General features: G+C 37.6%; 1 protein-coding gene across 3 annotated transcripts; it reads left to right on the top strand.

Annotated features, from left to right (window-relative positions):
* Positions 1-23,678: 23,678 nt before the first annotated feature.
* On the top strand, positions 23,679-85,992 carry CGNL1 (cingulin like 1). 3 transcript variants are annotated; one of them, XM_050903274.1, is made up of 19 exons: positions 23,679-23,742; positions 40,637-42,236; positions 42,578-42,672; positions 43,624-43,717; positions 44,749-44,850; positions 45,577-45,725; positions 46,238-46,373; positions 48,367-48,579; positions 63,466-63,672; positions 63,995-64,099; positions 70,610-70,762; positions 71,409-71,579; positions 74,044-74,205; positions 75,038-75,127; positions 80,897-80,980; positions 82,822-82,946; positions 83,513-83,621; positions 84,558-84,721; positions 85,374-85,992. In XM_050903274.1, the coding sequence occupies exons 2-19, from the start codon at positions 40,656-40,658 to the stop codon at positions 85,507-85,509; spliced, it is 3,876 nt and encodes a 1,291-aa protein (XP_050759231.1). In that variant the 5' UTR covers positions 23,679-23,742; positions 40,637-40,655; the 3' UTR covers positions 85,510-85,992. The 3 variants fall into 3 exon arrangements, with proteins under 3 accessions (XP_050759231.1, XP_050759230.1, XP_050759232.1); XM_050903273.1 differs by having other exon boundaries at positions 85,371-85,992; XM_050903275.1 differs by lacking the exons at positions 84,558-84,721; positions 85,374-85,992 and adding an exon at positions 84,492-84,542.
* Positions 85,993-108,847: the final 22,855 nt, after the last annotated feature.

Genomic DNA, 108,847 nt, shown 5'->3' with positions numbered 1-108,847 from the left:
TAAGAGGGATTTGAATCAGGGCCCAAAGTTTCCCTATTTGGTAATCTATTTATCATTGTGCCATTACTTCTTTACTCGTACACACACATATATACAGCATATAGACAGTCTCTCTTGTGGTTTTCATAGCTGTATGTGCCGTATACAACATGCTGGACCAAGCAGGGAGAGCACCAGCAGCTGGAGAAATCTTTATCACAGAAACTTTTAGGAGTGAAGTACTAAGTCTCCCCTGGAAGTGAGATAAGCTAGAATGACAGAACAACTTTCTGTGTGCCATGTGTGAAGACTCTGCGCTTGCTAGTGAATCTGCTATTGCACTGAGAAAAAAAGAGGAGAGCCTGTAGTCCACCATGTTCTTTGGGACTCAGAGACACTGTTTAACCAAAGCAGAATGCTTTGACAACAGTGTATGTCTTGTAAGAATGCCATAAAAAATGTAGCTGTGCTTACTGATCATAATGTAATTAAGTAATAAACATAGACTGCAAGGTGAATGCCATGCCATATCTGGTCGGTATCAGGATTCCTTTAGTAACACATGGGCAAGGAAGCTTAGTGATTCACAGACCATGCTCAGAGTGACTATAGCACCCACGGCTACATGAAGGTTGGCAATTGATTCTCATGGAGAAAAGTTAATAAGTTCCTTAACATTGAAAGATGTGTTAGCAAAGAAGGGAGGTCAGAGAAAACATAGTATCCTATTGTCCTAGCATGTAAGTATCTGTGAACAATTACTACAGCAATTTATACAAACTGTGAGGTTTATAGATACCTTGTAACTCTGATTCATGAGAAGCCGTACTTTACTAGATGCTCCAATTTAAGATTTCCAGGCATCCCATCTAATCTTCTAATCCAATAATCCTAAAATCCAGCAATTAAAGAATGTTTTGACAAAGCAACCTGAGGCTCATTCCTTTAATTATGCTGCACAGTTTAAGCTCACTGACTTCAAATACGTAGATTTACCCATGTAAAATACGCATGCAGTGCATCTGAATTTACTAGATTAATAGACACTTCTGCAGAATGCAGCCTATTAACAGCTTCATCCAAACTGAAACTAAATCAAGACATCTTATTGCCAAAGAAGAAAACTCTGGGGAAATTGTTCACTTAAGCAATTCTGTTTCCTTGCTGAGAATGAATGCCATTATACCTCTAACACTAAGTCACATCTGAGACCAACAATATTAAAAAATACCCCAGAATTTAATAAGCAGCTTCTAGAAATCCCTCTCATTCTGTCATATGGGTTGGATTTCTCTTTAAGCTCTGCCATTTTGCTGGTGTTTTCTATCAGCAGGTGCAGAGTCTGATGATTCAGAATGAGACATGAAATGTTGTTCAGGTACTGAAGCCATGGAGAGATTGGAAACTTCAGTGATGCAGGGAATTTATATTACATGTTGGTTAATTTAAGATAATAACAAAAATACTTCTATATATTCTTCCTGTGGTAGAATTATGCTTCATCAAGTATAATTAACACTCTTTCCTGCTCCATTCCTAGATATTAAATCATTCCTTCCTTTATTGAGCTGGTTTTCTGAGAGTTATGAAAATTAACAGATATCTGACTAATCTCCGGAAAATTTCTTCATCATAAAGGACCTGGGTCACTTCTCCTGAGGCAGTAGTTCGACAACTTGCTATTTGCAGTCTTGCCACTATAGGCAAGAGGTCTGCACTGCTGGACCCAGTCTATACAGCACAACTTCCCATGCTGGACTCACTCTCCAGAAAGAGGTCCCAGTGACTAAGACCCACACAGAGTTTTTTCTTTGTGCTCTGCTTCATGTCCTGATCATCAGTCTGCTTTACTTGTCTAACTGTAATGGTTCTGTGGGAGGATCCTTTGGGCTGCAGAAGGGAACAAACTGAAGAACAAATTAGGAACTTGACTACTAATCTCTGAAATGGCTGGTAGCAGGTACTGGTGGGTGGCTGCATTTCAGCCACCGTACAAAAAAATAGTAGAATGAGGAACAGGTGGGGTGAGAGGCAGCTCACCAGGCCTCAAGTGATACCCAGCCTATTGTCTTTCCCTCAGCTGAAGCTGCAGCTTGATGAGGATGGAAAATGGTGAATGACCGGCTTTGGAGTAGGGAAAAAAGTTACACAGCAGGCCTGGGGGAAGCAAAAGCACTGCTGAACTTCTGGAGAGGAATGCAAAAAGATTTGTGCTATTTGATAACATGTGAGAGAAATTTGGAGTGTATAGGGTTTGCCTCAGAAGCTGGAAGAGAACCTAATGATATACTGAACTTGTAGCAGAAACCCATAAGAGAATCACAGAATCATTTAGGTTCAAAAGACCCTTAAGATCATAGAGTCCAACCGAGCTGTCTTTCAGAATTCTAAATTGTACTCTGGTTAAATATGAAGCCTGCACTATCAGAGTCTGATACAGTGTGTGTCTCCAGTAAAGTACTAGTTTGCTAGCGAAACAAATCACAATATATTTTCTTTGTGAGTTCTGTTGACCTTGAACCTGCTAAGAGGATAAAATATTAAAAAGCACAGAAATAGGCAGTGTTTTTTACAAGTGCAACCTTTGTAATAGCAAGACTATGTCTGTGTGACAGGAGGGCTTGGCTTGTTTGTTGCTTCTTTTGGGGATTTAGGAGGGTAATGAACAAAGCAATTACAAGAGACAAAGATATGCAGCTTTTGCCGTGTCCCAACAATCTAGGGGAATTGAATCCACTGGCTGCCTGGAGTTCATTCTTGTAATCCCTTCATTAACCCTTTCATTCAATGAGCTCTCAGTTTTCCACTAGATGCAAACTGCAATTTGCTTGTGTCCGTGCCCACATTTTTCTTTCATTTTTACGTTGGGCAGGAATCCTTCTCTGTAGTGTTTGGTTCCTTCTAGGTGCATCAGTCTATTATCAGACCATGTCCAGCTTTTCCAGTGTTGACAGCATTATTATTAAAAATACAGAGTACAGTGATATTATTCAAGTGACCACACTGAATCTTTCCTCTTTTCCTAATGATCTCCCATAACTTCACTGACTTACAATTTTTGTGTTGATATTTTATACATGCTTTTCACAATCCTTTAGCCAGAAGCTAAGGGGTTAATTGGTTTTTATCATATACGTATTGTATGGGCTGAGATGAAAGCCATGGCTCAGCAAAGTCTTGGCTAAACATGCTTATTAGCATCAAAACCTCCTCATTCTGAAAGGGTGTTGCTATGCACCTGCTATTTTAATTCATATTAGGTTATTAAAATCAAAACAAAGTGTCAGACTAGAAACAGAGCAGTGCTATGATCTGCTAGAAGACATCAAAAGTAGACAGATTATGAAGTCTGATACGGCTACTGGAGTAATGTCTAAATTTAGACTATTCTTTCTGTGTAAAATTTTTAGGTAGTATCCTCAGCAGAGGTGACTGGCACTGAAGCCAACAATGCTGTTTGTTTGTATCAGCAAGATCTAGATCCCTTTTATCTTGCATAAAACATGAATTACTAGCTTTTATGCAGTTGTCCTGCTCATTGTGATTCTCTGAAGAAGAGGCGTGGAGGAAATAATTTTTGTAAGGAAAAGCTGAAAAGCATTTCCCTCTTGCAAGGCATCCACCCTTGACCACTGTTCAAAATAGGATACTGAGCTAGATGGGCTTTTGGTTTGACCCAGCACAGATGCTCTTAACTTCTTACATATTCACTCTTTTCACCTAGAACAAAACCTGTTGTTTCTCTTTTGCTTCTAGTCCCGGCCAGCCAGAACTAGGGAAGCAAATGACTGTGCTGCAGTAACTACTGAAACAATCTGCTGGGATCAAATCCCTTTATGTGAGGCACTGAAATGGATCCTTTCTGCCTGAATTTCCCCAGTGAGAACGTGGTAGAAGTTGGTATGCTTTGAATCTTCTCTCTGCCAACAGGAGAGTCATGCATTTTGTTAATTATAGAGTGGGGGATACAGTTAGTCAACTGCACACTTTACACACTGATCAGGAGTTATTCCAAGAAGTGCAGACTGCTTGTTTTAATTGTATCTTGCAATACTGCTGACATCCTGCTCTGTGTCCCAGAATAGGATAGAGCAGTATGTATTACCTCAGCTAGGAAAGATGAAAAAGAAAACATTGCTTATCAATAGACATGGACCAAACTGTATCTCAGAAATCAGGTGACCTGAAACTCTGCTATAGCAACTCTAAGCCTTGGGAAAAAAGCTTGCATTTATTTTCATAATTTGAACAGCATATAAATAGAGAATTTTAAAGGTTTCAGATGAGCAAAGAAGACACTTCAAAAGTACAGAAGTATCAACCAAGCCTTGGGATCCAACAGATGCTTAATTGCAATGAAAAAAGGAATGAAACATAAATGTCAAAGTACATACAGAAGAATACTCCAGGAGTATCTGTAATTACTTAGTGAAAGAACTGAAGAGATCAGATCTTCTTTCCAAGTCTAGAAAGTTTTAGTACACAGATGGTCTAGAATTCAGTGGAAACAAAAGTATCACATCGTAAGTCAGTTGTTTAACATACTCTGTGTTTATATAAACTATGGATAGACATAGCATTACTGTAATATCGTGGTTGAGAAATCAGGCACTCAGGGGTCAGAAAATGCAGCACAGGTCAAACCACAATCACAGTTCTCCCCTTTTCTTGCTTATGCATGAAATATGAGATTGGATGTTCTACTGACTTATGTCAGGGGGCCTAAATGCACCAAAAGGATTTAATGGCCCTGACCAGCCTCACCTGGGGCCTCCACCCACACCCCTGCCCATGGGCCCAGGGGCTTCATTTGTCAGTCGCAGGCTTTTCAGTCCCTGCTTGAGCTACGTTTTAGGTGTGTCTGTGCTTGCCCATGGACCCCGCTGATCAGATCGTGAGCTGGGCTGACTTCGCAGCTCTGCCTGTTGCTATGGTCCTGACTGATGATTCCCGGGCTGACCCTGACCTGCAGACTGCTTGCCTGCCTTGATGTTGGACCTGCCTTGCCACTGCAAACTTGCCTGGTATTTGGACTTCTGCTTAACCCCTGCTGCCTCCCCTGAGCCTTCCCTGCTTTTGTGCTCTGGTATTGTGGGAACTGGCCCTGGCTGGTGAGGCCTCTGCCACGCTGGCTGTAGTATCATGTTTGGCTCCTTTGGCAGAAGCCAGCCCTTGCTGTACTCTGACCACTTATGCTTTATGTTACCATTTCTATTTCTAAAGAGTGAGAGTGTGACTTTCCTATAAAGTCCTACCTTCCCCAGCAAGGCTTGGAGGCTAAGCCTGCATTCAGACTTTGCAGTTATAGATCACTGGTTAAGAGATGAAAATCAATTATTAAAATCTGACAACTACTGCAACAGTATGATAATGTAATACTAATGAATTGTACATTAAAACAAATGTCTTTAGGTAAAAAGTAACTTTCTCAAAACCTTGAACAATATTTATGAGTGATATTTTGTATGAGATTTCACAAAACCATTTTTATTGGTATCCTAAAATCTGGCTATCTTTTTAAATTTTGTTTCAAAAATTTCTAGACTTCAGTTATGAAAAATGAGATTTCTTTTAGCAAAAAGAAAATTAATTATTTGGAGGTTGTTTATAAACTTGTGTCAGAAATACAAGTGTTCCACCTCTGCTATTAGTTTTTCTAAGACCAATGGTTCCATAGAAATTATCAAGAAAAGGCTGGAGCATTTTCAAACTGACAAAGCATTGCATGCTTCTAGTCTTAAGTGGTTTTAAAGACAGGAGGTGAAAAATTCTGGCATCTTAGAGTTTGGTAGCTCCTGTTGATTTCAGGGGGACCAACACCTTACCCAATAGCTAAAACAGAGAGACCATTCTGCCAAATGAAATGTTTTCGGAGACAAAAAAAACAGTCAGGAGATGTCTCCTGGCAAGAATTACAATGCACAAGAGAAACCTAACTGACAAAAGAGATACTGCTCAAAGGCACTCTCATGGACAAAATATGTGCTTACTTTGCACAGCCAAGGAAACTTCAAGTATTTAAGAGTAGGGGTGTGTGGAAATCTTAACCTGCTGTATGTTAGTGTGGTATGGCTAGAAAGCAACAAGCAGTGGCTTTGGCAATAGCAGTGTGAAAGCTAAGGTCAGTACCTAAGCAGTCTCTAGTCTGTTAAAGCACATTTGCCAGTTTCAAGATGAAATTGCAAAGACTTTTTCAGAGTTGGAAAAATTTGAAGTCAGAAGAGATTGGGGGGAGGAAAAAAAAGGATCAGAGGGAAAAAATCGGTCTTTTGAAGTTTTATATGTAAGGAAAGACCTGGATTTGTGCCTTTAAAGCAAACCTTCCTGACATTACAAATCCAAAAAAACTCACTGTGGCCAAAAGCCACATTGCATATACTTATCTTTGAGAGGAAGGGGGAGGGAGATCCGCTCACAAGCAGGAAATGGCTTCCAGGTGTCTCCCTACTCTAGTGCACAACTTGATCACTACAATCCAGTGATGCCAGGCTTAGTACTCCCAGCTGTCTTGCTGCTTCTCAGGGATTTGGACTAATCATGCATTATCACAGCCCTTCTCCTGGTGACAAAGCATAACCCTGGCCATGGAGCTGTGCTTGAACTGCTTACAGGCTGTGGGTGATTGAAAAAGTTACAGGTAGGCCTTCTCAATCAAGTATGAGCAGGTGGAAATAAGCAGGGTACATATACATATGCCTACATCTGCAGATGCACTTATGCCCCTGTGCACAGAAATTCAAACCACATCTGTTTCTGGAGCTGGACAACAAAATGGGCTACTCTGCTTCTTGGTGTGTTGTGGAAGGAAGTAACTGATTGTGGCACTCTCTTTCCATCCTAGCACTCTGTACAGCTGGTGGTGAGGGAGAAAAAGATCTGTTCCATTTATTCTACCTCAATGTTGTCTCCCCCCCCCCCCCCCGCCTTCTTCCAGCTGCAGAAACACTTCCTTGTTGGGTATTATGCTTTCATTGTGCAAATATGGTAGGAAGAGCTTTCCAAAGACTTGTTCCAGCTTGTTAGTTAAGAATATAACAAAAAAGTAATTAGCTTATATATCTGACACAGAAAGGAAAGTTAGTTTTAAGGAGTACTGTTTAAACATTCTCTTTTGGCTTTTTCCTCATGCAAAAGTTTGAATTCGTAGCATTAAGCAGACAGAAAAGTGCTGCTATCCATTCTACTACATTATATACATCAGTATGAAACCATGATGCAATAGAAGAGTGTCCTTTCATTTGGCAATGAAGTAGCATTCCATGCTGGCCAACTTTACTGTTTTCTGGTTAACCAGAATCAATTTAATATTCAGCAGGGAATGTGACATCTTGGAGGGGGGCGGAAATAATAAAGAAAACCAAAAGTAATTTTATTTTGATTGAATATATGGTGCCACAAAATAGTGAGCACTTACTTGGCTGCAGAAGCAATGAGTATTTGCATTCTCAATGCTGATGAAAGCTTCTCCATTGCTGTCCCAAGAGATACTGTTTTCACTGTGTTCTCTGGAGGACCATTTTGAACAAAACTCTTAAGGTCTGCATTCAAGTATAAAATTTTTAGTGACTATTTTCTTTGTAAAGCTGAATGAAAGTATAGCAGTTCCTTAGCCTGGAAAAGGCTGTACAGAATGATAACTTTCTCAAGATACAGTAGCAGCTTCCCTGTGCAAAAGGATGAACAGATTAGTGAGAAGTTTAAATATTACATGTAAATATTAAAAAAAAAATAAATCTGTCTTAGCAAAAAGCAGTCTGAACTGCAGGAATTGGCACCATATTTTCATGTCAAAGCAAAACGTGAGCTGATGGCATGACACCAGCCAGCATCACCCATACTCAGACTACATCTGTAAGTTGTGGAATGGCGATTGTTACAAGCCTGTATTGTGGAACTTATAAACAATTCTTTAATGTGACATATTAGATCACATTATATTAGACATACAAGGAGTCAAGCAACCACCTTCTCTTCTGTCATCATGTTTTCTCACAGTAACAAACACTCTGATGATGCAATGCTCCTACATCATGGTATGCTGAGTACACCAGCACTCTACATCCAGTTGATGATTTTGTGAAGCTCTCAGACATTTCTACATTGGAGTTGGGTTATGCTTCTGTTTTATTGTTCCACTAAAGCTTGTAATATTGTAACTTTTAATCTTTATTTCTCAGTGTGTGAGAAACCCTAAAAAGCTTGAAGCTGTAGTCCACCAATTCTATTGTCAAACCAGGAAAACTATATGACTGTATATCCAAAATTTTATTACCTACTTTTTGCCTAACTGCTTAGCTTCTTCCCAGATCTGACTGTTTCAAAATTAAGCATACTACTCCTGCACCATATGTTCAGATGCACCAAGGGACAAGGGAGTTGTTTTTCAATTGGCTCACTGTCTTTTAATGAGGCAGGGGACCTGTGACCTCAGAGCATTGTGCTGATAAATGGTAGGATGTACCCACACATACTCACAGAAAACCTGCAAACACAAATGAGTTGTGGGTAATCTCTAGCCTTTACTAGGGAAAGGCAATCTTGTGGGCAAACACTTAAGCAGGAAGCTAATGCTTAATAGTATGTGATTTTAAACTGCCAGTGCACAAGCCTGTCAACATTTATTTCCAGGTTTTCTGATCCTCTTTATTAGTTTCCTGTCTTGCTTTCATCTTAACCAATCCAAAGGTTTGAATTTCTTTTGTTAACAAATACTCAATTTTTTTCTTCAAATCTGTTTGCATTTCTCAAGGATCTGAACAGGTTAAAAATGTTGTTTGTGCTGCTGAAGGTAAAGTATGCTCTTAAACAAAAAGTTATGTAACATACAGAATAATATCACATGCTAGCCCTTTATGCTAGGATCTGATCAGATAAGTAAGCTTTGCCTTCATTAAAGGCTTTAATCTTGATTATACTCAGGGTAGCCTCTAAACAACAACTCTGGAGTTTTCCTCTGAAGGATCTTTCATGCTCTGGTCTGGAATTTTTCAAATAACTAACACTATTTTTTGAGAAATCAAAAGCAAAATTTTTTCCCCTCTATTTTTAAAAGTAACAGGGTGATGACAGAAAAACTTCCCCTTGGCTCTACACTGGGAGTTATAAATACCCAAAAGCTAAATCCTAGTCTGGGTTGTTTATTTTATTTTATTTCTCCAAGATCTCTTTTCTGGAGATGTGTTTGAGCCTTAGATCTCTTGCTTGCATTGCTACAGAACTGATGAAAGTCTGAGATCTCAATCAAAGGCTTAACAAAACAATAATCCTCTATTGCCCTAATTCTTCTCAGAAACATCTCTCTGACAAGAACAGTCCTTAAGCTTTTACATCTTTTTCTGCTTAAAATTACTTTCCCAATTAGAAGCAATTGTTTTCTTCCCAAGTCTTTGTGCCTAAAGAACACTGTATTTATGGGAAAGCATCTCTCAGGCTCTTTAGCTCCCCGCCCTCAAATACTATGACAGTGATAACACGCTACATCCCTCAAAAATTCCAACCTCCTTTTTAAACAAACAGAAGAATTCAGTAACATTCTTCACAATCAGCCCAATTCCATTTAAAGCAAAAATCAGAAATAGCAGGAATAATCATGAATCACATGGATTTCGTGCTTAATGTAATCACTAACTCTCAAGCACAACATTACAATTTAAAATTAATTCTCTTTCCCAGATATATTTACTTTATATACTTCCATACTAATCCTGACCAAGTTTTTAGACACCATATTTAACAGGAATTAGAATCAGAATGTGTAAATGCAGTATAGGTAGAATTAGTTGAGTATTAGACATTGAGTAGGGAATGTAAAACTGATTTCCATACCAGAGGATTTGTTTAAATTTTTTTCAACTCAGCAGCTGCTCATTCTTACAGGCGATAGAGGCCCCATTTCAAGAAGGTACTTATGCAGGAATAGTATCAGTAGCTTCAAGTATCTGGGTAATTCTGCCCACCTAAGTTGGACACAAGCTCAGATGCCCTTCTGACTAGGCTTTGGTCATAATAAATTTACCTGCCAGCAAATTTTAGTGTGCTAACTGCTGACATGGACTACGCTTATGGAAGAAGTTCCTGACAAGCTGCAACAAGATTTGAGAAGGTCACGAAGAACCTATTAAAGCACATGAATTTGAGTCCAGCTGAATACAAAATAATTCATACTGAATGAGATGACTCTATTAACTAGTGTGGTTTGGAAGAGCATTGGAATGAAACTTGTTAGTGCCTTGACAAGGAAGCATGCAATGTGAAGATGTGATGATCGCCATGGCTTGTGTGACTAAGTGGTTGTTATACCACCTACCCAGTAGGCATGACTGCACGTGATTTGACACTCTTTCTTCAGAAGTGAACAGAAATAGCTGTTCAAACAGCGAATGTCTCTTCCTGTGCCTGTGAATACCATTGTTTAAATCTGAGAGGAGTGGTTGAAGCTGGAGTAATGATCTCTTTTGCACTTACCGGTAACCCAGCTTAGAGAGGCCACCACTGACTTACGACAAGGTCTTAAATTCATCTCCCCTGGCTATGGAAGTCTGGGAATGGACCATTTTTCCTCATTCAAATTTACATCTCAGTAAGGATACTGCAATCACAGAAAAAGTCCAGAAGTTGAGGGTGATTAAAAACGATTTGGAGAGACTTTCATATGACAGATTTGTGCAAATTTGTGCTACTGAGCTGAGACTGTAAGTAACTAAGATCATAAGGCTATGTAAAGCAATGAATATCACTACAAATGTTTTTAGTGCTGTTCTATTGAATAAGATGACAGCATACAATAAAAAAGATCAGATAATAAAATAGGATTTTACAAAATATCTCTTTCCCTCATCTAGGTAACTAAATGCAACAGGATATTAATTAATCTAATGAGATTAAAAATATGACTAAATAGTAGTTAAAAGAATTACAACATCTTCTTATTATATCGATTAGGCCAGATAACTTTATTTTCCAGAAAAATACTTGATTATTAGTTGGGAATACAAAGAAAGTTTCTGCATACTTTGGGCACACATCATATTTTTAATTTAAAGAAAGACAAATGTTCTGGGAAATAATCTTTTTATTCTGAGGGTACTCTCCTACTTTTAACAGTTAATTACTCCCAAGATCGCCTCTGAAAATCCTTGAATGCATGGATTTACACCCTAGAATTCAAAGTTTTGTTTCTATGGCAGATGTTACTTATACCCTTCTTTTGACATCAGAAGATGAACATAGAACGAGTTGGTTTTGTTTGCATTGTTATTGGTCACAGTTCTACAAGGGAGTTATATTTCTGACTAAAGTTTGATACATATCATTAATGATGAACATAGGTGTCTATGCGCTAACAAGGTCCTCTAAATGAAGGGTCACCCTCGTGGCTTGTATAGTTTCACAGGTATGCAGTTGGAATATAAGAGAAAGTAGAGAAAGGATTAATCTTTCTCATAGTCTGAGCCTGCTAGGGGCCAGAAGCTCGCAGATTGAGAAAAGAAACTTGTGCATCTGGACAAGCAATAGGATCAGAACAGAGAAGTGCTGAACTGACTTGAAAACTAACAAAATCTGTGAAACAGATCTGATCTTTTGAAGAGCCAGTGCAGACCAGCAGAAATGACAGAGCAGAGAGGCCATGCTGAAAACTCCAAGTGCAAACTGACTGCATCACCAGCAGTCATGGCAATGGGAAAACTCTCTGGATTGACAACAAATAAGCCGATCGGGCAAAATAAACTCAGCTGCTTCACAGGTCCACATGCAAACTTGGAGGAAGCTGAAAGGCACAGCAGAGCCAGCTGGCTGTTCCTGAGGGTGGGCCCGCTGCCAGGCAGCTGTGACAGGGGGAGCCAGACTCGGTAGCCACCCCTTGATGACCTGGGCTACCCTGGGATTGACTGATATTCTTTATTGGGAAGGGAGAAGTTGAATACACTTTGTGCAAATAGCCATAGATTTTGTTAATCATTATTTAAAGATATCTAAACAGCCAGTGTCCCACAGTCTGTATTCCAAAATAATCAAGAGCAGAAGAACCTCTCAGTAAGAGCATAAGAAAAGGTTTAATTCATTTTTCCCCCAGAGGGAAGTTGGAAATGAAACTCTAAGCAAGAGCTTTGAGACACAGTTATCTTGCCAAAAAGAATCGTAGATATTGAGACTGATCCTCTTTGCTGCCAATTTAGAAATTTAGGTTTTGAGCCTCTGCTGTGATTTTTTTTTTTTTTTAATTTTCTAATGTGATTGATTTTTTTATTTTCTAAACATTTAATGCCTCCATTGATTTTCTAGCTTCACATATGGAAAAGTGCATGCCTGGATCTGGCTGGTCATACTTTAAGGACACATTTCAAAGGCAGGCTAACATTCTGATCACAAAAGAAGGCTGTCAGAGCCACTGCATAAGCACAGGTCAGCACATTTGCAAAATGAGATATTTGTCTGTCTTCAAAGATTAGAGGTATCTCTTCAGTGAAGTGTTAGAAGACACATAAGTGCAAACACTGCCAGCTGCCCCTGCTATTGCAACAAAACTAAACAAATATTTTCATTGTACTCTGAAAAAGAAACATCACTGACCCCCCTACTACTCTCATGTTTTGTTATGGGGTGTTAAAAAACAGGCAAGCACAAAATATATATTAGGATGCCATCTCTCCTCACATTCCTGGATTTCAGAAAGGAAAAGATGAGTGTTTCCATATATTGTTTTTTCACTCTAGTGAAAAGAATGAAAATAATTTTCAGTACCCAGAGTGTCTGCACCTGGGGCCTAAATGAAGGGAAGTAGGTAAATAGTTCCAAGTAATTAATGTAATGGCTCAGAGGGGCCACAGAAGGAAAGAGGAGTTTCTCCAGTTTAAATGTTTGCATTCATGCTTTGCCTAAAGCAAAACAAGCTATTTGTCTTCTGGTTTGCATTTTCCCAATGAAAGCTTCCATTTGTCTTATTGTCATTCCAACATGTGCATCATTTACAGCTTTCACTGCTTGAAATATGCAAGTACTGTACAATGCAAGATTTTTTTTTTCTGAGCTTTTAAGATTTTCTAGAATTGTTGGGTGTGTTTTAAAAAGTGAACCAGTAAAGGCAGATTCAATTTAGAATGTGTTACGTAATTTTTGTAAGTGGCTACAGGTTAGAGGCTTTGTTACTGTGATGCTTTGCTGTGTAGTGGAATCTCCAACCCAGAATGAAGTGCATTGCCTCTTTCCACACTTGGGGGAAAGAGGGTCCACCACAGAAATGACCAAAGTTGATAGGTTACACCCAGATTGGCCATTATTAAAGACTGAAGAAAGGGTGATGGGTCTTGAGTTCCATCTGTTTTTGACTTTCTGGTCCTTTAACGTGAGCTGTAGAGATGTGAAAATCTCCAAAATACATTTCTGAACTCTCTCCTAGAGTTAGAAATTTATGCCAACCTTTTCTTACAAAACAGGGGGGGAAAAGTATCATCTATTTTATCTAATAGCTCAGTGAATAGAGGATTAGTGATCAGAGGACGTCTGTGTTCAAGTCTTGGCTCTTACTGAGGGTATTAGATTTGCATTTCTAACTTCCCATTTTAAGAACCTCAATATAAGGGATGTTTAGGTGAGACACTTCTAGTTTCTCCTATGGAAGTGAAAACACTGCCCACCACAAATACTGTGATAGAAAGAGAATTAAGCATGACTATTTATCTTAATAGTTAGTGTACTCATCAAGGTTGGGGGAGGCCTAGGTTTCTGTTTGTTCAAATTACTACTTAATACTAAATCCTGAGGAAGGAAAGCCCTATGAGACAAAGTCCCTGTTTTCGGCCTGTCATTGTGTTCCCCTGTTACATGACTCGCTTCAGAAATATTTTCCACCATCAGACCTCAGGCAGTATCTTTTCTTCTATGGAAGAGACTTGCTTGATGCGTGGGGATAGTTAATTTTGCCAGCTCTCAGAAAGACAGAATTTCATTTGACTATTCACATGGCAAGACTGCAGTCACAGTCCTAGGTAACATAAAGTCTCCTTTGTATGATATAGTGTACAAACACATTAAGGGACATGCCGTAACCTGCAAGTTGATAGTGATGAATTTGATGCGGAAACTGGAGATTGGAACAGGCCAAGTTAATCTCATTAGAAGCCAGCAAACATCTGTTAAACTTGGTCTACGCTTAAAAGGTTTCCTAATGTAGCGATCTTGGCAAAGTCTCCCTAGAATAGATGCTGCTGAAGTTAGCCAAAAAAGCTCTGAGGGCTTCCCCAGACAAAACAAGTTGCACTGACTTTTGTGCTCTGAACTGGACCTACAGTAGAGCTGTTACAAAAGTGCGGCAGAGTCACAGCCTTTGTGACACTCTAATATATAATAAATATCTTCTGTAGACCTGGTCTGAAATAGGGTTAATCTTATATGATGCCTGGATGTCAAATGAGTGACCACTGGTGAAAGTCTTATCTGGGTTCATGTTTAAGAGTACCTTCTCAGGATAAGTATACAAATCCAGTATAAGAAGCAGAGTAATTTTTGTTAGGAAAAGTTTAGACTGGGAAAACTGTGCTTCTGCAGCACGTGTTTCATCTCCTCCCAGTTTAACAACCTATTCAAGAGAAAGTGTAGTTTTGCTGTTGTAAGTGTATGTTACGGTATAGGTTTTTTTCGACGCAGTCATGTCAGTCAAAGATTACACCTCATCACATCCAGGACTGACAGAGCAGTGCTGGTAGAAGCCTGTAGCCCAGTCGTGGCCTCACACGAAAGATCCTGACCTCAGAAATGTTAACTCTCCTCACACTGCTCTAAAACAGGCTTTTTGCAGTTCTGATTGTTAAAACAAAATTCTTATCTTTCTGAGGTTTATAGACTCTACCCTCTCTGGAAAGAGGTAACATTTCTCAAGCATACAGAATTAACTCAATCATTTCTTGGCTGTACTGAGGGGAACACATAATTTTATATTAAAAAATATATATATTGTATGGTTGAAGGAAAAATATAGCAGAACAAAGTTTGATTTAGTCTATTGTATCTAGGATTTTTTCCCCCTGCTAATTCAGTTAGAGAAGTATAAAAACCAGATAGCTTGGGAGTATGGTGGAGCAATCAACCAAACTACAAACAAACCAAAGTAAAATAAAGTTAAATCCTTCCCAACAGAATTCCAGATAGCATAATGTGAGAGCATCAACTTCATGTAACTAAAGAATTTTTGTGAATATTTAAATTACTTCTTTGGAACAATAAGCTCTTATCCAACTCTGAACGGCCTTGCAACTAAAAATACACTCTATTTAGTATTTCTTTCAACTTGTTTTAGACAGCATCAATAGTTTTCTCAGAAGATACTATCACTGTTTGGCAGAAACATACTTGCAAAAATAAACTAAATCCAGAAAAGTTTCCAGGGATGTATTTGGATACAAATACGGATAGTGACTCTTGCCCATATCCAAAATAAAACACACTAGCTGTACAACAACTTTCTCTGCTAAATATAAACATCCTGACATTGATAAGCTTTACAGAAAGAGTAAATGATTGCCATATATTACTACCATCACCAGTATTTTAAGAGCACCCTCTACAGTCACAAAACACTCCCTAACTAGGAAAAGCTCTTCTACCTAAAGAAAACAGTATTAACTGAAAACTGGAGTATCAGTTTACTTTATCAGTATAGTGTCAAATCTATATGAACGTACCTCTGTGAGTGCTTTAAGTAAAGATGAGCAGACTTCATATGAGTGCCAAAGATAGAAGCTATTTCATCACTGAAGCCTCCGTATTTGAGGATTTAAAATACTGGGCTGACTCATAATTAGGCTGTAAACTTCTTCTCTTAAGACAATGGATGGTTGTGGGATCTGAAATGGAAACCTATACAAGACAGTGTTTGTTATTTTCAAAAGAAAGCAAGGAATAAACCATGGTAAAGGCCAGGATGAACTAGTTTCCCTGAGTTCATTTCATTTGTTTGTTTGTTCTTGGTTTTAGTTCTCAGAATACTTTTTGTTAGAGTTGTGCAAAACAAGCACTCAGTTCACAAGTGGAACTGAAAAATTTTAAAAAATATAGTTCTCCATGAAATGCTTATTATACGCATGTATATTCTACTGTGCAAACACTTATGTCTTGATTGATTTTGGGTTTTGGTTAGCAGTTCCCATAAAGCACATGACAATTCCTTCCTGGAGCTTCAAAGTGAAGAGAGACAGGGTAGTGCGCCTCTGAGATCTTCTTACGCTACTTTTCAGCAACGTCTCAATTTCACGCAGACCCTTCTACTGGCTCCTGACACGGTGAATCTGACACTATGGTAATATAATTTGTTGTTATTGCAGTGTAACTTTTTTAATAGGTTAAAAGTCTTTCTTCTGTTGCTCATTTATTTTTTTAAATGTATACTGGATATATTTTCTCAGTTAGGAGAGAGTTGAGTTTATTCTGCTATGGTTTCCACCCTTCTGAATGAGTAACAAAAGTTACATGTCTGTTTGCTACCTTTTTTTTTCCCCTCTTGAAAAAGAAAAAGCAAAGGATTTCCAGATCACTCATTCATGTTCCCTCCCTTTTCCCTGCTTTGGTCTCCAAGTGGTATGCTCAACCCTTAATATTTTTCCATGTTTAATTTTGAATAACTGTTGATGTCATATTGAAATGAGTAGGATTGAAGAAGGCATTGTAAGTTAAGCGCATGCTTAAGCAGTTTTCTACATCAGTCCTGACAAAACAAACCTATAAATGTTGGAAATTCCAGTCCTCTAAAACCTTTCTTAACCTGTCTTTCTGGGTCTTGCCTAGATTTGCAAAGATACAGATATTTTCTTAAGTCTTCAGTGCATCAGTAGTTAAGATACTGCAGGTGAATCAGGAGTGATGCTTCACAAAAATATTTAAATTATATTACCTCACCTGATTAAGACAAGTGGCTAGAGATAAAAACAATCTTAAGAATATTGAAGAGAATCTTTTTTTCCTGGTCTTTATTTTCAAGCTACTCAGACGTGTGTCAAAGGATCAGAACGGTTAAAATGATTGTAGCCACCAGGTGGTGCTATTGCACAACATCAGAAAAGAATACTGGCCAACATACCAAAACTTAGTTAGGAGAAAGGTTTTGGATCAGATACGGCTTCAGACTTCCGTAGGCTTGGAAATGTTTCCTTATCTTTGTCCAAAAGTAGGAAAAAAAAAAAAGCAATAATTAAGGTATCTATGCATGCCTACAAGAAAAAAAAGTTAATTTTTACAGGATATAGTGATGATTTTATCTCTGTTCCAAAACTTACCTGGGTCTAAACCCAAGAATATATTTACCATTCACCTCTCTATTGAAATAATTTTATTTCAGTGGGAATTAGGAGCCTAAATTCTTTACTGGATATTGCCCTTAGTTCTCATCAAAGATACACACACATTTTTAAGAAAACTGAATATGAGATGCAATGTCTGCAAATCCTCATGTGACAAAAAGGATTAATTGATACATTAAACTAAATAAAACTTTGCCCTGCTATATTTTTAATCAACAGTACATTTTAAAACATGAAAATATTAATTTTGTTCTTATGTGCTGTCTTGCTTGGTACAGTAGGTATGTGTTAAATTGCCTGCATACCCTAAACCAAGATAAGCTTTGATATACATTGTAAACAAAAGAAACCTACTTTAACAAAGGTAAAACAAGATTTGAAATTAATATTTCTGAGAGAGACAGAATATATTCTGTCTCCAGGACGTAATCTTTGGATGCCAATCTTAAAAATTTAGACCTTAATTTTGCAAATACTTATATGTTAGGTTAAACTTTAAATACATCAAAATTTATTACATTTGCTTAACCTTACACATATGCATTTCAGGATGAGACACAGAATTGTTAAATTACTTAGAAAGTCTCTGCATTATCTTGCCGTGATATATGTTTTTTGTTTCAGCATAGCCCATTCTGTATTCTTTTTTTGTGAATAAATCTTACGTCTACTTAGATTGTAAAGCATTTTTTGGTATAGATCTGTATCTGTATGGAGCTCTACAATGCCTAGTACAATGTCCTAATACTGAGGGCGTTATTATAAAATAGGTAAGAGCAATAGTTCTTAAGAGCTACATGCATAAAGAGTATAGGAGCCATTTAATTTACTACATTACTATTTCTGTGATAAATTAATCAGTTTACGTTTGCAATGACCAAAACAATGTGCCCTTTAAGCTTTCTTCAAATAAATACACTGACAATGCCAACAAATTACTAACTTTACATATTTGTGCAAAATAGAGACTCAGTCTATGCTACTCCCAAAAAACCAGTTTGTTCCTGCAGGGTGGGCGCAGCTGAATCCTAGCAGACTGGACTTGTCCAAGAGGAGCTACGCAGACCACAGCAGAGCAGGTAACAGTCACAATAGTTTCTGGAACTTTAATGTAGATGCACTTGGTAGTACCTAGGATTTCTGCAGGCTCTTCTTGGAAAAACTTCTTTTGTCATTGCTAGGATTACTTGAATAAGGCTAGTAGGAGCAAGACTGTCGTTCAGGTGAAGGAAGAAATGTGGATATAGCCAGAAGTTGTCCAAGGAGAAGAATGGGAGGTCAGAAAGTCTCATGGTGGCTAGATATAGAATAGTGTCCAAAATCTTCAACTAAAGTTCCTATCAATACTAATTATTCACTTAATTACTAGACTATACATTATTTGTTAAATGAATATTGAAATTATCATATTATGTGTGATCAAACTTTGTGTTGTGTGTATTTTCCCCTCAACACCTTTTAAAGTCAACGGTATCTTCTCTTAATCTCACCTTGCACCTTTGAATATTGTATCTCACTCTTGATTTCTATGCACATAAGTAAGATTAGTAATTGTACAGTCTTATATTCAGTAGAAAGAGTATTTGTAAACTTGAGCTAATGAAAATGAAATTAAATTCTATAGAAGACAAGTTACAGTTTAAATCTTCATCTCCTAACTTTTTCCTTACCATAGATTAGCTAAAAGTAAAACCAGGTATTTTCCCCTGTTGAAGACATCTGAAAATACTTATCTTTTGTTCTACAATTTCATCTGTCATTTTATACATTTTATTTACCACATCTTATCCTCCTGCAATGTGAATATGTTCTTGAATAGCTACCCTAATGGCTGGGATTATTCAGGCTTTTTTAGAATATTGTTACACACCTCTCCACATTGTGCACTTGGGTTAGAGATAGGAGGAACCCAGTGCTCTGGATTGTATCAGCAGTACCCTGTGTGTTTGACAGCTGTATATGGGAGAATAGAGAAATGGGAGAACAAGAGATGACAAATGTAAAAGACAGGGGCCACCCCCAAAAAGAAGAAGAAGAGGGAGAGAGGAAAAAAGACAGACAGAAAAGCCACTTCGAAAAGAGGGGAAAAAAATAAGAAAGGTGGGAAACGAAGGGCCTCCCTTTCTGGTTAGTTGTCTTTTGAGGAAAAAAAAAAAAAGAGGTCATACATTAAAAAGCATCTGGTAAGAGTGTAACACTAAATTTCTTCAAATAACCCAAATGCTCTTCTGAAAGTAAATTTACACGACAGTAAATTTAATATTTAAAATAGAACTGTTCCTTAGTGTTCTATGATAGCGAAAGTGGTCTGATTTTTATAAAAGGGTACTTTCTCGTGCTCATATATAACTCAAAAGTGCTTTGTTAAGTTTGCTAAAATGGTTGAGATACAGATACAATTTTACAGATATAATTTTAGAATAAACTCTGTAAACTTTCTGCTTAAGATAAAATGTTTTGAGAATACAAGTCAGTGAAAATAACACTAGAGACTAGAAAGACCTGAATTTTGAAGATTGTGTTTCTTGAAATAAGAAATAGATAAAAATGTCTATTCAATACCTTACTGAATACACTAATAACAGGGATAATTTTGTTATTTCTTAAGCAACAGACATCTAGTCTTTTATAATAATATGAGAAAATTTGCAATATGTATTGTAAAAGATGAGTCAGAAGCAGTGTTTTAAAGTAATTACATACTGTAAGAAAGACTTCTTTTTTCGTTTCCACTGTGATTATTGCATCAGATCCTTTCCTGCAAGGAAATCAGGGGAGTATAATAAAGTGTCAAAATGCAGTTCAATATGTAGTTGAATAGAAAGAGATAGAGATGCACCTTGCTAGGAGCCAAGCATAGCACTAACAAACCAAGCTTTCAATACAGTCTGACTCAATGCAAAAGGCGAGCTCAATTTAGGGAGTGCTATTTAGTACCTGAGGTGTGCTGGAGTAGCTAGCAGCTGGAATTAATCTACAGCACAAGCTGTTAGGGCATTACTGTTTGTTTTTGCTTTAGCTGCATACTCCATTTTGTATTGTATTTCACAACCGCCTGATAATATGCTGCCTGGACAGAGAGACATCAATCATAGTGTCGAGCCAGTTTTGTAAACAGGGACCAAAGCCTTCATTTAAAGGAGAGGAAGAGAAAAGTAAGTGGATGAGGGGTGGGAAAGGAAATGGTAGCCTGCACTGAGATGATATTCTGTGTATTACCCAACTGTCTTCAGTGCAATTTTAGCTTATTGCTGTGTTTGTATACATTCCTTCAAAAAATTCTTACCTCACTGGACAACCTTGTACTTTTGCAGTATTCCAGCTGGACTATGGCTCTTAGTGAATAACGTCTTTATGTTTGTAGCATTATTTTACCAAGTACTTCTAAAACTCATGTTCAGAATATGCCAAAGATCTGTAAGAAACTGTTTGACAAAATGTTTGATTTAAACTACAGTTTTAATGAAAATTTAAAGGTTCAAACTAAACTTTCCTCAAAGGCTCATAAAGTGTAGGATAGAGTTTTGAGTCAAAATCCAGTCAAAGCTCTCCTTTTCAGTCTGGGATGCTCAGAGCCAATGTAGGAATTTTAGCAATTGTGCTGGTCCCATCTTTTTCTCTCTTTGGTTTTTTTTTTTTTTTTTTTTTTGCTTTAATACAAAAAATAAAATAAAGAAAAAAAAGAAAGAAAAATGCCTTGGCCTAATTATCATATGAAGCAATTTTTCTGAAACTCAATACAGAACAAGAGAACAGTTTTCTAAGCAGTTTAATGCTGAGCATGCCAGATAGCAATTCAATTGTCTCCTGAGTTGTTACCTGATAGGTAATACATCATGAAAAAAATTAATTATAGACTATATAATAATGACTAGCAGTCATCATAGCCTGGTTGTTTTAGCAAGAAATGAATCTTTTATGTTTTTTCTGGTTTGCTTCTAAATGCAATGGAAATGTATTATTGTATAACATCATTGATTAACACCTGTTTTAATTAACCTCTAACAATAACCTGAAAAATATAGGTGTATACACCTCTAATGAAGCATTTTGTTTTCTATTAAGTTCAATTCCTTCACACGTTACAAAACTACAATATGAGGCTGAACAAACTGTCAGCATATTTCTTCACACTTTAATTGTAATAAAATACAGCCATATATACGTGTGTGTCTGAGTTCAACTGAAAGCTTTACCACATAGCTCATGTAACTCTGAGAAAAAACAGTTTAGTTACCTTGTTTCTTTTCCATTCCTTGTTTCTCAGTTTTACCAGTTAGAGGGGGTTGGGAGGTAAACTTCATGTGCTTTCTGAAAACTACAGTGAAAGGAACTAAGCAAACTATATAAATCTTTTACTTAAACAGCTCCAAGATTAGTCATGGCCTCTGGTTATGTGAAAAAATGTATATGAAAAGCAAATGTTAAATGGCAAAATATGCAAAAGATCAAGATGGCAACACAAGTTCAGGCTGTTCGGTCTCACAAGCATTTTTCTGACAAGTCAACTTAATACCAAGGGCAGAAAAATCCATGCATCTATGACTTCCTTCTCAACAACCATTTTGAGGGAGAATGAATTTAGTACATTATGTAGAGGTGCATTTTTCCACAACAGAAGTCTTTATAGCTCCTGTCACACCTAATACTTGCATCCTCTCAGCAAAGGAAAACATTGTTAGATGTCTGCAAACACCTCACTAGTTGCCTCTTTAGAACTGTTTATAATTTGTCCAATTCCTACAGTTTACAGTTCTTTCTACTGATTAACCATCACTATAGCATTTTATCACAAGCTATTGCTGTCAGTCGCTACTTCTCCGTCTCCTTGTTTTGCTTTTGACTGTTTCTTGCAGCTGTCAATAGACCCTTATGGAATACTGACTTGGAATACTACCGAAATATATGTTTGTTAAAATTCTCAGAATGCACTTAATTTTCTGATGTATCATAGATTTGTGTGAACTTTAACCTTTTTTTCCCAGCACAGAACCTAAAACTGGATACAGTGCCCCAAAAGTGTTGATATTGGTGTTGTATTGGGAACAGTTACTTTTCTGGTTGAACCTCTTCTGTTCATACATCCTAATTAAGACAAGGGCATTCTCTACAGAAAATCCATACAATTATATACAATACAATTCCATACAATAGTGTTTGCTTGCTAACTAGGCTTGTTTTGACAGATGTGTAACAGGTAGCAGAGCAGCTCTGACAAATTTGAGCAGTGACCTCCAGCACAGCTGGATTTGAAAAGAGAATGTGTGCCTATCCATACTCCTCCTGTAGAACAACTATGTAAGTGGCTTTTATGGCTTATATACTGAATTTTTCCTTTTCACGTTCACTGCCTTGCATTTCTCTGTTCTAGACATGGATCTATCACATTTTGTTGTGGTTTTTTTCCCTGTATATTCACTATAACCTTTTTCCTGACAATGCTGCTTGTTTTAGGTGGTTCAAATCTTGAAAACAAATTTCTGAGGGTGGAAGAAATTAACCGAGGCCCCATGCTTGTGAGATGCTTATAGTCACTGTATTTTTTTTGTATGACACTTGTAAACCACAAGTCCTTAACACCTAGCTTTTCTTCGTATATGGGTCAGGGGAGAGAGACGTGCTGCAGTATGGCAGCACTTCAGTTCTCACTATATATGTAGAATATTCTGGAAATCTGCGAACACCTTGTTGTGATATTTCCAGTCTAGCTGAAGACATTGTGAAAGTCATCCAAAACGCTGAAGACGGCCTAGGTGTGCCCAGAGGTGCTCGTGACGTTGTTCTCTGAGCAGTATGGGCGCGCTGCCCTGTTTGCTCCAGACTGCACACCACGGCCCAGATCCTCGCTCCTTCCCTCTTACCTCTACCACACGTTCAAAACCGCGCCTGCCCTGCCCCGTCCTTGTGCTGCCTCAGCTCTTCCCCGCCGCGGCGGGAGCCTCGCCAGCCGCCTCCGCACGCCGACGGGCCGCGCTCGCGAGGGAAAACAAACCCGACTATCAAGCGGCCTCGAGCTGACAGTTCCTGGGCCCGGGGCTGGGTTTCTTCTTCAGAGGATTGTTCTAGCCACCCCCTCTCGTCCTGGCACCATTTGCCGCAGCCTGAACAAAGGAGGAGTCGGGTGTTTTTCCCCGCTGTTTACGGTTTATAGGTGTTTGTCGCGGGGGGGGGGCTCCAGCCTGAGGAGACCCCGCGCGCCGCGCTCCCCCTCAGGGAGCCCAACGGGCGGGGCGGGGCGGGGACGGGCGGGAAACCGCGGCGCGCGCGCGAGGAAGCCCCTCGCTCACCTGAGGGAGCGCCCCCCGCCTGGCTCCTCCCCGGCAGGGCCCGGGCGCGGCTCCGGCACCCCCTCCCCCGCTGGAGGGGCGGGCAGTCCACGCTCGGCTCCGGCAGCGAGTGCGGCTGGCGGGGCGGCGGCGAGAGCGGCACGAAGTTGACGGGAATCCCCCTCAGAGGGCGAGGCGGCTCGGGACGGGTGAGGAAAGCGGCGGCGGCCGGTTGCGACGGGAGGTCTGGGAGCCGACGGGGGGCACCGCGTCGCCCACGTCTCCCTGCCGACATGGCCGGGGCCGGGCGGGCACAGGGCTGTGGCGCGACCTGACCGGAGCGCGGTGGGTACAGGGGAACGTCGCCGTGTGCTGCCGCAGGGGCTGCCGCCCGGGGCGGGACGCCGCGGCTGTGGAGGTGGCTCCCCGCGCTGAGGCGCACTGGGTCGCTGGGTTTCCTCCTCCATCGCGCTCCGTTAAATATGCTCCTTTCCAAAGGCCAAGGACGCCGAGTCCTCCCGGGCGGGAGGAGAGAACAACACAGCTCTCCCTGCACGACCAGCTGGTAACGCGCAGGGAGGCTGGCAGAGCGCCGGCCGTGCCGGGGCAGGCCTTCCCCCGAGCGCTCCTCAGGGCTGCGCTGGCGAGCGGCGGCTGTGCCGCCCCCGGGGCGGGCGTGCTAAACGGCGGAGAGGGGAGCGCTGCCACCGGGCCGCGGAGGGGAGAGGGAGTTGCCGGGAAAACAGACTCCGATGAGACCTGAATATTTCGTAGTTTCCTCTCGCGGCTGTAAAGAGTGGGGGCTCTTTTCCCCGAGTGCGTGTACCGGCCGCGGCTGCTCCGGAGCGGTGGTTGCAGTGCCTCAGCTGGAGATGCTGCTGCCGGGACGGGCGGGGCCGCTGGCCGCTGAGCGGGGTGCCGAGGGCCGGGCGGGCCGGGAGCCCTGGGCGGGCCGGCGGGGAGCCTCCCGCGGGTCGCCGAGATCGCGGTGCGTCGGGGGCGCCGCGGCCGCCTGCCCGCACGCATTCCTTCGGGGATTCCTGGCATTCCTGAGCTGAGGGCACTCTGACTTCTTCATCTCCCTTTTATGCCACGAATTAGCGTGTTTTTGCGAAAGGGTGTGTCCGCATTGTGTGTGTTCTTTTTCATGGGAAAAGCTTAGAATGGCAGTTCAGCCATTTATTCTTCTTCCCAATTAACTTTGCATCTGATATAATTTATATTCCTCCCATATGATGACAACTTTATGGGGAGATCAGTGCTGCGATAAAACTTTTGTGGTGAGTTTGGATTAGCATCTGCAGTTGACAGAAGAATTGTTGTTACTTTATCTTTCTTTTAAGCTTTTATCTTTCTCCTGTTTTTCTCTTTAGCATGTAAATATTTTTAAAAAGTCACTTCAATGAAGTTTGAATAATTATCGAAGTAGAAATAGTGGAAACCTATCCTTGAAAGTTGTTTTATTTATCTGAACATCTACACTGTGTTTAACTTGCATGCACTTATATAAAATGAATCCTGTAGATGAAGCAGAAACCCGCTAGGATATAATGATTTGTGGTATACCCATATGAATTTGATAGATGCAGTCTCTGACGCTTATTCTGACAACTAGCTGTCACATGTCTCATAGTTGAGGATCTCTTTATAGAGCTGGTTTTAACAGAACTTTAAAACTTTTATAAAAATATGATTAAAATGGCAAAACCAAACCACTGATTACTTTTTTAAGGTGCTTTGTAAGAACTTGTTTGACTAGCAATTATATTTTCTAGAAATGTCATTGTCATTGAATTGTCTCATTTTTTCTCGTGTTAGACCCAGAATAATTTCACTTATGCTCACAGTGTGTACTAAGCCACATGTGGTTACTGCTGATTAATATAAAAGTATACCAAGTTGCTATGAGCTTTTTTTTTTTTTTTAAATAATTAGAGTGTGAGTTTGAACTCAGGTCTTTTCTTTTGGGAAAAGATTATAAATGGAAATGAAAACTTTTCATACAGTATTGGAATGTACCATTAGTAGTGTAGTAAGCAGCATGTTTTACAAAGGAGATGAAGAAGTTTGTCATGTTATGAAAGGCAATTATACTGCTTTTTATTGTACGTTATTCTTTTTGAGACAGTCAGCTATACTTTTTAAAAGAAAAATCTGTAAAATTAGAAAGCAATATTTCTAATTTTTATTAAAAATTATCCTAATACCCTAAGAGAATCTTTCACATAAGAGAAGATTTTTTCAGTTCAATATTCAGATATATTTTTCAAAAAAATTGATATGAGCTAAACAAAAAAAAAGCAGTGCTTCAAATGAAGTATCTTATAAATGGACTGACATTTTTCCATGTACGTATTTACAGTTTAGAGGTGTTTTTGAAACTTATTAATCATTGGAAAAGAATTCCTAGTTGGTTTACATACACCTTGAATTGCAACTGACATTAACTGTTTCTAAATCCCACTTCAGTGCAAATACACACTAGAAAGGATTGTTTTAGCTAATGTTAGTAATGTTATGACAGTAAGGGCTTATCATTGCTCTCCCTTAAAAAGGAGGGCTTATCATTGCTAACCTCTTTGATTACAGAATTTGTGGTGATATTCCAAAGAGCCTGTCTTCTCCGTGGGTGTATCACACAACTGTTTTTATTCTCAGTATCTGACTTAGTTGTGTTTTGCTTTTAAATCTAATAAATGGGATGACTGCTTAGGCCGCCTGAATTGCCTCTAAGCAAACCGGATTATTTTCGTTTCTGTTAATTACATTATTAAGCCTCACTGTCACCAGTGAAATGTCTGAGAATGCACTTAGGTTCCCCTGATAGGGTATATATGGGGGATGTGGAATTTAATTCACTGCAAAAATGGTCTGTGGTGTATCCTGTGTAAGGAATTTTACCTCAATAAAAGGATGACAAAGCTGAAAAAAAGAATTGGTGACAGTTCCTTCATCTGGTTTACCTTGTGTAATAGGAAGTTGATCTTTCTGGGAGTATTGGTGAAACTGGTTTGTCTCGGCTCTGCAATGTCATCTGAAATGCGTAGGTGAAATGGCATGACCTCAAACTTGAATTTTTAAATCTTTTGTCATGGAGCAATGCAAGATGAACATATGTTCAAGGAGTTTATTCAGCCTGGACCATAGTGGGCAGGTTATTATTTAAAAATAGCTACTTAAGTATTTTGAGGCCGAATAATTCTGTGGATGTCAGAAATTAAACAAAAGTAGACCAGCACAGTTTCATTCTGCAGCCTGCTGTTTTACCATTTCTGCTTTTTGAAGTCATAGTGGTGATGATGATGTCATTATTATCTGGCCTTTTTACTATGTTGACAACCTGAAAATGTGTGTATTAATATCAAGCACGTGAGCCTGATTATGCAGAACAGTGTTCAGCCTACAGCAGTGTCTACCTGTGTTGATAGAGGGGGACTAGTAAGAATCTGGTCAAGATCACTGATGCTGATCTATTGTTCTATTGATTTCTGAGAAATGGCAATGAACACTAAAATAATGGACCATTTTTCCCACTTCTTCACCCTCTTTATGCAGCTCTGAACGGCAGCAGAAATGATGGAGCTACCTACTGCCCGTGCAGGCTTAAGAAATTTGTGTTTCTTCTTTCTTCTTCTGCCCCACTTCTCCTTCCTTTTTAGGGGTAGGGGGAGGTTATCTTCTACCTGATCAGTTCAGTGAAATGATTCAGACCTGGGCTTTACAAAGAACTACATCTTTACAATATAGAGATTAACAACTATGTCTTGAATGGTCAGGATGAGGTGAAGATGTTAGAATTTCTCCAGTTTTGTTGCTAGATCTCAACAAACTGCATACTGCGGAAGATGGTACTGACTTGATGCATCCTCAACTTAGGTTTGGCAGTTTACAGGGTTTTTTAATATGTCTTGAATGCTGTGTTGGTAGGATGTGCAAAAACCCCCAAAAGGTTGGTTTTGTTGTTTCTGTTCTTACTTGGCAAAAGTGGAGAATCCTCCCACTGAGGATGCTACATTACCAGGTTATTGTGTGAGGGAAGGTACTTCACGTGTTCATGGGGTGTTTATTCCAGGTGTGTTTATCTGGAAACATGAGCATATTTCAGAAACTGCTTTGGCCTTGAGTCTCTGAGTGGAGTTAAATCTAAATGGTAGTATTGTTAGTATAGCCAAGTATGAAAATTTAATGTTTAAACTTGAGAAATTAACATGTTAGGAATGCATGCACTAAAGATTTAGTGGAGTGGTAGTCATGGAGTCACCACTGTTTGGGATTAGAGGTCAGTGTATTTGCTGTGACCTTGTACCATCTCTGCCAACAGAGCTGGCAGCCTCCTTGAAGGAGTTTATCCAAATGTAGGCTTATAACCTTCTGTTCTATGTGAAATAGAGTGGATGACAAAATCCATAGCCAAACATTTTAAGTACCTAGTATAGTTTTTTCCATTAATGCCTCTAAATTTTTAGCCAAATGAACTCTGTTTTAAATTAAATTGATCCATCTTTTATATTTCTGAGATGCATTAATCAGATTGATAGTGTGAGATTTAAAATGAATATTCTGTAATAACCTTTTCACATTCTACTTGATTTTGGTAAAGACAGAGAGCAATGAGGAATAAAGGTGATTGGAGAAATGTCTCAGAAAGCACTTTGACTTAAAAAAAAACATCAGGGAGATTGGTAAGACTGGAAGATGCCTCAATTATTACCACAACAGCCCCTTTCTGTGAGGGTCCCCAGCCATGCTAGGAGTCATTACCGTTCAAATAGCTACATGACTCTCAGCAGTCTGAGCATGACAAGAGTTTGACTCCAGGCATTTGCAGAAGTTCATGATTCTTTAGTTATATGTACATTACATACACCATTCTAATGTAGCCAAAATGTCGATGTGGAAACTATATAAATACACTATGGAAAGGAGACTTATTGGCTAGGCTGCCCCTGCTTACACATTCATATGCATATGTGCCTATGTTTTTCTGTGTGTGTTTATACATAAACTCTCACAGACACTTGCAGAAGCCTTATAAGTAATTACCAGCCATTATTTTAAGTTCTATTGAAAGATACCTCTAAGAGCTGTTGAAGTTTATTAGAATGGAAGATGTATTTTATGTACATAAAAACACTCAAAAGTGGGTAATGATTTGTGATCTATTTCAACACAAAGCATAACGCAGAAGTGGGGGGTAAAATTTGAGCTTTTATATACAGCTGAGGGAGTGTTTTCAGTGATGTGAATCAAGCTCAGAATATTTTGTTAGGCCTTGTTGAAACTGGTAATGGGTTGGGGTATGCCTTCATATGGTCATTTGCGCACCATTCACTGTTATATGCAGGGAGCAAATGTTCAGCAGTAGCTGCCTTTATTTACAAGAACAGTTGGCATGCAATGTTACGTTATAATTCCACAAACACTTCAAGCCTCATAAAGAAGCAGCCCTACCTCTCTCATTTCCCCCCAGTAATTATGCTGTTCCAGCGTGAAGGTGAGAAGAGTGGTGGCTTGTGGGAGCTGGTTAAACCTGTGCTTAGTGTACAAGCAGGGCCCACAGCAGGCAGCTTTGGCTGCATAGGCTTCGTAAGCCCTTCTGAGTGATGCATCTCCTGGTGGAGCAGTCCAGCACGCTATGAAGCTCCTTTCCTCCGTGGAGTTATCTAGCCTGTCTCTCCTCTACTCAGCTTACGCCTCTCAGACTGAGTGTGATGATACCATCTTGTTGTTTCATGGTGGCTGGGCTCAGGGCCTGTGGTTCTGACTGTGTATTTGAATTTTAAAATGCATGGTTGAGTTAGTTGAAAGAAACTAGATGGGTGTGAAGCCAAGTGTTTAAAGAATACAATGTAATTAAGACAAAGTTTAACAATAGAAAAATGGGAGCCATAACCAGCTTGAATGCGCATGAATCTGTAGCCTTATGTTGGCTGGGTAGATATGACTCCTAAAGACTATTTTACATGTAGTTTTTGTACTTGAATACTTGCATCTCCATAGAGATTAACTCTTTTCTGTGTGTCTTCATATAAGTGAGACCTTGGTCTTTGCATGCAGTTGTACTCATATAGCTCATCCTTAATTTTATTTAGGAATAAGCTATACTTACATTATCAAGGTTATGCTGGTTGCATCTGTTGTGTTGCTGTAACTGTAATTTCTGTAGACAAGATTATATTTTTTGGGGTGGGAATACTGAGAAGAAGGTCCAGTGATCTGTCACATCTAAAGCCAAGGAATAATTTTTGGAGTAGGGGAACCTTGTTATTTATTTATTTATTTTAGATAATATTATAAATGATTTTGTGTTCTTTGAAGCACTGGCAAAACTTTTTAACAAAGGTTGCCCTAACTCTGTTTCCATTTCTTTGAGAAGGGCTTTCTAAGAGACTTTTTATTTTAATAAACTTGAGATTTTTGCCTGAGCCTCTAAAAATACAAACAGGATACTCTCTTCTATTTAAACAATAATGATATCATTGGGATGTATTAAGATAATATCCTTTGGAACAAAATACTAAGTTTCTAACACTGACAATTGGAGGAAAACGTAGTGAAACAACATAGAATCTCTTGTGGAGTGAGTGTAATCATATCAGATGTTTGGATCCAAACCAGCTATTGTATTTGAAATCACAAGCTGCTTTTAGAATCTGTAAGCATCCTTGTGTCACTCAGCTGTTGTTTCTGTCAATACTTCAACAGATATGAACATTTATAATTTGATAAACTAGAAGAGAGTATCTAAAATGAAATTTCCTCTTGGTGACTTTATTACCTTTTTTTTTTTTTTTTAACCTTCTCCTTTGCAAGTTTGTCATAAAGATGAGGAAAAATTGAGTGTGGTCATATCACGTGTATATAATTAACTCTGAGATAAGTATTTATAAGGTTTTGTTGTTTGCTTGCTTTTTGTATTTGAAGTTTGTAAATGTTAATTGTACTGCAATGGTGTCAGGATACTTAAAGTGCAAGTAGATAACTCCAGTAGATTGGATTCTGTGTCAGTGGCATAAAAAGAGCTTGTACAGGTGTATATGAGCCTGTGTGGGAGATGAAACAGTATAGTGGTACAAGTACACTTATGCAGGTATTCGTGTCCACATACAGCTTGTACCAACGTAACTATTAATAAACAAATGTAACTATCCATCTTCCTTCAGTGACTTAACTAGTACCACAGTATACAGGACCTGGGACTAGTCGAGACAAATGACATGAATTAATTTCTTGGAACTGTATTTCAGGTACAGGTTGACTTCTGTTTTAGTATACTTTTAATGTGCTTTTTGTCTCTGATTGCCTTTTGTTTATGATTTGGGAGAATCTGGAAACTAATTACTTCAATAAAGAAAAAAGCTTTTTAATAATGACACAAAATATATATTGCAGTGGTAATAGTTTAGGATATTAGAGGAGAAATTTGGGGTTTTCTTAATATTTTTATCATTAACAAAAATTAAGGCTTTAATTTCCACTCAGTAAGCAAGGTTAGTAGGCCATGCCATATTTCCTCTGGGGATAAATCCTGTAAGATTACGACTACATGAATTCATACATAGCAGGTTAAGAAAATGGGATATACGTTATGTCCTTGTCTTCAATCAAACTTTGACAATTTAAGAGAACTGAGGATCTGCCAAAATGTCTTGTTGACTTACAGCCATAGGAGCAGATTTTCCTTTTGAAAAAAAAACCCAAAATAAACCAACAAAACCTGCTAGTTGTCACACAGCTCAAGCATTTGACTGATCTGTCACATACTTTGATAGGACTAACAAGATGTTTTACATTTGAGACACTGAGACTTCCTCACACAAAACATTTTTCAGCCAGAGGGAGTATGAACCAAGCTGTAAGCAAGCGAACAGTATCTTTTGCTCTAACTGCTGTTAATAGTTCTTTCTACTGACAGTCTTTATTAAATACGGTTCTCTTCCTGTCCCTGAAAGGGTGGCTATTAATACTCTGTTTTATTGGCTGAGCATCTGAATAAAGTTGTTTAATATTTGGGCAGAACTGAAACGGAAATCCTCATCTCTAAGGCAGCAAATCCAAGACTCATACACTTTGCTATACTGCATTTCAAGAGAAATTGATAAAATAATATGTGTAATCCATGCACTGTTTGCTTCCACTAACCACTGTGGAAGAAAAGTGTTATTTGGAATTTTCATCCTGCAGGAAATTCTAACTTGTCATCCCTAGGCTCCCATCTGAAATCAGAACAGAGAATGATATTTTTCACAGAATAGAAATGAAAGTAATTGATTCAGAAATGTTGAAATACTCACTACTAAAACGTATTACTGTGGTGGCATGCTTCCTTCTGTCCCCAGACTTCTCTGTGGGTCAGTGTTCCTGGCTGGACTTCATTTTTCATTATGCACCCAAAGCCATATGACTACCATATTTAATCACAACTTGGTCAAAGGGAAAAAAAAACATGTTGCATTTAGGGAAGGCACAGACCTACATGGCTCCTGGTGTGGAGGCTGGAATTACTGCTTTCAAAGGGAGGCTTGAGTGACCCACTTGCAGTGTGGGTGTGTGGTCCTCAGCATTTACTTCTCTACATGGGCACCATGCACACCTTGGACTGGCAATGGGTATGAATTTCATTGCAGGTAACAGTGCAATGCTGGGTATGAAGTCCTGGGACCATAATGGAATGCAGCAGGTCAAAAACTGGTCCTTTCCTCTTTGCACTGCACCAGTTAGTAAGATAGATGCATGCAGGGACTGTATAAGGAGGTGGTGGATGGGATCTAGTACTAAGTTTAGAAATAGCTTGTGCAGTTCATTTATATGTAGTGTTTTTGGAAGAACGTGAATTGCTAGCTTTTTATGAAATATGTAAGATTAATTCTGCCTATAATAATAGGTCAGCCCTGTCTTAGAGGCTGAAGCGATACCTTGATTTGGTCTTGTGTTTGTGTTATACCAAGCATAAGTCTTTGTGGTGTAACACTGGTATATGGAGTTCTGAATAATACATGCCATATGGCTTAGGTTCTCAGCAACTCATGATTTTTTTCAAGCATAGAATTTTTCACAGTCTCTTTCATTCCAACTAGTAGGAAGAAGAGGTAGGACATGAAGCTTTCGGGCTGCTTTTAAAGGGAATGAATATTTTAAAATTCAGTGCTCTGTTTAACAGTTCTTCATGTATAGAAATTTTAGGTAGGTCTTCGATGCTGACATCAGAAAAGCTGACCAATAATAAATCTCTCTCAGGGTAATTTTTTTTTTCCCCACTGCTGCCTGCAGAGAGCCTGCATATACTGAATTATGACATGATATATTGTAGAAAAGCCTCTGTATGGGCCTTTTCAAAGTTTTGAATTTTGACCACTAGACAGGGAGTGGCAGTTTACAGATAGTACAGGGACAAGAAGAAATTGCTGTGGAAGTTTTATGTGTTCCATAACTATAATAATTTTCTTTCTAATAATTGTGAGGAGTGACTGCCAGATATGACACAAATATAATTTTATATAGACAAAAAATATACCTCAAGTAGGAAAAAAATCTTAAATGGGGATAAGGAATGACTGGAAAGATGACAAACTTTTTTCAGATGTCTTTTTTTGCTGGATATTGTCAGTTTGCTCTTAAATGAGTTTCACTGTCCCTTTTTACAGTCCCATATCTAGAACTTTAAAATTTCACTTTTCTCCCCTCTACTCTCCTGTAAGCAGTAGATCAAGTAAACTCAGCTATCCCAGAGCTATCTTCCATATAGACTAAAAGGGACAGCAACCCAGCCCCATTTTCCTTTTGCAGAAGCCTCAGATTGTAGATAGGATTGACAGTGAGGAAGTTTCCCCTCATGCTTGCAAGGCATGTTTGTGAGATTGTGTTCCACCAAGTGTAAAAACATTAGAGTTTTGGTCTTTCCATGAATTATCCTGTCTGCTTCCTTTTCTTTACCCTCACAGTATGTAAGTTTTCCTTCCTCTTCTCTCCTAAAGTTATTTCCTGTCCTTTTTCCGTAGCACTGTCATTTATTATTGACCTAACACCCGCTTTGTCTTAGTGTGATATTGTTGGTACTTTCTGAATAGTCAGCTGCACAGAGAATCCATCATTTAGCTTGGAGAGCAAGCTCAATGTTAGTAAAGCTGGAGGACAAATTTTATAGTTCCTTCCTGGCATTTTGCTGTGCATGTGTGAAAAATCTGGAGTAAACATCAATAAACTGTTACATCCCTCTCTTAAAAAAAAGGCACTGATTAAATAATATGGGCAGTGACTTATTTTTTTTGTGGTAAGAAAATTTGGAAATAAATTCCATGGAACCAAATGTAATTTGATAATTTAGCCTTTAATAGCTTGAAATTTTCAGAATTCTAGAAATTCACTCCTCCGAAGAGAAGATAGTGTGGTATGCCCTAATCTTCCTTTAATGAAAAATCTTCAGCTGATTCAGTCTTAGGAGTCTCAGGATTATGATACTGGATATGAGGGAGTTTCTGTTTTTCTATCATCAAGGGAGCCAAGGCGGAGTCCTAGTGCCATAGGAAAAGTGGAAAAGTCAGATCTTTTTTATTCTTCCATGTTCCTTCACTAGATGTATGCAAAAGGAGCATACATGTAATGTGAAGCAATACCTGTGAAGGATCTGTGGCTCTTTAAGGACGCCAGGGAACATAGCTGCTGGTGGGATAGTGTCCCCCCCACATGCCGGTCAACGTCTCTGTCTGTATTATATATCCCAGGAGCCCTGTCTGTCCAGCGCAGCTAGTTGGCTTGCATGCTGGAAGCAGAAAGTGTGAGGTGCTTTATGGCAGATGTGTTAGAGGCATGCTTAGTAATGAGGGTGTATGGGCAGGATACAGAAAAGCAAGCTTCATATGCAGACCGTGGCATTTAGCAGGATTGGGAAGGCTTTTTTTTTTTGATAAATTTGTATTGTAGATTTGGCTAAAGAAGAACTGAAATGGATGACTGGACACAATTCCATGCCTTTGTGATGCTGTAATGTTAGGAAGGCTGCAGAGCCGCTGAAGGCAACAGCCATATCTGGCACAGGAGTATGTTTCTCAAAGCACTCTTTTCTGCTCATGTTGGCAGGGAGAGCAGTCGGGGTTCCAAATTACAGGGGTTTTCTTTTTTTGTAAGAAGGGTCCTACATAGCTCCTGGTAGCTAGCTTTAAAATAGCTGTGAAAGGAAATGTTTTGGAGGCATTTTTAAAAAAATGTTTTTGACCTGTGAAACCTTCAGTATTCCTCTCCTGTGGTTCTTTGTAAAGTATCATATCACCACTGAAGAACAAACTGCTACAGAAGAACATGCAGAGTATTGGATTTTCAGACATGAGAACCTCTGCTGACAAGTTCTGTTTATAAACAAAAATGTCATAGTTTCTATTTTTGGCAAAAATAAGTTGTTCAGAAAAATGAAACCACTTCTGAGTAATGATAAAATATGGGACTTTCGTACCCACTGGAGGCCAGTATTTAAAATGAGTGTTTAAACACCTTTATGAAGGCTTATTTTAAAAAGAAATCTCAAAACTGAAAGGCCTGAACAGCTTTGAGTGCCAGTTTTGTTTGTTTGCAGAAGTTTTTAGAGGTTTCTGTCCCTGAAAATGGAGTTAAAACACAAATTCAGTTTGGAATTTTGTCATTGCCTCAAGCAGTCCAAGGCCGTGTTGCTGCCAGAATAGGTGATCCCATCATTCCCTGGTGGCTTACTTGCTGATCTGATAGAAAACTGCTCATTTTTTTGCTGGATCAGTAAAGCTGTGTGGCTGCATGGTTGCTGGCTCACAAAAGGAGCAGGGAGGATTGGACAGGCTGAGATAATGGGGTGATGGAACTGTTGCTTTTGGGGATAGTGTGTTATGGCCTACATTTTTTAAGTCAGCTGGTAACATACAACGTTGAAGTGAAGTAAGCATCTTTCAAACTAACATATTTGGAACTTTTTAAAGAACTTGGTCCTGTAGCCTGATGAAACTGGATGTGACCACACAGGGACTACACATGGTTTTCATGGGGTTTCAGAGTGAGGAAGGGCCTATGTAGATACAAAGGCTTAGGCCTGCAGGCTCAGGCTGAGTCTATGGTAAACTCATTAAGTCAGTTTCTTTCAGCTCTTGACAGTTTTCAAGGAGATACTTGATTGAAAATTACTCTTTTGCTGAAATTTCAAATAAAATAACTTATCTGGGGCATACAGTGAATACACTCCAATAATATCCGTAAAACTTAATGTGTTTACCTAGTGGAGTGAATTTGCTTTGTTTGTGCCTGACTGTGTTTCCTGGATCTTTAATTCTGTGTTCTTTTGGACTTGCTCTAGGTGATGACTGGATTTGCTGAACTTGTTGATCAGTAAATCCAGCTGTTTAAGTTTTTATGGTGTAACTGTAGAAAATCAGGCTATTTCTTTTCTGGACTGTTTGCAAGTTTTCAGGTGAAACTTTGCTGCTCAATAAAATTTGGCTTGGTATGAACAGCAGATGAAGTTACCAATCAGAAGATGTCAATATACTTTCATTGTTCTAAACTGCGGCTGAACTTTTAACCTCTGAAAGATATTGATGGTTGTATGTCCTTGACTATATTATCTGTTGTTTTAGGAAGTAGAATATTTTCAAAAGAAAATAATTTATTGAAGTAGTTATTTCTTATGTCCTGATTAATTTGTATATGCTGTTGTGATAATATTTGCTTCACAAATAGGAGATAAGAACTGATTTTATAAAATAATAGAATGACAGTCTTCTACCTAATTAAGAATTCATGCAGAATCATTGCTTCTGTTTTCTGACAACTGTATTTTTAAACTCCTCTGAGACAGCAAATAAAATTACTGGCAAGACTATATAATTCAAAATTAAAAGTATTAGTTTTGGCAGAAAACCTGGAATTAGAATTTGTATCACCCTCTGCTTCAAAAAAAAAAAGCTGCTTTTTTTAATAACTGACTACAAGGAAACAACAAGCAGCCCCAAAAACAGGGAAAATCTCTTCCTAACTACTGTTAAAAAATCTAACCTCTTTTCATAAGCTTAAGAGTAAACAAACTGTTCTGTCATAACATTTGAGGGCTTCAGCAGACTTAAAGAAGATTAAAACTGGACAGTTGTAGCTGTCAGCGCCCCCAGCTGTCAGCTCCTCTATCGTATCAGATGTCAGAATTTCAATCGTTAATAGTATGGAACACAAGGCTGATTGCATTTACCTGCATATGCCAGTCTGCAAATTTTCGTGGCTGAGGTGTATACACAGCTATCAGAGTTTTCAGATGTTTTTTTGACATGGTGACGTCCGTCAGAGGAGTGGGGTGGACGGATGGGAGAGGAACAGCTTCAGTCCTCTTATCTTAATCTGTTGCTGTAAGCCTGATAAAGCCTGAGATGCTGACTGTACAATGTGTGTGTAGAAATATGACTGTAACTGTAATTAAACAATTAAACAATTAACATCAGTAGAGGTTTTAGGTTTTCATCAGAAAGGCTGTGTGTGAGGAAAACCAGCAATGCTTTTTTAAATTTAAAAATGTTTACAATATTACAAAACCAGTGTTTTTGTGTATTGTAAAATAACTTTTTGATATTATGTAGTTCATGGGAATATTATCCACTGTGGCTTGACATCCTATAAAATAGGAACTCTAAGTAAAGCCTTCAAATATTTGAACGGTAGGGCCAGCTGTCTTATTTTGCTGTAGATGTAATTGGGATTTATATATGTAGTTTTTTTCACAGTTCCAGAAAGATAAAATGTTTTATTTAAAAAATTGTTGCTTTAGCACTTTGATTTCTACAAGGTTTTATCCTTTTGTAGAGAAAAATTAAGTGTTTTATTAGTATAATGCACATGAAGAAGACAAATACACTTATTTCTTTATAGTTTTAGAGACAAATATATTAATGGTTAATTTAAGGTAGATTATTAACCTAAATACTGTTTCCACTGTAGGGGTTTCAGTGTTTTGTGGTTGTTTTTGAGTTGTTTTTTGTTGTGTGGGGTTTTTTTTTCTGGTTATTTAATATTTTTAGCAACTTTGCAACATGTTTGAAAGCACAGCTTTTGCAGTCGCCCTGAATTTGACATATTGTAATTTATTGCTTGTCTATTCTTTATGCTGATTGAGTTGAATCCTTTTTTTTAAGCTTTAGGTTTATTTTTATTGACCCCTTTTTCTTGTGTTTGTTAATTGTTACCACTATTGGCAAATTCAGATGAACTTTACTCTTTTTATAGGTCTGCTAATACATACAGCTTTAAAGTGTAGTGTAAACTTTCATATACTAAGTAATTTGTCTAAACTTATTGGTGGCATTTCTAATCTTGCTAAAATCACTAAGTGGAGAGCCTTTTTAAAGGCGTTCATGTATTCATCTACTGCAGATGTATGCTACCAACTATGTATAAATCATGGGGTTTTTTCACTTACATGGTCACATGCAAATATGCCATGAGTGATTTTAACTTACTCAGAGTAGTATCAGCACACTGTATTCTGCAAAGTAGATTTCTTTTTATAAAGTTAGAGTTCTGAATAATTTGTATTTTCTGAAAAAATTAATTGAGACACTTTAAACATGTGCTTGCTCTTTAGAAGATACAGAATTTTGTTGTTTTTTTCACGGGCTGTTTGAAGTCTCTTTGTTAGTAATTTTCAGTTACAAAATCATGTCTTGTTAACGCTTTTTCCCTAGACAATCATGCAGATGTGATTAGAAGTCTGAGAAACTTTATTTCGTAATTTTTATTTTGCTAAAACTTGAAATGATTTAAATTTTTATTATTTCATTACATACCCGTAGTAGTAACTTCAGATCAACATTGTATAATATAATGGTAATATAAAAATGGAAAATGTCAAAGCTTCAAAATGCTCACTTTATTTGAAAACAACTTCTGAATGTTTAAAAATACTTCCTTTTTGTTGCCTTGAGCAAACGAAGAACAATTTTGAGACATTGATGAATGTAGCTGGACCCACTCAACAGTTTAAAGAACAGAGCGGAGAGCCTGGTTTCTTTCGTACCTCCAGCAACCATTCATTAGATTAGTGTGGTCTGGTTCCTTTACAGTGTATATTCTAAGTTACAACTCTGTACAGTGTGCTCTCTTTTTCCTCCTTTGCTTTCTGAGCCACCATCAGTGCAGCTCAGAAGCTGATTTCAGTGCCCTGGTCGAAAACCCACTAAATCAATGGAGATCTCTTCATTGACTCTGGGTGATTAGGATCAGCTTCTGCTATTTTTACTTTGTCATTTTTGTCTCAGCTTATACACTGAAACAGTGTAATTAATGTGAGATGTTATGAGTATTCAGAAAAGAAGGTAAGAAAAGTATGGAGAAATACATAGAATGGAGGCCCAAGATAATGAAGTGTATTGGTCCTTGCTGTTTCCTTCCATTGTTCTTGCTCCTTCATTTTTCCACTTCCCTTAGCCTTCTCTGGCTCATCTTTGCTTTTCCCTTGTTCTGTTTCTCTTTCTACTCCAGGAGGTCTTAAAGGGAAACCAAATTCATATTGTCTATTTACTTCCCTTTACTAAGTGAATTTAACCCCTGAATTAGTTTTGGTGAATTTAACTAGTTCACTGAATCTTTTAATATCTAAGGAAGACTTTGACAGTGAGACTGCTTTTTTCCTTCATTGAAATAGTCACTTAGATATCTAGCATTGTATTTAGAAACATAAGCTGATTCCTTCAGATAAAGTAAGCCTGCTGTTGAGGAGGAGCTGGAGTTGGTTTTTAGGGAGAGGAACAGGTTTTTGAGGGGAGCTGTCCTGTTAGAAGGAAGAATTGGGTGGAAACTAGCATACTCTGAATATTGAACCAAACTTTTTAATTCACTGTCAGGAAAAATGATAATTCTGCTGTTGATTAGAGTATCTGAAGGAGATGGTTCATGCTGAGATACACAGGAGAGTGAAACTGGCTAGAGAGGTTTGTTTTTCCTTGAGACATCCTGTTGTTTCTGTTTCCTCTTGATGATTATTCACCATCGTTTAGTGATCTTGGTTTTGTCAGGCTTCAGTGATTACTCAACTCTCCAGTTCAGTTCAAAAGTTTATTCCCTCCAGGTTTTGCATCAGTCTGACAGTCTTGTGTTCCATTCTTTTATAGAAACAGCTCTTACTGTCACTGCATTGCCTCTGCCACTGGACAGTTGGCTCATAATATGCAATAGACAGTAAAGTAAAACTACGCACAAAACCAGCTCTTACACAAAGAAAGAACAGCATTTAACATTAAAAGCACAGGTAGGGTTTAATTTATTGTTTTCTAGAACTGAAACAGTTTTGGCACATATAGGCTGGAGTTAGCATTCCTATTGCTTCTGAAAAAGGTACTATCAGCCTTGGAAATAATAGCAGTATTTTTCCATTTCTGTTGCTCTGCAAGGTATCTGTTTTAAAATAGCAACTGGAGTTTTCTGGAACAAGCCCACAATTGGGGGATTGTTAAATTAATCTGTAGGAAAGTTTATTCTTATGGATGACAATGAGATAATAAACAAAAAAGTTTATTTTCAGATGTCTTTAGAAACAAATGTTGAAAACCAGGTACATAAAAGCGCAACTCAAAGGCATGAGGATCTTGACCTTCCTTGCAGTGCTCTAGTTACCTAAAACTCGTAACCTAAAACTGCCTGGTTGTGTTTTGCTCTCCTGGGCTTATGTTTAAATGTTAATGTGGCTGGTACTAACTGCTGGCTATAAAATGATCATTGATTTGTGAAGGGTAAGGTCTTTCAGTAAATATAAGTGGAGATACCCAAAATAAAAGGTGCTTTGACTCAAAAAATTGTACTAGAATTGCTTACATTAGAAGTAATTTGATTCTGAAGCAACTAGCACCAACTCTGTGTAGGTAATCTTAACCGTTGTTATTTCTTAACATTTGCAGTCATAAAATAGCATTACATTGATCCAGAATCAGTCAGTCAGCCATTTGTCTTTGTATCACAATGCATTCACTTTGGGCTTTGTATAGCTTGTGTATTGATTTCTCTGCATATTACTGTTAGTCTTCATAGTCACACTGAATGGTGGAATAAAGTAATTAATGAAATAATCTGAAGTATTTAAAACAATGACATTTTTGTAATTTTTCTTCTATTCAGCTATAATCCTCTGATAATCATGGAGCCATATTTTGCTGGTTTTAAGCACGTGCAGCGGGACTATGAAGTCACTCTTGAACTCGCAAGTGAGGAGACTCAAAAAACTAGAAATGCACAAAATTCTAGGACGGGGTCTTATGGTGTCAGTATTAGAGTCCAAGGAATTGATGGACATCCTTACATAGTACTAAACAATACAGAAGGGTGTTTGTCAGAAAATCCTCCTTCTTCTGGAAAAGAACAGCAGGTCATTTCTCAGACTGTAAGCAAGCCAGCCACAGACTCCAATACTGCTTTTAAGTTGGAGGACAAAAACAGTGAACACACAAAGTTTCCTGGAACACAACACATGCAACCCTGTATGCTTAAAAACCTAAAGATAACCAACCTGGATGAAAAGGAAAATGGAATATCAGATTTTAAAGATGGAACAATGAAATCCTCCAATTTGTTGAACTTTCAAAGACATCCTGAACTTTTACAGCCTTATGATCCTGAAAAAAATAACTTGAACTTGGATAATTACCAATCTTCTGTGTGCAGTAAATCGAAATCTTTTGCAGATGAAAAAACTGAAGCAAAGCCTTGGATTTCCTCATCTAAAGTAGTGTCCCTACAGAAAACAAATACATATCTTGCAGAGCCAACCAAAGCAAATTCAAAAAAGATACATTTGAACAGATCAGTAGAAGACCAAAATAAGCAGCTGTTGGATTGTCCCAGTAGCATGATCAGCCCCAATGAAGTGTGTGTTTCAGAATCATTTTCATCTGCAGGAGAATCCCCATGTGTTAGTCCCACTGCTTATCCGGAGACAAGAAAACCTAGACCAGATGTTCTTCCCTTCCGCCGACAAGATTCAGCTGGGCCAGTATTGGATGACTCACGAAGATCATCATCCTCATCAGCTACTCCCACTTCTGCAAATTCCTTATACAGATTTTTACTTGATGACCAAGAGTATGCCATCTATGCAGACAACGTTAATCGGCATGAAAACAGAAGATATATCCCATTTTTGCCTGGAACTGGTCGTGATATTGACACTGGTTCACTTCCAGGAGTAGACCAGCTAATTGAAAAGTTTGATAAGAAAGTTGATCCTCACAGAAGAGGTAGGTCAGGAAAAAGGAACAGAATTAATCCAGATGATCGTAAAAGATCAAGAAGCGTTGATAGTGCCTTGTCATTAGGTCTTGATGTAAATTCAGATTATTTAAGTGAATACAGTAAAAGCTTGGGTAAGTCGACTGAGCACTTGCTGAGACCATCTAAAGTTTGCCTTCACAAGCAGTTATCCAGAGATCAAAACTTACCTTCCAAAGAGATGAAGATTTCTGCTCGAAGTATTGGAAAACTGCAAGTGCCTGATAAAGACCCTCCGAACAGCAATTTCAATTCTTTGCAATACCATAAACAAAATGGAGCTGATACTGAGAGCTTGATGTTTAGGTCAGCTACACTCCCAGGACAGAATAAGAGAGAGGAAGTTAGAACAGTAACTTCTACTTTGTTGTTGCCAAGCCGAATCACAATTCCACCTGATTCAGGAGCCAAGATGATTTCCGTAAAAACATTTTCATCCGTCCCTAATATACAGGTGACTTCGAATTTACTCTTTAATTTGTGTTTTGCACTCTAGCATACTAAAACTGTCATATTGTTAAATGCATGTTTTTCTGCTCTTCATTAGAACAAACTCCCATCACACAGTACTTCCAAATGGGATAGCAGAATTGTTCTGGAGAAAAGTAAATATAAAAATTATTCCTGTAGTTGCAGGTATAGAAAACATGGTTTGTAAAACAGCTTGTTCTTGTATGGGTGAAGGAAGATGGTGGGACCACAGAAGATTATTGTAAATGATGTTCTGATGATTCTTAAGCATAAATGCACAAAAGTACACAAAATATTTTTTGACATTTTATCTTGTCCTTTTAGGCAACTCCTGATCTCTTAAAAGGCCAGCAAGATCTTGCACAGCAAACGAATGAAGAGACTGCTAAACAGATACTTTACAATTACCTTAAGGAAGGGTTAGTAAACATAGTTAACTTTTGGAGAGGAGACTGTATTTTCTCAATGTTTATTTTCTATTACATTTAAAATGTGAAACTGTAAAATCAAAGCTATAATTAAATGAAATGCCTGTCTCATAATTCTGTATCTCAGCTGTGTCCTTTAAGGCATTATAGGATCTCAAAATACCCAGGCAATCAGGACTTACATAAGGTATTGTACAGGATTTGATTAAATGTACTTGAAATTTGTAAATCAGAATATGTTTGTAAATCAGAATATGTATGTCTTTTAAATACTTACGGAGTTAAACTCCATGTGATATGAAGGTTCATGAAGAATTCAAATCATACCTCCTGGGAGTTTAAGCTTGTGGATTTTTTAAACAACAACAACAAAGTATTATCTCTTAAGGTTTGACAGAAGCACTCTTGTTGCTGTGCATTTAGTAACCTGTAACTCTCTTACTTGGTATTTTCTAATGATAACTTATTGAAAGATGAAGGAAGGAGGAATGAATTAAAATACACATGATGCACTTACATTTATTTGCATTCCTGATGTAGCAGGTTCTGGGAGCGGTTGAACTGTTATTTTATGGTGCAGTAGTCAGGACTTGAAAAACCTAGTACTAATTAAGTCTAATTTCAGTATGTTTGAATAACATACATGCTGAATACCTGTCTTTCCACGGCTATAGTCTTGTAGAGTAGAGTTGCAATTAAAGAGTTGAGTGATTTTTTTTTAAATTTTTTTTTAAGAAAACATTTGGAATATAAATTTTTAACAGCCTCTCTTTAAAGAGTTTAATGAAATCATAGTTAAGATAATTTCTGACTGGTTCATATTAGAATTTTTTTTTTAATGGTGGTGATTTTCAATAGTTTGGACACTCTGAATTTGTTGCGATGTTAACAAAATAGTACCTTTGATCATATTGTTGCTTACTTGTACTGTCTGTGTTTTAGAAGTGCTGATAATGATGATGCAACAAAGAGGAAAGTCAACTTGGTTTTTGAGAAAATTCAGACTTTAAAGTCAAAAGCTGCTGGAAAGACACAGGTAAACAATTTTTTAAGTTGTTTTGTCTTGTTTCATGCTGATACAGTGTTCAAACAGGGCTTTAAAAATTTGAATCCCCTCACTGACTTCAATTAGACTATTCTTCTAGTCCCTCAGTAGTATAGCTTAATTTTAATCAGGCACTGAGGTGACTTATGGGAAATTTATTTGTTAACAATTAAAGAATGTAAAAGAGTCTACCATGAGAGCTTCTACATTTTGCTTCTACATTTTAGAAGGAGAGAGATGCAAACTTAACGTGAACATCAAAAGATTGTTGGATCGAAGAAAAAGCTAACATACGTAGCTTTAAAAAATAATAGCGGAGCATCGTCTCATTATAGTGATGTAAATAGGTATCTAAGTGGAGAGAGTATTTTAATTTGTAATTTAGAAAGCAGTAAACCAGGATATTGTTTAAAAGCCATATTACAATAATAGCATTTGACAGTCTGCCTACTGAAAAGTTTTTGTTTCCTGCTACATGGTGCACTGTTTTTTCAGTTCTAAAGCAAAGTGAAGAAATGCCCAGTTGTTGCAGCGATGGCATAAGAAGGATTAAATGCTTACTTTTGATGATTATTTTATCCTGGGCTATAATTAGTCAAAATGAAAATATAAAACACATCTTAAGAAATTACCAAAAAACGGTGTTTGAAAATCTGTCTTGACATATGAGCATGAATCCCTTTGATGTCCGTTTTGTGTAACTGGTGGTATCTCAGTCAAATTTGGCCCCAAGTACTCATTATTTAATTCATATGTTGCCTAATTTGAATTTTTCTTTAGGTTTGTGTATTTTCTGTATTATTGGCAACACGCCTTGAGCAATTACCAAGAAGTTTTATGAAAATCAAATCATGGTTCCTTTGAAAATATTAGCTTGGCTTGACCCATATGAACAGTCCCTGGTGAGGTCAAGCAATTGATGCTACACTTTATTAGCCTTGCTTGTAGCTTTAATTTAGATTTTAAAAAACAGTTGTCAAAGAACATCTTGGCTTTGTGGGAATAAGCATCTCTAATTGTAGGTTTCAGATTCTTCGGCTGAAGTAAAAGCATTGGTGGAACAAAAAGCAGAACTTGAAAGGAAAGTGGAAGAATTAGAGAAAAAACTGGATCTAGAAATTCGGGTATGGCACTTTCTTGTTGTAAGGCTTTTGACTATTTCAAATTTACTTTTCTAAGTAAGTGACAACTGATCACCCAGCTGAATCTTTTTTGCTTCATATTCTTTTTAATCCAGATATACATGTGTTTTTACAGAAGACTTTTTATTTTAAGTGTAGTTGCTCATAGCATAGTTACCCTTTTTAAGAAATCTCTTCTTAGTATTTGAGAAGCAGTTTGGAGCAGTGAATAAAAATTTTAGGCACATGCACTAAAACTTCTTAGGTATCTGCAGAGGTAAATGTGAATCTGTTGACTGCGGTGAGACAGACATGGAGTGAGAGACAAACTGTATTACTCACGTAGCTGCTGTTGATTAATTACAGCATTATTTTTGCAGTGCTGATTTCAAAGTAATTAAGTACAGCCATGCTCTGAAGACATGAGAACAACAGCCTGGCTTCTTTCAGTTTGCATTTTGAGTCTGAGATAAGAATCAATATACTTGAAACTGATTAGATAGTACCGAGGAGACTTCACTTCTCACATTTCTAATAAAAATCAAAAAGCAGTGATTTGTGTGTTTTAATAAACGTTCCAAGCTTTTAATATTCATAAATTAATAAGCACTTCTACAAGTGAAAAATATCAAAGTCTTGAAATGGCTTCTTTCATATAATAAAAAAGAGCCTTTAATTTATTTATGCTTAGTCTATTATCTTGCTTAACTTTTGGTGTACAAAATTCAGAATCAGCAAAATTCCAAAGAAGAGAGAGATGCTACACGAGCAAGCCTGAAAGATCTTCAGTTGCAACTTGATGAAAGTATATGTGAAAAAGAAGCCTTAAAAAAGCAGCTGGAAGAAAGCGAGAAGGAACTCAGGCAAAACCTAGAGGAGTGAGTTAATTCTAGAAAAGTTATTCATTGGAATTTGTACCTTTTCTTAAACCTTTTAGATTAAAAGTACCTGTGTCTTCAGAATATGTTAATGGAATCAGACAGAGTGACGTTTGTTATTGTAAGAAATATTTCTACCATTTAAAAGAGGTATGTTTTTAGAATATCTGGAAGGAAGAGAAAGATTGCTGAATTTATAGTGTTCCTCTTACTGAGAATTGCTTTTAATATGTCATGGTCATAATATACAGTTCAAGTCTTTAAAATGCGGAAACACTTGAATGCTTTAGTCAAGAATATAGTAACAGGTTTAAAATAAAATACAACTTTCCACTTAAATAGCTACTTAAGAGTTCTCATTTTTATCCCTCTGATATTTCATTTTTCTGCCTCATTATATCCCATTCTCTTGTGGGGAAAGTGGGAATAGATACTTGTATCTTTTTAGTACTTGAAAGAACAAATTAGTATTTCTACAAATTAAAAAATCCTGTCTGATTTTTCCTGATGAGGCTTTTTCAAGTGAAGATGGAGCAGGAACAACACCAGACTGAGATCAGAGATCTTCAAGACCAGCTCTCTGAAATGCATGATGAACTGGATAACGCAAAACATGCTGATGAAGGGGAGAAAGAGGTTCTGATTGAGGTTAGTTATAAAGTACCAGAAGAAGGAGGAAAAAATCAGAAAAACTGCATAAAAAGTGGCAACTAAGATATAGGTAGAAGAAATACATGCCTTAGATTTTCCCATCCTATCAGTCCAAAACAATATACCATTATTAGGTGACCTAAGAAAGCATGTTATAATAACTACATTAACACTAAAAGGAATACAAAGTATAAGTACTATTGTTTTAGAGAATAGGAGAAAAAATAACATAATGGTTGAGGGACAGCTGAGTTATCCACTATTACCAGATAATAGTCAGTTTTAACAAGTAGATAGGATTTTGGGTCAGAACAGGGAAGATCAATTTAAAGAAGGTGTACATATTAGCAAAGCCAGATGAGATTCAACTAAGAAAATTAAAAGAACTCACCAAAGCAGTCTCTAAATTGTTGACTCTCTATTGATGGGACCAGGGAGAGAAGAGAGGAGATAGGGTCTGAAGAGGAACAAAAGAGTTACGGGTTTTCTGTCACCTTGAGATGAAAGAGGAATTGACTGTAGCCCTGGTTATAGTAATATACTGATGATGAAATAGAGAACAGTGCTTATTAAATTTGTTGATAAGGGTGTGTAAGAGTATCAGTGCATAATGGTTCAAAAGGAAGATTAGAATTCAGAATTATCTTAGTACTTTGTAGTACCAAAACAATTAACTTCTCTTAATACTAGTGCAAAGAACTAGCTTAAGAAATGGAAGCTAAATGTTAAAATGCAAAGTAGGGAGCAAAAGCATAGACAATAGATCTCAGGAATATTAAAGATGTTTGTATGCAAGACATGCTGAGTAGAATAACTACCTTGTTTTGTGTAGGTGAGATTTGATTACTCTCTTAAATTACTGTCTTAAATCTCAGGCACTGCAGTTGAAAGTTGTACATAAGTAGGGGGATATGTGGAATGATGGTGATAGTACTGAAAAACATTACCTATGAAGAAGGACTTTAATCTGAATGGAGCAGTGAGGGAAGAGTCAAAAGCACATCTTATATAATGTTGCTATAAAGGAGATAGTGATCAATTTTTCTATATTGTGTAGGGATAGAGTAAGATATGAGAGACTTAGCTGCAGAAATTTAAAGTAAGTGTTGGAAAACATTTTGTATCAATATGGATAATTAAAAAGTGGAACATGGCTATCTGGGACAGTAGTAGAATCCCTTTCGTTGTAGGCTTTTAAGGACAGAATAGATAATGTGTGTCAGGAACGGTTTAGATGTACTGATCCTGCTTCAGTGCAGGGGAAGTATATATTCTTTTTGAAAGTGCAATTATTCACAGCTTTAGAAATACTGAATTAGATAATTCTTGAAGCTGTACATTTTTTATTGTTGCTGTTATTCTGTGTTTGTATACATGCATGTGTGTTTATTCTTCAGATTCACTGACTATCCACTTTCTTCCCAGTAATTTGGAGAGGGGAAATGACTTCCAGAGTGAACATGGTGGGAGGAGGAAGGATGTAAAGGTGTGGACTCAGTTGGGAGGCACTTGTTTTGTCTTCAGCACTTGCAGAAGCAACTTTCTTTATTCTTTCCAGCAGAAAAGAAAACAAGGAATTATCATTGGGTTCACTTCTCTTGCAGTGTGGGGAAAAAAAGGTTTTTCTTTGTTCTTATCTACCTCTTTGCTATAGAGGGTAGGACTGAGGGAGTTGTTAAATTATAACCTTAGTTTCACTCCTCCTTTGTTTACAGACAGCATAACATACACCATCAAAACCTTTTCATAGTTTTACAGCATCAGATATGTCGACCCATTATATAAAACATCAGCTGTATGTTATACTTCTAATAATCTTAGGGTTTAGTAAATTTTTAGCTTACTATAAAAGCTACAAAAACAACGTCAGTCATACAAAAAGAAGTTGGCCTTGGGGAGCTTATACTTACATGCTTTCCTTCTCTGAAACACAAACAGAACATCCATTGGAGCTATTTATCATGCAATTGTGTTTAATTTTGTTCTTTAGGAGCTGATGCAAATGAAGCAGGATCTGCAAGAAGTATTAATAGCAAAAGATCAACAAGAAGAGATTTTGAGAAAAAGAGAGAGAGAGCTTACAGCTTTAAAAGGAGCACTCAAAGAAGAAGTATCTAGCCATGACATGGAGATGGATAAACTTAAAGAGGAACACGATAAAGAATTGCTCAATCTACAACAGAGCCTGGAGAGAGCAACAGAGGTAAAATAAGTGATTACAATTAATCTCTACAGGGAAAAATCATACCTCTCGCAGAAGTCATATACTAGATGCTTTCAGATACTACTATTTTCTTAGCAAAATAAATAGGTAAAGATTTGGGCTAGGAGATTCTTAGCTGCTGAGAATAAGTTTTATTTCATACACTTATATAATGTTTTGATTGTTTGTCACAGCTGAAGTTGTGGCCCTTTCTTCAAGCAGTTATTTACTATGTCTGCTTCATTGAAAACTTTGAGAGAGAATATGTGGCAGTACAGTACAGAGGACCATTTGCTTGTCTTGGGTTAAATGGAATCACTGAAACCTTGAGGATGCCCTGAAGCGTGCCAGCGTGCTTTGCCAGTGATGCTGTTGAAATTACAGTTTTGGAGCTTCTAGCAGTTCTCCGCAGTTCTTTGCGGCCCACTGTTCCTACCTTCAGCTCCTTGTGTCGTGTCCTGTTCCCTGGTTATATTGTCCCACCTTGTCCCTTCAACTACTCACTACTGGGTTTTTTTTTGTTTTATTTTGTGTCCTTCTCATTTATTGAGCTTATCTTGTTTACTGAATGGTCAAATGAGTGCCAGCACAAGGGAAACAGCAGGGACTGGGTGTCTGGAAGCAGACAGGAGGAAAACAACTGAAGGAATTGCCTCTTCCAGCATCAGCAGAAAGTCTTTGTGAGGGGGAGAATAGGAACAGTTTTCAGATGTGCATATCTGTTACTGTTTTCCAAAAGATGTCCTTTGTGAAGTTATCTTTGCAGAGAAAGCTGCTAGGATTTCATTGGAAGATTTTTTTGTAAGGGGACAGCTCTCATAAAATTTTGAGCGTTATTTTTACAATGACAGTTATTTGTGTCTTTTCCATATCCCCTCATTTTATTTCTGTCAAATATTTGAGAAAATTTCTACAGGCACACTGTGCTTGACCAATATAAGTCAAAATTGTAGGCCCAGTTTTATGCTTAGAAATGTCCATGCTAATTTATATCTTCTACCTACACCTCATTGGTGTTAGGTGAGTTACAGTTATCCTACTGGTCATGGCCGAAAACATAATGTAGAACTGAATTAAAATTAAGCTTGAAACTTGAAAGAAGTTTCCAAAGCTTTATATGCTTTATGAGCAAAATAGGAGCACATATGGAAGATGCCTGATAGATATTGTATGACTGAATTCTGATAAAGACTATTCTTTTAAAGGATTGTTTTTAAATGTGCAATTGTCTTTAGTGGTTAGAAAAGTTTATATACACTGATTTGTTTATGCAGCCTAGGACTTCTACTTGAGATTGTTTGGCTTTGCTTAAATGTGTTGTTTCTCTTTGTTTACATCATCATGAAGATATTTGACTCATCTGAGCTGCTTGAACTGAATTCATTTTTTTCTTTGAGAGAAAAGTAGAACATTTAAAGTATCGTTTTTTATTATACAGTAATTGTAGTGACAGCTTAACCTCAGTGAACCATCTTTCAAAGTTACTGCATGGTAATTTACTGTAGTTCAATTATGGAACTGTAATTACGACTGACAAGAAATGAAAGAGTAGTCTGTTTGGCATAACAATAACACAGTCTGGGAAGTGGCTCTATGACTGGGTTGCTGTGGCTTAGAGATAGTTATAAATAGCATTTATTTACTTGCATGACAAAGTCTATCTAATAGTAAATTTAATAAGATGTTAAAAAGTGAAATTTAATTAATTAATGTTGCTCTAAGCACCAGTTCTGCTCTTCCAATTTTACTTCAAGTGATTTTTGTTGTTTTTAAGTAAAACTTTTATCATGCTTAATTGGAAGGTGGGTTGTTTTGGTTTTTTTTTTTAATCTTGTTAGTATTAGTGCCCTTAATAATTTTTTTGAAGCCCAGCATTATCTCTCTGCCTGCTGGCTGAGATTAGTTGTTGAGTTTGATACATCATCCATCAGGAAAGTATAACCAGTCTCTGCAGGGAGTTAGATGAGTGATCTGCTGTGATCTTACATATGATGTTAATTATTGGTGTTATAATTATTCTGGAATACCCAACAGTGTGTGTGTGAAAATAATGTTTTATACAATTGAAGCTGCTTGTCCTGTTAAATTTTTTTTTTTTTTAAACTATTGCAAGCTGGAAAGATTTATATTGGATGGTGGGATACAAGAAATTTACATCAAAAATTAGTGGAAAGGGCCATTCTGTTGTATTTAATGAGGAAAACAGGTGTGTAAATGCTGTAATAGTGGTTTATCATACAGAAAATATGGATACTGATGTTTGATAGATCAGGGTATATTGGAGTCTGTATGTACAAGGTTGTTGGTTCTTATGTTGCTTCTACATCATCCAAATTGGTACACTGAATAAAGGTGTTTCGTGATATGTATTAGGCCGAAAAAAAAGTTTTTGCAGGGAGAAAGGAAGTAATTTTTGTGCCAGTGTTAAATCAACACAATTTTTCAGCTGCTGAAGACGTCAGATAGGTTGGCAAGTAATGTACAGTGCATTTAGTCTGTGTGATTAGAATGCCACATAGATCTGTTTTGAAATCATGTTAGAAACATACTCAAGGTTATCTGATAGGAGAATAGAGTGGGGTTATTTGTCATGTGTGATTCTGTTCTCATGCTCACTGATCTGGTGGTAGGTTGGGGTTGGTTGGTTTTTTTTAATAGAGATTTTTATATAAAGCCACAGATACTAAGATACTAATTTTCTTTGCTACAGTTTACCTTTTTAACTCATTTTTGTGTTATATCTTTTGCTTGTGGTGGTCTTGAGATGGCTGTGATGGTTCTTAACTTCATTGCTTGTTTATTAAGACTGAGACCAGACTATTTCCGTTTAACAATAGCAAAAGTTTTACTCTTCTGTAACATACCTCTATGGGGTAATAATTGCCTTTAATTTAATAATAAATTAAAAAATTAATGTCTTTCTACTTAAAAATGCATTTCTCCATATCCACAAGTGCTAGAGCAGAACTGAATATGAATCCCCTCCTGGTTTTAATGTAGTACAAAAATTTACATTATTTAATCTGACCCTACAACACAACAGGCCAGAATTGTACTACTTAACCCTGAGTGCTCTGTCACTGTATATGAAGTGCCACTGTTTCAGTAAAATTTGGAAATAGCTTTTGGAATGTAATACTGTAGGTAAAAGGTTGTAGCAGATTGCAACTAGTACTGTTCAAATTCCACTGAAATTGTATCAGCTCAGAAGTGCAGTTGCAAACTGCACAGCACTGTCAAATTTATGTCTGTTTTGAGAAGCAGTCTGCACAAATTATGTTGTTCAGAAAAAGCTGTAATCATCACGTTATGAAGAGGCTTATCTAAGCCTGACCTTGACTGATTTATTCAGGGTTCATCATACTTCTGACCTTGTCCTCAAAATGATGGAACAGACACTCGGAGTTTAGAAGCTTATTCATTTATCAACACATTTAAGAATGCAATGAAGCTTGTGGTCATGTGAGCTTTAACTGACATGTATGTGTTAAGACATGTGATATGTTTAAAGAGAAGAAGGAATTTTATCAGAGCAAGTGGTAGGAACAGCAAAAGACAGTGGTTACCTTCTGCACATGTTACAAACTAAAAGTATACTCCTTTAAAATAAGACAATAATATAAAATTTTGAGCATTGTAGATGAGAAGAAGCTTTGTTTTTGTTTTTTCCCGATCTATATGAAGTGATTGTGAATTTAGGTGAATCTAGCACAGAGGTGTAAAGAACTTTGAAATGAAAGTGAATATTGAATCTTTTTCTACCTAATCTGATAATGCGATATTTCTTCTTCAAAGGTAATAAAAATCTCCCACATAGAGCAGAAGCTTAACAAAAACTAGCTTAAGCATTGTAAATGATGCTGATATATACTGTGTATGCCTTTCTTGTAGAAATGGCTTGGCATATATATTTTAAATGTAAAATGAAAAATAACTAAATTTAGTATATTCTGAGAATCTGTTTTGGAATAATGCTGTACAAACACCAAACAGTGGTTACCCAAGTTACTCAGGGTAAAGTGAAAACATAACTGATTGTGGAGCATCACAGAGACACTTTGGTACATAAAGTGATAGACAAATTTAATGTATATAACTGTAAAATTATATATATGGAAAAAATCAATAGGATCTCAACTAACTTATGCCACTCTAAGGTGAAATCTTGGGGTTATAATGAAGAGCTCTATAAAAACATTGTCTTGATAGCAGTAAAAGAAACAAATCGTATGATAGGAATTACTTGGGCATAAGAACATCGTCATGCCCCTGTGTACATACATCCATAAGTTTTCTGAATCTGCATCCTAAATGCTATGTCTGAGTCTAGTCTGTTCACCTCAAACAAGATACACAACTATTGGAAAAGATTTAGAGAAGATGAACCAGGATTTCAAATGCCACTGGTGGGTTTTTTCTTTCCTCTGCTTGCCTGAGGCAGCCTTTGCCATGTTGAAATAACACTTTTTTTTGTTTCAATGGTAGAAGCCGGTTGGTAACTGATCTAAACTGTATACAGAGTCAAAGAATAGTGGAGTGACTGGTCCAAGTCAATGTTTCCTCTTTCATGACCTGCCCCTCCCCCCTTTCATTTTCTGGCCTCCTTTACCAGCCCTCTAAAAGCCTGGTATGTTTTTGATTGATTTCCAGTGTGGTCCTACAAACACAGATGGACTGGGGGAAAGAGAGGAAGGGTGCACAGACAGAAGCATGATGGTGGAAGGAAGGCTGCAGGCACTCCTTTAAATAGGCATTGTTATTGGAAACGCATATTTTAGAACTGTATATGGAAAATCTGGGAGACAGATTTGGTTTGTTTTGCTGTAAGTGTCCTGTGCATGGAAAGGAAGTTGTTTGGTAATAGCATCATGCATGTTTTTAGGCACCCATTGAATGAAATACCAAACAAATTATGGAATATTAGCTGTGTTGTCAACAAGAATAATAAACATGCCTCTAAAGTGCACTGAAGATGTAACTTGGTGACTTCAGTGCTAAAGCAAGCTTTTTAAGTTCCAGCTCCTCTGGTCTTTCATTTCCATGTAATTTACTCCATTTACTTAGCAGGGATGTGTTTGTTTGGATGCAGACAGTACCATGAAACTACAACTGAGTGGTTTTTACACTGTATGTAGAGTCAAGAAAGCCTCTGAGCAAAACTGTCCTGCAAAGTTCTATTTGAGTTGGATTGGACCACATCTAAACAAGACCTTAAAAAAAAAAAAAAAAAATCTGTTTTATCTGTAATAGTCATTTCACCATTGTGAACCTTATTCAGCCAGGACTATTTCAGTTAGTCTGGGTTGGGAAGGGGAGTTGTTTGTTTGTGGGGTTTTTTTGTTTCTGAAAGTTGGCAAGAGCCTGTGCAGTCAGATACTTCTTTAATACTGTCAGGGGGATCTCTAATCCCTGTCAGCAGAAGACAGTATATATATGTTCAGGTGGTTTGTCCTGTGAAAGTATATGTTTGTTTGTGTATGTGTGTGAAGTGTTTGACTGTGTAAGTCCATTCAGTAGGGTACAATGTGAACACAGAACTAGTTAATATTTTACTCTAGTCTTTGCAACAACTTCTGACCTTGAAAAAACTGTTAGTATAAGCCAGTCCGAGTATGTCATGATACATAGCTAGGAGGATAATATGACATTGATATAGCTACTCGTTGAGAGGTTAATACTTTCCTGGCTCTGGATTTTATAACTACGTAAATGTTAGGTCATGCCTATATTGGGAAATTTTGTTTAATATGCTCTGTGTAAAAAAAAAAAAAAAAAAAAAAAAAAAAAAAAGGGGGGGTGCATTCTCAATTTTAAAATGTAGGCATTTAAATCTTTCATTACATCTCAAATGAAAACCTAAATAGTTTTAGAAATAATATTAATTTAACTGTTAATCTAATTAACATTTAGATCAGTGAAAATGGCCTTGCAAGAAAACAAGTCTTGTCTCTAAACTTTCACAAGTGAATAATTTTTAATCAGTTAATAGAATGGCTATAGCTGAAATGGAAGGAAAGACAGCCTGACTTGCTTGTAAATTTGTGCACTTGCTTACTGAATAATCTCTTGAACTATAGCTGAGGATTCAAGTGGGTTGCAGCATACCTCACTAAGAGATAAAAACACACTGACCCTTTTAATAGGTAACTAGTAATAGTTAACTTCCAAAGGCATAGCCATGTGTTAAAGTAGGCTAGGCCTTATTTTGAGATGATGGGAAGAATTAATATAGTCAGTGTAAGGTAGAAAAGGAGCAAGTAAAGCCGTTTAGGCCATTTAGTGTCTCTTCCAGACGCTTGGGGTTTTTAGTTTGTTTTTGGGGCGGGGGGTTGGGCAGTGTTGGTAGCCTAACACTCTGTTTTGCTTTTAAGGAGTTTTCACATTTCTTTTTTAGAGGTATGAGATTTTATTATCCATGCTATCCAATGTTACTGTGTTATTCATCCCAGGGCTTCCAACTGCTTTAAGAAATAGTGTCTGAGGTTCAAAGAATTGCCTAAAGGTACACAGTGCAGAAAAATACCGGAACTACAAACAGAGCTACAAACAGAAATAAAGACTTGTTAATGAGCTTTAAAAACTAGATGACTATACCTGAATAATACTGATTTCAGAAGCCCTCTTTACTGAAGAGATAATAAAGATTACAATTAAAGGGCTGTCCCTATGTTGAGACTCACTATATTTGTCTTTTTTCCTTGGGTGTCAGTCTCTGGGTGTAGGTTGATTTTGGTTTTTTTATTTCTTTGGAAATCACCTGCATGTTACCTAGGGAAATCAGTGTCTAGTTGTTTTATTTAAACTTTATTTGTTTATGTACATAAAGAAGAGGAAAAGACAAAAGAAAAGGATTTGATATCTCCATCACTGCTGTCCCCTCAGGATCATCTGAGGGAGCTGGGTAGATCTGAATCCCTGAAGCTACATGAAACTTTTTACATGTAGTTCAAGAAGCTAAACAACTAGTCCAGCATCAACCTAAAAAGGTGGCCCATGAGACCTTAGAGTTTGTTTCAGCAGACAGTATCTTCCTTGGTACCTTAAGTGTTCCACACCAGGAACAGAATGAAGTGAGCAGCCACACCATTCCCTTTTTTTCAGAAGGTTTTGGAAGATTATCGTGTAATTTACTTTGATTCCACAAGTATGAATATAGAAAGAATATTTCAAAGTCTGTTACTTCCATTAAAAAAAACTTCTATTCGTGCTCTAGCTCATTTTGAATGGAGATTTAATTCTTTAGATTTGTACTTGTATGGCAATTGAAGAACAAAGTTAATTGGTTGAATTCAGTTTTACTCAGTTGGACTTGATTCTGAAAGGAAATGTTAGAAGTTTTTAGAAAAATTGGCTGAGTTGTGCATAATAAACATTGAATCTAGCCAAATTTTAACAATTCTAATAAGCTGTGAATGAGATACTTAGCTTCCCCTCACTTTAGCTCTTCCTGTATTTTGTAAAAGGACTCTAAAGTTCCTGTACTGTGCAGTCACTGCCAAAGGGGAATTTCACCAGCTGAAACACTGAAGTCAGTCAAAACCATTTTTTAATGATCAGTTACACAACCACTCTCATGTCTTTGCCAGTGTTGAGGGTGTGGTAAAAAAGGTGTGGAGCCACAGAACATTTTCTGCATTCCTATCCAAGAGGTTTTTTGCTGTATTCAAGTTGAAATAGAATATTTCAGTTGCATCTCGAGGACCCTGTTTGTGTGTTCTGTTCAGTTTCTTTGGGTTTACACAATAATGAGTGGTGGGAAGGATTTTGATGCCTTTTGTTCTAACTGAGCTTCATCTCCAATTCTTTAAATCTGTTCACTGCTTGCACCAAAGTTGAGAGTAGAATAGTATATAAATATATTTGCTTTACCGAGATTTCTGCAACAAAGGAGTTGGAACAACATTTATTGCTTTATTTAAACTTGGTCTTGACTAATTATAATATATTTTAAAATATTTCTGGACATGTATACAACTATATACAAGGACACAAACCCAGACTTTATTACATTCATTTCTTGTTAGGCAAAACACCTGAAAATAGCAGGATGAGAAGGGAGGGAATTGAATTTCACTGCTGAAGTTCCCTTATGGAGAGTAACTTCCTTAGGCCCAAAGATGAAAACTAAATGCCACATGCATATGAACTCCAGCAGCTCTGACTATGTGGGCTCAGATAAGCAGATCTATGCTAGGTAAAACTTTGTAAATCAGGTGTACATACCAAATCAAATAGTACATATATATATGTGCGTGCATTCTCTCACTTTCTTCTCATACATCTGTTAGGAGTTAAAGGTAGCTTTTTACTCGCTTAAACACAATGTTAGAATATTTCATTTATCGATGTTTTTCAGACTTCGGTCTGCTCCTGCACTCAGTACAAGTATTAAAAACTTCTTCTGAAAAAAGAATTATATTGATTATTTCACAAACTTTAATTCCTTTTCTCAGAATAGCTGCAAGCTCATGAGTAATGTTATTCCCCATATTAAGTATAGGAAAGTAAGAGGTAGAGAGATTACTGTCAAAAGGATCCATTAGTTGTGCATGTTCAAATGGAGGTGCCTAGGTTAACATAAAGTTAACCATTATATAGTCCTTGATATATTCAGGGTACAATTTTTGCTGACTTCAGTTGCAGCTGTGCACTCAAGGCTTTGGAAACCAAATCCTAGTGTCTCAAATCAAGCACCAAGGAAATTAACGAGCATGCAGTTATTGATCCCCTCTGGAAAGTTTTGGTTGAGTGACTTGCCGCAGGAGCTCTTTGGCAGAGGCAAGAATAGACTTCACATTCTCTAGGGCTGTATTTGGGTACCTTAGCTGTGAAACTATCCTTCCTTTTACTGCCTCACTCATTTCTGCAGCACTCCTTTACTACTGCAGCAACAGCCTCTTTCACTGTAAACTCTTGACTTATTCTCCAGCTGATTGACTAATCCTTTAAGCTTCAGAATTAAAATGTATGAGAACTACTAAAAAATTTCAGTGGTTATTGACCACCATAGATTATTTTCCTCCGTGTATGATCTTTTTTTGTGGTCAGAAACTGATTTTTTGCAGCGGACCTTTCTTTTAGGATTTAAAGACTTGTTTTATTCATGGTGGTTTGAGTCTACTGCTGGGCTAATAAGTAAAGCTACTGCATGTGCACTATGGCACAATGACAATGTCAGAATGCAGAAGCTTATCTTCAGGCAGTCACAGAGGACTTTGTATTGTGGGACCTCGTCATTACAGCTATGTTTTCTTTCTTCTAGACAGGCTTCTTTTTCTTTTTTCAGCTTTTTTCAGAAATTTGCAACCCATTTCCAGCTTCTTTTACCTGATTTCTGTAGCTTAAGTCTGCTGATAAGGCTTGCTCAGTCTTAAATCATGAGTTTAAACATGATAAAATTTGAGAAAGCATAATAAAATATTTCATGTATTCAAAAATAATAAAGAGAAGAAGGTACGAGTGTGTTTAAGAAGTCTGCAAGGATGTGGATATTAAGAGGAAGGTATTATTCCTTCAGAGATTGAAGAGATGGAAATCTAAATGTGGAACAGGCTAAACATAGGGAATAGAAGGCACTGAATGTCCTGGACGACAGAGTGAGGACAGACAGTTTGAAAGGAAAGACAAAGCAAATGCAGGCAAACAAGCATAACAAGGAAAATGCTATAGGGTTTTTACCTTACATAAATATAATTCCATAATATAGTAAAAAGTTGGTTTACTAAAACATACTACCACAACTAGCAAGTGGGAGTAAAAAGCAATAAGTATGTTTTATATGTCATAGGGAAGAAACTACAGTCTTGGAATTGAGATATGTTAATTTTAAGATCCAAAGAGCCCACTTCAATGCTTGATACAATTCCCTCCCTCCCTGTTTTTTTGGGAGGTTGGGGTTTTTTGTTGTTTGGTTTTGGGTTTTTTTTTTTTTAAATGGCCAATATGTCTGAATATACAGTATTTCATTCCAGCTTTTGTCTTCAAAAATCTTGTTTAACCAGTTTTGTCTGTTATGTGCTTCGTATGCGTTTATGTACATAATCTCATTTCAACTCTCTGAAGAGGCTGATCCACAATTCTGTGAACTAAAGATCATGTTATATTAACAACATGTTTGTTAATGTTTCATATTCAGCTTAAATCATTACTTTGTGACCTTTATCCAGGTCTGTTACCATGGGTTAAATTTATATAAACTTAGTTAAAATGATTGCCAAAACTTTACCAACATCCCCAAATATTAAATGTAGCAATGTAAAGGATCTATGAATGGGTACCAGCCGGAGTCATTAACTGATGTAGTGTCATTAAACCTTAAGGACCTTTTGTTAACTCACACTGTTTATGTACAGCACCATTACAAATAAGTCATGCGTGGATTGAAGGATATGGATCCACAGCACAATCTGTACATGTGAGTTCTCCCTGTCCGGCTTCTTTCCTCATTTGTACTTACTAGCCCTATAGTGTTCAGTTACCCTTCTGCTTTCATCCTCATCAGTCTAACCCACTCTAATTCAATGCTTTTGCAAACAGCTTTCAACTCCTTTTTTGAATGTGTGAGCCAGTCACTGAATTTTAAATGAAAGCTGTGCCTTCTTGCTCATGTAGACAGAACCAAAGAGAATAGGATTACCGCTGGCTGTTAGCAAATACCATCTGTTGTACAGTTTAAACTGTCTATGCTGTTGCCACTTTCAGTTTTAGCCTATGAAGTGCAATAATTGCCATTCAAAATTTATCAATGCACCTAGTAATTTCTCTGTAATTTCAGTGCAGTGGTTTTCATATCCTACTGGCATGTTTTATTAGGGGAATTTTATGCAGAATATAGTGGGCCATCTCTAACGACAGAGTGATAAATTTAACATATGGTCTCTACGTGAGTAATATTGCCGCCTTCTTGCTTAGGGCTGGTTGAGTACACTGCCTGTGTAGTAGGGTTCCATAGTCAAAGGACACAACAATCTATTTCTGCTTCAGCAGTGTCCATGTATGATTTGATAGCTGCTGGCCTGAACCTTATGTAACTGTTCAATATATGGATAGGGATCTCTCTTCACTGGGTTCTACCCTAATAATGTTGCTACGAGGTCTGTCAGAAGTACATTTCAGTGCTTGTTTCCTTTGCATATCCTTTCTAATGATACCTAGGCTCTCTTCTATCACCTGTCTTCCCAAGAGAAGACCTGGAGGGGAGGTAGAAGGTGATGTGGGGTGCCAGATAAGACTAACAGTGGAGAATAGGAGAGGGGAAGAGGCACGGAGTTTTTTGATACCCTAACTTTCTGTGGCAATATGCTACAGGATATGGCATGTATTGCAAAAAGCTATTATAATCCAGAAGCTTCATTTATGCTAGTGAAGAGCTCTGCATGCAATTCTCATTACACTGGGGATAAATGAATATAGGCTTTTTTCTATCTAAACCCAGCTGTGTAATTTGACTCATTTGGAGAAGTGATGCTATGTGTGTATTTTCTACTCAAAGAACATCTAAAGTGTATTTGTGTGGTTTGACTTTGTTTAAATTTCACTATCAAATCGAAGATACTCATGTAATGTTTTTTCTAATATCATCCTGAATGATATCCTAAAGGTGATCTTCCATGCCTTATGTGTATAGTACAATTGTGTAAACTAAACTGATAGGATAGATACTCCTGTGTTTCTTTTCAGTCTTATCTGAAACAAGTTGAAAAGATGTTGAAACAATAGTGTACAGTGAAATGTGCATTGTGAAGAAAATTTCTCTTACTCTCCCCAGAAGACATGTAAGAAAAATGCCCACTTTCCAACTACAGTACAGTAAAGCTCCCCGTATATACTAGGAGAGTTTTCCTACCATCTTGAAAAAGTGTGTGTGTGTGAGTGTATATATTTATTGTTGGTATTTTTTAAGACATACCCCTTCCAGGTGAAAGAAAGGAAATTTTGTACTTAACATGTTAGAGAATTTGTTTGGGAACAGTTCATTCATGTGAAGGTGTAACCCTTGTAATGATGCCAAGGTCATTAGAGACCTGTGGAGATCTGCTGGTTAAGTGCTGGTCACTCGGGCAACTGGAACTTTAGGCAGGTTTTACTTATATACCCAATTTATTTCCAAGATTTTAAATTAGGTTAATAAAGATAATACTTGCAACTTGCTCTTTATACTTCTCTACCTTTTTTATATATTCACCTAGCATCTTGCTAACTTACTGAAATACATAGTGAAAAAGGAGAGAGAATACCAGTTTAATTTTAGTGGCTGGAACAGTATCCTAAGATACATACAGCAAAAGGCAGGCTGGAGCAGATCTCTAGATATGACTGCATCAGTGCAGGCTGAGTTTAATTTTGAACCTGTTAGGTTAAATACATATAGATATATATTTATGTATATATGTGTATTTATGTGTATATTTATGTATGTAGATCTGGGGGGGTTGTTTGGTTGTTTGCTTTTGTGTGTGTGTGTATACTTCTAAGTAAATAATGCTTCCTGTGTTGGGAAAGTAGAGCAAACCGTGGTAGATGAGGTAGTGGAATATTCAGGTACAGTGTGGGTCTGCTGCAGTCCTCTCTTACTGTGCAGCCCTGTGTAGGCGGTTGGATGAAAAAGAACAGACAAATCAACATTCCTTTCCCTGAACTCCCCAGCATGCCTCAGCTGCTTTCACTCAGCTCCAGAAAGGGGAAATGAGACAAAAAGGAGCCACTGGTGGAGTGCTTGCTAATTAGTAACACTTTGCTGTATGCAAAAAGCAAAAATTAAAGGAATATCTACATGCTATTGAAATTTCAGTATGTGAGAACTTAAAGCATCAACAGAGATTTATTTCAGAGCTTTTAACTAGTCATGTACTTAGAAGAACAAGTTTTTTCAGTATTTTCAAAAGACCAGAACTTGTCAGGCTGCTTATGCTGCCAGTTTTTGTGTAAGTTCATTGACCCTGTAGACAGTCTGAGTGTTTTCTGAGTTACCACTTTATCAAACTAATTTGCATGATTTTAAAGCTGTTGCTTGCTAGAAAACAATCTGGTGGGGGCGCACTTTGTAAACACCCTTTTATATAACTTTGCTTATTCCTTTTGGAAGTGGGGAGGGGAAAATCGGGAGCTACAATCAAAAATAGCATAACTGAAAAGTGATTTTCATGCTTTCATAAAATATTTCACAAAGTAGTTTCTTACCAAACTACTCTGTAGGATTTCTTTTGTTTTCACCCAGATAAACACAATTTTACATGCAAAAATGTTATGCTTCAGTAATTAATGTGTAATTACCTATTGTCACCAGATAATGTGGAGGCCAGAGGTATAAATGGATTAAAAAAGGATTAGAGAAATGAATGAATGATACATTCATGGAGGAAAACAGTGAGAGCTGGGAGAGTGTAATGGGGAAAGGATCACTGTGTAGTTCTTCTTCCTCTTTTTGTCCACAAACATCAGTTATGGCCACTGGAGAGAATACTAGTCTAGATTGATTTATATGTCTGTTCTGGTGTTCTTACTATTGTTTAAGGTCTCAATGTAGAAGGCAGTGGGCCTATACATGAGAACCAGATCTTTGTACAGGGTATTGCTTTGTATCGGACCCTGAATGCCCAAGAGCAAGAACCACAAATTGTATCTCGGATTCTTTTATGTTCTTTGGAGGGGATTCTGACTGACAAGTCAATGAAGAGCAAAGATTAAATCTTCCAGCTCTTTACTCCACAGAATTAAATGTTTACAAGTACATACCTGGTCTGTGTTACAGTATAACAATATAGACACATACTTCCACTCATGGTTTCCACAATAAATGGTAGGGTGTTTTAGAGAGGGTAAGTGGTGAGACTAAGGTGATGATTAGATATGAAAAGTTACATGCTGCAGCCAGTTGCCCTGCCAAAAAAAATCTGTCACCACATGTGATAAATTCTGACGAGTAGTAGTTTATTATAATTTGTCTTTGTGCTGTATATTGATTTCAGTTTCTGAAAAAATACAAAATGTGTCTTTTTTAATACAAGTTGAACTCTAGCTAAATTCCTTCCATCCTCAGGCAGTAACTGAAAACCAAGCAGAACTACTGAATAAGGTCAGCCCCAGGTGTGGGCTGTATGATATGCAGGTAGAGCTGCACCAATACCACTGTAAGGTACTTCCAGTCTCTACTGCTTGTTCATGCCTGCTCACCATCTGCTCTTCTGTGCTGGCACAGCACTTTGTGGGACCATGTTTTGAAATGGACTGGGGCTTTTTTCCAGTAACACCTTCCCCTTCCCTCCTCACCCCCCCCCCCCCTTTTTTTTTTTAGTGTCAAGATCTCTTTATATTATCTCTGTGTGTATATATTACAGTTAATCCTGTTGCCTAAGTTGATTTGCTCTGCAGCCCCACAAATAGTTGCATGGATGTAGAGTATTGTATGTTAGTGCTTGGAATAAGCAGTGGGGTGAGACTGCCTAAATTTTGTGTTTCTGTGGAAGACACTCTTCGTCAATATGTTCTTCCTTAAAGGTCCATATGGCTTTTGATGTCTGTTAAGTTTTTTAGATTACTTGGAATTACCTAACAATGGGATATGGTAATGAAAATATTTTAGGGCAATAAAGAGGGAGTTGTTAAGGTGAAAATATGTGATGGCAGGCATGAGACTGCTCAGGTGTTGTATGTTACTTTAGCACGTAGGTATACCTGAGGAATAAAAATGCTCCTTGTGTGTTCTCCCACAGTAATACGAATAATAAAAATGCATGTTTGTAATGCATACAGACTTTAAGTTAATTTCTTTGTTGACATTTTAATGTTATATCCTAGCTATATTTGCTGTGGTGCCATATGAAACTTCTGTTGGGAAACAGCATCAAAATTTTTTTTTTTAAACATGACATAATTTATTTTCACTAGAGTGCTGCTGTCCTTGCCAGTGAAAGAAACGCTGCACAAGAGGTGCGAAGTAGTATAGAAAATCAAGTCAAAGAGCTGAGTGAGGAAAACGAACAGTTGAAGAGAACAGTTGATGAGCTAGAGAGTAAAATTGAAGAGTTGCACAAACAAATTGATAATCTGAAAGGAGAAGAAAATCTAGTGAAGGAAAAAATAAAAAGATACGAGGTAAGTTAAGAAAACAAGCCCCTTAAGTAGTCTCCTTCCTGTTTGCAAAGGATACATTGTAGAACAAAAACTGACGAAGAGGAGGATGGGTAATGTCATTGAGAAGGCTAAGCAAAACCAGCAGGTTGTCAAGATGCAGGATGCAGTTTGCTGACACGGATAGGAAAGATTTCCCCAGTGAAAACCAGTGTAAAAGCAAGTCACAGCTTGGAACTGGGAAGATCAGTGGTAGGCCAGAGTGAACATACTTTATAGGTCAGTTTACTTGTCAGATTAAAGGCCTTGCCACTATTTCTAAATGTATCACATTGTATCATTGCAGGAAGAGAAGCAACAATTAGAAGAAGCTTTGAAACATGCTGAAAAGGAGGCAAAAGAATTGGTAGTGTTAAAAAGGTCTTTGGAAAGCCAACTAGAAAATATGCAGGTAAGCACAAGAGCAATTTGGAATATTTAAGTTTTAAATTTCCTGTTTGTTTACCTGAGTCACCATTGCTTTCTGCAGAGTAACATCTCATTCTTTTTGAAGTACACTTTGTTTTAAAGTCCAGACCTCGCTGCAATGTTCAAATGTTTCCTGAAAGCATAGCATCATCTAATTAAAACTGTTTTCTTGCTAAAGTCAGGTGTGTGGTGGGGTTTTTTTTGGTTTTTTTTGTTTTTGTTTTGCTGCCATGGATCTAGCAAAATTTCAGGGAGATGAATTGCAAAATAAACTGCCGAAGGTTTTATGAATCTGTTTTATTATTTTGAATGATCATTCAACTCTGGTTGTGTGTAGATATTTACATGTAAAAGAATAAAAAGCTGTACTTAGATATAAATAAAAATATCGGTAGTAGACAAATATCAGGAAATTGGCTTCTCTCTTTATTTTTTACGAACCTGTCTTATTTGCAAATGTTGCATGGAACTGGTATATTTCATCACAAAACCAGAGAAGTTTAACACATATCACTAGGACTTGCAGCCTCTTAAACTCTGTATGAAGTCCTTTTTCCACCTTGCTCCTTAGCCTACTCAGTACCCAGGAAAGGATATGCTTTCTCCCCAATTAGCCCAGAAATTAATCATGTGGAGAATGCATCTGCTTCAGAGCAGTGGAGAGGGATGTTGGCAGCATTGTGTATGAGTAAAGATGGAATTATTCAGATGGAATGAAAATTCAGATCTGTTTAGTAAGGAGATGAACGTGTATAAATCTTAAAACTCTTCTTATTGACGTCATATTCTGTATCTGAAAAAGTTGCAAACATGATCTTTCCTCTTTGTAATTCACCTTTTACATGTACCCAAGAAGCATCTATTTCTACAGTATTGGACAGTTTAGAATTCTCTTCGTTTTGCTTCTAGCAGCAAAGTTTTAAAGTGATTTTATCAAACAAGTCAGACTCAAAAGTGAGGTACATTGCTGGCGACCCTTTTTTAATTGAACACGTTTTGCCTGGTTGTCTTCAACACAAATTTTACATTACTGTTCTGAAAATCTGAAAATGAAACTTATCTGTAAGTGGATTATAAACCAAGGGAAGACTGTGTTAACCAGCATGTTCTCATGGTTCAGTTAATTATGGTAAAAATTAAAAAATAACAACAACAAGAAAATACTACTATGTCTTTAAAATGGAATGTGCTTCAAGAATATAAGGTTTTAACAGTATGGGTAAGGAAGTTTTGTTTCTACAAAATTATGTTTTTAAGCTGATGTTCCTTGTAACTACATCAATAAGTGTTTCATCTGAGGCTTGTGGTCAGTTGTTTTCTTTTCTTTTTAAATCTGTTTGTCTGTTCTACCTCACTGATTCTCCAAATTTGCTTGTATGTATTGCTGATAGTCTGCACAATCACAATAGATGGCCCATTGCTCATCATTGGCTTGCATTGAGCGCTGTTCTCTAAGAACTCCCTTCTGTCACAGTCTGGCTTGACCTTCCTGCACAACATGAATCAATGCACCATATGCATCTCCTGCATCTTGATTAGCTTTGGGTCAAGATGCTTGAAAAGTGTGTTCTGTCTTTTCTGTTTACGCATCCTTCAGGGCGTCAAGCCAAGTAATGCTGCCTCCAGGCTGGGTCTCCAAATTAAAGAAATCTAGGAAAAGTGACAGATAGGAGTCTGTCTTGTCGTTTTATTCACAACTTATGTCTAATTTCTAGCACACCAAATTTAATCCTCTTTCTGATTCTACACTCTTCTTGTCCACCGGATAAGAGCACTAATGGACTTCAGGATGTAATCAGCGGTCCCTTTTGTTTAGAACAATTCAGCCTTTCTGTCTTTTAGATTTTTGCTTGTTTTAATGAATAATGTTGTTGCAGTAGGCTGATTTGGCCTTGTATTACCTTTGACAACTTACACGACAAACTTTGGCACAGTAATAATGCTTATCACAGTGGAAACTTAATTCCTGACTGGCCCATCTTGCTTTTTACATAATACAAATTACTTTTAATGGTGGACTAGTGTAAGAAAGACAACGACAATATGAATTGAATTTTAACAGTTACTGTAAACATAGCCAAATCTATTCCTCCTCCATCCCAAATTTCTACTCAGAAAAGTTAAAGCTGGAATACACTTAATTATTATAAAAAATTTGTTTTAATGCTTTTTTCTAAAATCAACCTCAGTATATATTGAAATTTTCTTTATGGATGGTCAAGCAAGTAGTATTTTTTGTAGTGTCTCATGCTGTGTTATAACCTGTATGTTAGGGTAGCCTCCTCTATGTAGTCCACTGTTTCAAGAAATGAAGTACATCTTAACATTTTTGCAACATTGAGAAGACTTTTGGTAGTTTCTTGAGAACTCTCTTGGGAAAGGAAAGAATTTAATATAATTATTATGCATCTTAACCATAGCATATATGGTACTGCAATATATTAAAAAATATCAGTTATACCAACATTATGAATGGCAGTGTCAAGTATTCTGTGCTTTTTAAATTAAACAATCAGAATACAGGATCCTTTCCATGGGTGGAAGAATATGAAGCTTATGTTTTCATTGTGGTAAATAATGGTAGGCACATAGAATTAGTGTTGCAGAGCACTGTAAGTTGAAATACATTCTTAATTTCCAGTTATCAGTTGAAAGAAATTATTAGTTTTGTGAAGAGAAGGTTCAACTAATATTGTTTGGAAAAATAAAGAAGTATTGCAATAATCTTATAGGTTACTATGAAAATAAGTTACTACTTTTGTTTTCGCCCATTTTGTTTTCTTTTCTTCTCTGTGTATGGGGAAATGTGAGTGTGTTCTATTGTTATTTTATGGCTCCCTGTCTTCTGGACCAATGTCTGTCCACCAACCTGAAATTGAGAAATACTGTAGAGTTAGCCTCACTTGTGCTGAAATAACACTTAAGCTTCTTCACAAAGTAATTAATTGTCGCTACAGATTGGCTTTAAATTGGCAACTGACAAACTGTTTACTTGACTAGTGCTTACACTGTAACTGACAGGCCAGCCAATTCCAGTGAAAAGTACTCAAGGATTTTTCTATGTGAAGGGGACTCAAATTAGAGGTTATACTTGAGTTGACTGTTGAAGCTGTCCTATAGGACATCCCAAATTTCAAATATTGAAATTCAGTATAGTGTATTGAAAGGCTAGACGCTGAGGAAACTGCAGCATTTAGATAGTCGGTAGCAACATTTCCATTGCATCGTGTTTTTTAACACCTGAGTTAAGAAAAGTGATATAAATGGAAGTTCAGTTGTTTCTAGCATGACATATTAGTCTATCTCAAATATTAATGTTAAGCTAAGCATGCTAATTTTTATCAGTATTTTTCTCTTTTATCAGCTAATCTAGGAAAGGGAAATACCATATCCTAATTTGTGTTGCCCAAGGAAAATGACTGTTGATGAGAAACTATATATGACATGCTATTTCCCTGAGTAACATTACAAGAATGTAGTAGTATCTGTTGTAATGCAGGGGTTTTATTAAAACGAAGATAATTTCTGTTGCAATGCTATTTTCATGACGAATATTTTTACCCTATACCTATGTTAGCAAGTTTTCTGCTGGCTACATTTTAGCAAAACAACAAGGACCTTATTATGCTTTAGTGGTAATTTCACTATTTGAAGAATAAATGATTCTATGGCATAGTTACTAGCTAAATAATACACGTCATAATATGGACACCTATTAAATACATTTTGAGAAGAAAATTATGCAGAATGGTGGGGTAAGAAAATCACCATTTCCAGCCAAGTAGAATTCATCAAGCTCAGAGAACAATCAGCTGTTATGCACTTTTCCAAAGAGAACGGTTGTGCATGTGCACCGTCTGATTGTGCATTAAAAATTTGTTGATTTGGTAAGAAACAACACTGCTGTACTTTTTTTTTTTTTGGTCTTGTACTTTATATGTACCCAGAGAAGCCTTTGCTTTCTCCAGTCACTAATAAATGTTATCTACCAGAAGGGGAGGCTGGAAAGTGATAGGATCTTTACTGGGTCCAGGAAATGCTTAGTCCTGTGATTCTTATGGCACATCAGATGGCTCAACAGATACTGATGCATCACAGGAGGGACATGGGCATCGGAGATTTTAACAGGTGTGGGGGGAATGAAGCACCTGAACTTCCGTTCCCACGATACTCTGAAGCAGCATTGCCACTGTCAGTTTATTGTTGAACTAATTAAAAACAAACTCAGCAAAACGGAAATATCTCCTTGGAACAGGTCAGTTATCTAGGAATTGCATTTTCTATTAAAATAATTGTGATTACAACTTCACAACACTTTCTAATTTTTAGTAATGTACTTAATATTTATTTTATCATCCTTCTTGGTGACAAACAGTAAAAATATGTTGATGAAAATGGGGAGATGCAATGCATGAAAAGTACAGATTTTTCTTTTCAGGATGCCACAATATAACGCAAAGGAGAAAAAGCTAAATTTCAATCTTGGGCATCTCAGTCTGCTACATATGTGAAAATCAGGCAAAAGTTCGCATGACCTGATGAAAATTGAGGTGATCCACTGCTTGCATCAAGCCCCCTGTTATTATTTTCTTCAAATATTTTAATTATTCATACCTATTATTACTTTGGCAATTGCTCTAGTTAGTAGATGAAATTTCTTCTCATATTAGTGATTGATTTTTTGTTTGTTTGGTTGTTTTTTTGGTTTTCTGTTGTTGTTGATAACTCTGAAGTAAAGAGAGTGACTAAATTTGCTCTGATGTTTACTTCCCTTTTCAGCACACTGGAAATGCAGAACAGCATCCTGCTGGCACCATTATTCTGCCACAATGTATTTCACTGATCTGTGTCTGTGCAGTTTGTTTCTCAAGGATGTGTAAACAAACAGTAAAGTTAAATGATCTGTGAAAGGCTGATGGAGGGGGGCACACGTAAGATTTTTATAACCTGTTCAAATATGGCACATTAGGAGGGTCCCAAGATTTCAGCAGCTTTTAGAACTGAAGTGCTAAAGTTGAACCTTTTCAAGGTTCTTAAAATCCTTTGGGGTCAGCTAAACCAATTCTAGTTGTAGAATTAGGCTTTGGAAAACAACATCTGTTAGCCCCCAGCATGTTTTAGGGTTATATATACACTTCTTAGGCATCCACCACAACTCCTGTTTGTATCAGAGATGTCTTTTGTTGACAGGTTATACAGGAACGTAAGAGAGACAATGAATCTAAAGAAATCTCTAACTTTTTGACGATATTCTTTCTTTTCTCTTAGAACAATTATTTTTTGAGATTCTGATCTATATTGTCTACAGAAATACTACTGTGTTTTCACATTTAAAGTTTTTTGAAGTGTAATAAAGTAAGCATCATAGGTATTAGATATTCAACAAAACTTTATATTTCCAATATTAAAATGTAAAACAATGTTTTGGAATGCTTTTTACAATTTATGGTGATTTTAATTATTTACATTTTTCTGTTGGAACAATTTATACTGTCCGTAATCTGGTTTTAATCAATTTAATGGTGCCTCTGAGACTTCATAAAAACAAACTCTTTTTCTAGTCTTGTAGTGTCTATTTAGAATAGGGCCATTAAGGTATTTTATTATGGAGGAAGAAGGAAGAGGTGAGAGTCCCAACATGCAGATGGGAGATAACCTGCTTTTCTTGTATTGGCATGAACTAGTGACAGTCAGTTATTCTGCTGATGGACAGTATTTAGAAGTTGGAGGCTGGTAAGTTCTTAAACATCATGAATGTGATAGCAGAAACATTTGGAGCTCCTGGTAGATGAGCATACAGCATAGCTCTGCAGTTCATTCAAAATTTAATCCAGATAATGAAGGTCTGGTGTGAACATTAATGGCAAAAGTTCTTTCAGGAAGGGAATTTCTGTGGTAGGAGCTGCAAAGTTCTGTTTGCACAGTATCTGTCACAATGAGACATCATCTTGGTGAGGGCTGGGTGCTATAGAAGCACAGCAACGGGAAAAAAAAATCCCCACTAGTTATTTCTCACTCATTGTAGGAACAGATTTGCATTTGATTTTATTTTTTTTACCTAGGAAAAAAGGTTGTTGTTGAGAAAACTTTTAAGGGAGCATTAAAGGGAGCATATAGGAAAATGTGAAACCTGAAATGGATATTGCATCTTATGCAGGAGGTAGGATTTGCTGATGTGTGCAACTGCAGAGGAGTGCGTGCTTTGCATGTGACAGAATCATGAAAGGGGTCTACGTTTGGTCCTACAAATGTTGCAACAGTGTTTTAGGAATTTATAGGAAGGATAAAGCACTGCATCACTAAAATAATGTTTGTCCTATACTGGCTAGCAAACTGTAACTCCATAAACTTTTTTTAATTTTATTTAAGTTTGTCTTAATGTTACAACAGCTGGTGGTATTACTGCTGCACAGAGAGTGCTATAAAACATTCCTTTAAGGCATTAGAAAAGAGAGTCTACATTTCATTATATATATTTTTTAATCTACTACAGGAGAACATCCGTTGTATTTCGCAGCAACGGCAACAGTTAACTCAGCAGTTAAAAGATGAAACTCACCAGAAGGAACAGTTGAAGCAGATAAAGAATGAAATGGAGAATGAACGATGGCAACTGAACAAGACTGTTGAAAAGTTACAGGAGGAGGTATGAGTTCGCTCCAAAGAGGTTGCAGGAGAAGCAAATGAGCTGCCAAATTGTAGAGAATTTTTTTTTTTTTTTTTAAATGTGTAAAAGAAAGTGAAATGCAAACTTCACTATTAGTCTCTTTAGCCTAGAGACTATCAATAAAAGCTTTCAGGGCTGGAACAGTGATTGGAACACTGCTATCTCAAAATACTGTTGTAAAACAGTTCTGTTTTGTTTAAACAAGATCCTAGATTTGAGTTCAGTTCTAATGTATGCTACAGCGATATTTCAGAGTTTTACAGCTGATTCTCAAAACTCTACTGCATTAGACTTATTTTGCCATCTGTATGTAAACTGTACATCTTAATATTGATATACTGAAGTGTAACTGCAGTTCATTATGTCAGTCAGCTGGAAGAACTGCTGACAGACAAAAAGAGAATAGTCTTGCCACACATACTATTAGAAAATAACCTTACTGTTTTGTGTTTTCACACTTCCACATAGAAATTCATTTGTTTGGGAACATGTTTGATAAATTTTCCATTTGAAAATACTGAGCTGAATATCGAAGCTGGAGAAAAAAACCTTTTGGTGTATTAAGCAAGCTAGAACCTTTTGTAGCACTATTTTAGGAAAAAAATTGTATGTACTTTTTTCCCAGATGTCTGAAATGGTAGAGGTCTCAAGAACATCAACTCTGGAGCTTCAGAACCAGCTTGATGAATACAAGGAGAAAAATCGCAGGGAACTTGCAGATCTGCAGAGGCAATTAAAGGAGAAGAACCTTGAGGTAGAAAAATCACACCTGACAACCATGAGAATGCAAGATGAGGTAATGACTCATAAGTTCAGTGACAAATTCTAACCTTTGACCTAGAATTCAGCTCAGAGTTTTCAAGACAATGAATGTTTGCTGTCATGCTTTTGTGTACTTCATCATGAGAGACTGATCTCAATCAGCATGCTTTTGAGTTTCGTTCTTCATGATGATGATCAGCGTGTTACCCCAGGGAAATAGGGTTTCCTGTTTATGATAGATAAATCCAGTGTTTGACAAGCGAATGTATCTTAAGTGATATGACAAGGATTCCATTGATGATCTGCTGTTCTTTTAATGCCTGCTACTGAAGGAATTGAGAATGTGGAAATATTCTTGAATTAGGAAAAAAAACCCCAGCACTTATTTGGGGGGAGGGGGGACGGACATACGACCAAACCCCAAAACCAAATTCTGGCTCTAAAGGAGTTGACATACATTCTCCTCTTCATTCATATGAGCCAAGTTGCAGATTTAAATGACAAAGGTGCCTGTGCAACCAAGAATCAACCACAGTCTTGAAGTGTCTGCCTCTTAGCATGTAAATTTTGCCATAAAGGCAATCCAGTCTTTTAAAGATCTGCATATACTTGTTCTGCAATTGGAAAAGCTATGAGAATACACTGGTCACAGATATTTTCTGTATGTGGAATATTTTAATAGTTTGATTTTTCCAGTTCAGAACTTCTCTTATGTTGCCCTCTCCCCTTACAAACTTGTTTTAAATTCAGTTTAAAAGAACAGCAATAGAAGAAAGTATAGTTCCTATATATCATTCTGTCTTCCTTCTGTATTTATTCGATTCAGGGATGGAGAGCCTTTGTAAAGGGATGAAGACTCATAATGAAATGTGAGAGATAAAACTGGGATATTGAGAACATGGCTTTTAAGTTGAACAAATGAGAATAGACAGCTTAAAAGATGTGTGTGTGTGTGTGTGTAAATATGTATACACACTGTGTTTACAGTTATTGTGAAAAATACTTCTAGTGTTGTCTATTACAACTACAAAACAAATACAAGGAAAAAATTTCAGAACAAAAGCATTATTTGACAAAAAGATAATCCAAACACTATATAAAGGAAAAATATTACTGGTTGTGGAATTCTACATCTCCATGAGGCAACATTTAAAATCCTAGGGCTTTAAAAATGTAGTATGGCAACTAGCTGCAACAGAGGAAAGAAAATCTGAAAATATAGGATAGGCAGGTTAAACAGCAGACTTTCTAGAGAGACTAAATATTCAGGACAATTGAAAGTCTTTATTATCTCTTCCTCTTTTGTGTTTAACAAGAAGTGCAAATAGATAGTCCTTCCATTCAACATGAAAGAGTCTGTTGTCGTCAAAATCCTCTTGGGTACGTGTCATAGTGCACAAAACATTCTTTTTGAGAGTCTCATCAAAAGCCAAGGTTTGTAATGATCATGGCAACATGAGTATCATCTTCTTGTTCTAGCAGAAAAATTATGAAACAGTCTTGCAAGGCAGTATGGGAGTTCTTCATTGCTGCGTCTCTTTTAAGTTCTCTGTGGATACATAAAAGATACCAGTCTTGAAAGTTGTCAATCCAATGTCATTCTGAAATGTTAAATGCGTATGAAATGCTATTAATATACAGATCTCGGCACTTAACTAGCTGTTCACCAAGTCATGCAGATGTCCAACGTTTTGTTGTCAGGACTTAGCAATAGGCAGCAACCTCTGTAAACAGTGACTAATACATTGTTTTAGCTTCATCACTAAAATAAGCACTTGACTAAACAGAGGAAGAATATGGAAGACTGTATGCTGAAGAAAAAAAACCCTCATCATATATTATATATGTCACAAGTTAAGTTACAAGTATAAGGAATGATCACAGTCTCACCTGAAACACCTCTCACTACTTATATTTTTTTTAAAGTACTATGAAGGTTTTAGATAATTTTATTGAGCACACACTGTTGTTAGAATAGGAAACTTTTGTCCTCAGCAGATAGCCCTACTATATCTAAAAGTTATACTGATATATATATATATATTAGCAATTATGTCGTTGGTAAAATGCTGTTGTCAAAGTGCCTCAGACATATAAACTACATAATTATTTAAAAGCTAAAGTATTGGTAGTCTGAAAAGGAAAGGAATAATGTTGCAAAAGTTCCAAAGATATAACCATTTAGAAAATTGTAAAAGTTTTGGCTTGCTGTAACTGGGTAAAAAGAAATTAAAAAAACCCCAAAAAACCCACTATGTATAATTGTCACTGTAAAACCTGTAGTGTGAAGCATCTCTTTAGATCTAATATTTAATCCAAGTTTATTTTCTTGGTGCCATCTTGTGGATAAAACAAAAATTACTGTGAAAAGCGTATGACTCAATGCAATTCCTGTCACGCTTCCGAATCTGTCATGTTTGTAGTCAGTCCCTTTACTGACATTACTTATTTATAAAAAGTACAGTATAAAGTGTATTACCGTAATCTTATTGTTTCAGATGCGTCTTATGGAAGAAAACTTGAGGGACCACCAGAGAGCTCAAGATGAGGCAATAACAAAAACTCAGTTACTAGAACAGACTGTGAAAGGCTTGGAGTATGAACTGGAAGCCAAAAACCACCTAAAAGATGATCGGGCAAGACAAATCAAACTAATGGAGGTAAAAGACATTTTTAAGGGTTGGTATCTTATTAGAACTGATTAAAATAATTTTGGTATTTCACATGGATTCTGCCTGGGAAGAAATAAAATAACTTGATGTTGTTGAAAATCCGTGTAGTACTACTGCAGGAATTATTCTGGTATATTCTAAAGGTGATCTGTTAGCATATCTATCGTAGCATGATGTGTTCTAAATTGCAATTGTTCTTTCATCATTTTAATTAACTTTCTTTTTAATTAATTTTCTCTAGAGTTTATCAGGCAAAATTGTATTATTTTTGTTCATAGGCCCATCAGTCAGAACTTCAAAAGTCTTTAGAAGTGTAAATTCTATTTAGCATCTAATATCAATTCATGTCAGGAGCCTAAATAACATCGTTATTCTAACTATGTTGTTACAGGGCTAGCTTCATAACTGTTCAGTTCAACTAAGCTGTCATTCGACTTCTATAAACAAACACTTTTATACCATTGTACTCATATGAAAAGAAATTTGTCTTCCAAATGTATAATGTAACTTAGACATTTTAAAGACAGTCTCTAGAAACATTACAGAATTTCTCTTATTTTCTTGAAATTGGTGGGAGTGATTAAAAAAGGAAATGAAACTTCTATTTTACTTCTGTCAGACAAACAAATTCGCCTTAAAGGCTTATCTACCTGCCATCTCTTTTTCTAGATTCTGTATGTGTTTTCAGAGGCATTTCACTTTTCAAGCCTGCTCTTTCAGACAGCTTGAGTCCTTGAATTTTACGGAAGAATGCCCTGGTAGCAATCTGAAGAGGATGGGAAAGTAGTATGTTGAAATTACTTTTCTTTGTTCCACTTAGGACAAGTTATCTCACCTGGAACTTGAGCTTGATGAAGAAAAGACTAATTCAGATTTGTTGTCTGAGAGGATCAGTAGATGCAGAGAACAGGTACTTGAACAAGTTTTCCAACTGCTGTATAATGATGAGGAAAAAGTGTTATTAGGATCACAAACAATATTGATTAACTAAATAATGATTAGCAACAGGGATTATATACTATACTTAAGCAGAGTATGTAAATCCAAAAAACCAAGGTTCACAAACATGATTAAATATGCTCCTCCACGTCATCAGAGACCGATTTTTTTCCTGCTTTCCTAACTGGAAAACAGACACAGATTGCATATAAAGACTGAAGACCAGTATCATCCTCTGATGTTCTTGATGCAGTGAGCTTCATCAAGTAATTATTGATGCACGCAGAGATGATGCTATCTTAGGCTTAGTTTTAGGTGGTGAGGCTATCAGAGAAAGCCTGTTGTAGAAAGTATCTTAGCTTGAAAAATCACATTTTTTTAACCTTACTGAAAAGTAGGCCAGCACAATAGAGTCTGGATTTCAAAGAAGGAGGAGCTTAAGAAATTGTGGAATTAATTAGTGAAGTCAGCTGAACTGAAGATGCTGGCCAGTTTCAACAGAGAGGAAGCTTTATTTTCATTACAAGTGTAAAAACTGATTAAGGTATATCAAAGATAAGACAGTTGGAAAGCGTTTTCCACATAAAAACATCAGTCATTAGTTCCAGAAGTGTTATACGTGTAGATAGCCCAGAAAGAGGGGAAGAAGGATTTATTAACAAGATTGTGTCTCATGGGGCAGAAAATGTAAAGATAAAGTGAGATTTGCCAAGCTAAGTGAGACCTATCATAGTAATTCAAACAAGTAACAAAAAGGTTCTTGACTGTATGAGTAGAAGAAAGAAGTTGTGGAAACTGTATGATGAGGTATCAGTCAAGATAAAAAGTAATCCAGGTGTGCCTCCTCAAATAAATGAACATTTTGCCTCTGTCTCCAGTAAGGCCAGTGAATGTGCAGGTGCGGGGAAGTGGAGTGGGCTAATGGAAATGAAACCGTTGAGCTGGAAATCACCAAGTCTAAGAGAATGAGGAGTTCATTGTTCTGAAGAAAGAGGCCTTAATAATAGTATTCAAGATTTCTGAAAGAACTGACATATGAAATTACAGGTCCTGTAACAAAGATTTATAATAAACCAGAAAAGTAGAGAATAGGGCCTGATGACTGAAAAAGTAAGCAGAGTGTCCATGGTCAAGTAGTCAGTATTATGCAAGTTTTTGATTAGTCCATAGAAAGGAGTATGGTGATGTGGCTGTCTTCGAATATCACGGCCTAGACAATGTTCTTTGCCTTAGTTTTACATTCTGAAAGATGTGAAACTGATGCATAACTCATTGCAGCATGTCTACTACTGTAGCTTTACATTAAGTACTATACTTCATTAGTAATTTCCTAGAAGTCCAGGAGACAATTTGCATTGAGGTACAACCCATGATAGTCTGTTCTGTTTTCATTTCTCTTTCTTTCTCCGGAAAAAAAGAATTGCTGACATTCTTTTGAATAGCTTTAATTTCAGAGGGAGAACAGAAAGTAAAATCTTAGTTTCTATGTCTTTTCAATGAAATTGTATATTCCACTGAGACAGCTGGAGAGTTTTAAAGTGAGGTAGAGCTCAGCTTTCTTTCATGCATCCTTGAAACAACAAGGCACCATTACTACTTTGTTGGGACTCAAGTTACTGAGATTCTATTTGATTGCAATATGGGCTTTTTGCTATTATTCCATTGATATTGCACAGACTGAGTCAGTGGGTGAAATAGAATGTAAAGGACCCATAATAATGTGGGGTCATGCTATTGTTAAATTAGGAAGCCTTTAATACTGGAGTCTATGCCTGTGTTGTAAGCCTGGGATAAAAGAACCTGAGTCATAGCTGCATTAGTGGGTACTCTAGTAAGTTAATTTGCTAACTGAATGGAAACCTAGAATACAGATGGGTGACCAAAATGTTACATAATGGGTAAAAGACGTGTTTATTTTGAGGTCTGGAGGTTCTCATTTCACACATGAGTTACAAAGGTTGCTTTGTTTTGATTTTATGCCAGAATGACTAAGTAGTCAAATTACTAAAGAGTATTTCAGGGTCTGCTAAGCATTTATAATGACATGAGAAATTATAATGGATTTGTTTTGGTAGTATCTGTATTTCTGTAAATGTTTTTTTTTATTATAAATGTGTTATGTTAATATACTGATAATGAACTATAATACTCAAATTTCTAGTGAAAACAAATTGAAACAACTGGTTCTATTTTACATAAAGCTAAATGTTTGAATAAACATTGGCAAGGCTGATAGTTCACATTTCATTTACCATGAAATGTTATCCTTTTTTAATTTAAACACCCTTTTGAATCTGGGAATGGCTGCATGAGACACTGTTCTCATCTTCCCTACCTCATTCTCGAGAAGTACCACAACAAAGTGGAAACAGTAGAAAAACTGGGGGGAAAGGTGGATCATATCCTATTAGTTTTTAAATGATAAGGTATTAGCAACTCTGGGAAGAGCAAAATGGTCAACAAACACACATACATAGAAAGCTAGTGTGCTCAGCTGCCCTTTGAGTCTAAAGCGAGCAGGGACAGGCACATTTTAGTACATGATGATTTTTTTCCTACAAACAAGTGAAATGAAGTACCTCTTGCCATTTTGTTTTTGCAAACGTAATTGAAAAATACTTAAGATACACTCATCAGTTCTTGTATTCTGTGAAAATGCAAACGTGAGTCTATTGACTTCAGAGTTGTTTCCAGTAAGTGTGAAGAATGGACTAGTTAGTTTCCATGAGAAATTTAGAATAAATACAGAAGGATAAAATTGTATTGACTGCATCATTCACTTCCTTTTGGTAAAGCGTTCCTGATGGATAGCTGTATACCTGCTCTTTAGCTGGCACCAGATGTGGGAAGCAAACAAATTAAAATGTGGACATGAAGGTTGCTTTTCAATTACGAAGAATCAAAGGGGTTTGTTTGGCTTTAGCTTGGTTTTTGTTGGTTAAACATTGGGTTTTTTGGTCACATACTTGAGAATTGTGTATGTAGGTCTATATATATATGTATAGGCACATATATATTTTTTTTACTTTTCCCTACTTAAGTATTAACAAGAAACATAGGCTGTGAACCTAGTGCGAGATGGTAAACAATGGTGATAGCATCTAAAATATTATTAGAAATCAAATTGCTTTCACTAATAATGAACTCAACAGCTGCTTCTAAAGCTGGCACAAAATGCAGTTACGTCTAATAAAGCGTTGTAAAATCTGATACTATTGCTTTTCTCAATTCTTTGTTGTTAGCATTCTTCAAATCCAGCTGTGATAACTGTTGCCTTAAGCTGCAGAAATAGTTTATTCTTTTTTGAATATATTAGATATAGGAAAGGTAGAATGTGAAGCACAAAGCTCCGCATGGTATATACCGAGAGCCTATCTTAACTGCTGTGAAGTAAGTGAAAAGTTTGAGCACATTTTGGCAGACAACTGCTTTTTTCCTTTGTGCATGTTAATTATGTGTTTACTAATGAAAAGTGCAAGGAGATAAGTGAAAACAGTTTCCACCTCCCCCAGCAATAATTGTGTCCTGCTGCCCTTCTCTTTTTACAAGCTCTTGTATATATTTGCATGTAGCTTTCCGATCCTAATCAGATATAGTACTTTTTCTCTCTCCTGCTGTTTTCTGTGAGGTTACTTTTACCGTGAGGTGTCCAACAACAGTAGCAGTCATCTTGGAAATATAATAATTGTCCTCTAAATAATTCCTTAATTTGAGATCTTGGGAAGGTTGCACAAATTTGTCACAGCCTTTGAGCACAGTAAGAGCACAACAGAACTTTAGAGTGGTCCATTAAGCAAGTTCCTACATAAAACAAAAACCCTTTCTTCAGTTAACAGATGCATTTTTAATTAGTCATTCATTTTACTACAAATTTTGCTTTATTTTTTCTGTGTCTGTCTTCATGGCTAAAGCAATTACAGTGGAATAAATTCTGTGTAATCCCTCACGTTGTATGTAACTTTTTTCATATATTTCATGAACAAATGCAGCTATTGTATACATGAGTGATTCTAATTTTTATATCTAAAATAATATTTTAATATATAAAATAATATTTTACTATATAATGTATAAAACATTATTATTATTATTAGGCTTCTGTGTGACAATGAGAGCTTTTAGGAAATTATCCAGCTGTTGAGAACACAGCCACATGCTAACATTTGTAGTCCAGTAACTTTTAGGACCTTAGTTTTCAGGAATGCCTTCTACTGTTCTGAAAGCATGCTGTGACATAACATATGCAACTGCATGCGTTGCTACCATTGTTTGTATTCATATATTCATTTCAAAGCTACAGAAACAGTGTAAATGACTTCTTTTAAACATGTGATTAACTAAAAATGTATCTTTTAATATTAAAAAGGCCTAAGGTAAAATTTCATGTGCTCTACTTGTTTAACCTTCGCATTCTTAGCATTGCTTTTGGGTTTTTGTATGCAAGAATTCCCAATGGCTTTTGAAAGACCTTTAGTGAGATAAATCTGTAACTTAGAGCCGCTTAACTGCGATGGTGTGTTTATGCAAGTTCATATGTAACTATTGTAAAGCAGGGAAGAATGCTGTGGCCGCTGAAACCTTTGTCAGTCTTTTGCAGGTACAGTAATTGGCATAGGTGTTCACTGTGTTCCCCATGTGATATTCATCATAGTAAACATTGTGCAGGGAGTAGCACAAATGCTGTGGTAACATTAGCTGTGCCTGAAAAGGCATTTGTAAAGACTTGAGGGCAGCCTCAGCAGGAATGAGAGGCAAGAAAAGTATTTGGACACTACAAAGTTTTTCCTTTAGCCCCTAAGTTTCAGTAGCAGCTGTTAGGCAGTTTAGAGTTTCTCTTTGATCCTCAGAATTTTTTTTTTTTCCCAGTCAAGTCCAATAGTGGGATAAAATAAACGAATTGTGTATTCTTATCTTGATTCTGTATTATCAGGTAGTTTTTTAACATCTTACATACGGAGAATATACTTTCCATTTGGTTATTGAATATGCAACTGAAATATTTACAGAAACTGTAGCAAAAGTTGTGTTTTAACAAAACAAACAAAAATCACTCCCCCCTCAAATCCAGAAGTCAGTACTCTTGTGGTATGACAGACATAAAATTGACTGGACGAGGGGAGCAATGTTCTTACCCAGCATGCATCAGAGTCTGTTGAAAAAGAGCTTTTACTATTCTCATGGACATAGAAAGCTGTAATTGTACGTAGAGTGTCTCACTGAGTTCTAGGCACTTCTCTGCGGTTACCAGTTTGTGTTTAATAAAGTCAAACTTTAAAGTAGACTAGTCAGCAGCTTAAAGGTAAGGTGCCATTTCAGAGCTTCAGACTTAAGTATGAAGAAAACAACTGTAGAAGGTGTTTGAAGACTGATGTGATGTTCCAGAACTCAGTTCCCTGCCACATGGTATGTCTCTCATGCAACATTTTAGAGTTCAGTTCTCTGCTACTGAATATATATACTGAACATCACCAGTACCCAATGTGGCTGGAAAATGCCTAGAATAAGCTCTGGGAATAACATGGGCTTCCCGAAGCAGAAAATTTTGTTCAAGATTGTAATTGTAAACTTCATCTGAAATCATGCGCATGTCTTGACTTCTAAGAAAGAGCAAGTTTTTTTCTCATTGCATAAGTATATGTACTATATGTATAAGTGTATATATACACATACACACGGTATCTCATAGATAAATGTAAATTAAATCTTTTATTAAATTTTCTGTCATTTCTTTCTGTAATAGATTGAACAAATGAGGACAGAGCTACTTCAGGAAAGAGCTACAAAGCAAGATTTGGAGTGTGACAAAATTTCATTGGAAAGACAGGTAATTATGGCTGGCATATCATCACAGTAGCAAGATAAGAGGCTGGGTATCTGCCCTCATTAGGAAATTCAAATAAACATTTAATTAATACAGTATTTGGTAGCTGGCACTATCGCACCAGCGTGTGCTACTGGTATTATGTGTTAGTAAGAATAGATTAAAAACTGTGAGCATCTTAATACTGATACTCAAAAGAAAATATTATAATCTTGAATTAAGTCTTCTCTTAGTATTTTTTTCTTTCTGTACCCTCCGTTTTAGCTTGAGGTTTGTCACAGTTTATATATTTCATATACTAAACACTCATACTGTACATACGTCTGTTTATATAATATAATAAGACATTTTTGTTGTGGTGAGTGCAGGCATCTCTCTACCACACAAATTCTGTCTATACATTTGAGGATCAAAGACATTAAAAATAAGAAATGTGACAGTTGATATGGTACACTTGTTTTAGAATAAAACTGAGATATCAATATAGAAACTTCTAAAAAGCACATGTACAGAAAAGACTATAGAATATCAAAGACACTGTTATCCAGTTTAGCTGTAAATCCTTTGACCACTTTTGGAGGAGCTGTTCTTCAAAGTCTTAACAGTACTTCAGGAACACTGTTGAAGGTAGATTATAATTTCAAGCAATTGTGATTTTAGTTGAGTATTTTCTTCTGTAGGAGCAAAGAAGTTAAAAAATGACATGCCTCTGAAAGAAAACATACAGATTTGATAGAGAACTGCTACTCTCTGTTGTCTAGGAAGGAATATGACTCATATGTTTCAATATCTGTGATGGAAAGTGCATTAAAAATACTTCCTAGCTTTTTGCAACTTTTTATTCTGCAGCTCAGTGGTCTTTGAAAGCAAGATTACTATCATAGCCCCTAGCTGAGATCCAGAGGAAAGCTATCTTAGAAAGTCATAGTATTATTGACAGTCTCAAGAACATAAAACAGACTGTAATGGGAATTTAGAGAATATGTTTATACCAAACACCTAATTTGGTACCTTAAATTATGTGAAATTAATCCGCTCTTAATTGTTTGAGGAAAAAAAAATGCCACCTACTGGTATATCCCATGTACATCCTTATACTTTAGTTCTGACTTTTCTGTCATAGCTTTTTTAGTGTTTGAGATCTGAGATCGTGGTTTGAAGTTCTGTAACAAAGAGCTTTATTTTCTGTTTCTCATGTAACTCTTCCTTTTTTTTTCTGGCAACTTTATCATTAGGTCCCCATTGAAAACGTAAATTACCTAGCCTCATAAAAATTAGAGTGTAAGTCTGCGCAAAAAGTCTACTTTTACAAATCATGCAGCTTGCCAAGTTTTTCAGACTATTTATGTAGTAGGAGTAGCATTGGATAGTTAAGAAAGGAGCGGAAAAAACCCACAGTAATAGCTTTGATAGAGTAAAGCGATACTGGATGCAAGTAATTTCTTTGTCTACTTGTTTAGCCATACACCAGTGAGTTACAGGGGAAGAATACAGAATTTGACAAAAGAATTGTGTGGAGAATAAGACAGATCCAATGCTATTTGAAAAATCTTGGCATATTAAAAAATGCTGTTGGAAGGGGCTTGCGACCATCTGAAGTTCAAGGGTCCATTTAAGCCTAAAACTTTAACTCAAGCTTAACACTAAATTCTTTTTAATAAAGCACAATAATAGAAGATTTGTTTGTAGTAAATAGTAAAATCTCACTGACTCTCTTTTTCCATATTTACTAAATTAAAAATATACTGATCACTTAATGTTTGCCTGGAGAAATTTATTTTGTGTTCAGGTGATATTTGTTAATATGAGCATGTAGGTAGTAATCGAGTATTTTCCAACTATAGAACAAAGACTTGAAGAGCCGAATCCTTCACCTGGAGGGTTCTTACCGATCCAGTAAAGAGGGACTCGTTGCTCAAATGGAAGCAAGGATCACAGAGCTAGAAGAACGACTTGAAAATGAAGAGAGGTGAAACTAGTTATGTTAAGATCAAAACATGCATGTTTATGTTTGTTAATATGACCTCTTACTAATATTAAGTCTCTGATACAATTAGCTTGATTTTTTTTTTTCTCACAAGCACCAAATTAAAATGGTTACCGTTTCATACAAGTATTGCAAATTTTCTTTTTGACTGAAAGCACACTATAAGTTGCCTTATAAATTTAAAACTAGGCACAGTGCTAACATGGTTCCATACCTCATTATTTTATCAATGTTTAACATCAGTAACAGGCTTAGAAATATTAACTATAGTTTAACACTGCCATTTTTATGTTCACTTCATTGTTTAATCTTGGAGGAATGTATATTTTTTTCTAAATGTTGCTATGGAGACAGAAGAAATTCCCCTTAGTGGTTCGTGCTTTTGAACAAATTTCTTAATATGTTGCATGGAATCAGTAAATCAAAGCAGGGGCCGTCAGTATTTATTTAATTCTTAGAAGATTGCTAAGGAATTATGTCAGCAGGACTGGAAGTATTTAAATTCCTTTTTTTACAAGCCTGTCTTTTGTTTGTTTGTTTTTTTCTAGGGATAGAGCTAATTTCCAGCTAAGTAACCGCAGACTTGAGAGAAAAGTGAAGGAGTTAATGTTGCAAGTAGATGATGAACATCTCTCATTGACTGATCAAAAGGACCAGGTAGAGGGAAAGACTAATATGCAAATATCTGATATTAATCCTAGTAGCATAAATCATCATATATAAAAGATATGAGAAGAATATAGGTAGATACTGATTACTCTGTTGTTTATGAACTCCCATTTAGTGAGATTTGCAGTTCCCATTGTCATCGTGTTCTTTTGTCTAGTACTAAATTGTTACTCATTTCTAAAATTATGAAAAGGAAGCACTTATAGAAGCAATGCTGTAATTATTTTAAGAAATAATTATATTTCTTATAATCCTATACAGGCAGTATAGGATCCTATAAATGTATACACCAACATATGATCCTATAAATACATACACCACAAATAATATATTCTGTTTTGCCACAATAAAATTTTGTTTAAAGAAAGAAGCTATTTATTGTGAAATATACGCTACAAGTATTAAGCATATGTTGATATTCTAATAGCAATGTGCTCTACCATTCCTGTGGTCTTTGTTGATTCCTTGCTTAAAACATGGTTTGTTTCAGTACGTGAGTCAAATAGTTAATATTCTGCCTAGAGAATGAACACTATGTTTCAAATTGCAGATATCTGTTAAGGGAACAATCTTTTAAAATCCTCTGAGTTTTTAAAACGTATTTTGTAGTATCTGTCTAGTAAAGTTGCTTAACTTAGACACACTAATAGCTCCAGTCTTCCCTTATTGATAACCGGCTCTTGCTATCACATAATACTGTCTTACTTTACCAAAGCTATGTTTGCTTGTTTTCTTCTTAAAAAAATTGTATCCCATCACTTTTCTCAAAGTCTAATGCTGACTTTCGAATATTTCTGAAGCATAGGATTACAGTGTCACTACACTGGCAAAGTTGTGTCTTTATTCTCCCTCTCATAGATGCTGGAAGAATAAAATTCCTTTATTAAAATAGTCCTCTAATCAGCTGACATGTAAATATTTCAGTTGAGTTTGCGTTTGAAAGCAATGAAACGTCAAGTTGAAGAAGCTGAAGAAGAAATAGACAGACTGGAAAGTGCTAAAAAGAAACTCCAGAGAGAACTGGAAGAGCAACTAGACATTAATGAACAATTGCAAGGACAGCTTAACACTGCAAAGAAGGAATTAAGGTAGGATTACTTGTCAGATCTTACAATTGTGTGTCACACCGCCACTCACAAGATTGATCTCTTGCTTCTTTAGTCCGTAAACTGAGGGCTTCCTCTAACAAACTTCAAGTTTGTCATAAGCAGACAGAGTTTAAGAGACAGACATGTGAAACTCTTCTGCATTTCCTTTCTCTACAAATGTTCTCCAACTCTTTCCAGGGTGCTCTAGGTGCCGAAACCTTCTTTCCAAGCTCTGTCTGCTGAATAAAGTCATTGAGGCAGGGAATAAAAAATGGAAAAAGGTGGGGGGACTCGATACTCTTATCATTTGTAGTAATAAAAATTTCCTGCTAATGACTGAGAGGTACAGCTATCCTGTGTTAGTTTTCCTCAGCCATCTTTGAACATCTCAGTGTGCAAAGTTTACAGTTTCCCCTCTCTGTGATTTGAGTTAGAGATGCTTGAAAATATGATTGATTGATCTTCATTCTCTTGCTTGTTTCTTTCATGTAAGATGTAGTCTGTGATAAACTACCCCTATTGGAGCACAGGTTTCTTTGACATCCTTTAAAAATGTAAATCCTACCTATCAATGTTTTAAGCTTTGCATAAGTGTTCTGCATGTAGATGTGCAGTTTTAATAGCAAAGACATGTGTATTTTTGTTTTAGTAGACTGAAGAAGTCACCAAGTAAAGTGTTGGCTGATTCTGATGATGATGACGATGATGATTTCAGCACGGATGGTGATAGTCTCTGTGAAGTACCTTCAGGAAATAACTTTTCAAAAGATGATGACACAAAAATCTAAATAAGTATTGAATTTATGATTCCTTGAAAGTACTGGAAGAATAACATGAATTATCAAGAAACTGGATGTTCTAGAAGCCAAATGACATAAAGAGATTTAAGAGTTGGGAATACAATGTTTTCATCCATACTGTGCCATTTTCTTATTTAGATATCCACTGTTTATTATAGAAAACAGAGTTGCATTATAAAACAAGGAGATATATATAACTGCTACTGAAAACATGGAGATAATGTTTCACATTGGAAAGGTGATTTTGCTAAAATTCTGTTTAAGTAAAAAGCCATTTGAAAGTAATTAAAAATTAGTTTGTAGTTATTAAAAGCTTTTCCCTAAAATTAAGGAAACCGCAGAAGATTATTTAATAATTGTAAGTAGGGGGAAATGATGTATAAAATGTAAATATTTTAAACCTGATCTTTTTATTGACTGCTTTAATACTATTTTGTAAAGTTTCAAATATAAATCAGTTTCATATGTAAAGTACTTAAATGAATGCTATATTTGGGTTTTAACTAAGAAGAAAACAAATGAAAATGAATACATTTTGTGCATTACAGAGCAGATTCACAGTTCCTTAGCCAGGAAGTACATTTCCATTTTAAAACCAGTGCAAGTTTTATTGTATGTATTCTGTATATTAGAGATCAAATGTTAATCCTGCCTGTTGACTTTAAAAGGACCATCACATCTGCATGATGAGTGAGGCTTGCCTACAGCTTTCTTGTAAACTTCGTTTGGGAAGGTTTCTGTTCTTAGTAGGGAAGGGTGAGAATGAGGTCAGTTATTACTTGGCATCTTTCATTTCCTGAAATGGATTCCATACTGCCAGAGGCAGAACGTTATAGGCCTGCTGATTTGAGGGCAGCAGGACAGGTTTATCTTAAAGTCTCTAAGGAGTCCCACTCATTCCAGTAAAATTACTTGTGGTCTTTGAATTAAGTACATGCTTAAATCTGTTCATTAACTGATCCCAAAATGTTATGCACCTGGCAAGAAATTGCACCAAGGAAACACAAAGCATGTAATCTGGTTTTTCTTTCTAAGCTGTTCTTGAGCATCTATTTGTGATGTATTGCAGTGTATGGTCATATATGCAGATATATATTAGTATTTCAGTTTACAGAAGTATCTGCATTTTGGGTGATCCATCTCTTCAACAAACCTTGTGGGAAATTTAAAAGAAAAAAAAAATTGCAGATTTTATTTTAAAAGCATTTTCCATTTTATTACTAAAAATATTTTTTTGCTATTTATATTACACCAGACCATTTTTGCTCCTTTGCAAATCTATAATTCTAAGGGAAGGGCACTACTACATAATTCTGTTAATAAACCATAGCTAAGTCCTGTCTGATTTTTAGTATTTGTCCCAAGTTACAGGTTAGTGAGCACTTCTTCATTGAATGGACCAAGTAGCAGTGTAATGTAATTGTAAAAAATACGTTAAACTGAAGTTGCTGGGAGTTTCCTTTACTCCCACAAAGGCATCTACTGAAGAGGACAAATTTAACAGCTGAAAGTGAGGCTGATAGACTTGGTTAAGGCAAAAGTCCTGACAATGGCAGTATCCATTTTCATATGATTGTATGAAATGAAACTCCTGCCTGTGGGATCAGAAATACATTCATGCATAGCAGATTACAGACTCTTTTGCCATGTAATTCCCTTCAACTTGATTTTGATGGTTTGAGATATATGGGAAATATTTGAACAGCATAGTTGTAACTGTCTCTGAATCTTTTATATCTTTTCAAGTAGCATACATCATATAATTTTTTTTGCAGTACTAGCTTTACTATTTTGACAACAGAAACAGCCTTTCCTCCAAGATCTGCACTATACTGTACTGACAATCATCATATAACCTGCTATGATTTATTTTTTGTTGTTTCATTTGCATGTTTATGTAGGCTTAACTTTAAACAACTGATTCCAAACTCCAGTACTCTGTCCTAATGTTCACAGATGACTATTATTTCAAACCACTGGAAGAAAATCACTTAATATTGCATCTACCTCTAGTTACACTAAACTGTAAAAGAAAAATTCACTTAAAATAAACAGTCAGTCAGCTCTTTCAGTTCTACTTTGTATGTGCACATAGCTTGATACGACAATTGAATTTCATATGGAAGATGCATGTGTTTAAAATATAACAAGAAAATAATTATCTGGGAAATACGCTGTAAACAAGTTTCTGCATTTTCTTCTTTTTGGATAGCTACTTTCTTTGTAACTTGTAAAGCAGGTTTCAGGTGTAATATCTAGAAGACTCCTTTTCTCATTTGAACTTGTAAGTTAGAAGGAGGGAGACACATTGTTGCGGAATCCTAGTGGGAGAGATCCTACTTATTAGACTTCCCTCCCCTCCCCGTGTCTTCATAAAAAGAACTGGTCTTTAGTTTTTTCATTTGGACTTGGAAATGGCATTTCCTCTTTAGAGTTCTCAAATGATATGACTAAAATCAAAGAAAATCTCAAGATGTTGAAAAGGGTATTTCAACTCGTTCACAAAACAGTCAGTAGCTCTGTTTCTTGATACATGCTAGCTATGGTGAGGGTGGGGTCTAGATCTTGATTGCCACAAAAAATCATTGATAATAGTTTAAGGACATCTGATTTGTTCACTCCATCTCATGGCAGTTTTTGATCAAAACTCATCTTAAGTCAAGGTTTAGTTTAGAAAAATTTTCCCGATATTTCCATGTAGTGTATTTTTAAATGAATTTCAGAAGAAGCTCTTGGCCCATAAAAGGAAGCTAAAGGGAGAATGTGTGAAGAAACATGGTTGTGAGACATTCAGTCCCTAAGAAGTTTGTGCAAACAACAGAGTTTCTGGTGTATTACAGAGACATGGCTTGAATTCTGAGCTGTAGAGACCTCCAGTTTTCTTCAATGTTACCATAATATCTCATAAACAAACAGACCCAAGTTAAATCAGTTTTGATATAAGCCTAACCTGATGATTTATATAGTAGATGCTTCTCTCTCAGTATAAGTAACCTATGATGAACAATTAACTTTTTGTCCTCTCTGGGATTAATGACCTTTCATATCCCACTGAGATTTTCACCATTTTTATATGGTGAGAGATTTTCTATAAAAACAATATTTCTTCCCATTAAAATTCTATTCTGCCTAAATATACATGTTCTTCAAACAGCTGTGTAAGATTAATATTGCCATATTCAATTCCTGACAACTTGCGCCTTAAGAGGACTTACATGGTCATTTATAATTCCTGGTTTTGAGAATCAAATCCAAGTTCTATTTTGAGCATTTTCACTAATATGTTATGCTCTGGCAGATCCTCTTGGTTTTCTGAGCCTACTTTTGTAGATAGGAGAATACAAGTTAACTTCTACAAGAGTGTTTTGATGTTTTAAATCACTAACATTTGGCAAGTGCTCCAAGATCTTTCAATGGCAATTGCTATACAATGCAAAATATGTAAACGTAAAACAAACAAGCGAACAAAATCCTCCTGTCGTCCATAGACCCCTCACTGTCCAAGTAATAACATTAAGGATATTCATCGCATATAATGGATTTTAATGCCCTTGAGTTTGGAAGGCATCTCTTTTCATAAAAGCATTAAGGTCTTTCAGACATCGTATCTCTTTTTAGTGCATGGAGAAAGAAAAAGGAAACGTTGTCTTCTTGCTGTCTCCTGTACCTGCTTCCCTGTGCTGCACTTTATTTAAGGAAAACCCTATACTATGCAAATACTTTCTTAGTTCAGCATTGTCAGTTGCTTTTTACTGTTCAATCACCAGGCAGGTTGCCCCCCCACAGTGTAGTCTCTTGGTGATGAGACTGTAACTTGTTGATTAATCTGCGTATTCCTCTGATTTATCCTCATTGCTCTCAACTTAATTCTTTCCTTTTTTCTGATTAAATAATCTGTTCTGATTTGTAGCTGATTTTCTAAACTGTTCCAGAAGCCATGTGCATTCCTCATTTTTTTACAGACCAGCTGTGTGCTTTGCTGAGTGAGCTACACAGTGCAACAGCTTCAGCTTTTAGGCCTTTTCTGGATCATGCAGCATATTTCAGTAATTAAATGTTGATGCTTTTAGCTTACTGGAGCTTCCTATCCTATGAGTAGAACTACACATTTCAGCTGCTTCATTTCTACCAACTGCAGTTATCAAGTAACATTGCAAAATGTTCAGACTGCTGAAAGAGCAACATTCTTTAGAGATTCCCAGGGTTTATAACATATTTAATTTGTTCTTTTTTGCATAAGGTGCTGATTAGGTCACATATTTAACCCTCTGACCCTACTATGTTTTAGTGGGGAAAATTTCATTGTTATTTCAAAATTTATGCGTGAGCACTGGGCTATTGAGAAAAAGGTATAGAAATTAATAGAAAGGGGTTTTTGTATTATAGGTTTTTCTTTCAACATGTAAGAAAGGAAAGACTTAATAATAAGAAGGGGAATAAAGTTCAACAGACAAGGTCAAGTGCAGTAGTGAATTGGGCTCACCTACCTCAGTAGAAGTGTAACAGCCCATTAATGGTTTGTACCAGTGAACCTCATGTGAGGTCAGCAGAGACTGTATGTTTTATGTAAGAGGGAACATTTGATCTTTTCTCCACTTCTAATAACAATTTGCTGTTTTATTCAGATCCTGAAGTTTCATGCCGTTAGCAGAAGAGTAGGCAATAAAAAAATTTTACTTAAATTCTGAGCACAGGTGGATGATGAAAGTTTAAGCTCTCCAAGTTGCCAATAGGAAAACTGTAGGAACACTTCTATGTGAGTGCAGAGAAGGGACTCATTACAGGTAACTTGAGTTTTTCTATGCTTTCTGTGTACTTCTGCTTCTTCCGCAGAATGGGCTTTCTGAACAACGCTTTATGTATTAGGTTACAAAGCTATTTTCACTAGTTTCAAGCAGTCCTTTTACTTTGGTTGCATGCAGTCTGGCAAGGATGAAACCTACCAGCAGCATAATGTGAAGTAAGGGAGAAAATATAGACAGTAAGAAAGATCAACACAGGATCCAGTTCTGATTAATTTGATTTTGACCTTCCCCTTCACTCCTCTTAAAGAGCCTGGCACTGAATGTTGCTTAAGCCGTCTTAAACCTACAGGTACCTAACTTGGGCTGGGATGGGTGTAAGATTTTATTTCGAGGGAAAGACTGTAAAGGTTCAAGATCAGGATGGTAGGGAGCACATTGAAGTAGTGCTAGGAAATGCCTATTTCCCATATGCATGTGCAGCAAAGATTCTCAAGAGAGTCCAGCTGAGACAAATGATAGTGCTGAAAAAGGAGCAGTATATGTTTCTGATATTTCTGTGGATGCACTGTTAATGGAGACTGATTAGCTGCATATGCCTGGGCAGCATGGGTAGTTCTGTTCTGCAGAAATGCTTTCAGCATCTTCAAACCTTGGATACCCAAGTGCCTGCCAGTGTCAGAAGCATCTATTTTGTGTGACTCACATTTTTTTTTCCAGAAAGAAATTGTGTGTGTAATTCTGTGTTTTCCCTTGGATTTGGCTTTTTGTCAAAGATGTGTTTACTTCTGTGGGTTTTTGTGAGAGAGAAAGAAAACATTGCTGCCCTTGGAGTGGAAAGAGAGATGAGACTGTTTGGGACTCATCCCTGGGAAAACGCAGTCTGTGCCAGAAATGAAATTTACTTTTCTAGAAGGCAGTTCTGCTGTGCATAGGAGAGCTGAGCTGTTGACTAAAAGTTCACCTCTCACACCCACAGAGCTGGCTATTCTCAGCCCAGCGTAGCCTTTATTTTCCTGGGAGATAAGGACTGAGACCTGGAACTTGACTTGACTGAGGCTGCTAGCATGTGATTTCTCTACTACAGATGAGATTGAGATTGGTATACTTTTAATATTGTTCTTCAAGGCCTTTGGCTAAAGTACAGCAAATACTATTTAAGGAAAAAGGACTCATTGAGTATTTGTGACTAGAGCATGCAACAGCAAATACACGTGTGCGTACATGCACTCTGAAGGCAGAGAGAGATGGGTGTGCATTGCTGCAAGTGCTGTATCAGCTGATTTGGTGCCTGCCTGAAAACATAATCCTGACTGTTTAAAGTTGATGCACAAATTCAGTGGCTATGGTCACACTGTGGTTACTGTAAATCCTTCCCAGCGTAGACCACCTTCATCTGAGTTCTGGCATTTTCTTGGATATCTGCTGTGTAAAAGAGCTTTTTGACAGTCCCAACAAGCCTATTAATTTGTCCGTTAAACACTTTACCAAAAGGAAAACAAAGGAAGCTGAACCATCCAGAGAAGACAGGGTGGTCTAATAGTTGGAAGTAGAGCACTGGGAACCAGGAGGATTCTGGTTTCTAATCCGTTTGAGCTGCTGCTCGTACTTTTGTCAACATGCCTAGAAAATGGAGCACAAAACTAGACCTTGAAAACTTGATACTGTGTCTGCGTTGAAACTTCCTGGGTAAAAATGTTAGGAGGAAATGCCACAGACCTGATTTTTCAGTGAATCTGATTTTTCAGCATATCTGCTTTCTGTGCTGTGTTTAGTCCTTTGCTCTGCAGTCTGTGATACGCTGCAATGCTTTCCAAGTGGGGAGTTGTTTCACCTGCCACACATCTGAGATTGAAGGTCTTGTGCTGGCTCTGCAGTACCAGCAGGCTCTGTGGAGTGTCTTTGCTGCAGAACAACAGCCTTAAGTCTAGATTTCCTTGCGTTATGGGGAGATTCAAATTTCTTTTTCTTCAAATAAGAGAATGGTTTATTGTGTAATAGGTAGAATGGCTGTGAAAAGAGGGAAGGAAAAAATAAAAGTAAGTTGAATAAAACTATGTAAAAGCTGTAGCATCAGCCAACCAAAGAAAGGAAGCTTCCTGAATTGGGCTATGTTTACTTTAAACACAGCTCACTGTGCCTTGCTGTTTGATGAAGATGATCAGAGGGCTGGAGCACCTTCCCTTTGAGGACAGGCTGAGAGAGTTGGGGTTGTTCAGCCTGGAGAAGAGAAGACTCCAGGGAGACCTTATAGCAGCCTTCCAGTACTTAAAGGGGGCCTACAAGAAAGCTGGAGAGGGACTTTTTACAAGGGCATGTAGTGATGGGACAAGGGGTAATGGCTTTAAACTGAAAGAGGGTAGATTTAGATTAGAAGTGAGGAAGAAGTTCTTTACTGTGAGGGCGGTGAGGCACTGGAACAGGTTGCCCAGAGAGGTTGTGGATGCCCCATCCCTGGAAGTGTTCAAGGCCAGGCTGGATGGGGCTTTGAGCAACCTGGTCTAGTGGAAGGTGCCCCTGCCCATGGCAGGGGGGTTGGAACTAGGTGATCTTTAAGGTCCCTTGCAACCCAAACCATTCTATGAGTTCAGTACATACTGTATGTGGTATCCAGCTATTTTAAAGATAAGATCAAATTCACAATTCAGATCAGAATGTCTCTCCCAACTGTGAACTCCTTAAGCATTACTAAGAGTCACAATGGAAGACTATGGTCTGTGGTGCTGTATGTGATACCACATAAGGATAAGTATTTGTCAGGATGTCCAAGGGCAGTCTGAGCCTCCTATAGCACTCAAGAGAATTCATCCCTTCAGTCTGCCTGGCATCTTTTGGCTAGGAAACTTTTTCAGATGGACTGAATTTAATAAGCATTGTGGGATAAGCAGAGAAGATAAAAGAATGAGTAAGAAATACGGCCGCTACAGCTGCTACCTGTATGAGGGGAAAGGAATCTTTGTAGGTGTGCTCATGATAAGCCTCCTGTATGCATGTGCCACACTGGTGCTATTGATATGGAGTGGGGATGGCAGAAGGAAAACTGCAGTCTACTTAATCAGCCTCCTTTCCCCTTCTGCCCTTATTGCTGTTGCTGGCTTCTCTACTGAGAAAATGAGCTATAGTGGCATTGGGAAACCCCTACTCAGTAAGCTAGAGTCCTTCATATTCTCTGCAGGAGAAAGGTAGCTTTAAGTTGGTACATACATAACAAACCAACTCAAAATGCTCACTAACTCAACTATTTGTTTTTAAAATGAAACAGGTTCTATTTGAAGACATGTATATGTCAACAAGTATGTGTTTGCAATAGGTCCCATGAAAGTATTTTTTCAAAGACAAAACTGGATTTTCGTCAGACCTGTCACCCTGTGACAACTACCGTGAAGCAAGCCCCAGCACTGTCCCTGCTGGGCCAGCTACTTACTACACAGTAGCCCTACAAAGGTGCAGGTAAGTATCTCAGGACTACTAGTCTGTGCTATGCTGTGGTGTGCTTTCTAACATGGTACCTGGCTGATGGTCTCTCTTGCACTTCCCAGCTGTGGTCCTTCCTTCATCAGTGACAAGTGCAGACGCCCTGTTGAAAGACCCAATGCATGGCATTAGATGCACCAGGGCAGAGAGGAAATGAGTCCTGACCACTAGATGTTTGGAAAACATAGAGTTAACGTTAGCTTATTCACAGCACACACAGATTCCCAGGTGCTGACAGAAAGGTCTGGCTGTTTGATAGGTGGCTGTTGGGACATTTTGCTTTTTTGGGCAAGCTTGGAATTTCTGGAGATTTTGTTTTGTTTTTTGTTTTGCTCAGAGGGAAAAAACCAAAACTGAGCCTGAGGAGGTTTCTCTCCTGGTTGTGTTCTCTAGGTGTCTGTTGGGTCTTCTCTCTCTTGTGAGTGAAATCTTGACTACATGTATGGGATTTAATTTTGCTTATGTTTTTAGCTTACCTTGTGTCCGCAAGTGAAGTGAGAGGCAGGCAATATCTGCAGTCTGCTGTGGTGATGTTGCGAGGCTGGTAGTACAGGAAATGTCATGACGCACTGTGGGCATGACATCAAATGCCTATCTTTCAGCTTATTTGAGCAAAATAATGAGCTTTTTATACTTGTGCAATTACCGCTTACCTAGCCTCTTGTTGCAATGTGTTTATATTCACCTGGAGGGCTTTTACTCTAAAGCTTCACAACGCTGTTCCCAGGAAAGTCAGGTGCTTATGACGCAAAGTGGGATGACACGAGCCTCAGGAGCCTATGTATAAACTGCAGCATCTGTAGATGTCAGTGTGCCATCAAATGAATGACGTTAGCAGTTGCTTCTGAAGGGCAGTGCAGGTGGCAGGAGGGAATTGAATACCTGGAAAGTCAGTGGGGTGGCGAGTCTGCCTAGATCTGTTCTATATAGTGTCAAGCTTACCACCAGTGCACAGGATGAGTAACTCCTGGATAGAGTAGGTCTCCACACTGAGTGATTAAATAGACCTGTACCTCCTATACCTGCCAAGCCTAGAGCATCAGATATCAGGTAATTGAGCTTGGATTCCACAAGCTTTTGTAAGTCTTGTCATTTTAGTTTTTCTTCTCAGGCATGCCAACTAGCCACAGAGCATACTGGTGATACCCTGTCGTGGTTTAACCCCAGCCGGCAGCTAAGCACCACGCAGCCACTTGCTCACTCCCCCCCCCACCCCTGGGATGGGGGAGAGAATCGGGGAAAAAAAAACAACAGCTCCTGAGTTGAGATAAAGACAGTTTAATAGGACAGAAAGGAATAAAAAACAATTATAATGATAATAATAATATGACAATAGTAATACTAAAAGAATTAAACTATACAAAGCAAGTGGTGCACAGTGCAATTGCTCACCACTCATTGACCGATGCCCAGTTAGTTCCCGAGCCACGATCCGCCCCTCCCAGCCAGCTCCCCCAGTTTATATACTGGGCATGATGTCATATGGTATGGAATAGCTCTTTGGCCAGTTTGGGTCAGCTGTCCTGGCGGTGTCCCCTCCCAGCTTCTTGTGCCCCCTCCAGCCTTCTTGCTGGCTGGGCATGAGAAGCTGAAAAATCCTTGACTTAGTATAAACACTACTTAGCTACAACTAAAAACATCAGTGTGTTACCAATATTATTTTCCTACTAAATCCAAAACACAGCACTATACCAGCTACTAGGAAGAAAACTAACTCTGTCCTAGCTGAAACCAGGACATACCCACTGCACAAACTGCAATTACACTTTCCTGAAGCGTACGTGCAGTGACATGCTGCTGACTATAAATGTGAGTGTGCGTGGCTGCCAGAGACCAGCTATGAGACCCTTTGAGGTTGCTCTGCAACTGAGTGCAGAGAATCAGATAAAAGCAGCACGTTTTAACTTTGATTGGCACTTTATCTGGTCGGTGCAATTGTTCTCATCACCTTTATAATCTTTACAAATTTAGAAGAAATATGGAGGGAAAAAGGGAGATTGATACCCATTAACTTTGATGCTCCTCTGAAACTTTTCTGTGCTTAGCAGAGCTTGACATTTCTGGCTCTTGAGAAAAATGAAAAAAAAAAAAAAAAAGGCCACCAAAAGGAAAACTAGTGCAAGTTTTCTGGAGAGAGGACTATTTTTCCACGGAAAACATTTGAAAGTCTTATACGTGGGAACGGCAGTCATGACTGAGATGCCTCAGGTAAGTCATTCTTCCCGCCAAAGGCGCCCGGGGGAGCGCTCCCCGCAGGGGGCAGCAGAGAGCGGGCGGCGCCGGCGCGGGGCGGTGCTGGTGGCGACAGCCGTGGGGGGTGCCCCTGCCTTAGCCTCAAAAGTCTTTCTGCACATGCGGGTCTTAATCCCATTTCGAAGGTATTTTTTAATACATCGTGAATTGTGTTTAAGGACGTGGTGCCCTCTGTATACCATGACTGTACGCATTTTGCGAAAATACAGGGGTTTGTTGCAAAGAATCTCACGCTTGTATCCATGAAGCTGGTGGCCACTTCCCACGGGGGTGATAAATTGCCCAGTGGCACTGCTGCCTGATTTTGTTGCTGGCATCCTTCAATACAGTGAGGATGGCAAAATTAATCTCTGTGCACTGCTAAGCAGCCAGGGAGTCTTGCTGTGGCTCTCACTGCAGCTGAGGTATTGCACCCGCGCTGTTGACTTGTGTTAATTATGCCCTAATAGTGCACCTTTTGTCTTGTTTTCCCAGGCAGCAACTGGTGTCGAGCCAATCGTGATGCTCCCTCTGCAAAGAGGGTTCATATATAAACCAACCTAAAAGAGATTGACAGGCTAAAGGGTATCTCGAAGCTTCGGAATCTTGAGATTGAGCTCCTGCCAGAGCACAAGTTTCTTGCAAGATGGGGGAAATTATTTAATCCTCCTTGGATATCAATTCTCCAGCAATGAAATACCATACAGAACAGCCAAGTTGCCATTCAAGAAGTAGTCTGTACAGAAAGTGACCTGCTGCTCAACAAAGACCCTTTTCAGTATAGAACCATGGTCAAAATAGCATTCAGGATGTTAAGATGCGTGAAGTGACTAATGTGAGAAGGGGTGCAGTGCTTTCCTATAAAAGTGCTGCTGCTGTAAGAAGTAGTCAGATACTATTGCATGACTCTAAGAGGACAGAAAACTGAGTGATCCTGAGTCTGGAGAAATTAATTTCTGAAGGACAGAAAGAGCATAGATAACATCTACTGTTGACCGTTTTGTAACACTAACAAGGAGACAATAACCAGAAGGGAGTAAGGACAATCAAAATTGGTACTTTCTTATACAGCATGATTAGACATGCTGGTGCTGATGGTGATAACTTAGCAAGAAAAAAAAGTCCATAGCTGGTAAGAATACCCATTATTCATGACAATGTGTCAGCAGGAGTTACTAAACCTATAGTTCAGGAAGTAAGCCAGTCTCTAATGATTAGAAATCCAGGGAGATATTTGAAGGGAGTGGGAGGATAATTAACATCTGTCTCCTGTGTAGTTCTTACATCTCTTTCTGAAACAGGAAATCCTTGCCACTGACAGAGAAGACACACAGCAGCTTTGATGCAGTCTGGGCATTTGTACTACTCTGCATAATACTGGGTGATGATCTGGGAGGCAATATGAGGTAGTTCGTGACTATGGCTGGACTATGACTTGACAGAAAGACTTTATCGGAAACCAAGTTGTCTTTTGCCTCAACATTTTAACGTATTCTCAAACAAATGATTTTCAATACTGCTATAGACCTGGGTTCATTCCACCTAACTTCAGGCACTGTCCTAGGAAGATGTCAGCAGTGTAAGAAAAATATAAGCAGGTATGTTCATGCTTTCATTAGGGGACTGGAGTGTTTACACTTCCTGTTGTGATCTTTCTCAGAAGTTTCCCTTTTTTTCATCTGACTTGATAAGATCCTAGTATCTCTCTCTCTAACTGAAAACATGATCCATTTGATGTTTGCTTACTGGAATATGGATCAACACCAGTGGCCAGGCCAGTTGCAAAGATACTGTTTGTGACATGCGGAGTATGACATCTACAGACCAGTGAGTTTTGAGCAGTCACCATTTCACAGTGTGGGCTCTAAGTGTTCCTCCACTTTGCCAGAATTCACGCAGGACAGAATGAACTGTGGTGAAATGCATGTGGTTTATTTACTAGTGGCCTACACTAGCCATGTCATCAGGAATCTGTAAAATTTTATAGGTTAACAGGACCACAATTTCTACTTGAACAGGTTCCCCACATTGTATCACCAAGCTCTGTACAAAATCATGCTGTTCTAGCCCAAGGGAAACCTCAGAATTCTACACAGGGAAAAACTAATCCTTTTGGAAGGTTTTACATTAAATACATCAGATGGTATTTACCAAAAGACAGCTAAAAATTCAGCCAAAGCAATTATAAGTGTCTAGACCATATGTGGCTGCAGAAACAGTGGAATTCAAGTTATATCTACATAACAGGGTAAGTCAGTGAATTATAACCTTTGTGTTGCTGTTGCAAAGTGGTTGCTGGTACCCAAACAGGCTAACTTAAAGGCAGCCAAGGAATCTGACCTCTATACTGCAGCTATTTCTGGTACTGTCAGACAAAAAGCAATCTAACCACAGGCTGAAAACTTTCCAGAGAACTTGATGGGATCTGTGGAAACTATGCCAAACACCTGCAGTATTAATAGAAAATTAATAGCATCAGCCACAAAAGGTTAAAAACTGAAGAAATTGTATAGGTTCTGTAGATGGGGGAAACAAACAAAAGACATTTGAACTATGCCAGGAGTGCTATTTTGGCAATACAGAAACAGATTCCAAACAATCTTAAAGCTATGTGGTTGACAATATGCACTCAAGAAATCTGTGGACGTGGGCCAGTAGCAGGCATGAAAAAAACCCCCACCTTATTTCAGGTATCCTTAATGCTGGTGTTCATCTGTATGTGTGTTTGTGTGGTTGCCCTGCACTACCAAAATCCAACCTAGAGATGTGGAAGTTAATGTCAGGTTACCATCAGGGTCAAAACTTCAGCCAAATATGTTTCAACTCATTATTTTTCTAGATCCTTCTATTGCCATCAGAGAATCACCTTTATACTGAAATGATTCCAAATCTGAGGATGAGATCCTGTTTATGGTTACAGCAGATTTATGCAGAAAAGGCATACCATTAAACAGGAAGATCTGGCCAACTGGGTAGGACCCAGAAAGTGTTCTAGTTATACTCACCTTCCATTGCAATTTATGCCCATGTTGGCCACTGTCCCTTGCATAAACCAAGGAAAGGAAAACAATATTCTATTGAGAAATCTGCTTCAACATTGTCTCCCTAAGGACAGGGACAGAAATGCTCAGCAGGAATACAATTCTGGAGGGCACGTCAATGATTTTTGTCCAATGTTTAATGCCATAGGAATTTTTTGTTGAAGTATTTTCTCTCTCTTGTTAATTCATCAGAATACCAAATGTGTATATTAACACAAGAGAACCTCAAAATTCATAGAGACTCCATAACTCCAGTCATATGAGGAGAAGTGGGAAATGTACTAAAACTCCTCCTTAAGAGTTTGCTAGCCTGTCTGCTGTCAGAATATTTTGGTGTACTTTTCATTCTAATGCTTTAGCAAAAGTACACTGTGTGTCATAGGACAGCATTGCTAAAGTGTTTCTTACCCCCCCAAATGGTTTGCTCAAATAAAACGAGCTAGAAAATGAACCACCATCAGGTTTTTTCAATGTATCCAGTGCATGCTATTAACGTGTTAATACCTTATAGCCTTTGTGCAACGTCTGTAGAAATTAATGGGAATTTTGCTATTGATTTTAGAGGGAGGAGGATTGGGCCTTGTGTTACTATATTAATCATTTGGTAAATATTTCTCTAAAAGGTAGGAATATAGAAATTTCCAGGGGCAGAGTGATGGTCTAACATCCTGTTTTCAACAGTGGCCAATTCCCAGGGCCCCATAGGAAGGCAAAGCCCCTCCTTTCCTTCCCCCCGTGTCTACTGTCAGTGGTGTCACAGGAGACTACTGTCAGTCTCTTTCTGATCGTTGCTAGCCATGGGGTAAACCTGATCGATAGCTCTGGCTGATTTCATGCTAGCTAGCTCACCATTTTGTCTGACCCAAAACTGATCCTGTATACATATCTGTATGTATCTCTTCCTTCAATGCTAGCAACTTCTTTGTTCAGTGACCTGTGGCAGCACTGGATCTCCAGGCTAATTATAAAAAGCAGTGAGATATTTCCTTTGTACTACTTTAATTCTATTAACCCACATTAATATCCAGAGCACCTCTGTTTACTTCTCAGTTATTATCAGACAGATGCTAGTAAAAATGAGAGCAGAAGTAGGGTAATTGTCTTTTAGTGATTTTTTGTGTCTTTCTGTTCTTGTTCTGCAGCAGGGAGAATAGGTGTTCCAGACAGGTCTGTTCTAAACATTCATTACTGTCCATACCCCTCTTATATCTGCTTTCTCTGCTTACATTAGAAGAACACTGCAGTTCTAAAATCAGCAAGATTAAGTTGTACTAACTAAAAGACATTGTTAATCAACTGTCATAGATGTGTATGTGGGCATTTAAAAAAATGTGAGTTCGACAAAGCTAATGGGAAAAGAACACCCCTTGCAGAAGCTGCATTTTGGAATAAATACAGTAGCCCTATAGTGCGTGCTTTCCATGCTGAAATACTTACGCAAAAAACAAACCTGCAACAGGGAAGAATTTAAGTACGTCTCTTGAGATATGCCATTTCTGTTTCCCCCTGCCAGGTGAAGATGAGATTCTGCCCAAGCAAGCTATAGGATATGTGCCCTATTAGGCCAACTCAAGGAGGCCTAATAGAATCCCATGTGTTACTCAGTCCAGCCACTCCGGTAGCTTTTCAACGTTTCAGGTAACTCCTTTCAAAGATTTCCAGAGGTGGGAATGGTGCTCTATTAACCTATAATAAATAAACTTCTCGAAGAAGTAATCTGGGTAGGCCAGAAGTGCAGCAAAATGCCTAAGCATGGTGAAGTTATGAGAAAGAACAGCAGTTAATAGTTAGGGAAATTCAATTTTCAAGTTAATGCTAATGACACCTTTTAGAAATCTGTATCTACAAAATTAAATATATATTATTAAAATTAATTTGGGTAACTAAAGACTTCATCAACAGACATAGTTTGAAATCTTTTTACAAAGGCATGTCAGAAGCGCTAGAGACAGGGCCAGGCATCTGAATAGAAAGAGTAAGATAAGATGGAGTTAAGAGTGATACGAAAGAGAACCGGCCTTCCCCAGAGCCTGCAAAGAGTTTGTTGTAATATAGTCACTGTGCATGTCTTTCTGTGTATTTTTTTTTCTGCATTTCCCTTGGATTCAAGTAGTTATGTTAGGCACAGTAAATTTTAGGCACATTCTGAAATGCAGGGAAAGCAGAAGAATTTTGTGGAGACTTCTGCTGTCCAAATCTCCTGATTGGAATAAATTTACGGAATAAGTCAAAACCCAACTGAAGTGAATGGATCTTTCAAGTCCTTTCAAAGGTCTTTTGATCAAGTACTCACTACTTTTTGTCATGGTTTTCTCTGGAGAGAGAAACCTGATGGGAATAGTTTACTGCAGAAACAATTTAATTTCATAGTAGAAACTTTACTTTCTGAATTATGAGTGAGCTTGCAAACTGGTTTATTTCCTTTTGTAGACCAGCCTTTGTCACTCAAAAGCCACAGGTTTAGATTTCACATTATCAAGCAGGCAGAATGTCAGGAAATCCTACTCTACTGGTCCAAGTCACTCATACTGGTTTGATCTATTTCAAAGTCTGGAATATTTCTTGAAAGTGCCTTCCTGGAATAGTTCAGATCTCTTGCTCTGTGATCAGGACCCAGAACCACGCTACTTCCAGCTGCGTTCTTGTTAACTGGATGATGCACCACGTGCAGGTGAAGGAAAAACATACTCCTTCCTCCTCCTGGGCTGAAGCGGCCTGAAGGATGACACACTGGAAATGTGGGGCGTGGCCATTCAGATTCACAGATACAGTGTGTGACAAAATATGTAAGTGGTTAGGTGTGTGAATCCATTTCCTTCCTAGGACTGGGTCTATCGTTAGAGGGGCATTTCCCTGAGTAATATTTAGTCATTGTGGTTGAGCTATTAGTAAGTACCCTTAACTATTTAGTCCTCCCTACACTCCCTCCTGATAACTTTACTTCAGTGAAGCCCAGCAATATCTTCTGTATTGATTATAACTTTACTTCTTTTTCTATTATTGTAATGACTTGTGCACAGAGGAAATAAGACAATTCTTGGTGACAGGATAAGAAAATTTCATTATACTGTAGATACAGATAGGTCCGCTAGAACGTTTTTTGGAGCTGGAGGGACCCAAGTTTTCCTGATGAAAGTCCCCTGATACCAAGCGTCAGTATGACCTGATACTTTATGGTTAAAATACCTCCCCTTCCACCTTATTTTCTTTTTATATGACTTCTATTAAACTTCTTTTTAGTATGTAGAAAGAAAATAAATAATAGAACCAGATCTTCCACTTGTACTTCACAACTTCTATGCACAGCTCCCTGTCCCAGCTATGTGTGCGAACAGGCAATGGGCTGGGAGAGTCATTAAGAACTGCTAAATTCTCATGTGTATCATTCTGAGATGGAGGACATGGAGGCCTAAATGGGATCTAAAACAAGGGGGAAGCCAGACAAGCAAGAACTTCTTGTAGCATCTTTGCAGATGTTCTAGACAAATGCCTCGTTGCTTTGTTGGTTAGAAAAATGTTTTATCATCCTCTGTCCTGAAGCAGGGCAGAAGTCCACCACTTGCTATTCTGGCCTTCTGTCATAAAATAGAGCTGAAGCAGAATATAGTTTTTCCCCATCTTCCTCTTCTATGTTTCCTTTCCTGTGGAGAAATAAAGCTGAAATGTGTCTCATCTTCCCCTTTGTAAGCTAAAAGAAGTCAGTCAAATACGTGTAGTGATTTCCTGTCCTTAATGCTCACACTCCCTGAAATATGTCCATTCTTTATACTTAAAGAAGAACTTGCACTCAACAATTTGTTTCTGCCTCTAAAATTTCCTTATTTCCTGTCACAATGACAATACTGAAATCAGTCTTTTGGAAGAGATCTATCTTTTGATATTACCTCTAGGGAGTAGAATATGATTTTAAATGCAGCTACCTAACAATGTAACTGTGGTGCTAATGGTGGGGAGTGCCTGTTTTCTACTCTCCTACCTACCTTAACCAGTTCAATTATGTGACCTAGTCAAGTCACACCCCTGTGTGAACAATGCTGCTGCTCCTGTGCTGCATTATTTTTACATGACATTTATGCTGAACTGTCCCGCTTGCACAGGCTGACTAAACCAAAACCTACTGCTGAAGAATGAATGACAGGCTTCTAGCATTGCGCCTGTGTCTCAGGCCGCATTGCTATGGGCTGTGACCCAGTTGTTAACTGAATGGGAGACCTACACGAAAGAGGAAATGGTGAAGATGAATCAAGGGGTGGTACTTTTTCTGCAGAATCAGAACTGGATTGATGCCCTATATGCTTCAGGAAAGTCTGAAGTGATACTATCTAAATCCCTAAGAATTTGTGATTGAAAAATGACAGTGCTAGTTTTTCATTCATATGCGGCCACATATTCATGATAAATGAAACTGTCCTATATTTGTCTCTGTATATTTCATGTCTCTCAGTTGATTTTGGTAAAGTCCAAGCTTTTATTTTTTATTTAATAAAATAAAAGCCATGACTATGGCTGTGTAAATATTATGGCTTATAGACATGCTCAATCAAAAGCCCTCCCAAATAAAGCTGAAGTTATCTTTTTTTCCTGAAAAACATGCCCTTCTAGGGCTTTGCAGCCTTCTTTAAAATCTTAGCAGTAATTTTTATTTCACTATAAATTACTTTTTAACAGTCTGAGTCTGCAAATCATAGCTACCAGGTGTAATCCTCATTTTTCTAACTGCTAGGTGCACAAACTATGTGAAATACACTGACATACATATATATGCATATAGGTACATGGCAGAATCCTGTTACTATTATCATTATCTGATTGACTTCGATGGACTTGCTCTATGTTCTTGTCCAGCTGCAGCTTTGAGTGACTAACCTCTTCTCTTTTGTGCTTTCTGTCTCTTCCAGAGGAAATGATAGTGCACGTTGCATTGTATTATTTATTGAGCTATCTAGCATTTTGTGACTTTATTGATATATAGTTAAAAAGTACTTTGAGAACGTCAACAGGAAGATAGACTTTAAGTAGGAAGTAGGACAACAATTAAAAGCAGAAAACATTAAAAGAAACATTTATTGCAATTATAGTCTGTGACCCTACATTATCAGTGAAGATGTAATCAAGCTGTTATTGCAGGTAACTCCAGGAATTTCTTCTTTTATTCAATTCAGCCATAACTGAAATAATCACATAAAATGGGTACTGAGGGATTTGCAAAATAAAATGTGTATTCTGCATTTCGAACTCCTGGTGTGGGAATTCCTAATTATAGATTTGTATATGTGAGATCAGCAGGGGAGGTTCTGAGTTTCTGTGGTAATCCTGTATTGGCCATGTACCAAGAACGTTAAGTGACAGCAGTCACATATGATGCTTGTAGCTAAACCAAGCTGGACATTCAGATAGCTGTATGTGTTATGTCATTTCAAAAGGGTAACTATAAACCACAGTAGCTCCAAATGCAGCAAAGGTGTATTTGCCAGTGAAAGATGAAATATTGCTCAAGACAAGAACTGTACAATATTATATATTGGTTTGTATATTGCATATAAAGGGACCTATGACTACTGAATTTGGGGGCTCAGTTTCTGATATGCGTCCCCTAACAAGCTGTTTTATGACCGTTAGCAGGCTAAAATTTTCATGCTAGCTGTAATGCCCAAAAAAGAGAGCTTGAGAGTTACATGATGCTGAGCTAAGTCTGTGTCTGTAGAATACAAGGGTGAAAGCTAGCAGAAAAAAGAAACAGTTCTGAGGAAAAATAGGTGATCAAGCCCACAGGTCTTGCTGAGTCTGGTTCTGAAATATTTTACGTGCATCTGTCCATTTGATAATCTCCGCTATAAATGGGTTTCATGCCTTAGGGATGATGAAGGCAGAATAGACTTTAATCCCCCTGGAAAGTGAAGGCTATTAGAAGTTAATTATAACACCTCATTTTTGTAGCAATACAAATGGGACTTTATAACCTTAATGACCACAGGTGTGAGTTCTTGTTCAATTTGTAACTCTGCAATTATTCCCAAATCCCACAGGATTAATATTCCAGTTGATCAAGTGTTATTGGAACTTTTCTTCTTCCTCTGGACGCTGTCAGCAGTTATCCTGAAGATGGAGATGAGATTTCAATGAAAAAAAATCAGCCTTTTATCGTGCCCACATTTAGGCAATTTGTTAAGGTAAGACCAGGCTACCCACTCCTGCGGGAATTCTTTTATGATCTCCTATTCTGTGAGGGCAGACCTACTTCCTACTCTATGTATTGCATGCTCTGTTGCCCATCTTGTGACCAAGGGCCTTTCATATAAAGCCCTGACATCCTGTTTCATTTTTCCCCACAGCATAATGATTTTTGGGCCTCCTGGGAAAAAAACATTTCAGTAATGCTGGTGGTGGGGAACAAGGTAGTCTGCAAGAAAATGAAGAAGGTGCCTACATTTTAAATTTCTTGCAGTTTCTGTGTAATTATACTAGCTGTTTCACAACAACTATTGCTCCAGATATTCATACTATAGTGTCATCTTGTAATTAACCTGCTGTGCCTTTGGATCATTGCATTCACAAAGTGCTGGCAGGTTTTGAACTGAAAGCTCAGCATCCTGGTCAGATTATGTTCTGCCACCACATTGTATATTGTCTATAAGCAGTCTGTGTGACTGTGTATACCTTTTGTGTAGTCTGTCCAACCATACAAATCAGTAGAATACTGTTGTTTTAGTCAAACTAATTCCCAAGTAGTGATTTACTTTCCATTCCCCCATCCTGTTTCTGTAAGCTAGTGCCATGTCCAAACGACAGACAGCATGAAATGCTCACAACAGCATACTATGACCCTTGCAGGGAACACGAGCTGTAAACTGTGGCGTATCTACTTCAGACTGTATCAGAACCAGGGAGGTAAGGTCACGGGTCCTGGCAAACAGGGACAAGCTGAAACCAAGCAGACACTTCTCCCTGCTCTGTCAGGGAGTGAAAGAGGGAGTGACTCTCTGGATTGTCACTTCTTGGCTTAAGTCTCCATTGGGGGTGAGAGAGAATGGCAAATGTGCAATAATGAGCTGCAGCCAGAAATACATGCAGAGCTTGCCCTAGGCAAGGACAGATGCTGGGCACAAGAGCTCCTTTCAGAGCAGAGAACTGTTGCTTGCTAGAAGCCTGTCACCGTTACCACTATTGGTGGGGAGTCTCTCATGTTGAGGCTGCAAAGATAGTGGTCAGAGGTCCTGTCACAGGAGAGCTATCAAGAAAGCAAACCCACAATTCACAGACCTCCTGGGTCAGTAGTTGTAGACATATCTTCGTGTTTTATAGCCCTCATAGCTTGTTCTCCATGAGTTTATCCAGCTGCTTTTTGAAAGCATTTATACTTTCATAATCAGAGTATCCTCTGCCATAACTTAATTTCGCACATAAATGTGGTGCCTGGTTTACTTCAAATCCATTGTTCCCAAGGGTAGGAAATAATGAACAGCCATTCTCCATTCACTTCTGCATACCAGTCATGATCTTCTATGTCTCTGTTGCCCATTCCCCACCATTGTCTTTTGTCCAAGCTGAAGATCCCAAATCTGTTTATCCTGTCTTCATCCAAAAATAATTCTATAACTTTGAGCTTTTTTGCAGCCCTTCTGTGTAAGTCTCATTGCTGCAACATCTTCTCTTGAGCTTCCTTTTTCCTATCTGGGAATACCAGGTGTTCACTCCATACTAGCAGCTGGCTCCGTAATCCCTGCAGTGTATCAGAGCTTTGGGGATGGAGAAAAAGTTATTCCAAACGTTGCTTTCATGCAGAGAGGTATTTGTTAATTTTTTTTTTTTGAGTCTCACTTCTACATGTTCATCTGAGCCTTGGCAGAGCTTAGAGATTATAAGGTATTTTCAAATATTTACTGTTCACATAGGACCACACAGCCTGCACAAAGGCTGAAGAGACTGCAGGTGGGTGCATGGGATACACAGCCAATTAGCAAGGCAGAAAACAAATTAGATTCCTTACTACACTTGTGCAGCTTGGTGACTGGGGGGAAGGGGATGATTGACAGACTATCCAAAAAAAGCAGACTACTAACCGCGCATGCAGGTTATTCATTCTTGGAGGGTTTTAATTTGAGGATGTGCCCAAAAGTAGAAGATGCTCCTGTTCAAACAGATATTGATAAATCAGGTAGACATGTCCTGCTCCTACTTACCAAAAATGGGGAGAGCTGCTAGTAATGCAGACAAAACTGAGAAAACTATATTTGTATTATCCGTCTCTGTATTATCCATGGACAAGTCTTTTCCTCATCTGCACCAATAAGATTTCCATCAAAATGATCAAAATTCTTGAAGTTGATGCAGACCTTGCAAATTCTCCCAGAGATCCAATTATTGTGCTTTACTCTCTCATGCTCTAGCATATGGGAAGGGAGGTCCTTTGCCATAGTGTGGCACAAATTTAGTCTCTGTGCCTGTTCTTAGAAAACCAGTTCTCCTGTTTGTGTCTTGCAATGACTAGACAGCCCTGAATACACACCTTTTCCCAGAGGGGAATGAAGTCCACAAGGCACAACTTCTCACTTACTAGGGGAATCTCACAGGTATATGAACTCCTTCCCAGCTGAAACCACAAAGGCCACCAGCTGGCTGCGTACCAGAATTTAAATTGAGACATTTCTGCTCACCAGAATGACCAGGAACAAGTACTGACCGCTGCTAAGGCACAGCCCAGCGGGTAGGCGACATACTTGTGAAGGAACATGTTCCTGTTGTTGAAGATAAACCTATTCTCCACCTGCAAACCCACTCTGAAAGCAGTATTACAACCAGGGGTTAAGACAGTGGATGATTCATATGGAAATGCAATTGTTTGTAGGCACAAGACACCTTTGCACAAAAAAAAATCGTGTAACATGCAGCCAATCTTGAGTTGAGAGAAATCCAAATACAAGTGGTTGTTCTATCTTGTTTGCCTTGGGCTATATTACCTTCCTCAGGTGGAGAAGAGAACAGTAGCTGGGAAAACAACAGAAAAGATGCTGAATACTAAATGCAGACCCTTCATTCATTCCTCTGGGCCTGGGCAATGCTTTCTTCCTCTCTTCCTCAGATCCTTATCAGGTTGATAGCTAAGTGTCTTGCCCTGGGGACAGGGAACTGGGAGGCAGAAGAGAACAGACACATTCTACAAAGAGGGTGAGGCACTGGTAGTTCAGTGCTGTTTCCATTTTTCCAATGCAAATTACTTCCCTCTCTTCAGCATTCTCCAAATCAGGAACCAGCATGATCGTTAACATCTTAACGGGCAAGGACATTGCATAGTCATAACTATTTTCTCGTGGTCTTAATTATTTCAAAGTAATTACATGGAGACAGAGGATAATCTGTTTAAAAAATGCCGTTAGAGGTATTCGTTCTGCAATTTCTTTCAAACAAAAGCATCTCCTTTGGTTGTAACTCCTTTGATTACCGAGGAATGTACTGCTCACGACAGATGTATAAGGCTGCAGATGAAGATGCGTGTGCGCCTAGACCTGTGTACAGCGGTGTAGGGTTAGGGCGTTCCCTTAGCCCAGATCCCGGAAGAGCTGAGCATCTGAAGTGCTGAAGTCCACACCTGCAATCTGGCTCAGGGCCAGCTAACAAGAGCGCATCAGACTCACCTCCTTGTTGGACCTTTGGCACTAAGGCTCACGCTGTCACTCATGCATTGAGCTGCACCAGCTTTGTGCCTCTCACCCAAGGCTGTCTGAGATCTGGGTGCTTTCTGATCGGTCTGGTACCCATTCCCGGAGCTCGGCTAACAAACTGACAGGCCTGCGTGGCTCACGAATTGCAGCTGTGGGAAGGAGGGGAGGACAGTGTCCA

The sequence above is a fragment of the Gymnogyps californianus genome, chromosome 11 (assembly GCF_018139145.2).
Source record: "Gymnogyps californianus isolate 813 chromosome 11, ASM1813914v2, whole genome shotgun sequence".
Lineage (NCBI taxonomy): Eukaryota > Metazoa > Chordata > Aves > Accipitriformes > Cathartidae > Gymnogyps > Gymnogyps californianus.
The sequence above is the reverse complement of the archived record's forward strand: the minus strand, read 5'-3'. Positions and strand labels throughout refer to the sequence as shown.

Bases quoted from the DNA above. Each gene is read 5' to 3' on its own strand.
- CGNL1 (XM_050903273.1), top strand. From the start codon at position 40,656: ATGGAGCCATATTTTGCTGGTTTTAAGCACGTGCAGCGGGACTATGAA. The intron at 42,673-43,623 runs GTTAGTAAACAT...TCTGTGTTTTAG, and splicing joins TACAATTACCTTAAGGAAGG to AAGTGCTGATAATGATGATG. The intron at 45,726-46,237 runs GTGAGTTAATTC...TTTCCTGATGAG, and splicing joins CTCAGGCAAAACCTAGAGGA to GCTTTTTCAAGTGAAGATGG.